General features: G+C 40.7%; 4 protein-coding genes across 7 annotated transcripts; 2 read left to right on the top strand and 2 right to left on the bottom strand.

Annotated features, from left to right (window-relative positions):
- Positions 1 to 5978: 5978 nt before the first annotated feature.
- Positions 5979 to 64192, bottom strand: LOC131459465 (semaphorin-4B-like). Of its 2 annotated transcripts, none has more exons than XM_058629335.1 (15): positions 63946 to 64192; positions 37760 to 38187; positions 23729 to 23889; positions 23320 to 23382; positions 22668 to 22766; positions 20636 to 20747; positions 20166 to 20282; positions 18835 to 18992; positions 14591 to 14772; positions 13662 to 13812; positions 13027 to 13237; positions 12790 to 12905; positions 11862 to 12019; positions 10992 to 11083; positions 5979 to 10685 (listed from the first exon to the last, which is right to left on the bottom strand). In XM_058629335.1, the coding sequence occupies exons 2-15, from the start codon at positions 37878 to 37880 to the stop codon at positions 9922 to 9924; spliced, it is 2505 nt and encodes an 834-aa protein (XP_058485318.1). In that variant the 5' UTR covers positions 37881 to 38187; positions 63946 to 64192; the 3' UTR covers positions 5979 to 9921. The 2 variants fall into 2 exon arrangements, with proteins under 2 accessions (XP_058485318.1, XP_058485317.1); XM_058629334.1 differs by lacking the exon at positions 63946 to 64192 and adding an exon at positions 52514 to 52714.
- A 26434-nt stretch (positions 64193 to 90626) lies between these two features.
- znf710b (zinc finger protein 710b) lies at positions 90627 to 111258 on the top strand. 3 transcript variants are annotated; one of them, XM_058629702.1, is made up of 6 exons: positions 90631 to 90781; positions 90950 to 91070; positions 105067 to 106638; positions 108473 to 108664; positions 108855 to 109026; positions 109331 to 111258. In XM_058629702.1, the coding sequence occupies exons 3-6, from the start codon at positions 105109 to 105111 to the stop codon at positions 109510 to 109512; spliced, it is 2076 nt and encodes a 691-aa protein (XP_058485685.1). In that variant the 5' UTR covers positions 90631 to 90781; positions 90950 to 91070; positions 105067 to 105108; the 3' UTR covers positions 109513 to 111258. The 3 variants fall into 3 exon arrangements, with proteins under 3 accessions (XP_058485684.1, XP_058485685.1, XP_058485683.1); XM_058629701.1 differs by lacking the exon at positions 90950 to 91070 and having other exon boundaries at positions 90627 to 90781; XM_058629700.1 differs by lacking the exons at positions 90631 to 90781; positions 90950 to 91070 and adding an exon at positions 102869 to 103667.
- Positions 111259 to 112083: 825 nt separating this feature from the next.
- LOC131459870 (isocitrate dehydrogenase [NADP], mitochondrial-like) lies at positions 112084 to 122656 on the bottom strand. The gene is made up of 15 exons (XM_058630004.1): positions 122339 to 122656; positions 121468 to 121713; positions 119762 to 119995; positions 119398 to 119402; positions 118133 to 118359; positions 116311 to 116402; positions 116016 to 116181; positions 115743 to 115903; positions 115503 to 115646; positions 115260 to 115396; positions 114626 to 114777; positions 114439 to 114551; positions 113994 to 114091; positions 113647 to 113739; positions 112084 to 113534 (listed from the first exon to the last, which is right to left on the bottom strand). The coding sequence occupies exons 1-15, from the start codon at positions 122501 to 122503 to the stop codon at positions 113450 to 113452; spliced, it is 2118 nt and encodes a 705-aa protein (XP_058485987.1). The 5' UTR covers positions 122504 to 122656; the 3' UTR covers positions 112084 to 113449.
- A 1346-nt stretch (positions 122657 to 124002) lies between these two features.
- si:ch211-107o10.3 (uncharacterized protein LOC407663 homolog) lies at positions 124003 to 132641 on the top strand. The gene is made up of 7 exons (XM_058629378.1): positions 124003 to 124168; positions 125468 to 125608; positions 126311 to 126502; positions 126639 to 126800; positions 127300 to 127416; positions 127561 to 127765; positions 131589 to 132641. The coding sequence occupies exons 1-7, from the start codon at positions 124093 to 124095 to the stop codon at positions 131683 to 131685; spliced, it is 990 nt and encodes a 329-aa protein (XP_058485361.1). The 5' UTR covers positions 124003 to 124092; the 3' UTR covers positions 131686 to 132641.
- The last annotated feature ends 1372 nt before the right edge of the window (positions 132642 to 134013 follow it).

Raw genomic sequence — 134013 nt, 5'->3', positions numbered from 1 at the left:
TGCTTCAAAGACATGTATTACATGTGTCATACAGGGACCTTTATTCATTTAGCAATACTATTTAAATGTAAACGTGCTGTTCATCCCGGCACACGGCAACTCTGATTAGTAATAATAGTGTTGATAATAATATTAGTTACCAATAACACCAGATAATGTTGGGCCTACGTAACCTATGGTCTATCAACTATCTCTGTGTCTAACACTGGAGTTTGCCTGATTTTCTTTAATTAGTATGTAAGCCACCAGGCAATAACAATTTAAGGCTTTTGTAACTTACCGACCACTAGGTGGCATTATGCACCAAGGCATTTTTCTCTTTTCTTAATGCAGCATATTGCGTTTAACTAAATTGGTCATGGTGTAGTCTGAGCTGCATTTTTTTTAGACACAAGGTAAGAAGGCCTGAGTTTGAAGAACATTTAATTGTGAAATCAGTCAAACACCTAGTTGCATGTGTGTCATCTATCATCATGCTGACATTTGACCATGTTTAAACACCCGGGGAGCTACAGTTCTGCCTATTTATTGCTAAAGGCTGTGTGTCTACTGACTGAAACCCAGTTCATGTGTGTCATCTGATTACAGAGCGTATAATTCAGTAACCAGATTGACTTTAGTCCATCTCAGAATGCAAGACTGTGAGCTATGAGGAGCAAAAGCAGCATGAGCAGGTTGCTTAAATGTTGGAAAATTCAAACCTTATTTGTTATGATCTATGATACTCTGTCTACAGCTCACTTACACGCAGACAATACGCTGAACAGACAGTATCTTCTGTCAATTCTGGCTGGTGGTTTTTCTTAAAGCAGAGAGTTGAGCTCAGTGGCAATGAGAGATTCACAATGTAGAGAAAAGCTGAAGTCAGCTCATCTAATTAATTTCACACTGGCTTAATCTCTTGCTACGCTCACCCTGCCGAGTTTGTTGAGATATGAGAACAATAGAAAAGATGCGTCGTTGAAGCAGAGCTGTCACAGTGTTGGATCCATGCAACTCACAATGATGAATAGTTCAGAGTCAAAGTAGAAACTGGGGACAGGGCGGACCATAATCGTCAGTAGCTGCTTAGATTTAATGTTAAATATGGTCTAAATTTAGAGGAGGTGTGTTGTCAATTTTTTTTAATAAAGCAAATGAACGCGTGTCAGTTTTCTGTAGAGAATGATAAAATATTACCTCAATTCCTTTTATTAGGAACACCATTAATTCTGTAGCGCAGCACTGATTCTTCACTGCGTCAATTCCTGCTTTCCTGCACACCACTGAGGTACCACAGCCGCTCAGTCAGCTCCAAGCAGTGTGGCCACTCTCCTCTGACCTCTCTCATCAACAAGACATTTCCATCTGCAGTAATTACCCAATGGAGTTGTGGGTTTCCCCACTTCTCTAAAGTAAAGAGGCTGTTGTTTGTGAAAATCCCACATCAGCCATCTCAACAATGTATTGACAGGGCTGATTTAATGCGTTGCCCCGCTGCAGCATTATTGCTGATTTGATAATTGCATGAATAAGCAGATGCAAACTGTTCCGCACGACCTTGAGAATTGGAATTTGAAGGAAAAGTACACACAACTAGAAATAGTCAGTCAGAGAGAGCAATTCTCCGCCTAGGCTGCTCAGTTTCTCAGACTGTCAACACACTCAAGTGGTGATCAAAATCAACCTCACATGCACAACCTACTTCCCCATTTTAATCCAAATCTGTTCTTTTCTTTCCGAATCATGTTGCTCGTAGAAAAACAGACGAACCCGGCCAAAGACACCACCCCCTCAAAAGAAAGTTAATAAAAATAGTTAGGTCTTAAAGTGACAGAAAAGAGTGGGATGTGACATGCAGAAGTCAGCTCACAGAAGTGAAGAACAGCATCTGGCATCATGGTGTGGAAACCACAACTTGGCCCATAACATTCAAAAGACTAAGGAAATCATCATGGACTTCTGCAAAACAGGACAATCCATCCCTACTCCACTCTCCATTGGGAGCAAAGTGATGGAGAGAGTCACAAACTTTAAGTTCCTGGATGGGACGCTAACATCACCTCAGCTGTAGGCACAACAACGTCTCTTCTATCTGAGGATGTTGACCTACGGCTTCTCAGTGTGGTTCTCCAGCTGCACTAAGGCCGAGCAGCAGGCCCTCCAGAGGGTGGTAAAAAAAAACACAGCGGGGAAAATCATCGGGACCACCAGTCTCCTGCATGATCAGCATCACCCTGCACATCACGTGTTCCACCTGCACCAGAACCACCAGATACTGGCCCGCAGCCTCCATCCTCAGGCAGTGAGGAACTACTGATCCATCATCACACACATCACACTCCAGCACTACAATAACTGTGAAGTAAACTTTCCCCCCGAATCTTATTACACAGAAGATGGGACTTGAATATAAGCACCGCTGCACTTCATTTTGCTGCCGAACATCATAACGTATAAAAGGCAGGAGAGCTCAGCGTCTGCCACTACAACAAAAGTGACCATCTGTAAACATTTAACACTACAACTGTACAACACACCACATACTGACCTACAAAACAAAGATGCTGAAGATCATGTCAACACTGTACTGTGAGTATTTCTCTAAAAAAAAGTCACCTGGGCTCCAGAAGGGCAAGTGTTTTTGTGGAAGCATGACAGAAAGTGTTGTTTAGTGTCTATCTGTCCTCGTGAAAAGTAGATAAATGATCTATGGAGATAAATCATTTGGCCTCTGAGATGTTGGGGGAAATGAATTAAAGATTAAAAACAATAATACAATTACACGTTGAAAAGTCAGGTGGTAAAAAGCTTGCATTATCAGATAAAAAAGGAATTGTCAGGCATTGTAGGACATATGCTTGTAAAAGGTGACAGGAAGTTACTAATCAAACAACATTATCCCCCTGTAATTTTAACTGGTACTTGTCTGTGATTTTATTTTACAAGTCAGACTTCATAGATGAGCACAAGCTTGTGTTGAGTGTTCACAGAAACACTGCAATAGTCCATGAGATCATCACCGAGCCAGAGTGATAAAAGGCAACACGTTCCAATTCTATTTTTGGATCAACGTAGAAAAACCAAAAGGAGAGTGGAGTTCATCATCTGTTCAACAATGTGTGAACCAGTTTTAAAGAAAGATGGGATTGTGTGTGTGTGACCTAAGATGTTGGGTCTGGACTGATTTCCTTTCCTTGACTGTGAAGCGTAAATCAGTTTTTCAATTTCCCCATCAGCGAACCGTTGCCGTGAAATATGCCAACGCAATCACAGTTCAAACGCAAGGTGAACGTAATTGTTTTCAAGGCTGCTGGCAAACAAAAGGCACTGTTCACGGCGCAGTGATTTGTTAATAATGAATGGCAAATTACCCGTCTTTGCTCTGCACCAAATGTTCGGCGACAGCAGATGAGCGACTGGTGCTGAAAGTAAATGGGATCTGTCACAGGGCTTCAAAAGAGACAGACAAGAGCAGATAATGTGATACTGAATGATTTTGTTTCACTCCATGCTGTCCATGTGATTGTCAGAGCTTTCACTTACTGTACATGTTCTGTCTGTGTGGGACGAGCTGACTGTCTGAAGAGTTGACCTCTGTCTCAGTGTTACGTGTCTACATGTTGATTTGTAGTTTATGTAAGTCAAGACACTGTGAAACTAGGCAAGCTAAATGGAACTTAAACATCATCTATACATGTGCTCTATACGTGCTTACAATGACCTGTCAAAATGTCAATGGATCTACTCTATGTGGCCATTTATTTATTTCTCAGGCTCGATTGTCTGCTTGCGTTAACCTTAATGTCAGTGTTAATGTCATTATTCTATTACAATGAATAAATATCAAACATGCAAATAATTTGGGCTTTGGGCTATTTTTATTTGATCTTAATTTCTTTTAATTTTTAATTTTTAACTTTCTGGTACTTGATTGTGGATGCATTGCGTACATTCAGATCCACTGAATCACTCCGTGAAAGAGGAGAGAAACGATATATGTAGGGCAGAGTTGTGTGACACACATTTACCATGATAATACCATGCTTACCAGTATAATAAGAAAATCAGAAAGAAAAAGTGGGTCATCGACATTCTCTTCCGACAAACCATATCTGTAAGTACGAAACTTTACATATCATGTTTCCAAGAAACCAAACCTTTACCACAGAACTTTATACTGTAAAACTCCTCATAACACGAGCCAACAAAGGTAAACATGGGGCAGGAAAAAAGGTCTAGACAGACTGAGACTGCAGAACCTTCTCAGATTGCGACTAATGTGATCAAGTAAAGCAGAAATATTAGCAAAGAAAATAGGAAACAAAATATTCACCAATCACTATTACCAGTATGATTGTAGATTATTTGTGAAAGAAAATAAAAAGGGACCCTAAAATAGATCCTTGTGGTACGCCGCATAAAATGAAATGAATGAAATACAAGCTCAACCAGACCCTCAGTATACACAACCATTTCCATTAAATACAACTCTCCCTCACTGGTTAACCACTTAAGTGTTTTTCCAACATATCCAACCATAAATCCCTTATGCAGGTGTGTCAAACTCATTTTAGTTCAGGGCCCACATAGAGCGCAAATTTGATCTCAAGTGGGCCGGACCAGTAAAATAATAGCATAATAACCTATAACCAACAAGAATTCCACATTTTTCCCCTTTTACAAAACATATTATGAACAACCCAAATTGTGCAATTTTGCAACAGGTTACCAATCACACGTGTGCATTACAACTCACAGATCACAGTGGATCTACAAAGGCACAAAACATTTAGTTACAGGTTCCAGTTCTGGCCTGCGGGTCGTACGTTTGACACCCCTGTCCTTATGGTTCCTATAAATCTAAAGCTCTTTGTTAACCTTTTAATTGTAGCGTTAGATATAATTACATACAGTATTGTAGCCTCTGGAAACACATGAGGACCTAATGAGTTGTATTTGACTGCATATGTAAATAACTGTGTAGAAGTAATTAACCTGGTTCTGATATTCCCAGAAACCTTGAAACAGACTCCAGAGAGTCTGGTTGTTGTTTACGAGGCCAGATGGTCAACATTTACATCCAGAAATGACACACACTCATGTCTTTTAAGCACATAAAATATTGCCTGCAGATGATCAATTGGTCAAATATCTGTCAGTAAACATTAATGACTGATTGTGTGTGTGTGTGTGTGTGTGTGTGTGTGTGTGTGTTTTTTCCCTTTCCTACCCCTCTAACAGAGCATCTGTCATGTGTTTTTATTATAACAAACATTGTTAATTGCGGCCCATCCAAACAAGATCTTTACAGATGTCTTACGTAAATGACGGAACACATCTGTCAGAGGATGTGGGGAGTTGCTTAATATTCGCAACAGCTGTGATGAGAATGAGAAAAGATGAGTTGAGAAAAGTCATCTATGTGTGCCATAGGTCCCATAAAAGTGTAGCAGGGAAATCAGCGGAGGGTACCCAACCACAGAGGGATCAAAGTAGTTCATCAAGAGCTCTATATAAATACGACCATTACCAACTCTTCTTCTTCTTCCTATGATTTGATTGGGTAGTAACGAGTAAGACAGTTAGGGGAAATGTAGTGGAGTAAACGTTGTTAGAAATATAAAGTACACAGATATGTGAATTTTTGTACTCAAACACAATAGTCATTACATTACAACACAGCCTGTGCTGTATTATGATCACAGAGCGCAGCAGCACGTCATCATCATTCAGCCCCGGGGCAACAGCTACGAATAAAAGATGCAACTGCGTGTATTGATTTACTGAGATGAAGCTTATATGACAGGTCTGTTGTCTGAAACCATGTGTCTCCATAACCAGCGAGCAGCATCTTTCTTAAACGAACCACTTTGAAAGGGAATAGAAGTTACATTTAAAATACACACTAGAAAAAGAGCAACATGTAATGTGTAAGTCTTCCTTTTGAAAAATAATTTCCGGGCCCTTTTGCAACAGAAAATGGACGAACACTTGCATGTGTCAAAACATGTATTTTATTCATTTATCTTAAAAAATCAAAATAAAGTGCTTTTTATGTACAATAAAAAACAACAGTCACAATCTCAATGATACAAAAAATACAGTTCACAATGTTATTTGTACACAACAGATAAAAAAAAGAAAAGAGAAGAAATCATGCAGGCAAGACCACATTTGTCTAATAGTTATTCAGTCAACTAAGCTCATGGTGTTCAGTACACTGAAGCTAAGCTGTTGCTTTGCCACACGTTAGAGTCCATACACAGAATCTGGAGCCGTGTTTGCAGAACTACACCGTACGGCACGAGGATTAATGACTTCTTTTGTGCCGTTTCCTTTTTTTTGTTTGACTATTTAAACAAAACCCTGACACAATGTCACTAATGGATGACCTACTTATGCTTTTTTTGGGGGGAAATAGACTGTTGAAGATGATTACAGTCGGCTACGTTTGTGTCCAGTACCGTTTGTTGCATTACTGACGGTCTGATCAGTCACTACGGGATTATTCGCCTTTCCACAAAAAGCGATTCAGTAATAAATATGCACAACTTTCATGACACAGTATTTACCCTTTAGGCGTTATTGACTATTAAGGTCAGATGGCATTGATAAATTGAGCAATACTATAGATCAAAAAGTAAAATATCATCGTTAAACACTGAACTGTTACTAAATGTTTTCTTATGTGCATAGCATCACTTTTGACACAAGCAAGGACAGAGTTGTACAAGCTCCCTGGTAAATCTGATGGTGGCGTGGGTGAAACTGTTAATCTATAGTTGACCCGTGTTTGAGTGAGCGCACGGAGGAATACAATCACGCACTTTCAGCACATTCCCGTTGGTGAGGTCACTGCTGGATATAGTGTACAGTATAGCACATGAATAAAGGCAGAGCTAAAAGGCATTTCATTTCCAAGTCGTGAGGTTCCCCATCAAGCACATCGAAGTAGGTTAATTCAGCTTCTAGAGACTTTTCACGTAGACTTTTCTTAGACTTAGACAAGAGCATTGTTCAGCAAAAAAAACATCTGTCTGTCATACTCTGGTTAATTTGACAAGTACACAGACAGAAATAAAAGGAACAGGTTTATCATTTTGAGAAGATTAGTACCATTCATGTAAAGCAGGGTTCCTCAATCCTGGTCCAGGGCAGTGGGTCCGTCCCCCCTTGGACCAGGATTGAGAGACCCTGACGTAAAGTAACCATGCAGTTGAAGCCTACATGAAGATTCAAAACAGCAGTAAATAGAGACCTTTTTTGCTAAAAGCACGGACTCAAGACTCTGGGGAGGCAGAGTGCAAATGTTGTTAAACCTTCAGTCAGGCCAATAGTTTCTGTACGTTTCTACTCTTTGTGCTAAGCTAAGCTAAATGCTAGCAACGATAGTGGTGTCAATCTTCATTTAGCTCCCAATATATAGTGATTGAGCCCAAACTACTTCACTTTAATTCAGTGTAAAATGCCTTTGATGCCAACACTAAAACACCTACTCTGGTCTGCATGTCCACAAAATGTCCCAATCAGTGCGTGTGAAAATGCTGTACTTTTATCATCTTTGCTTTGTCCGATATGTTCCTGCATCAAACTATATTCAGTAAATTCAGTGTGAACATACAGACGTCTGCTTTGATGCGCTTGATAATAACCGGTCCAGGTTCTGAAGAGAGAGCGAGGTGAGAGTTTGAGTTGAAATGTAAAAGTAGGCAGGAAAGCATTGTGGGGAAAAGGTATCAGCAGTGTTCACTCTCTAGTTTCAAGACTATCTCTACAACACATCTTGCACAAGTCCCTTAAAAACACACAATATTACGCACAAATACTTTTATATACACACAACAAAAAAAAAACAACTTAAAAAATAGAGGAAACACTGACCATGGCTGCACAATACACCGTGCAATTACTCTGTCAACTTGTAGCACTTGGAGCAGTGACATAGCATTTGGACATCCGCTCAGTGTTGGAAACGTGGGATTTCTGTGTGATTCTGGGATATTCAGCATACTGAAGGTGTACTTGATCCATACAGTGACGTATTCTAAGACACATATTGACCATACGGCCATTTGATCGTTTTCCATTTGGATTTTCACAACACTATCAGCTTCGTACATCTTTGGAAAATTCTGCTTGGTAAGTCTCAAAAGTGGTAATGTGGGCGCAGGCGTGTTCACGATGGCTGCACTGGTCCCTGTGATTATTGGTTTCTGAAAAGCACTCTGTCTGTCCTCTCAGTAGTTCCATTGCTCGGGGATATGCTCTGATTTGTACTGAAATGTGCAAACCTGGAAGTATACAACACCCTGATTACTTGTGCTTTTATTATACCAACGTATTGACACTGGACTAGAGTCGACGGAGCCACAAGTGTGTGTGTGTGTGAGAAATGTAACGTGCTGAGCTGAAGGTTGTACTGAGCCAACACAGTGTACATCTGCATCATTACACAGCACAGCTGGACTGAACCAAACTCCACTGATATCATCTGTTCTCCACAGCGGTTTCAGGCGGGTTGACTGGCACGTAACCAAAAGGCTCTTAGTGTTGGTGCTTATCTACCTCCATCTAGTCTGAGTTGCACTTGTATGTCTCATTCTTCTCCACAGCAGGTGAACGTCCCGCCGTATTCTGTCGTGATCTTTCATGACAGTCAATTGAGAGGGTTTTTTTTTTTTTCCCCTCCCCACCACAGTTCAGAAACCTCTTGCTATGAGCTAACAGTCTTGAAAATTCTCCATCAGTGTCACATTAGTCTGTATGACAGTGATCGACGCTCAACACGATGCATGAGATGGGAGTGGTCATGACAGAATGGCACTATTGCATTTAGATAAGACAATGAAGTTGTGTTTGTTATTTGGCACAGTGCACACGATGACTGCGGTGCTGCCCTGAACGTGACACGAGATTTTTTTTTTTTCTTCTTGGCTCTTTTTGTTTGTCATGTCAAGTATATTTTCCATGTTCCTCCTTCAGGAAAACACTGAAGAACAGCGCTGTCTCAGATGAGCTGGAGACAGGAAGCAGTTTCCCTAAATAGTCCATGGAGCAGTTTTTGTATAAACGAGACTGACCCCTCAACATACATTACATTAACATACATTCAGGAGGTAAATACCAGTATTTAGGCCCTGGAACCACAATATCCGACCACATTCTTTGAGTAACCTCTTAAAAAGTTGTTCCCAGTGCAGATTTAAGACAAATCTTTTTTCCTCATCCGTCATCACCTTTAACCCTAAGAGTCATCGCATTGATTCAGTGAAAGGAAACAAATGTGCTTTGACTTACTTTCATAATTGAGGGATCATGATATATACGCGTTACATTCTCCCAAACCTGAACCTGAACTCTTGGCCTCCATGTAGCTGTGGTATGGGTCTAGTGTGCATAATTTAAGTATGTATGGCAGTCATGTGCAGAGTTATACAGTACATGTTGAAATAGAGCTGGACAACATGTCAATATTTATATGATCATAGCATGTGATGGACATTTTATTGTTGGATCTTGCATATCTAAAGAGATATAGTGGTCAATATTGATAATGTTCTTCTTCGTCGTCCAGCCCTACACTCACATGTGCCGTTAGTGGCCATGACACTGAAACAAAAAAGAAAATGACTAAAACAAAAGACTATGTAATTATCACTTTTCTTAGCAGCTGCCATGTCTTGTGATCCAGGATGAAACTGGACTGTGGCGCTGCTTCCTCTATACCAGCCTCCAGCAGCGAAGCGGGACCATTCTCTCTGGCTTTGGAGTGGAAATGACTAAATGAAATGACCTCCGCACATGATCACAGAACAAAGATGACTAAAATAAAACATGTGCCGTGATATGGGAGGATGTCGGCATCTCCTCTCCTTCGCTCAGTGGCCTGTATCCTTCACAGAGATACAGGGTGGCATCTTTTAAGCGTGCACTGCGCCCTCATACGATAGAGTCTTTGATCTCCGAGCCTAGCCTCACCCGGGGCCGCGGGCAGGTGGGGGAGTATTCCACGTGGCTCTCCTTCACGTTGAGTGGCCGCCGGTCAGAGGCCTCGGAGAAGCTCTTGCTGTTGTCGGGCGAAGACTCGTGCGTGGGCGTGCTGCAGATGTAGTTGTCATTTAGCGTCTGGTAGCCCTTGTGATCCGAAGTGGAGACGGGGATGGTGTTGCCGTTGAGGGGCAAACTCTCAGCGGGCTTCCCCACTATCCTCGGCTTCTTCTGCTGCATGTTGGGACACTCGCCTTGCTTCAGCATAGACTTCATATGATCGCGGTTCCTGTAGATGACAAACAGGGAGAACACCACGAGGGAGAACGCCAACAGGGCGCACACGACGATCAGTTCGTTCCAGTACGTCTTTGTGTGGACTTGCTTCGAGCGAGACTCGCTGATGATCTCCTCGTGCTTGACGTGTGGCGTGCGAGAGTGGACAGTTATAGTGGTGCTCTCCTGCCGTGGCTCCGCCCTCACACAGTAGTTGGCCAACAGCTGGTGGAAACCCTCCTCCTCGGACCAGCACTCGTACGTCTCCAGGCTGTCGGGCTGAGCCACCACGACCAGGTTTCCCTCTGGAGTGGCGTAGACGAACTGTCTGGCACTGTCACTGTAACGCCACCCCCTCTGTGCCAGGTTGGAGCGCAGCTTGCAGGGCAGGACTTTGAATGTGTTGGCTGGGATTGTGATTAGCTGACAGGAGAAGCCACCTATTATAAAAAAGGAAGGAAATTCATAAATTAGCAGATGCAATTGAGAGATACTGGCCTTGTCATAAGTTGCTATATTGTTAAATTTTATCACCGCATGTTATACAATTATGATCAGGATATAATTTACATCGATACGCAACAGTTACCGAGTAGCTCCACATTCTTTTTTTACAGGACCGAGTCTCACCTGTCACCTCACAGCTCTGTGACACTATCTGACAGTTCTGTGTGTTTGTTGTTGGCGTCAAAGAGGAGACAAACAACACTTGATTAAAGAGCACAGCACAAAGAGAGCACACTCACGGGAAGCCGCCGGTCTGGCAGATCTGGTGTTGGGAGACGTCTTGTTGCAAATGGCTGAGGTATCGGCCTCCTCCACGTCCTGCTGCCAGCGGCTGAACCAGAGCGTACGCAACAAAAACAACAAGGGTGACGTTAGCAGCTGTAATCAGAGGATCCTTGTGTGGACGGCTTCATTGTACTCGCTGACGGTCTGTTATTATGAGTACGGCTTCATCAGTATGACAGAGGACGTGCTCACAACACACTTCGGCATATTTTCCTGTTTTGTCACCTCACCGATGATATGTCATTTTCTTTTCTTATGGTTTGTGTTGTTGTTTTGTGCGATTGTGCTTTGTTGTGTTGGATTTTTTATTTTTTTTTTAACATTTAATGTTGCTTTAAGTTATTTCATGCTCGTTATTGAAAGTGAGGGATTCATTCTTGAGTCTTCAATAATAAAAGTTATGAAATTAAATTGTGTCATTTAATTCACATGGACAGTGTACATGTGTAATTATTATTATTTATTAATTATTTTTTTTTAGTCCAATAATATGAGATGAACTGACATTGAATTTGCTGCCAATATTCATGGCTCCTATAGAATAAAATAAAAAGAGACCATCCATGTACTGTATATCTTTGTGTGTTTTTCAAAACCTTTGTCAAAGCAGCTTGTATTTATTGCAGTTGTGGTGCTGCAAGTGAATAAATACGGCCATCTTATGGTACTTATAAATGTAATCTAATCATTAAAAGCCCGAATTCATGAATATATCTGAATGTATTGCGAGCTGAGGTAGAGCGAACAAATGAAAGTGGGCATTTAAAAATGGAATTTCAAACCTCCGTCTTGTCTATTAACGTTATTTGTGAGTGAGCCTGTACCTGTCAGGTGGAGCCATCCTGACGTCACGACAGAGCCGCCCGGTCCAGGCACAGTACGGGTCTCTGGATAAGACGCACTCTCCGCAGCTCAGGTAGTTGGAGCAGTTGGCCACAGGAACCTCCACCAGGCCAGAGTCAGATGAAATGAACAGTAGACCCTGTAGGTGAGAGACACTGAGTGAGACTGCGTGTGACACTCATTTGTCCTCTCAAGTTAAATGCAGAGCAGAGCAGACACTCTGCTTCTGATTATGGAACTTTTCTTTTCTTTTTTTTCTTTTTTATTCCAAAAAGAAAAAAAACAAGACAAGACAATTATTGAAGATGAACATCTGTATAGTTCCATTATGGGATTGTGGTTCTAACACATGGCAACCACGTTCACAGTATTTGCTCCAAAGCTTGGTCCAGAGCATGCATTTATTCATTTGTGCTTTTAAAAGACGGCACACACACACACACATTCATGACTGTGATGTTACCGTCCCACAAGTGTCATCTATATTAAGCCCATTTACAGTATGTTCCAGTATATTAGATCCTGCCTTCGTCTTTTACATCCCAACTACGAGCACGCTCACAAAAAAAAAAACATTTTTAGAGAATGACATAACCTTCGATACGATTGCCATTTGGCTGCTTTGAGTCAGGTCAGGTAAAGACCATTATGTAATAGGGAGTGAGACAGTAATGAAATTTAGTTCAGTGAAGAATGCCAGAGTCGACCATAAACCCAGTTCCAGGCGGTGCTATAACTCACAAGGAAAACTCAGTGGAACGGCCCAAGAGGAGAGTCAGCGTCTATCGCCTCCTCCACTTTAAATAAATTTGATTATAAACACAAACTGGTACAATAATATTCATTAGAGTCAAGTATTAAATATTCGAATAACAGTCTTAATAAAGTGATGAATAAAAACTAATTTACCCTCTGAGGATCCAGTTCGATGTGCTGCACCGGCTGAGGCTCGGGAAACAGAACCAGCTCCTCTATGATGTGCATCTTATCGTTGGCATTGATGGCCTTATGAAGCCTTCCATCATCTGGGAAGTCAATGACGACAAGTGTGAGTGACTTAGACTGAGGCAAGAAGCAACATCACAAAAATACACTATACTTAATTCTACTTAATCATAGAGATGTTGCTGTGCAAATGATGTGTACCAGTTCCAATGAAGAGCACGTCATAAGCTCTTTCCATGCCCTGGATCTTGTGCACGGCGATCTGTGTGTAGCGTACGCTGCGCTTCAGCAGCAGCGGCGAGCTGCGGATCACACTGTCCATCAGGAAATGGTCCTTGACAAAGTTGAGCACTTTATCGGGCATATGCAAGGAAGACTGGATACCCATTTGCCTGGCATGGTTTGTCACGCACTGTAAGGGAGTGAAGTAGAAACAGAGCTGAAAATACAAGTCATACAATACCAAGACACATGTGTCCGTGTCCTTGCAGCATTATGGAAACAGTGTTTCCTTCTTCCTGAAAAGTTATTGTGAAACAAGGAGGACACTTGGTTATGCTTTCTGGCTGCTTTGCTATGTTTTGAATTGAGTCTAACAAAGCATACGGAAGCAAAACAGACTGCCCAGCTCAGTCTCAGTCACCATTTAAGGGCTCTCCAACAGGATAATGATTCAAAACCCAGCTGATAGCACCAAAGAATGGCTCATAGAAACTGACTCACTTACTGTCCAAAAGTCCGAAAAATGTGAAAACGGAATAGATGTTCAATTTCTATTATTTTCACTTGAATTAACAGATTAAACCAGACATTTAGTCGGAGGGCTCAGTACTCACTGCTCCAGGCCGTGGTTCTGGCACTGGGTGGTTGTAGGTGTACCACTGCTGGGTCTCCCTGTTCACCTCTCGGTAGCGCCCACTGAAGGCTCTCTCCACCTGGGCCATGGTGAAGGCGCACACTGCTGAGCTGCCCGACGCCCCTTTATACCTGTGATCAGAGGAAGCAATAAGGTCATTCTTCCTGTGAATATGTTCTATAACACAACGCTGTAGTAGGCACAGCCAACACTTATTATATAGGCGGTGTAAAAGATGTAAAGTGACAATATCAGACTAAGCATTAGTGCTGTAGCATTTACTGACCATAACCAAGAAGTTCAAAAAGTTAGTTTTTTTTTATTCTAAGTCCACACTTAAGGCCTCAGAATTGACATTTTTCATTTTTCTAATATGCAATCCTGGGATTTTGACCACTTCCAGATCCATATTGATACCGAGTATCACATCACCTCTAAACTGTAAGTATTTTAGTACAATTCTCTTACAGTAGGATAGTTTTTTTTTAAATTGACTTTTTTTGAAAACCAAAAACCTTTTGTGCTTTATACTGCACAGTTCCCATTTATCCAATCACATATTTTCAGCACCATGTTCTGTCACACATCCTTGACATCCTCCCGTACGTGTGTACTAAAGGACAAACAACCCGCTCCACCTCCTGAGCCACATCCTCCCAAACACTGCTCATCGGACAACAACATAACATTTCTTCATTGATGGATTAATTAGACAATGGGGTAATGCGGGCTTGTTTTAACATTGAAGCTCTTTACAGTCACTCTAAATTCTGAGGAGCTCAAATCCGAGTGTAGATAATAAATTAACTGTGGCTCTGGATACAGAATGTGTTGGTGTGTAGGCATAAACTGTAAAAGTGCCATCACTTCACAGTGTTGCACGTCACAGTCCTTTGGTCTGCGTCTTACCACTGTGAGGTGAAGACGCCGTAGAACACAGTGCTCTCCCAGCTGTCTCCCACAGGCTTCAGGACAAACATGTCCTGGATGATGTTGAAGGGGAAGCCGTCGTCAGGGAGGGAACACAGGAGCTGGGCCTTCAGGAATGTGGTCCATTTCTTCTGCAGCACCCGCTCGCCTCCCTGATCACCCTGCGAGAAATTTGTCACGACAGTTAGAGGGGAATGATTCATCCATCTTATTATGACAAGCACTTCTTGAGTGTCTCTGTTTTGTCGAGGCCATCAAGACAGACGTGAAATAATGATCGGCCGATGGAAGAGGAGGAAGTGTGCAGGACAGACGGAGTCTGTTTTTCAGGCGGGAGGCAACACGATGAGGAGGATGAGCAAGTTTGACGGATTCAACTTTTAACTCCACTTTGGCTGAAATTTGTTTTCATGTAAATGTGGATGGATGCCATGGACTCTGAGTCACCTCTGGACAACAAACCAAGACTTTAAGACAAAAAAAAGGAGTGGAGCAAGCTCAGACTCTGAAGGATACACCCAGACTGCTGGATTTAAGACGCTAGATTAGCTCGACTGGGACACAAGAGCCCCCTTTCCGCTAAGTGGTTCAGTTCACTTTGGTGCGAGGCAATATTGTTTGTGTTTCCATTTGTCAAATGTTCAGAAATTACACATATAACTGATCTGTATTGTCATAGTTTTTGGCAACAACTGTGTCTTAACTTCTTCATGGAATCTATTTTAGTAAGATCAGGATTTACTATGCCAATCCACACCACAAGTTAAAGCTAAAACACAGACTTAAGACCTGAGCAACACAATCTCATGGTGAAACATCAAATGATTCATTTGGATTAATCACAGAAGTTCAACAGTTGATCACGTGTTTAAAATCGTATTACTTCACAATTTGCTGCAGTTTTAATGTCCAGTGTAACCTAACTTTAGGAAAGGAGGAAAGGACCTTTATTGTCATTATACAACTGTAATGCAATACCAACCTGACCGAATGTGTTTAACATTCTTCACACATGTTTTTAAGGTGGGAGGAAACTGGACAGGCCAGAGAAAACCCACCCAGGCACGGGTATGACATGCAAACTTCACACAGAAAGGTCTCAGACTGGGAATCGAACCCAGCTCATCCTTGCTGCGAGGCAACAGTGCTAGTCACCGTACTGCCCATTGTATTATTTAACACATGTGTTTGATCATTTCAAATCAAAACAAGAGCAATAAGCCTGAGGTAACACAACGCCTACTTGACAAATGTTAATGCAACAGATTTTGCACTTTGGACAAGACTTTGGCTCTGAATCTGCCTTCCTTCTGAACTGTCCCAAGTTTCTCACATAAACAGTTTTCAGAGGGCTGCACTTTCACTCGTCTTTGCAGAAAAGCTTCTGATCGCTCACCCAAGAAATATAAATCTCCGTCCTAACACTGCATGCACACTTCCAACAGCCAGAGGAGGAGGAAGAGGAGGAGGAAGACAAGGACCAAAACAACTGGCCTCGCCCAATCTCCAGACAGTTCCCCTGCCCTCGGATCCAAACGATCGCATCAGCCTTCAACACCCTGAGCAACTCCTACGTTACAGCAGGAAGAAGTGAATCACTCGTGAGGAAATAATGAAATGCAAATCTACAACTACCGCTGTTACCCCCTCTGTTTTAGAGCCGTTACACACAAACAACCCGCTTGCTCAATGAACGCCGAGGTGAGACCTCATGGGACTGACGCGAGGCCCTGTCAGCCAATTACTAGGCCATGGTAGTAGTAGCCAGTCCACATAATGAGGAGACTACATTCCTGCCCTCTCAGCTGTCCACCACCATTGTTGCTGTGCTCCACTGTACAGCGTGTACTTTCAATCCCATGGACAACTCCCCCTCACAACTGCACTCAAAAAACAAGTTCACTCCCTTTTTCTTTCTTTTTTTCCTGCTGTATAGCCTCCCTTTTTTTTTTAATATATTGTCAGATTTTAGGTTCCTCACGTCTGTCAACCAGAAGTGTAGATGAGCGAGGAGCATTAAAGTAAACTGTGCCACTCTGCAAAGCAGGAAGATTATGCAAGAGTCACTCAGTGTGCACACCTGAATAAACAGGAGAAAGAGGGAATGGAACAAGGGAGGAGGACAGACAGGAAAAGTGGGGGAGAAAAACAACTCGGAAGCAGAATTACTTGGCAAACGCAAGTGAAACAGTAGTTTGAGACTTTCACTTGTCTTTATCATACAAGGCTTGTGCCCTCTGTATAACGCAGGAATGTATGGCGTGCAAGACCAAAACACACAGATTTGACAGTAAAACAACTTTTAAACAAGCTTGAACTTGGTCTGGTGCCTTTAGGCAAGAGTGAATGTTTTCTGTAAATCCAAAAATTGTGTGTGTGTGTGTGTGAGCCTGCTGACAGGGAGGGGCCTTCATACCTCTGTTACTGAACACAGGGCGTGTGTTCAGATCTGATACACTGTTCTGAGAAATAAAAATATGAATATGGTTTTCTTTGTAAGCCTGCAATAAAATCAGGGGCTGAGATATTTGAGACTGGTTCACGGTGGTTAGTCTAAAAAATGCAGCTCTCAGATCAGTCTGAGGCAGAGGAAGGTGCAGAGGTGAGGCAGAATGTGAAGGTGAGCGGGACAGGTGCGTGCAGGTGCTACGGAAACAACGGGAATTGTCATGGTGGTTTGGAGCAGTCATCGGTTCTGCTCACAAACAAGAGCTGGGCTGGAGATCAAGGAGGACACCGGCCCTCTTATGATTGAAGAAGGAACTTCTTGTATTTGATTGACAGATGTCACTACAAGACGTCCGGGGCAGAGAGGAATGTTTGTAATGCTCATAAAAGGACTCCAAATAAACAATTAAACAGACGAGAATTCATATTAAAGCATATATTTGATGTTAGTTTTATGAAGTAACTTTGTACATTGTTACTGCTATGTTAACATCTGCTTCTCAATATTCAGTTTCCTACTTCCATCCTATCCCCAGACTAACTCTGACTAACTCTAAGACCCATGTTTCAGTTGTAGTCAATGCAGATTGAGTTTGATTGACAAGTTTCACCATATTAATTAAGATGTCTATCTCAAGTTTGACTATTAGCTGAACTAAGACCTAATCTTTATAAAACCAGACCAAGATCTTAACAGCATCAGCTGCTTGATAAGAGGCAGCAGAGGGACATTTGCACATTTGTGGAAACAAAAAAATCAACAAAAGCTTTTATTTTAGTCAGAATTGGGCCAGTATGTGCACTTCCTGTCTTTAATAATATTTGCAAAGATTTACCGGGTAAACTGGAGAATTCCACTGACATAAAAAGGCACCGTCTCCGTTGCACCGCACATCTGCAGCCAGTTTGGGGGCCTTTCTGTCAATGATTTCCATATATAGAACCTGGGGGGGGCTTAGTGAGCAGTGAGAGGTGTCACAGCACCGAGTGCCAGAGCTGAGCAGGACTGAGTCATTAAGCTGTCACTTAAGATTACATGCTGTCCCCACAATTACTTGCATTACTGCTTCCATGAACAAGAGGCATAAGTCAGGGAGGGATGCTGAGTGCATGTATAGCAGGCGGCTTCATAGCAGTTTAATTGATCTGATGACAGGTGGAAAAGGGATCAAGTCTGCGGTTGATTATTCAGGGTGACTGACCAAACTAAATCCTGGAGGAGGGGAAGGGGGAAATGATGTCACCAGATTAAACGGCTCGAGTGCATTCTTTCAGCTGCTACATGCTTTACCTGCGACAAGAAGCGGAGGAGTGTTAAAACACATTTCATATTGCTGCGGAGCACCCTTGAATACTAATATCGCCTGCGAAGCTCAAAGTGCTGGGAGAGAACGGCAGAGAGCTGGAGGGACAGACAAGTGCAGCTGACATTGTGAGGGACATGGAAGGAGAGGGGGAGATGACACTGCGGAGAAAATGGAGGGAGGGTAGGAGGATGATTCAGCCACGGGGAAACCAAATCTGTTGAAAACATGTTTGCACAGTCAACCCGAAAGAAAAAGCTTTCATGCACAAGTGAAACATTTCCATTGCTTGTCCACAGCAATGACGTACAGTTAAATGTTACCTAACATGCTCCGACATATGAGCGTGTCCCGCCTCCTTTTGAGGCGATTGTATCAGGATTAGGGAAAAGAAGGCTGAGCCCTGCTGTGCCTCTGACTTGTGCGTGGCTGTCTTGTGTAACAACCTCACCCCAATCCCAGGTGACTTACCTTACACACGCGAGCAATCCTTGACACAATGGTGTTGTCGAAGAAGTCAAATTCTTTGCCCGCCTCACTGAAGAAGAAGTAAATCTTGTCGTCGTCGCCCATGGAGTTGCCTACTGGCTGGCTCTCCTCGATGTAAGCCGACCCGACGAAGATGGGATCTGTCAAAAACAAACGAACAAAAAAAACACACAAAAGGAGGCATGATTAGTAGAGAAGTTTAATACATTATCACCATTAATCACATTTTCATCAAATGCTTTAAATTGTGTTCATTTGCAACTGTTTTAAAGTCCATATTAACAATTAAAGCAACTTTTACATGCACAGTTTAATCGAGCTAAGGCTGTAGAGGCCGACAAAGACAGGCAACCGGACAACTTGCAGAGTCCGAGTAGGCATGTGGAGGAGAAAAAAACGATTTATTGGCCGTGTATGTCTGACTCCGCCTCCGTGGGTGGGGCTGTATCTCTCTGTAAGCTAGTGCATACTGAATCAGTTTCCTGTGGACCTTTAAGTCACAGAAAATTAGTGAGATGGATCGTGCTGTGGTTCTGTATGTACCTGCAGTACATGTTGATCGTGACACAAATTGTCCCGAAGAAAGACGGCATACGATTTTACGAAGTTTATGTCGTCTCCTACTTCCGGGTCTAAGACCTGGGAGGAAATTTTGGTGCATGCTTAAAAAAGCCAATTCCGAGTATGAATCGCATTATCCAGGTATGTTAGTCCGACTAAGACTAGCTCGGTTTTAGTCGGACTAATGTGTTTAAATGACATTATTGTCGTAGTCCGACTAAAATTAGACTTTTAACATGCATTGAAACGCGCCGGCCGTCTCTCGCTAGTGCATTAGCCCTGATAGCCCTCAATGCGAAGTAAGTACTTTTTCAGCAGCTTCAACACTTTGGCTCAGTGCATCGTCGAACTGCGTTTAGAAGAGAACTGCTGTGTCATGCGATCCTAGAAGCGAAGAGGAAACGACAACCTCTGTATAATTGTACTCAGATGTCTCATCAGGAGCACTCTGCTCGAATTACCCACAGATCAAAAGACAAGAGAGGCCTTAATTGTGCACAAAAGTGCATCTTACTCTGGCAGAACCGGTGGCAGTTTTGATGTGCATGTGCGGTGAGTGATAGGACCGCGCTCACACAATCTACGAGAGCTTGTCTTTGCTCTTGTTCTGCATACATTAGCGACCAAGCCTGGCTAATGATCGCTACAGCTCGTCGCTTATCTGCTCGGTTGAGTTCATAACGTGAGATGTGTATATGGGGGGAAAAAAACAAACAAACAGTCATCTATCCAGTGGGATAAATGGGGTTTACCTTGCAGCCATTTTAAAGAGTTTTCAGTCTTCAGTGCAGTTCCCTGACCCAAACTCTTGTAAATGACAGGCTCGTTCCCTTGGAAGTTGCTGACGGTGCCAGTGTACAATTCACCATCTGGAAAAATGAATCCAAAAAGTGCAAGATTCATAAACTGAGAACATGATTCTGCATCAATTAATCATGATAAACAATACGACAACCTGTGTGTTAGGTGTACGAGATAACAACCAGGGTTATGCAAATAACTTCCTTTGTAATTGCTTGTTTAAGAAGTTGAAAACAAACAGCGAAAGACAGATCATGAGTCATTGTTGAATCAAAGAAGTAGGAAGTGTTAAAGTATCTGTGCCAACAGCTGAGCCTGTTTTCACACAGTCCCTTCCCAGAAAGCAGCCAGTTATAGAAAAGCAGTGCAATGTTTTTTTAAGTTACATAAAAGGAGGAGCAAAACTTATATGACTACATACCAACGATGATGGCAGTGGATTTGTACTCTGGATTAAAGGGGCAGCGACTGCGCCCATCTTCCATCACAACCTCGCCCACTTCATCTCTCTCCAGTGTGAATGTTGACGTGTTCTGGAGACAAACACAAATGGCAAATGTCCCTCAGGCTCAGTGCAATGAAATTCTACTAATAGTGGAGACTGAGCTAATGTGAGCTCAGGGACTTTGAGCTCATTCTCTCCATTACAATGCACAGACAGGACTGGTGATTTCAGAGTCTGTTCTTTTCACATATAGAGGATAAATGAATGTACCAATGTGCTGTATGAAGGACTATGTAGGCAACGGTGTTATTTCTATGGTGACAAAACAAAAACCAACAATGAATGAACTGACAAACTACGTTTGTATGTATGTAACTGACGAACATGTAAGTATGTTCTACAAAAACTAGGACACGGTTGTGTTTATTGTGAGTCATACACGTTTACAAATGTACATTATTCCTTTGCTCAAAACAGAAATGATTATTATCATTAGCAGTAGTAGTATTGTCATCATTATAATGCTATGATTAACATTGATTTCATTTGTGTAGTACTATAAACATGTCAAAACCAATTCTGAACTGTCCTGTCTAAACCTAGAGCTTTATACAACTGTTATACATCTGCTCCTGGTCTCTCTCTTCTGTCCCCACCCTTTTCCTTTCACCACAACCGGTCGAGGCAGATCCTGCACATTTGTGAGTCTGGTTCTGTCAGAGATTTCTTCCTGTTAAAAGGGAGGGTTTTTTGTTTGCCTCGTGCTCATTATGTGAGGAGTGTTGGGTTTTCTCTTCCCTCTATAATATTATAAAGGTTTCTGCTTTACTATAAACCGACCTCTTGAGATAATGTGTGTTGTGATTTGGCCACCATTAGATTAGTTGTTTTGACAGTGCTATAATGACCATACAGTATAATTATTTCTCAATCACTTTAGTGGAAAACATCCAGAAAACAGGGAAAACACGGGATGACGGGTTAAAGAGTCAACAATAGCAATAACACGACCCTGGTTCTCTTAAACCTCATGTTGAAAAATATCTGCTGTGAAAAAGGTCTATTATGCCATACCCATGTTAGTTAAACACATTGATAGTTTGCTCATATATAAGACCAACTTTCAGTCACATAATTTAAATCCAAAAACCAACAATCACAGAATTTGTTAGACATAAAAACAACAAAGCTAGTGGTGCCCTTTAAATGTAGCAAGGTAAAAACAGGTCCTGTTCTATGAGAACTTGATACTAATGACTAAAAAACAACAACAGTAAAAACAGTATTCCTGATTTAATTTCCTAACTACCAAATCATACAGCCTGAGAAATCTTTTCATGAGTCATCGTTATAAGACGTTGTTTACTCTGTGCTTGTTTTAACTCATCTCTGTCAGTTTGAGTGTTTAGTGTCCTGTTACTCATGCATGTCATCGCTCCTTTTAACAGGAGCTAGGAAAATAAAACATTTATTTATGTTATTATTATTGTACTGTGTAACGCACACACTCTCCTGGACTGTGTCAACATGATAAGTGTTTGTCCAGACTAACTGGTCTCAGACTCTCCTGGAATCCCAGTTCAGGACCTAAAGTTCTGCCAAGTCAATCTCAGTCTGAGACGTCCCGTGTTTTCTTACCCTCTGACGTCAAAGAGGACAGTTCACTGCCCCACTTAAAGAAATAAGACGTCTTGACTGCATTCCCCCCCTGTCACTGAAATTAGTGTCATCCTGCTGCTGGTTGCCAAATGTGTTTCTCTGCTAGATAAACAGATCTACTCCTTCCCCTCATGCTGGAAACCACACATCTCATGTACCCCCTGTTGACACGTCTGGCTCAAGTGCCTCAGCAGGGTTTGGTTACGCTTGGATAACGATGGATCCAATGCTGACACGGTGGATAAAAGAGCTTGATTTATGAGGAAAGTCGAAATATTAAAGAGATAAATCTAAATTCCACAAGGAGTGGAGGGAAACACAGTTCAAGAATTGAGAGGCTATTACTTACTATGTAGGCGCAGATAGGGCTGAAAGCAAAGGTGCCACATATGTAGAGATGGGTGCTATTCAGGCGTAGAAGAATTTTGATGTAATTGAAGCAGTCAGTCTGGATGGGGAACAAATGGAGACAGAGTGAGATCCACAAACACACACACACAAAAAAAAAGAATCTCACAGCAGAATCTGTTTTTCTGTAGAACTCGTCGCAAGTAACGCAAACAGTTCAGAAACTGCTGGGGAGAAAAATATTCTCTTTTCTGAGACACTGCTGGGTAAACCTCACAGCAGCACGCAGCAGTTGCCTGGTGAGCTTTCTGTAATACACAGAGCAGAGTGGTACACTGCAAAACACGCACGGATTACTGAGGCTTGTCGCCCAGGGATACAACAGCTGGCATGACAACAAGGTAACAGACATGCAGAGAGGAAGACACAGCAAAAAAAAAAGAAGAAAATTCCCTGGCGAGGCTGCTCACTTGACAAATCTATTTGCAATTGATGTACAGGTTTGTCAACATTAGACTCTGTGCCCATTTTATCCTCTCACGGTCAGTTTAAGACAAGAACACCATGCTTTTTATATAGTCGGATAAACTTTTCTTAAAGTTATTTTTTTTTTTATCTTTTATTTTATCTATTATCTTTATTTGGTGTCTCACCTCCAGGTTCTTCCCTTTGAAGCTGCATTCCTCCCTCTTTCCAGCAGGAGTGCCCCATGTCAGCTGAGGATGAAAAAGAAGGCCTGAATAAATGATGTGAAAACCGCGCTTATGCTACTGCATCTCAATAGGACCGAGCGCTGTGTCTTCAAGATCAATATGGAAACAACAACTTGGTGTGTGTGTGTGTGTGTGTGTGTGGAGCAGACATCTCATCCTGATGCACAAAGAAAAGCAAAACAAACTGTTGTGAAGTATTCTGAACTATGAATATTTACATTTACACACCACAAAATGAACTCAAATCCGTTCCAGTCGTGATTGTGGTGAGAGTTAAGTTATCCAGCCCGGAGCTGCACATTTCTAAGCAAAAGCTAATTGCTATTTTGACTTTATCTGATGCGCTCACGTTCTTCTGCAGCTTGGTCTTGCTGATGTCCGAGAGGCTGAGGGCAAACAGCGCCTCCCTGGCTCCGATGTACAGCATGTCGTCCTCCTGGCTGAGCAGCAGGGAGGTGTAATTGAAGACCCCGTCCACAGAGAATCTCTTGGCTGACCTCTCCTTTGCATCTTTTGGAAAACAGCAGGAGAATGAACAGGTGATTATCAGTGTGTAAGAGGACAGAACACACAGAACATGCACACACATGTGCTCACAAGCTCAGGATAACACAAACTACTGTTAAAGGATGAAGAACATATCTAACAAAATAATTATCCTTTAAGAGAATAAGATCCCACATATCCTTGTTTTCCAGATTGGTGGTGGTTAATCGATCAGTTGACGTTTTGCTCAGAGCATCTGCAGGAGGATGAAATCATTCACTATTAGTTCTGCTCTGTACTACATCTGACACTCATTTACAAACTTAAAAAACAAGAGTACATGGCTGTGCATGGCATAAAATTAAGGCCTCAAGCGGCCAGGAATAGAATTTCAATGCAACATATGTGCTTGTAGGTCATCCTTTAGGGCAATCACAGGACATGATGGAGAGGGTTCATGGTCACGGTAATCTGTGCACAATTATGACCCACGCCTGGTTTGTGTTTACCCCATAAAAACACTTATTACCAACATCAACATACATCAGCATCCAATGACCACTGGAACCCCTGTTTTCAGTTTTCCAAGAAATTCTGGGAAAATGCAAATCAAGCAGGACACAACCTGACGTACACCCAACGTCTAAACATCATAACAAACAGCTGAGCTCCAGTCAAACCAATTTAGGACAAACGTGGAAAAATCGCCACTTCCAGGGAAGTCCAAGTCAATGGAGCAGCAGGAGGGCGCGGGCGCTGGACTAAGGGATTGATTGTTAAATAACTGGGCCTAAAATGAGCTTCCCCTGTCTCATAAGACCAGCAACTGCCACTGATCCACACCATTGAGTTATGTGCACAGTTTCACATACAGGCCAGCAACTGACAGCAGTGTAAAAACCTCCTCTACAAACCAAAACCAACCTAAATCTCCTTTACTCTGTTGCCCGCCTGCCCTCTTCACATGAATCTTTTTAGCAGGGGGCCATAAGTCCAATGAGTTAGTTTTTCCCAACATCAGTCCCTTCCCTGCAGCCTCAGAGATCCAGACACATTGCTCTTTTTATAGCATGTCCCTCAGCATTGTAAACAACTCTATAGTATCATAGATCAGCAGCCACTTCTCGCCATATTCCACAGTGAAAGTGACATTTTGAAGAGGTTTGATTTGATATTTGGAGCAAGTTTCTATGCAAAGAATGAGTTGAGTTGACTTCTAATGCATAAAAACTGCTCAGAAACAGCTAAATTAAAATCTTGATGTTCATGAGATGGTTTATATAGAGTGTAGTTTCTGGCCAGGATGTACGACTTGATATCCAAGGTTTACAACTGTGTATCTGTGGACCCATTCCTTATGTACATGAAACTCTACTGTTTTTGACCATCTTTGTAAATGTTTATCCATTGCATTCCATTCCAAACATTTAAACACACTCGATGTGCTGCTCGCACCAAAATACTGGGGGTCATGGAGACAATTTGTTTCTCCAAATAAGTGGCTTGCATCTAGTAATATAATGAATAAGATTTATTGCAGTTGAACTACGTACAGTCTTTTCTTCGTGTATAACCAGCAAGAAATCATGTCAGTGGACCAGCAATAAATGTTTACAGCGTACAACTTAAACTTTCTAATATGCTTGCAAACAAACAATGGCTCATCTAACACTGAAGGCACTTTTGGCAGACGACCGTCTTCTCCTTAAGGGAGTGAGCTCCAGCTGCACAAGTCACATCTTGTCCAAAATCAAATATGAGGCTCTCTTCAGATCAACAGCTCTTATTCAGTTGAAAACATCGTGACATCTGGAGTCAATGAAGAGAGAGAGGCCTGTCATTAAAATCAGGGGGGAGAAGAAATGGAGAAAGACTTCCTATTGTCATCCTTGGGTCATTTGGGGCAGAGACCAAGAGCAAGTTTTTGTGGAAAAAAAAAAGTGGGTTTATTGCGAGGTAAATTAAACGTGTTGAAAATGTCCTAAATGCCCATAAAGAGAGCTATACTTTGTCCCAGTGGGCCCCGCTGTTAGCAGACAAAGATGTGCATCTCACTGCTCAACAGGGGAACATATCATAGCTTGACTGTCACAGCTCCCCTGGGTTTTGGCTATTCACTGGAACCAAAAACAGCCTTCCCCCCAGCATATTAAAACTCCGACGTAAATCACAGGGACATCCTGTTAGACGGACAACGAAATAACGAGCGGAGGAGAGCAAAGTCCTGAGACTTTTACTTACCCCTTTCTCCCTGGTCAAAAAAAAGAGAGACTAAACCAAGGTTTAAGTGAGTTTTTGATCAATGTAAATTCACTGCCTGCACAAAATGACTCTGCAGTCCACACGGGGTTTTAACCAGCTTTGGCTCCGACTGGCATTAGTGGAAGCGCAAGACACTTTTTCTTTATCTTCCAGCCATTAGACATGAAAGTTTTTAGTGAACTTTACTTTTTAGAACTTGGGACAGAACTTACAATCTGAACTGAACAGTAAGTGTGACTGTAACACTGTCCGTGAGCTCTGTTATGTTTTTATTGGCTCTGGCTTGTGTTGTTCCTGGCTTGTGTATGACGTGACGTTACATTTCACACACGGGTGATGCAAGAGTAAAAAAAAACAAAAAAACACACACTACGAGGGCAGCCCAAATTCATACCCACTAATTTTAGTGTAAGAGATGCGTTTCGACCGCAATTAAAGCCATCATCAGAACTCCAAATCCAGATTGTTCAGGTCTAAGCAGTCTCGAATGCATGCTCGGATCCGATCACAAAAACCACATTTTGAGGTGGTTTGAGGAAGGATGACATGATCACAATCTGGATGGATTAGAGAACTTCTCCTCAGCTGATGTCATTCGACCAGCGGTAGTTCCACAGCCATGTGTTCATGTATTTACAGCCACAATATTAACTCTGATCACCATATGATGGTTTTTTTCTGAATGTTAGAACCTTTTTTCAGGGAAATGAGAGCTTGGATTCACTCAAGCTCCTCTCATCTCATCTCATACACCAGGACACATTAAAACCATTATTTTTGTTCTTGCAACCAGTCGTGTGTATTTGAATAAAAGCCAGATCCAATCATATGTGGTCACAGGAGACGTATCCATAACACCAGGTGATCTGGACATGATTGGATCACTGAGGATGGAGGGTCGTCGAGTGCTTTAGGTCAAGTACTGAGTGGGGAGTTGTCGTAATCAGAACGACTGGATTGAAATGATGAGTAACAAATGTCAATGCTGTGTCAAAACTGCTGCTGATTTCAAACAGACACTCCAGGTTTTCCCTCTCTCTGTCTCTTTCACTCACATATTTTGACACCCATGCACCAAAATGCTGGGAATCCACAGAGAACAGTCCCCTCACAGCCAGGCCCCACGTCCATTCATCACCGCACTGTTTCATAAGCTGGCTGTCACCAAACCTCAGCCTCTGCTAATGGGCGATCACCACCTACCATCAGTGTGGCTGCGTTATTGTCAGTGCTAACATGCTGAATTAGTTTGTGCCACAGGTTCTTTGAATTTTCAGCACGTCGAGTCAAACTGAGTAACTGCCTCGTTTCCCCGTGGTTATCAACGTCTGCAAGTCGCAAACTGCGCTGAAGAAATTGGACCAAAACTGGCATAGCTGAAAGGACGCGTCATCGTGCAGCATGATGCAACGGTCATCTCTTCTCACGGCAGATAAAAACCTCTTGGCAGGTCTTGAGATTATATTCATTCCCTGTGATTCATCAGTAAAAGTAATGACAGCAGAAAATAATGGCAGAGGATTTGACATAACAGCTGCTCTGTGATCATGGGAACTTTTTTTTACTCTAGAGAGAGAAACTGATTCTATGCATACACAATGAATAGCTACTAAAATAAAAACATAATATGCACAAGGTTAAGTCTTTAATCTGAGGCCATGTTTTAAATTATTGTTAAAATCATCACAACCTCAGCCACCGCAACCTTCCGTTCCTAAATCATTTCGAAATAAGTTTCTTTACCAGACACAAAAACCCTGAGATAAACGTGAGAATGGCTGCGAAGTATCACACACACATCTGTGTCGACCTTAATTATCAGACCACTAAATTTGCACAGTGACATCAATTAAAAGGTCCAGCGTGCAAGCATTATTGACATCTGGTGAGACTGCAGTTTGCGACCAAGAGAGGACTCCTTTGATCACCCCCTTCCTTTCCCCAAGTGAGAATTACATCAGGGACTTTGGCCTTTGCATAGCCGTTTCTCTGCCATTTCTCCTTCTTTGTGGATTTAAATATCACATTTAAGTGGACGGAGCATACTCAGCTTTCGCTTCAAAGCTTATGAGACATGGCTGCACAAGATGGTGGCCTCTGTTAAGCAAAGGCCTTTAAGTACATGTAAAAGGGTTATTCTAAGGCTACGGAAAGCTAATTATTTTTTACTATAACAATCCATTCCTTCAGAAAAAAACTAAGCAGAAAGAAAAGTGATTTTGTATTGCAGTGGTTGGCATGAGCCTCCTAAGACACTCCTAAAAGACCTCACTGTAAACATGCACCAGATTTACTAACGGGGGGGCAACGGGGACAAAGGAGTTCACTTGCAGCCGGGAGGGAAAAATCCAAAGGAGAGTGAGTTCCAGAGCAGATACTAATCACACTCCAAACTCTTCTTATTGTATACACAACACAAAAATAACGGGGAAAAAAACAAAAACCACTATCCATCTCTGCCCTCTGTCAACCCAAGCTACACAACCGTGCAAAGCTTCGAGGCTCTGACTGACACGTTTTGACAGTGAGCTTGATAGCGACGCTGGAGCTCCTGACAGAGGTCACAGAAAGGTCACTGCAGCACCGCTCCCGCTGATATTTGGGCAAATAGCCATTTTATTGTCAGCGACCATGAGTGACCTAAAATGAGCCAGTGTGCCGGCAACACCCAGCGGTGGAACAGGACAGAGAACTCTGAGGAGACAGTAGGGACGGTAGACGCCACGGGGCAAACGTCAAAGTGCTTTTACATATTTTTCCTTTTTGCTGAATGTTGCGCGCCGCAGCTGTGAATCACTTCCCGCATATCGGTTCTAATGCCGTCCATCTACAATAAGCGAGAGACCGGGCTCACATGTGGTGTATCGTGGTGTGGCTTTTCTGTAATCCTCTGTGTATGCTGTGTATATTATGTTCACATCATACTGAGCGACAGCTGCACCTTGCTGATAATAACCAAAGCCTGACGGGGTTTCACCATGTGTGAGGATTTTGCAGCAAAAAAGGTGTTAATGTGCAGCGCAGTTACATGCACAGATACGCGCACCATGGTGGCGACAGAAGTGCATGAACCGATGAATACTTGTTGAAAAAATGCAGAATAGACGTGTGGAGTTGCACGAAAAAAAACATAATCTCTCTCTCACACACACACACACAGACTCACACCAAGGATGAGGTCACTGCATGAAACACAACACATCTCTAAAAGCACATAACAAGGGGCTGACACAGGCGCACTGCTCTGCTCTGTAATTATTGGCTCTTAGGTGTCATCCTGATGCATCCTAGATTGGCACACACACCTACACAACACTCAGAGAGCGCAGAGTGAGGGGGCGCGGCGGTCCATCACTGCTGAAAGCTGACAAATCCTGGATACCGACTAAAAAGAGACAGAGGGACAGTGCGGTATGAGACAAGGTTATTCAAACAGACCTGGGGAGAGACAGATAGGTGGTATATTTTCTTCACTCGGGATTTAAAACAGACGTGCCTGTGCCTGCCATGTGAGCGACGGCTCTTCGTGTCTCTCGCCATCATGCTCCCCGCTCTCTTCTCGCATACGAGGCACGAGAGACAGTACATGTCACTGGCATCTGATGCACAGATTTCTTCTTTTCAATACTGAAGCTAATTTGATGCCTATAACTGAAGCCAGGAGTGAGCAGACTCATAGTTTTAGTAACCTCAAGTTCCACCATATTTACTACAACACAGATGTGCATAAGTAGCAATGCAGAAACATACTAATGTCGCTGATTACCAGTGACATATCCCTGAGTCTTCAATCCTCCTAAAGGAATCTCATTATCGCTTACTATTTTTGCAGGGCTTAAATTAGATTACCTTCAAAATATCAAGCATTTTTGGAAAGGGACATTTTGTCCTATGATGGACACTGCGGGTTAAGGGTTTCTGATCCACAATGTGATACTGGGCAGATTTTGAAATCAGTTTCCACTGATTCAAAGGTTTTCTTTACTGCCGTAGCGACGTCTCACGTGCAAACCCAGGGACAGTGGCCTGATAACACTGTATCTAAGGCTCAGCTGAACGAAAGAAGTCATTTTGTGTCTGCACCGCAAATATCCAAATCCAGCTGGCATGCACATGGTCGCAGATGGTTTCTGTGTCAGCTAGAATCCCATCAAAGCACATGTTGATACATCTCTGCAGCCATTTGTCAGTCTGCACACTTGTTGATTTGTAGGATTCAGTGTGTTCGCCATCTCTCTCAACTGGCAACTCTGTACACACTAAGGCTTCTTCCACGCTATGTTTTCATTTTCTACTCGGCTCTGGCATCCACACCATTCTGACATTTTTGTGCCCCGAAAGCAAACGTTAGAAAACTATGAAGCAGTTGCTTCCTCGTTGGCCCTTCTCGACCACAATTTGATAAGCTGTGAACAAAAACCTCTTTAACCCTTACTTTGGAGTTTGTGTTTCACATCATCATCTGTCCCAAAACAGAAATCCTTGATCTTGTGTTTTGCCATTGCCGTTTCTCATTATTTACTCCATTGGCGCTTATCCATTATACAGTTCTAGCACCACTCGGCTCTCCTCTACTCGGGTTTGGTATCAGTCACATGGTTTTCCATTACCATTGTACCTCCTCAACCTGGGAGGGGTCGTCATAGCACGTCTGCAAGAAACTGCTGTGCACAAACACGCCAACTAGTGACGAGCAAAGCCGTTATTTTGATGTACTGAATCATTTAAATCAGTTAATTAAAAAGATTAGTTCAGTACGTTCTGCATGACCGGAGACCAGACTTCGTCTGACACAGTCGCTGAACTAAAATACGACTGAACGGGTTGTGATTCGGTTCATGATCACCAGAGCTGTTGCGAAATACACCAGACTCCTCTGTTACACATTGAGAGTTTAGAAATGTTGGAGTTTTTAGGATTTTTCAGTTAGTATCTTCAGCTCATCTACAGTTTGGCATATTTTGGTTTGATTCATGTCGCACTCATGACTCTTCCAGTGACGACACAGTCTGTCGACATCCTATTTTAGTTGAGCCGTGTTGTGTCGTCTGTATAATGGAAAAGTACCATATCTGAAACTAAGGAAACAATTGCAAAGGTAAGAATCAGCTTCCTTTTTACACCGACTGGCTGTAAAAAGGTGTCCATAATGTGGTCAAATGCTCATCTGGACACAGATCCTTGTTTATCTAGTAGTATAGATGAAGACTTGTGAACTTGTTGTTACCATAGGGGCAGATATTCAGCAGGACCCGGCACATAGGAGCTGCTATCCGAGAATTAAAAGCTGGTTTTACAATTAGAATTTGAATACACCTACTTCTACACAGTCTATACCCATAATAACCCAGACTGTGATGACCCATCACTTCACAGTCATCTCAGTCAGCAGGTGATCTCCACACCTGCTTGCAATAGCTTCCATATTTTACAGTGCGACTCTGCCACAAGATTAACCTTGCACAAAAAAAGATAAAACTCTCTCTCTCTCTCACCACAGCTGCAGGCACAGCAAACTGTCCCCTTGTGTTACTGATTAAGTCGTGAAAAATTGCTCCAGAAATCAGACAAAACTGAATCCTTCCACTCACTATACAGTGAAGGCAACCAACCCCAGGCCTCACAGACACACACACTTCACTTTCTTTTCACACACATCCACAAGTAGGAATAGAAGGCATGTGGAGTGTATTAACATACTGGAACTGAATCAGGAAAGTTCTGACTTTTAATGAAAGATACATGAGATGGCGGCTGCTTTTTTAACCGTTTCACTTCTGCCTCCGCTCGAATGTGAAACCTGGAATGAGAAATACACGAGCACACATGCTTGTTTTTGTGGTGTGGTGTGTTACGATGTGTGATTAAAATTAAATGAGAGTCAACACATGACTGCAGTCACTTATCAGAATAGATACGAAATGATGCAACTTTTTACAGCTTTAGAGGAGAAAATATCTGCCTGGTTTTTAGTGCATAAAGTGTCTTGTATGATAAGAAGATATATACATAACTACTACACTTCATCACTAAATCCTCCTGTGTGTGTTGTGACTACTCAAAGTCATATAAGCAGCTTCAGATCAAAAAATAAGCGGAGTCATTTAAGTAAACCCAGCAAAAAATGGTAAGGTTTAAATAAAGTGTGTAGAGAATATCAACAAAGTCAGATATTGATTCTGCTCCGAGAGGAAGACAGCACTGTGATGAAAGCAATGCATTTATTCAACACATTTTTTATCCTGAATGTGTTGAGTGGAAAAAGCTTTAAAAAACAGTTTTATTTTTTGTTTAAAAAGTTAACTATTTTGTTCTGTGACTTCTATTGAAGACCAGTCCACAGTGATTTACAATCATCACCACAGAAACCACAAGAACGCTACAAAAAAATCAGAAACATTCAATCCATCAAAAAGAAACTGAAAAACGACTAAAATCACAAATTAATAGTGATCCTGTGAATACTGTTTTTGCTTTGGACCAATCTATAGAATCCAAAAAGCGCCCTTTAACCTCACATTCATCAAACGTTCCTGATCGAGATCTTGCGAGGGGTAAACTTTTCCATGCGTTCCCCGGAGCGTGCAGGCGATAAACCACTTAAAACGTCTGAAACAGACAGAGCTGATGTGCAGTAATTATACTCCATTGTTGCAGCTGCTCTGGCTTTTATACGCAGGCAGTCGTGAGGGCCACCTCTGCTGGAAGCCGCCGACAGTTTTTCTTTCAGGATGAGTGGGCGTGTCCTTGTCAGGTTTTAGGTGGGCACTGGAGCATGTCTAAAACCTCAGTATTTGGCCCAACGTCGCCCCCCCACACTGCCAAGGTCACTGGATTAGCATGCATGAGAGACAGCGCACAATATTCGCTTAACATAAACCAAACGTAAGCAGGAAAGGGCACTGTACTCTGAGCATACACAGCACGCCTGATGGCTCAGATTAAAAGGGCTGTTTTATTCTTTTAATTGAAAAGATATGGGAGACTTTCTAAAAGAAGTCAAAGGAGGACACAGATAAGGGCAGGAGGATATGGCCAAAACTGTTATTATAACAGTTTATTCAAAGGAGTCAATACAGAAAAATATCTTGATTGTTGTGAGATAATTAAAGATTGAGTTTCGCTCCTGAGAAAAACTTGTAGAGCTGTAGTTTCAAAGATATAACATGTAACAGTGCTAAAAAAAAGACCAAGATTAACATGAGGAATGATACTTTGTTTGCCACTGTGGTGCCTTTTTGTTGTTTTTATATGTTGTACTGTATTTTTAAGCATGTTTGCACAAAGTACTTTATATTTATTAAATTATTATTTATCGCCTATCCCTTATGCAGATGTGTTGAACTTTTAAAGAAGAAGCATATTTATAGCAAGATGTATAATACAGTTCATGCACAAAACAACAATATACTCTTACTGTTGTAAACCGTTAACATTGACTACATAGAAACTGCTCAGTGAATGACCTGGTGTTTCGGTTTAGAATCGGGGTTTTACCATTTACGACAGGACGGTAAACACAACACACTTTTGAAGCCATCCACGGTGGACTTCATCATTTTCCTCCACAACAACCAAAATAAACCACGACGGTTGGATTATGCAAACAGATTATGTAATAGAGGTTACAGTTCAACAAGGGTTAATTAAGAAGACTGATGGTGGTTAATGGCAAGTCTGACATTTTATTACACTCATAAGTGCTGGTGATAACTCAAAAGCTTTATGGACTTGTGTGAATCTGTGTGTGCGAGGGTGTTCGTCATGGGGTTCGTAACGTTACCTAACTTTTTGCCTTTGTGACGTATGGGACACACACATACATAATGCCGATAACGCACTGACACACACAAGACACGCCGCACTTTTACCCTCTTCCTCTCTTCCTGTCAGCATAAATAAAGGCTGCAAGCACCTGCTTGACAGTTAGAGAACGCTTCAGCACACAAAAAGTACGGAATGCATGTTGGGTTCAGTGTGGGCTTGGACCAAAGAACAATAATACAAGTCGTCTGGTGAATTCGGTCAATATTCTCTCCGGCTCAGTCGGGTTCCGACAGAGAAACTCTCGAATACTCATCTGCTCGGCACATCTGAAAGAAAGACACCAACCTCCAGCACTGTTAGTCATCAGGAGCTGCACATGCTGGAGTTTGGTGTCTTTCTTTCAGATGCATGCCTTAGCAACACTCGCTGCTTCGAATCCCATGATCCTTTGTGCTGCCCTCCTCTGCACAACAGCCATAATGAGAAACAGACCAGCTCTCCCACTACAGCGACCACAAAAACCTCCACTCACTGCACACAAGAGATTAGCCTGCTCATTAGCAGAGGAGGAAGGAGCGAGAGGAGAGGGAAGACAAAAGACAAAAAGAAAGGGAACACTATTGCAGAAAAAAAAAAGGACCCGTCTCAAAAGAACTGATCAGGCCCCCCCGTTTTCTTCCAGACTAAAGAAACCAGAGTGGATGAAATGTTAAGTGTCGTAGTTTGGGTTGAAATGTAGTTACTTTATGTAAAAAGCGTATGAGCAACGCTGCACACCAAGTTAATAAAGAGCTGCGTTCTTAATCGACCATTAGGGGTGGGAATCTTTAGGTGCCTCACGTTCCGATTACGATTCAGGGGCCAAGATTCGATTATAAACGATAATCGATGCTTCTTGGATTGATGCATCTTGATGCTGGGTGATAACTCACCACTTACCCACCGCTATGTTTAACAACAGTGCATTTGGAATGAGAAACAGCAGTTTAGCTCATGTATTAAACTAAATGAAATGTGTAGAGTGGAAAGTTACAACTGCATTGTAAGGAAGTAACATCTTGAATCACAATTTACATATTTAAGACGAGATGTAAACATTATGCAATAGCTCAGCAACATTAGCACCCGTGCGGCTCTCATTCATAGCTCTTGTTTGGAGCGCACGAACCATGAGCCTCCAGTCATCGGTGATAAAGTGTGCAGTTATGGTGACGTACGATTTGGTGGCAACAGATGTCCAAGCATCACATGTCATTTCTATCCTATCCGCTTTCAACAGTGATGCTGTGACTTCTGTTTTGGTGTCGTTGTTAAGTATCTAGGTACACTTCAGAGTCCCGCCTTTCCGTAATGTTACGTTATTTAACATTTAAATAATTGGAATTTGGACATTTCTGAATCGATTCAGAATCGCCCGCGTCTGTGCCGATGTTTTTCCCCATCCCTAATTACCATCAGTGCTTGTGTGACATGTTAATAAGTTTTTCTTCACCTTGTTTCCAGCTGAAAAGCATGTTGTCTCAAACTTTTGCTCTTGAGCTGATATGATCAATAACAGAGTAAAAGCAAAGTGAGAGATGGAAGATTTGCTCAACACTTCAATCAATTTAGTTCTTTGAGAAACATGTCTGACGGCTGAAGTTTGCGAACGGTTGTTGTCGATGCCAGTTCGAGCTGGTGCATGTGCAGTGAGAAAAACTTCAAATTGCTGTTTTTCAAAGGGGAGGAACTTCAAACACAGACAGGTAGTGTTTACAGCCATATAAGCCTTTACTTTGGTTGCTGTTGGATCAGCATATTTGGGGTGCAGTAGAGACTGGAAAGCTAATTTAAATAATCACCATGATAAACTGTGTTTTTCAAAACAGCTACAGCACAGGACGCTACAAAAAAAGTGTGAAGTGACACTTCCCTGAAAAGCAGTCAATTTCCTGTGTGTGCCGAGCACACACAGGAAATTTTTCGAGTTTTCGAGTTTTTCGAGTTTTCGAGCCGAGCAGAAAACTGGTTTTCCCACTTCTCCATTTGTCAAAGGCTCCCATAATGCATCAATCAATTACCAGAAAGCTGTCAGCTAAACAAACAGAGAAACAGCGCTGGGCTTTAAATAATCAAAGCTTAATCCACAGCCATGATGATGAGAGCAGAGCTACAACGTGTTGGGAATAATTACATGCTGTGGTTAAGTCAGGTGGAAGGTGGTTTTCTATCCCGTCTGTAAATTTACCAGGATACACGATAACTTCGTAGTGGTGAGACCACTTGTTTCCCTCAGCTGACCATCTCAAACAGTTGCCTGACATTATTCTTCCAATACCAGACTATAGTATTGGCCCCAAACTGCTGCACACTTCCATCAGCCTGAGTAGTGGCCTGTTATTGCAAAGTGACATCTAATCTTAAAATAATTGCATGTATTTAAGACAAGTGGTGTTTGTAGTGCAAGAGGCTTCTAATTGGCATGTGTGTGTCTGGGGCTTGCAGGCACTTGTGCCACTCTGCTGCGACGGCTGCTACACAACCAGATACGGCCCTTTTGAAGAGCAACTGAGTCTTACTCAGTACGTCATGTTAGGCTTGCAACATGGTGCTGGGCTGTGGTTGGCTGCAACACGATCAGAGCTGCTCACGTTACTGGAACTGAGCATCGCGATGTCGTTCGTTGTTTCCAGAGCGAATGGACAGAGAGATATTTATTTACTTTACCAGCGAGTACAAACTGGTGTCTTTAATGTGTCATCATGACTGCATTTCCGTGCTCTTTTTGTGCCTGTTTTCCCCGAGGACATGGAGGAGTGGGGGAGGCACGTCCAGGCAAGGGCATAGGTTTGGTTACAAGACTGGTGAGGACACTTTAGGTTTGGCCCCAAAAACTCACTGCTATGTTGTCAGAACAGCACATCACCCTCTCTCTCGTCTGCTGTGACTCGCAGTGATATCTCCATATATTAGGGAGGACATGTCCCACCATATGCAACCCTACACCCTTGCATCCAGAGACCTTTTTTATATAACGTCCAGTTACTTTAAGTATCATTTCAACACAGTCAAGTAACGTCATGTCAATCACTGTGTAATTGTTGGCAAAATAAGCTGTTAGCTGGGATTTAACTTTTGCAACTCTGTGGTTAAAGTGGATCTGGATTGATTACAATACCAAATTAAAGTGAAAAATCCGGTATTCATTTGGCTATTTTTATTTCTTGTGGCAATATATTTGCTATAAACCTTTCATTTTAGCCAAAACATTATTTTTATTTTCAGACAAATATTCCAAAAAACGCTAGCTATTTACCTTTTTGGCCCACCTGCTTCTGAAGTTAAATAACCCTACACTACACACTACACACAGCTGTGTCTGTTGTGTCTCTTTACTATTGATATAATGCCTTTAGTGTGGAATTTCACTCCTTATTGTGCGCTTGTCTTTCTATTAAGTAACGTCACAGTCTACAGTGAAAACTGCAGCAGATCTACCTCTTCACGTTTTAGCAAAAAAACAACATATACTTGATTTCAGATAGAAAGAGACAAACACGACCAGTGGTTTGGTCGGCTAAAATGACTCCACTGTAGCTGATGATAGCTTTTTAAAAAATAAAATCAACTATAGACAGTTCACTTGACGTCATCTCATGAAGGGAACGCCGTCTCATCTAAATCACCACCCATGAAAAGCTTTGCTTTGCAATCCACGACATAATGAACAGAAAGTATAAAAGCTGTGATCAACATACCTGGCCCTGTAAAAGAAAAATATCTAAAGACATGAGGGAAAAATTAAAAAAACACTCTGGAAGTCAATGTTTCAAGCAAGGCTCAGTTATCATAACAAAAGGTGTGTCAGGTCATTGTTGAGACTTACTGTATGAGAAACTGATGCGCGGTGTGACATCATCCTCAGTGGTTGCTGCTGACGGGATGGAGCAAGCCAATAGCAGTGCAGTGGCCATAAGGCACTGGACGGTCACAGCGAATGTCCGCATGGTCGCTGGATCCTCTCACACAGTCGCACACAAATACACACGGTCTGTTTTTACGATTCCCTGGTATGCATTCAGAGCTTTAGTTTTTCATTCTCATCTTCCTGAAGGCTGTAGGGAGGGAGTGGAGGAGTCCTCGACTTGTTTCTTGTACTCCCAGTGGTCCTTACACGTGGTTAGTAGACTCTTATCACAGAGAAGAGAAATCCTTTCTGGATTAAAGGCTGCTCGTTTTCATCCACTTGGTGGTGTTCTTCTATGGATCTGCGCTGAACTCCTACCAGGGGCCATTTAGTTTTTCACTTTGGAGCTGTGGAGAGAAGAGAGAATTATTTATGTTTGATTCCAGAAATATGGTTAAAAACCAAGATGAAATTCTATTATTGATATCCAAAATCTAATGCAATAACATCTACGAAAGCAGAGGAGCTCATTCGTGTGACTGGGGTTCATCATGGAAGTCACTCTGAATTAAGAATACTAGAGTAGTCATCTATGGGTGACGTCATATCTCAGTCGTGAGACTTTAATATTTAAGTGCAGCATGCTGGTGGCTCCAGCTGGAGCCTGGATGACAGAAACAACTGTTTTGTTCTTCAAGAGTTTACCGTCATCACACCGCCAGAAAAAAACCTCTGCTCAGGTCATTCAGACTAACTACTAACTAACACAATCACATGACGGCTTGAAGGGTTTTAGAAACTTTGTAATTGAAGTGAAAGCCTGATTTGGTGCCAACTGAGTTTCTCTGCGATGAAGCAATCCCTACATTTAGAGTGGAGATGATAATATGGAGGTTTGACTCTAATTTTGTGGCTGTGCAGGGAAGTAAATGAGAGAACGGTGACTCTGTGATTGGTTTTCAAAGAGGTGCAATGATCTTGACTCCGACGTTTAACGGCTTGGTGTGAGTGTGCCAATATGGTGCCCGTTACGTAGATGTAGTGCATGTGCTTGTGCCAAGTTGCTTTTTAATTTGATCGGGGGTCGGCTTTCTTGGAAAACACTTCCCATCTGTTTCTTCTTTCTTTTTCTTTTCTTTTTTTTGCCTAGGAAAATACAGGACACGAGCTGTGCAGCCTAATGGAAACCTCACTTCACTTAAACCGGCAAAAAGGAAGATTTAGCCCACAGACAGCTGCAAATTTAACACAACAGCAAAATGAAATTAATTTGGACAGCGGAGATTATTATGGTGAATTGACTATTCTTTGTTCATAATTGTTTTTCTCACCACCAATACCTGGGGGAATAGTCCCACTGGTAAAATGTTAACTTTCAGTGCCGATGTGAGACAAGACGGGATATTATATTATGATACTGGTGAAAAGGTAAATCCAATACTATCTCAAAACCCCTCAAATATGCTGTAAATGGTTCATTAAGATTTTTTAGTAAAAAAGCAAAACAGACAAGTGTAATTTTGTAACGAGTAGTGGTAGATGGTCACGGCTGTGAGTATTAACTAAGTATATTAGTTATGAGCTTGCCGTTTTCTGACAAAACCACCTGTCCCTGAAACACCTACATTCGTTTAGAGCTCACTGTTGTGATACAACACAACTCACCGCTCCTTATTTGGCTGACAGCACTGGGCGTCTCCCACTTACGTCGTGACGTTGATAAAGTAAACACTGGCGAGCACATGGCGTCTCTGGTTGAGAGCTTGCATCACGGCAACAACTCCCACAAGACCTCTTTCAAATATTTACGGTAGATAATAAATCAACCAGCAGTCCGGGACAGGCAGGGGTCAGTGAGTGGCCCCTGCTCGTCTGGTGTGACGCTGCACTGCTGTGGAGGACCACTTAAACAGCTTCTGGTCAACATGGATGATCTGTAACAATAATCAGGATAAGATAAACAAACCCCAAGCCCATCACTAACTACAATGCTGGATAACAGTCAGGTTGTTGACTGAATGAGCTGTTGACTTGCAGGCTGATAGAAAGCAGGCTGACAGGCCACGCTTCTTACACAACATCTAAGGAACAGGCTTTTTAGTAGATAGGTGGAAGTGTTTCTGTTTCCTTTGCTGTGACAACACCAATCACAAGTTTTATTGAATAAAACTTGCCGCCCCCCTGTTATACTTCTGCCTCTGACCATTCCCCGGTTCTGTAGCAATATGCCTGCGTCATTCTTAGCTTCACAATTAGTCCACTTTAGTTTCAGCTGCTCAAGTGAGGCTAGATGAGTCACAGAAGGCTTCAAAATCCAGCCATGTTCCTATATAACCTCCCACCTCCTCCTCCTCTGCTGGTCCCATTCAGGTCTACTGAGGAGTGCAACAACAAGCATGGCAGCCCGGGGCATATCCTTATGTAACTCCAGAGGCCTTTAAAATTTTTATGAAAACAGATGATTGCCTTTAGGGAGGGGTTTCCCTCTCTGAGGAATCAGGAATGACAAATTCTATTAGGCTAATTCTGTCGTACAAGAATGCATAACGTCACATCTAAACATGGGCCATGTGGCGAAATAGTGGTAAGCATTGTTGTCTTGCAGCAATAATACCCAAGTTCATGACCCGGTACAAACGAAGGTCTAGGCTTCACCCATACTGTACTTTACCGTTACTCTGAGACATGCAACGGTTGGGGACAGTTATTTGGGTACTATTCCGAATGGAAATGCAAACAAATTTGGGGTCAGCTGGGATTTGCAGGGCAAAAAGTCTCAGGGCATCACCAGCTTTGTTGTTTTTACATCTGTCAAATACTGTGATCATTGGCATTTGGATTGGAATGAAGTGACTGACAGTTGACGTAATGTATTATCAAGCTGTCAATGAGTTTAACTCAAACAACATGTATATGCAATGCTCAAGCGTGTCTTGTTAAGGTTCCACTCCAGTTTGAAGAGCCAGGGTCATGCTATTGTTCAAGCGTAAATTTAGGTCACATATACTTGACCTGTGGAAGCTGGATTTTTTTTATTCAACTAAAACAAGATCACACTTATAGAATATAGAAAGAACAAAATCCTAATTTCTGTAGTCGCATGTAAGTCTGCTTTGTGGCTACCTAAAAACTCCGTTGCCAGGAACCTTACACTGTAAAAAAAAAAGAACCTAGAAGGTGTGTTCAGTAATAAACAAGTAATGTCAATATAAAGAGGCCCGTATAGAAGAGTGGGAAACGTGAGGTATTTGAGGAATGCAAAGAACAGAATGACTCATGGATGTGATGCATACAATCTTCATATAACTGAGGCCAGCACCTGAGGTTGACAGGATGGGTGCTTCACAGCCCAAAGGCAGATCTGTCCACACTTAGCAGGGGGAGTGGGAAAAACAAAGTAAGCAACACTCCACTTGTCCTTTATTTACTTTTTCATGTCTTGGGCTTGACAATCATGTCATCAGGACATGCATTTTAGTCAAATTAATCATGTAGTGTCTTAATCCGTTCTAAAGAACAGTGAAGCATGGATCTGAAAGAAAAAGTACTAAATGTTTAATAAGTATTAGATCACATTTGACAGCAAGTGCTCAACCGTAGAAAGTGATCTTATTAGAAACAACAGTAGGATTAGAGCTCTACTCTACTGCTACAGGCGACCCACTGCGGTCAATGCAACACAACCCATCTGCTTGTATAGGAGAGGGTCTGGTGCCATATTGCTTTGTGATAGAGATTCATTAACCTTTCAAACCTGCCAACCACCCACCCTAAGAGCCTCATTACTACCTGCATCTGTTAGGAGGAGAAAATAGTGCAACGGATAGATTGGACGATGCACTCTGTCTTGACGACCATGCAGCTTTCTCTTGACACAGAGCAAGACACTTATACCACATTCCCTATGGTCAAAAATACCATCGACAGCACAAGACTTTGACGTGCATGCATCTTCTGGTCAATTTTGTAGTGATTTATTATTATACATAATTGGATCAACAAAACAATCAATTAAATTACTGCAATAGATGCAAAATAGTAACCACTGTAACATCAGCATTGAGAGGTCCGGTGTTTTTTTTCGGTAAGAACCCAACTATCACAGAAAAAGACGACATAGCGTCACCCTGTAAAAGACTTGTTCAGACACTTTAATTTACCTCTGTAAAAATGTATTTTACGTGGCTAGATTAGATTAGATTAAAAACATTTGCATTTAAAACATCTCTCGTATGATTTGAGGATGACATTCTGAGACCCTGCTCCCTGTAGCACAAGGAACAAAGACACTAATGTTCATAGGGTAAGAGAACTGTTTTATTTTTAATAATTAAGTTGTTTTTTTTCACATGACCCATAAAAACATAAACCCACATGGAACATTTGGTCTAAACGACTGATCTGGATGATATATGGGACCATTGTGTTGAGCAGAAAAGATCTCAGTAGGCAACAGACAGGGCAAAGACTCCTTGCTGTGTCTGTCAATATAACTCACACTCTGCTTAGCTGCAGGATTGCTGTAAAACAGGGGGAGTTATTACACCCTCAGACAAAAACAAAGTTGAACATTACATGACAGTGATTCCTTTATCTTCAATTTATCTCCAATCCGACTAAGTGTATACATGCAGGAATAACTGGACAATGAATGGCATTATCCAGGCATGTTAGGTCGACTAAGACTAGCTCGATTTTAGTTGGACTAATGTCTTTACATGACATCAAGAAAACTGTCAAAACTCTCCACTCTCCCTGCTGTTTTCTTCTTTGTTGGTTTATGATACGGAGACATTCTTCGTAATGCAAAATACAAGCAGTGACTGGTTGGGCTGTAATCAACCAAAGAAATTCATGGTCGACTGAAGCCCTGAAATTTCGACTCAAAATGGACTAGTCGAGGGGGGGGGTCTGACGGCTCGTGCATCTGCGCAATATCATAGCGCATGATTTCCGAAAATATACTATACTATACTACGTTGATATCTGAGAACAGACAGAGCAACATAATGAAGACAAGTTAGCTTACCGTTTTTATATGATATGCCATGTTTGTAGTTGAGCTGTGATATGCAAGCTGTTGCTGGCAAACTTTGCATTTGACTTTTTTATCTCCATCTATTTTTGTAAAATGCTGCCACACTCGCGATGTCTTTGACATGGATGTTAGAGGAGGACTGACTGTAGCTCAAAATTAAATAAAACCACCGGACGTTCTGTAGTCTTTCTGCCTCCTGTAGGTTGGGCTAATCCAAAATACTGAAAACAAGGGGTGTGTTCTCTGAAGACACGCTGTGATCTGTGGAACGGGGTGCTCTGAAAATACCCCCATTAGCACTTGGTACATTCTTCCAGATGAAATAAAATTAACCATAGACTGTATGAAATGAACACTTATCAGAATTTGAGTCGAACTCAGAACATATCGACTGATAAATCGACCAGTCGACCGGGACTTTACAGCCCAGGGGGCAGTCCCTACACCTTTTATAGCACTGGTGCTAAGCTAATCAGCACATCCGAGAGTCAGTCTACTAAATACACAGAAAAATCTCCATCAAACTGGTAAACCCAGCAATATTAGCAACTACATCATGTACATGTGCAATGTCACTTTAAAAAAGGATGCAATGAAACAGGATAAACATAGACAAACCATGTTATATCATACATAATTTTGCCCGATGCATTTGACACACAACTGATCTTGATGTCAGATAAATCCATCTGATAATTAACTAAGAGAAAATGATATATAACAAATACTGGTACAGCAAGTATTTATGGCATCGGGGGCAAAATCATTTTTGTTGTACGTGTCAACTTTTCAGCCCGTCTGTAAATGAGATGGTGGAGAGGTGAAGATGAAGGTTTCAGCTGAGATGTACTGTTCCCAGCACAGACGCAGCACTCTCCTAAATAAATCACAACTGGGTTAAAAATAGTCTGAATAAGCCCCCCCAATAGCTGTCGAGGCAGTAGCAATTGTTTCCTAAGCTGGCAGAGCTTATAGTAAATGTATCATCACAGTGACTCAGTGCATGAATCGGCATGTCTGAAGGAGAGAGCTCGGTGATAAAAGACATTCAACAAAAATGTCACTGACTGAAAACTACAGGCTGCTCCTCTATCCTCACCTTTCCTCATACATAATGTACACGGGAATTACACGGCCTGTGTTTAACCCAGGTCACAGTAACATTTTCTTTAAAGCCATTGTTAAAAAAAAAAAAAAAGAAAAAAGAAAAAAACTGAACAAGAAGTTCATACGATTGTGGAATTTTAAAAACAGGAAGAGAAACCTCCAAGAGAATATTTTGAGGTGCTTAAACGTCTAATTGCTTGCACGGGAACAGTGAAAGCAGTTAATGGGAAATTCACATTTATCAGGGACAAATCTCCAGGATATCCTCTCAACAGAAAACTTCATGTCGATTTAAATGTTGTCATAACAAGGTCCTAGAACAACAAAACATCTCTCCAGTAAGTTTCAGAGGAGGGATGAAATGCTAATTAAATGCAAACATTTGGAAGAGAATTAAGGGACTAGTCAACTATCGAAACTGGGTAAAAGCTGATTTCTGCTGTTTATCCTTCATTACAGTTTGATGGTATACACATATACTTTGTATCTTCAACAATCATTGCTACGTCATCAGGTAGTAAGATTTTCTCTTGGCTCAGAAAGTGAGGCCTCTGTGTCCGTAAGGAGAAAGCTGACCTACTGATATCACATGTCTCGCTCTTTATCCTCTACACAAATGTGTTTATCTAATATCCTCATATGATCAAATATCATTTGCCACATATATATGAAGCAAGAAACTTCACTTCAAATTCCAAAGCAGTAACTGAAGATGGAGAAGAAATAAAAGGCACATTTTCAGACTCCCTGTGTGGTTTACTGCAAATAAAAAATGCCATATTTAAAATATCTTAAATAACCAACCCTTGAATCTTCCTTGTACTACTGAATTGAGCATACATGTGAATTAATTACTGAACTATTGATGACTGACCATTATACATTCTCCTCTGATATGACCCCAAGAACAATTTTTTTTTTTATAAATAGTAAAATAATGGGAAACTAAATTAGGGGTTTTGCTAAACAGGGAGCACATAGTTACCCCCAAGTTAGTATTTGGATAAAAGTGAGTTCAAAGTTTTAGCTTAACAAATCCCCAAATTACACTGGGTTTAGCGTGCCATTACAAAACAAAAATCACGCATGCATTGGTTGATCAAACCTTCTTCTACCATGTTAATTTGGAGGTTGACCCCTGAAAATGCATTCATTGGCTTTGTGTGACCCTCAGCTAGCGTTTGCCTGCTTCTGCCATATCAGTGTGTCGCAGTCAAAGATGCTAATTAAAATGCAGCGGTGACAATCCACAACTCATTGAAAGGAAGAGCAAAGAGTGAGATGTGACACTTAAAAGGGAAATTTCATAAGCTCAAAACAGGATCTGAAGAATTTTCAAGCTTTGCTTTTACATTAGCGTACATACTGCTCGGCTTTGCCGTGCAGGACAGAGCACTTATCATTTCAAACGAGTGAGTGAGGCACAAATTGCCCAGGAGATAATTGCTTTAAAAAGCAGAGTCGGAGTCACCCTATTCCCTATGATACACTTTTGCCCTCGCCTTAAATTATTCAGCACTGACGGGGAACAGTGAGAGAGCAGTTCTTGAGATTTCTTCAGTTCTTGAATTTGCAAAGCATTAATAATGACTTGTGCAAGTCTATCATCAGACCGCAGTGTGATGGGAGGCATCCTTTCCCAGACTTGAACAAATTCAGTCTGGTCAGAGAAACTATGAGAACTTTGATGTGCAAGCCACTGCAGAAGAAATCACTTAACTGGATTATTTTAAATAACTGCTATTAGTCTTCAGGCTCAGAGTAAAACAGATTACACTGAGCCCATTTATGTGTATCATGAAACTAGCTTTTAATCATTCAGACTAATGAAGTGCAAAGACTGAGCACGGAACGATCATGATGATCAGGGAAGAACATTTTGCCCGAGGGCAGAACACCATCACAAAAAGAAAAAAGGGTATTTAAATCTCCACTTGCTTGGGTCTCTGCAGCATGTCAGAATAATTTGATGACTTTCCCCCCCCACAAAAAAGTCAGTAATGAAGCCAACACAACAAAAAAATTTGTATTATATATTTACCTGCCACATAGCAGTTATTGTTATTGTAGCTGAGTATACAGTACACAAGCAAACATGGGGAAATCGATTTACTGAATGAGGTGTGTCCAACACCGCTACACTAGGGGGTGATACGGTTTCTGCTTTAAGGCAGGGCTAACATTTAGAGTTGAACAACCATTCACTCTCACACTCACACCAATGGTCAATTTAGAGAGTCCATTTAATCTTAACTACATGCTTTTGCACTGTGGGATGAAGCCGGAGAACACACACACACACACACACACACACACGCGCGCAAGGAGAACACGCAAACTATACACAGAAAGACCCTCAGCCAAACCGGTGACCTTCTTGCTGTGAAGCAGCAGTGCGAGCCACTGCACCACAGTGTTACCCTGCCCTTTCACCAACCCTCTGATGGAGCATAAAGTTAGTCTAGACTGTACCAGGCTGAAATTCATATTTTTTTTGTCCCTTATTCTTCTGCATTTCAGCTTCTTATATCATTAGCTCAAGTGGGAATTAGCATTTCCACCACGTCACTCCATGGCAAGCGATGTTTCTTCATGATCGCAGTCTCGTCTAATATAAAGCTTGACTGCCCCAAACCGAGCAGAGAGAAAAAAGAGCTGCTGGATGTTCTCCGCTGTTGTCCATTGTGTTCAAAGTCATTATTTGTTGTTGTTGCACCGGTACAACGTCATGCTACGTATCTTGCGACACGGCCATCGGGCAAAGTGACACCCTGTCTACTAAGTAAAGGTACTGTTCTCAGTCCAAGAACAGTTCTCTGTTCCAAACCAAACTGAAGTAGTAGCTCAACTCTCAATTGCATTATCTGGATGCCTTTGTCCAACTCTGAGAAACTTAATTTGGTACAACTTCAGGCAGATGAACACGTTAACGTATTATTTTAAAGTAGTTTTTTATACAGACTAAGACAATAATTCACTTTCTTTTGTCCAATGTCACATGAACGTTCTGACTGTTGCTGTGAAAGTAACAAATGACCACACAACATCTCTTCCATCTGCGGTCTGATGATGAAGCCATTCAGGACTGTGAACAAACACTGTGGCGTGATGAAGGACAGTCATGTAATCACACTTTGCTCTGTGAGGTCTGGACCATGCCCTGTTTGCAACACAATTCATCTGCTAATTACACCATCAAACCCAAACACTAGTCCATCCATAGAAGGTTATTATATATATATTCATCTCATAACTGAAAAATTGAGTTGGAGGGGAGAATAATTAATTAACGCAGATGAACCGACCAATTTCTTTACAAGATTAGACAAACAGGGCAACATGATTATAAAACGTCTCAGATGATAATATCCTGGCTTCTGTATTCGCCTCATCAGACCCACACTGCAATAACGGTGTGTTCCAAGTGCAAATGTTGATGATTGTGACCACGCGCACTGACCACAGAGCTGTTCACATCAATCATCCCAAGTGGAAACATGACACAGTTTGTGCGAGTCGTTTGTCAGGTTTGTCGCTTCAAGGCAGGTGGCTGTTTACTCACAGCAAACACGTCGACTTCAAAAGGAACAGCTGTAGCACTTCTGCTTTGTTTACTGCCAGGTAACAGCTCGGTCTCTGTCTTTGCAAACAGTTGCCACCAATAAAGGAAGTAATAAGTCAAGTGAGTGGTCTCCCTTGGCAACAATCCCGTTGATAATAGCTGATAGATGTGGCAGATATAGAGAGTGGGGTTATAATTAATGTATTCAAATAAAACCATTACGGAGGGGAGGTAATAGCAACTGCTTAAGTTCTGGTGAATTGCTTTCCACTTAGGAGACAAAAATAGCACATTTTATGAGTAAGGACATGTTTGCTAATTATATGGATTGTTTCTTTGACATCTTAAATAGGGGTATGTTCACCACAAAAATCACACTATTCACGAACAGAGAAATATACAAAAACTAATGCATTTCTGACCGCCTTCCCGCCACTAATATTGTAGCTCTGCACTGAAGCATGCACAAATCATACAAGCATGAAGCTTAAATTAACAAATGAACATAACTACAGTATCTCAGGACAAAAGATTGCAACTACATTCAACTGAAAAGTAACGTGTTATTATCAGTGGATTTACCAAGAGAAACACAGGCACATAGTCTGTTCTCCAGTTCAAAAAAAGGCACAGGTTATCTTTTTCTCCTTTTAAAAATAAAAGGGAAAGAGAGAGAGGATTAATATCTCTCTGCAGAAAAATGTGTTCCATAATACATAGTATACATACATTGTCAGACAAAGACGGTGACCTGAATGGGTCAACGTGTGGTTGCATCCAATCCTGTGTGGCATGTTACTCCCAACCAAAGTTAAACCTGGGTATGTCACAGTGCAGCTTTATTCCAGATTTGTGAACGCACCTTTCTACAACAATTATAGGCTTAATATATAAATATTATAGTACTAATCTAAGTTTAAGGTAGATATTATGGTCGTCTCAACCACTCAGTCCCACGTGTACCTGAAAACATATAGCCTGTCAACCTTTGACCTTTCCCTTGTTGAATCTCCAGCATAAAGAAGCCATTTAAACCACTTTTGAGTGATGAATACTCGGAGCGTTTACATGGCCTTAAAAAATAAAATCTAATGACTGTGCAAGTCTGGCTAAATCCATATTTGTTTAAAATACAAATAAACATCCAACTGAAAATGTAATAAATTACATTTCTCTGTTGGGAATCTTATTACTGCAGCATATATACTAGGAGCTTTTAGGCCGATGATGAGAGTTTGTGCTCTCATCTGTAATCAGTCAACTGGAAAACACCTAACGCTAATACAAAAGAAAAGTCACCTATCGTAGCAGACACACTTCATTCAGTAAATCCATTCCAAGCTACTGCTTTTATACGGGGACAAAGAGAGTTGTCTAATTAACGAGCGTAATAGAGTGACAACTGCAGCCTGACTTGCATGGAAACTGTACTGTATGGAACATATAAAATATTAGACTTGTGGATCACATGTTTTCACAGTTCATACATATTTGTCTGGGACGGTAATCACCAAATGGGGGAGCAACAGGATATGGTTAGGAAAAAGAATTGTGTGGCTGATTAGCATAGCCTCAAACATCCAACTGCCTCCTGAGAACTCCTTTGGCCCAGCATCTGCACTCCTGCAGGGCCTCGCCAGCCTTTCTACAGGACCTGCAGGTAATACTGAATATGAATGGCCTTGTATCTGGCAGACAAAGCTATGCACAGACACAGTGGAGGCAGTCAGCAAACAGGATTACAATACGACTTTAGTGGATGCAAATGTGAACCATTAAACCTTTATAAAAAAAAAAGAAGAATAAAAGAAAGGTGACGTGTGACTTTCGGCAGTTTTGGTTGCTTTAGCACTACAAGAATTCTTCCTAAAACTTGCTGCCAAACATTCTAACTGGGAAGTAAAACTGAATGTGCATTTATGATGGACAACAAGCCATTTGAAAGTCTATTGGGGCTGTTTTCATGCCTGCGCTCCCTGTCCCTCAGTGCAATCTGGCTTACGCCCAAAGACATGACCATTTTCCCACATCGCAACACAATATGTGAAGCAGCACAGGGACGCAGGAAATGCAAATCCCACCAGTTAACAAAGTCCTCTTCAGTCCCTCTGGACCCTACATGGGATATCACTAACCTTTAGGGGGTTAAAAGCATCGGATTCGATCCCCTCCCCAGTTTCACTTCCCCTCCAACTCTTTACCACAACCTCTCCACATGGTGACCATTCCTCTGTCTGACGTTGTTACAGTGGGTGGGGTGCTGGGTGGAGTCAGTGTGTTTGTTTTGAGTGTTTGACTGTGTATGTGTGACTATATGGGCGGGGGTCCGTGTATGCATAATGTATGAAAGACAGAAAAAATAGAGAGAGAGAGAGAGAGAGGGAGGAGGGTTGTCAAGACAATTTTGCAAGTGCATGTGGAGAAAAAGTTTCTGCAGCTTTGTTAACAGCTACCGACGCTAAGACTATCAGTGTCATTAGTGTTATTGATACACTCACACGCAATGGGAAGGGGAGGAGGAGCAGAGGAGAGGAGAGGAGGAGAGGCCTACAGGGGGTAAAAATGCTCCACTGGTCATTCACAGTCTGATTACAACAAAGCATAACAGTGCAGTATAAACAAGGAACCAAGCTTTGTATCCTCCAGATTTGCTCCATCAGCAATCAACATGTGCATTGTATATCATATCAATACAATTATAAATCTCAAACAGAAATTGGTGGAGCCTTCTGTCCATAATCGATCTTCATTCGTTTTGTACATGCAGGGCTGCATCAATTCATCTACTACCAAACAATTTTGATAATCAATTATTCAGTTTATGTTTATTTTTTTAATCATTAAAACAGTTTCTCTGATTATTTAGCTCTTTAAATGTAAATAATTTCTGGTTTCTTTACTAAGAAATCTAAACTGACTCATTTTGAATAGTGGACAAAATAAGATATTTGAGAACGTCATTGTATCGAGGTTTGAGAAACACGGATCAACATTATTAACATTTTAAATATACTGATTAACAATTGTAATACCTACTAATAGAAAGAACTAATCGACAGATTATTAGATGATGAAAAGAACCTAGTTGCAGCCCTACATATAAGCTTTGAGAAATGTTGACAAATGTAGGACTGCAATGATTGTTAATGATTATTAAGACTATTTTTCAGCTTCTTAAATGTGACTATTTTCTGGTTTCTTTGTTCCAAATAACAAAATCATTCAAACAAAATCATTTTGGTTTGTGGACAAAACAAAACACTTGAAAATAATCAACAGATTAATTGATCATTAATATAACTAATGTCTTTTTCTAATGTGTAAAGTTTCAAAAATGTTCCAAAAATGATGACAAAAAAATCCAAAAATCTTACTAAATGTTGTAATGTAACAAAAACATATTACTAAGACACATGACTAACACATGTGGACAAACTATGTTGTATGTTTTTTGTATCTTTGTATCGTGATGCCAGATAATCCGTATACTGTCCCAACCTTTCTTGTTACCAAGAAAAAGGAAAGGTTGCTTTATCTTTCATAGGGCTGCAAGTAGATTATTTTTCATAATCGTCGATTATTGGACTTGTTTGGTCCATAAAATGGCAGAAAATGTTGAAAAACACCGCAAATGATGATGCTCTTGAATGTCTTGCTTTGTCCACAAATCACAATTATTCAGTTTTAAGGATTTCACTGTTATATGGAGCAAAGAATCAAGAAAACATTCACATTGAAGAAGCTGAAAAAAAAAAAATCAGGAAATTTGTTTTAATCACTGAAAAAAACACACACGATTATCAAAATAGTCGACAATTAATTTAGTAATCAGATAATCTATTAGCTGACTGTGTAAAAGTACTACACAGAGATATGGGAAGTATGTGAACTCAGCCGAGATAAGAGGAGACAACAGGAAACCACATTGAGCAACACTGAACAAACAGTCCCACATGATGTTTACTGACGTGTGCGATTAATCTGGAATTTTACCAACGTTTCTCTCAAACTCGGGTGAAAATAAAGCACAGTAACAACTAAAGGGATGGGACGATACCACTTTTTTGTGTCGGATACCAATATCAACAACACGACTATCTACTGATACCAATATTATTCCAATACAGTCATTTTAGACCATTTATGAACTACGAAGCTACATTTATGCCAAGTCATTTCAAAGACATAATCCTCCCACATTGCTCTCCCCAAAACAAGAGCCCAACACGACTCAACTAAAATGCTTTGATTTACATTTTTACAGTCTGGGCATAGTGAAGCATGCAATATATAGGATTTTTGGATTGATATAGATTCTATATTTTTATTAGTCCAATATCCGGTCCAGTTATTTTGACCAGTATCGTAACGACACAGATACTGACCGATACCGATTGGCATCCCTAGTATGTGAGGATTGTACGTGGAAACAGAGCAGCTGTTTACCCACATGGGTGGACTGAAAACACAGAGGTCACTCCATCCATCCATCCGTCTCATCACATCATCACCTTCCTTCACAAATAAAGCTGCAAAAGTTCACCCACAACAGCAAACAATTACTTATTCAAATGAGTGCATAATGAGGAGTTTTGGCTCACGTGCAAACAGAAAAGCACGTGCACAGACGGAGGTGACACGATGTTAATTTCACCGTTAACACATCGATCACAATCAGCAGCAGCTTGTTAAAAATCCCCCAATAATCACGCGTTTGCACATACTGTATGAAGGTTAAATGCAAATACGTTTAAATTAGTCAGAGTAAATGAATAATAACAGACAATAAAAGACTAAGTTATGCTCCCGGGTGACTTTATTTCTCTTCTGGTGCTCTGATCTCGTAGCTGTTGTTTTTTCTGCTAAAAAAGAGGTCAATCTTATCTCGTCTAACTGCCTCAGTGTTAACACTCACTGTGATAATGTAACACACGACTTTTAAAGTGAAATTTTCTCCTCGTTGTCAAGGTGTTTATTTAAACCCGAGAACCAACGAACATCGAACACGCACAAGAAGATTTTTTACCGTGAGTGAAGGAGCTGCCGGGGAGAGAAAAAACAACAAAAAAGGGTAAAACCTCGTCCTCACAGTGAAAAAAAAAAAAACAATACAAAGAAAACAAAAGAAAAAAGGCGTTTAAATCCGTAAAGTGCACTTCAGCGTGTGGGTCAGTGCGGTTGTGAGGTTCATCCTCCGGTCTACTAAAGTGAGACGAGCCTCCTCTTCCACTACAAACCGACGACTGGCGTCCTTCAAACAGCCAAACTTTAGCTCCGCCCACAGCACACGCTGCCTGCAAGTCTGTGTGAGTCTGCAAGCAAAGGCTGTTTATAAAAAGCCTGCAACCAGAGCCTCCAGGTCCAGGTCCAGGTCCAGCACTGCACGACTTCACAGTGTTGTAATGTAACACAAGTACAAATACTTACGTACAACATTCACACACCTGTACTTTGTTATTTGTATTTTCGAGCAACTTTTACTTTTACTACACCACTTAATCTTCATCTATCTTTGTTATTCATTACTACCAAATAAAATCATAAGAAGAAGAGTTGGCAATGGTCTGTATTCATATAGAGCTGCTTTACACTACAGTTTTCACCCATTCACACATCTTTCATACCCATTCACATGCTGCAACATGGGGTTAAGTGTCTTGCTCCTGGACACATGGACTAGAAGGGCCAGGAATTGAACACACAGCATTCCAGTTGAAAGACAACTCACCCTGCCACTGAGCTACCATGGCTCAATTCTAACTCTTCCCTTTTTAAATACTTTTAAAATGTAAGTACATTTATATCATAAAATTACTTTTGACACTTAAGTACAATAAATACGGCAAGACTTTTACTTAAGTAATATTTTAAAAAGTGACATTAACTTCTACCAAAGTCATTTTCTGATAAGATACTTTTACTCAAGTATTACTTTTAGGTGTACAAGACTGGTATCGTTGCACTAATTATTAAACAATCAACCTTTACTTTTACTCCACTACATTTCCTCTAACTATATTTGTTACTCGTTACTGCCAATTTAAATCAGAAGAAGAAGAGTTGGTAATGGTCTGTATTAATATAGAGCTTTTCTAGTCTTGATGAGCTGCTTGACACTATAGTTTTGTCATTCTTGCTCAAGGACACATATAGACTAGCAGAGGTGGGAATTTAACCCACAGCCTTCCAGTTGAAAGACAACTCGTCCAATCACTGCTCATTTTTTCCAAAACCTTTACTTCTAAAACTTAAGCACATTTTACTGTATCAGAAAATAACTTCTGATACTTTTGATATATTTTACTTACGTACTATTATAAAAAGGTGACTTTAACTTCTACAAAAGTCATGTTCTAGTAAGATACTTGTAAAGACAAAATGAATACAAATATTTCTCTTTGTACATGTAATACTCATACTATATAAACTTTAACAAACAGAACAAAATAGAATATTTCAAAACAAAACCCAACCAAAAATGTAAAGATTTTTCATATTTGTTAATTCGGGGTTATAGTTAAATATAGATTTATTTTGCTCCTGCGTGGAAGTTAAAGAAACCAGTAAATAAATAAGCTTATATTTCATCTGTATATATTGTTAATATGGGGGGAGGGGGAGGTACAAGTTTTAAAGGTATATTCTGGAAATTTTTAACTGTGTAAATTTATTCTTATTTTATTCGTATTCTTGTAACTCTTTAATTTTATTCTTCGTTTTATTCTTACTTATTCTTATAGTTTTTAACTTTGTAATTTTCAAAAATTGCTGCTATAAGATTCGTTTCTGCTATAATATTCGTTACCTTTGTACACTGGAGCGCTGTGACGAAAGAATTTCCCGCAAGGGATTAATAAAGTATATTCAATTCAATTCAATTCAATTCAATTCAATTCAAATAAATAAATAGTGGTTTTAAATGCCCAGTGTGTAGAAATGCATGAGAATTAGCGACATCTAATGGTGAGACTGCAGAATGCAACTAATGGAGAACGTCTCTGCTCAAGCCTCTTTTTCCCAAGCACATCTCCACTCTCCCGTTCTCTCTGCCATTCTATTGTTTATGGTTTTATGACTCAAAGTTGTGCACCATAGTTTGCATCATTATGCATCAATGTGCACTGACATAATCGGCTGTTTTGGGCCCGGGACTGCTTACAACACTCCTAAATATAAAAAACCTTTTTTAAAAATAGCTCACTAGATGTTTATACCCCTCCTGCTTCCTCCATATACCACAGCCAGGGGGAACAGTGTCATTCTGAACCGAGCGGGTCAAACTGACCCACACAAGGCAGCAGGAGGGTTAAAAGAAGACTTAAAACTTATCTTTTTTACTCTAGCCTTCAATTAGCTCCTTTTCATTCCGCCCTGTGTTTTATTTGCATTTTTAGTTTATTTTGAAACTCTTGACTTTAGCCTTTTCCTATTTTATTCCACCCTGTGTTGTATGTTACTGTTTTATCTGCATCTTTAGTTATATTTCAAAGTTAAAACAGGGTTTTTTTCTGTGTTGTGTTTTATTGTCGTATTTGCTTTTTAAATTTATATTTAGCACTTTAAGCTGCAATACTTGTATGAAAGGTGCTGTAGAAATAACGTTTTTTATTATTATTACTATTCTTAAATATGAGCATTTTTGCCATTTTGCCCACACAGGTTTTTATAAATTGTGCAAAGAAAAGAAGAGATGAGAAACGAGGAGAGAAGGAGAGACTCACAGCATCGTCTCTCTCAAATTGTGACAGTGACAAATTTCTTTGCTGTAAGGTTTTTTGCTTCGTCGTGTTGGTTCCCTGTTCCTCTTCCCCCTGCAGCCGTCACACAACGAATGACAGCTTACTACATCCACCAAAAAGGGAACGACAGGAGATTATGTACAACGGAAAAGGACTTGAGCATAACCAGACTCAACCATCCATGTAATCTCTTTTTACTTGTACAGAAAATAAAAAACATATTGCGGGCTGTTGCCAACTAATTGAGTCTGTTTCCCCCTCGGCTCTGCTCGGCATGTGTAACAAAAATGATCATTATCCGTTCTTGACAAGGACGGACACAAATCTCACCATCAGACCTTCTCGCCCACACGGAGGTTTAGCATTAATGATTCGTCTCCAGCTTCTTTATTTCAGTGTCATGCAACATTGTACGAAAGTATCTGATAATTTTGACTGTTAAGAAAAGTGACAACAGTCGCACCAAACCAGGCACAGACAGACGCCTTGAGGCTACATCCTGATGTTATTATACTGTCACTCTCTGTTCTGTGTGACTGTATCAAAGGTCATCTCCACTCTGCTCTCTCCACTACATATGTGACAGTTATATAAACCCATTACTTTAATGTTGTCTGTGTGCATCACTCTGTAGTCTTTCAAAGGCAGACACCAAGTCAAAGTTGCTCTCTCTCTCTCTCTCTGTCTCTCCCGCACTAATCCCTCAAATTAAATTAAGGATTTCTTCTGAGAAAATGAAAATAATCAAACTAATGTGCAACTTCTCCAATGATGGGGAGAATACTTTTCTATTCTCTCTGCAGTGATTTATGGCAAGCAAATCTACAGAAGAAAAAAATGTGACTGAGTGGCATGCAAATTAATTTATGAAAGTATAAACATAAATTAGATCAAATGTCACTCTAAAAGAAAAATAAAAAAATATTTCTAGTATTTCTCAACTGTTGACTGCAAACTCAAGCTGTAACAACACTTTGGGTGAAGCAATTGTGTTGGTATGGACATTTATTTCCTCTAGAGGGCAGTGCAGAGTACCAAGTTGCAAACATCAACAAACATAGTGACCATTAAATATGTTATTTTTATTTAGCTTGATCCGTAATAGACTGAACCACAAGCGGATTTCGCGACGGTGGAATGTAAGACCACTTAAAAGTAAGTCGTCCCATTAATGGGGAATATTACTCGCTGGTGTTGCCGATGATAGAGATTGATGACAAGCGGCATTTTCAACATTTCCTTATGTCTGCCGTGACCTGGTTTTGTGCAACTTGTTTCGCCGGATAGCCCCTCGAATGAAACCACAGCCGAGTGAGCGAAGCCAAGTGCCTGACAGTCCCTCTCTGTTTTTTGGCTGCAGAGCTAAACCAGTGAGCTCTGGCATCAGGTTTTACAGTCTTTTCACTAAAACTGTAGGTTGCTTCTGGGTAATTTTTCTGATTGATTGGACTATTTTATTGGCTCAATACTGCCCCCACGATTTCCGGTTGTCCGTCATCACAAGCTCCCCTTAGTATAAATGGGTCTTAAACCCCCTCTTCTTTAGCTAACTATGCCCAATGCCTGATTTCGAAAAATGCCAAGAAGTGGGACAAGACCTGAGTGAGGGACAGGAACTAAAACATCCATCCATCCATTTCCTACCACTTTATCCCCCACATGAGGGCGCTGTGCCAATCTCAGCTGACCTAGGGTCATAGGCCTTTCGGGAGCTACGTCACAGAAATGTGCGCGCGCAGTTTGGGGTCAGAAAACACACTCGTACCAATAACTTGTACAACAGTCCAACACATAAGATGCCTACTTGTAGCTTAGTTGGCTGTGAAAATAGAACCAGCAATGGTGTCAAGTTCTTCAGAATGCCTACAGAATGTTGTGGTCTTGCACGTAGCTAGCTTGGAATTAGCTGCCGGCCGGCTAGCGCGTTGACAAGTAAACATGGTGTTCTCTTACCTTGTAAGATTTGTCTTCACATAGACTTTCTCAGGTGGACGGTTTATAGGTTTATCTATAAGGTAAGAGTGAATAGTTGGCCACTGGATATCTGGCCACTTGCTAATATCCTCTAGCCAATCTTTTATGGAAGCTGGGTCAGGCAGACGATTGTCTTCTAGTACTAATTTATTTAGGTATTGTTCGCGGTCCTTAATCAGCAATGAAAAAACATATTCAGAATTATTCGGTGGAGGACTGTGGAAATACATGCTCTTCGCTTACCTGTTGTGATGTTTTCGGACCCCAAACTGCTCATGCATTCCCGCTAGGCTTGGGATCCTTGTATACAATGAATGGATCTATAGAGACAAACAACCATTCACTCCCGCTCTCACACTCACGGTCAATTTTAAATTACAATTTAATTTCTTTACAAGAAAAAAAAGCATCAGTCAAATTAGTTCTCCACTCTCAGTCGTGGTGGAAATATCTCAACAAGTATTGCTATATTCATGACTCCCAGAGGATGAATCCTCGCGACGTTTCTCTGGAGCCTATGTCAGGTCAAAATGTGCAAAAAGTGCTTTGGTTTATGAGCAAATACCCGCAGAACTAATGAGATTTCTCTACAGTGCTATACAGGTAGAGCCCCGTAAAGCAGGAGAAGAGTAGTTTATAAGCAACAAGGTCAAACTCATAACTCCTTCACTGGAAGGTGTGCTCCTCCTGACCAGTATGATCCTCCACCCCTTCAGGCTGTGATGAAGTTACAGCAGACTACTGCTGGTGCCTCATGCACAGCTAACAGTACCATGACTTACGTCTGTGTCCTCACCCTGCCCTGCAGTCTGAAAAATGTCCACACATCTCACTCACCCTCACTCTGTCTCGGCACCCTCCCGTCTCACTTCACACTGATGATTCATGACCCACTGACGCAGCACTGCAATATGAAACTTTTCCATTTGCTTCCACTACATAAATTATCCTGAGTTGGGTTGTTTTGACAAATCATGACAGGAATGACTTGTTGTTTTATTATCTATAACTCACACTTTGCATCAACCTTCAGTTCTAGAGAAGTGCCCAGCAGGTCCGAACAGGAAGTGTCTTACTTTTTAAACCCTACAATCCACTCATCCACCTTAGATGAACCTTTAGTTCTAGAGAAGTGCCCAGCAGGTCCTAACAGGAAGTGTCTTACTTTAAAACCCTACAATCCACTCATCCACTTTAGTTGACAGCAGTCAACATTCAAGGAAAATGAGTTTGGGATCCAAATACCTAGTACAACCTTGGAAGAGAGCCTTAATGAGATTAACACCTGCTTTGTCAAATACAGACACTGTCTCTTTCATTTCCAGATTATTCATAGACTCCACTATTCAAAATCCAAACTACATAAAATATTTTCAGACATCTTTCCACATTGTGAGAAATGTACTAGTTTGCAGAGGCAAATCGACTCCATAGCTTTGTAATATGTTCCAGATTAGAGAGTCACTGGACAGTTTTCAAAACACTGTCTGACATTCTGAATACACATTGATCCAGTCTTAATCTCAGTTACAACAGTCTCCACCTCTAAATAGAGCACAGACACAACGTCTTTCATTTCATATTGTATAATTATAGCAAAAGAAACTGACGCTTTGGAAGACAAAGGGGGGCTGTAGTGCGTAACATTTAAAAATAAACTTGTTACATTCAAACATTGTCAACTCTCTCTGTGTTTCTCAGAATAGCAGTGTTTGTGATTTGTTTTACGTCAAGGCAGACGGAGGCAACAGCAACACTGCGCTAGTAAAGCAAGGCGGCTGCAAACAGGTCGGAGTATGACTGAAAACACAAACACGCACCCAGGAACTTTTTCAGAAATCAATTGTACGGTTCAAAGGAAACATCTCATTTGACAAGGTCATGACCCTCCCCTGCGCTACCGGTGTATGCACACAAATGCTCCCTCAGTCTGGTCTGATAGTTTTGGTCGACAGAGGACGCGGCAAACAAATAATGTTACTTCTGTTCACAAAGACCAAACAAAGACATCGTCTCCAAAGATGAAAATTAAGCACATTTTCACTACAATTTCAGTTTCAGTTAGCTATTTATAGCTGTTTTTTTTTTAAACTCTAGTTTAACGAAACAAAAATGATGTAGTTTTAGTTTCCGTTATTTCGTTAGTTTTCATTAATTATAATAACCTTGCTGTGTGTGGAAATGTGGATTGTCATTATGGCCTGTCTTAAATAAAATGTACTAAAATGTAAAAAAATCCACAAAACTGTAAGCACTCACCACACGTCTTCCACACAAACTACTGTTTCTTGGACAAGGTAATACAAGGATTAAATACATACAACAGTAAGACTAATGTCCATGTAACAACACCATTATATATCATAGCACTGTGGTCCCTGGATTTCAAGTTTTTCCATTCACAGACTCACTCAGCCAGTGAAACACAGTTTGGAGAGTCAGCCCCAGCTTACAGTACAGACTGTATACAAATATTGCAAATATTGTGTAGTAACAATTGGAACACAGTTGATGGATAATCAGAAAATCTACAAAGTTATTATAATTCTTCCAGGGGAAGGTTGAGTGGATAAAGGTGGGAGGGATGAAATTTCATGGCTATTTATCCAATTATGCTCAGGACATTTAAAGGTCTAGTGTGTAAAAAGTAGTGACATCAATTAATGTGACTGCAGATTGGAACAGAGGACTCACATCCACAAACCAGGAGGGATGTCATTCCTCTTTATTTGCACAAGAAGCTTCTGTTTTTAAATGTGAAATGCACGCTAGAAACATTGCATTACAATACATAAAGAAAGGCCCTTGCCTAAAGTATAAGTAACTCACTCTAAGGCTACCGAAACCGAAGGGTTATACACTCACACAAACATAAAATACATTTAAGCCCTCCTAATTGTTACACACTGGAACTTAACCCTTTAACACCGAGCGTATCGCAGATGACACGCTGCATTACCGTAATTACGCGATAGTTTGTGCTGATGGGAAAAGTTGCAAGTCAAAGCCAACATGTGGTTATTACGGTAATTTCCCTCGCGCTGGAGAATCTGCGTCTTTGTCACCAGAGGAAAGAGTTGGAACGCCTGTACATAGTTTTTGATCTGTTTTCAGACATTGAGACAAAGACTCAAACAAATGTTGTTTTAAATATGTTTTATACGGTTCACATTTAAAATGTAACAACATCTGGTGTTCATGTACAACTACAGTGTTTTTTCTAAATTAAACCTTTTGTTTTTCTTCATTTTAAATTGTTAATAACCGCCAGATGTTGAAAGTTATTCTGGAAAAACTCATTTTCAGGCCATTTTATGATTTAATAAGCAAAACGTCCAGATGGACATCCATGGTTTGATACCACTGGAAGTGAAATAACACCAAATAAACCAGTGTTACAGAACAACAACAGTCCAAATGAGTGAAATATTATTCTTTTAACTACAGATCTAAAGTCAAAAATAAGAGTTGGCCTATATTCCATCCTGCTGCATCTCCTCCTCCCTGTGTCTCTTTCTCACTTTCCATGTTCACACATGTCACGAGAAGTCCTGTGTTTTTAATGGTGACAGGGAAAATATTCTTTTTAAAAAGGAGATACAAATCATGCCATAAGTCTTTATTTGGTTTGTGTTTCCATCCCTGACATGTTTCAATCATCTAAGATTCTGTATTTCATCACTGCGTAGAATTAAAGCCTAAAGGTTTACAAGTGAACTTGTCGACACAGCGTACAGTGGGCTGTGCTGCTTTTACCTTCAGTGTTTTGGCAATGTTTACATTGACTGGCATGTTGTGAGTGCATATTTACTTATTTGATATTTTACTTTCAAGTTGCCTGTTTGGTAAAATGTCCCGAGGGGGGAAAGCGTCTGAAGTTGGTGAGAGAAAGAACCTGAAACAACCTGTTTGTGGATTATATTGTGTGTCGTTTCTGCTCCATGGCTGAGCAAACTGTAAGGTTACGCAAGAAAATGACACACACACAACAAAAGAAAAAGATGAATGCACAGCAGGAACCATGAGAGTCTGGCGTTACATGGATATTGAACTCTTGATGAAACAGTCTGCCTTGTCTCTGTGTTTACACTGGGCGAAAAGCATGTGCTGTTCATGTGAATTGAGGACGTTAGTCGTAGACGTTATGAGATGTGTGCACCTAAATATGGTTTGATGAAGACGTCAGTGTGTGTGTGTGTGTGTGTGTGTGTGTGTGTGTGTGTCCACATTTCCTTTGTCTGGCCCTTCTCTTCATGGTTTTGAAGCAGGTGGACTGTGGATGCAGCAGAAGGAGGGCATAGGTGAAGGTCCTGCACAGCTGCACAGTGAGAGGAAGGAGGAGGAGGAGGAGGAGGGAGGGCCACTGAAGAAAGCCTCCAGGCACTGAGACTGAATTAATGAGTTTTTTTTTTTTTAATGCATTCTTCAGCATAAATAACGTTATCCCTCGTGCCATAAATACGGTTAAAGATTAATACTGTCCAATGTGAGAAACTGCCTTTATGTTTCTGAGGACTAATGGCAGATTTATCCGTTAAGGTTTGTGCGACGCCACTGTCAGTGTAGCTCAGAGGAGGTTTGTGGAATGTTAAATTAAAAAAAAGAGTGAATTGAAAACTGAATGAAATTGCCGTCAGCTGCCGGATATTAGTGAGTCTGCAGTGTGTGCTTTCAGCAAATTTCACCTTCATAATGATTCAGACTTTGGTGGATAATTATATCAATATTTTTCACATCAGCAAATATTATCCTGCATTTTTTTCCCATTGTAATTCTGGTCACTGTGACACTGTCTTTTGCCTGGCGTTGTTATACTCCCACAGAGCCTGTGTACTTTTTAGAACACTTAAAATACATGTGTTTTTGTCATAAGATGGTAGGGTTGACATCATCAGGTGATGTAAGAACCAGGGCAGCTGTCCTGGGCCGGTTTCTTTTCTCTAAGCAGACACGACAGTCACATGTTTTACGCTGTTGTTTAGAGACCATGAAAATACTTTTGCATGTTCTTTCACTCTTCAACTTATGTATACTCAAGTGATTTTCCAATATTTAAAGTTAGATCTAAAACATGTGCTTTAATTAGAATAATACCACTTTGTGTCAAGTTCAAAAAGTGCAGCATATGACTGCCAACATCAGCTCCTGGTCTTACTTGTAAAGGTCCTTGGAGCAGTGATGAGACAGACCCAGCGTCTACTGTCAGCTGTAATGGGTTTCAAACAGGAAGAAATCAATAAACGATCTCAGTATGGCCACATAGTAACCTTTTAAGGACCCAAATGATGCTTTCAAAGCCAATGGGAAGTGGCTACACACTGCACTTCCTCGTTGCCTGTTGGTTTATTAGTTTGTTGTTGGAGCATCATCCTAATTACTTCCCATTTATGCCCACAGAGAGTGTCAAACAGCCTCGAGGAAGAGCCGTTTCATCGATTAAAACATCCTCCAACATATTTGCACACACTGTTCCACGAGGGACTGTGGAGAATTTGAATATGGAGAGCTGACTCCCAAAATAAATTAGTGGGTGGGTGTTCTTTTTGTTTTTTTTTTCCCTTTCTGTGTGGTTGTAGCTGCAATTAATGAAAAATAATGAGTTGAAAGGCAAAGGAAAGCTAATTTGTCTGTTGGTTAATTAGGGAACGACAAGATTATCTATAGCGTGGAAAATATATTGTTTGGTTTGCGGCCAGTGAGCTGGCTCCTTCTGACGGATTGTCTTAAAGTATGGATCCCACCAATATATGAATCAAGTGACAGCGTGAATGGAAAAGAAAATCTATGTGATATGGAAGTGGGAAAAAAACATTTGGATTAATTACTTATGAGAGTGCCCACATGTGAAGTAGACCAGCAGTATCAAATATTAACAGTTCAATGCACTGGGTATGAAAGGTTAGTTTGCAGTGCAATCCCTCCCAGAATGGGAAGTGGTCAACCACAGCCCAGCAACCAAACTGCACCAGTGTCTTCATTCATCCAGTTCCCTTATCATTAATGTGCCATTTAGCAGTCAGTGTGCTGTGGCAGTAATAAAATTACTTTTCTTATTAGCCTCGGTTAGTGCGCATAATGAGGAAGGAGAACACAGAGAGCATTGCAAAGTGTCCAAATATCACAGACGGACGAGTTCACACCACATGCACACACCCTGTTTTGTTAGTGACACAACAGCAACAATCTATATGTATATAATGAGACTGCCGGGGCTTTAGTGCAGCCATTAGATCCTCCCCGAACAGCTGCTGGGAGCCACAACAAACTACATTATCACAGGAACTTAACTGAACAGCAGCTTCCCTTTTACATCCGCGTGAATCAGCTTGTTTTCTCTTGCCGGTGTCATCTATATTCAAGGTGACTGACAAGAGGAAACCAGATAAGACGCAGCACCCCGGAGCATCTTCAGGATTCCCAACTAAGGCTGCGCACACACACACACACACACACACAAATGTATATAAAGAGACTTTGCATCTCACTGAAAACACACACACACGTGAACTTCACTGCATCTTCCAGCACCTCAATGAGCCAAGACCCTGATTCAGTGCAATCTATTGCCATGGAATCCAGAGCCAAGATGACCGGCGTCTGTAGTAACTGAGCAGCCTCACACCACTTCATTACTCCGAGTCAGCTGTGAGCCTCTCCTCACATGCAGGCTCAACGCCTTTTCATCCCTTTTGTCTTATTGGAATCTGCAATCGCCTGCTGTCATAAGAATAAAAGAGGGACTCACCATGTTTCCCTCCCCCCTGCACGGTGGAAGATGGGAGCCAGGTGGAGTGAACGGAGGCTGTAGTGTCGTAGGAATCCCCCTGTTAGGGTATGTGTAAGAGTGTGCGAGAGGGAGCGTGGTTACGTGCATGTGTGTGAATGCGTGCATGCAAGTGTGTGTGTGTGTGGGTGTGCGTGTGTGTGTGTGTGTGTGTGTATGTGTGTGTGCAAGGAATCAGAGCTGATCCAGCAGATGCAGGCAGGAGCCACCAATAGAATGAGGAGGAGAGAGAGAAAAAGAGGAGTGTGTGAGGGATGGAGGGAGGAGAAACAGCATAGGAGGGGTCTGGTAGCATTACATCATGGACTAGGGAATGGTAGGTTTGCAGAGGGCGGGCTTAGGGTGGGGGAAGATATGTGTGTGTGTGTGTGTGTGTGTTTGTGTTAGTGTCTGCATCACTGTATATTCTCCCTTTACAGCAGACCACAGGATGATTGAAGATCCACGCTGCACACAGTGCTGTGTTGTCATGGTGCCTGCACCTGTGTGTGTGTGTGTGTACATTTACCAACAGCTATAGTTAAGAAGGTGTATATTGCTTACCACATTTCATAGATCATGTTCCCAAACCTCTGGGTAACTATAAATAAGTATTGTCACAGCTTTCATGTACAGATGTATATTCCAGATGCTGGATTTCCTTTTCCTTTTTTTCCTCTATTACATTGATGCCATAATCGGAGGCTAACTGTGTGTTATTTAGTTAGTGATAAAATCTCAATTCCATTTTCTTCCCCAACACAGAGCACACATTCAGAGATACTGGCTAATAGCTCCTGTGTTAGTGTGGAAAAAAAAAAAGCCCCAGTGGAAACCTTGTTAGGAAGTCACTGACATTTCAAGTGAGTCTGTGACATCACAAATCTCTTAACTGAAGGAAAAAAAAAAGACATACACACCTCTTTTTGCCCTCCAAATGCAGCAGGCACCTAACACTGTGTAGCATGCACCTCCAAAAGGGAGCAGAGAAGAGAATGAAGCAAAGAGAGATAGAAAGAAGGGATTTAGTAGGAGAACAATGACAGCTCAGGGTCATTCCCACACCTCTCCTCTCTCTCTGTATACCAACCTGACACAAGTCGGGCAGAAAACAAGATAGCAAGGCTGCAGCTGGCAGAAAGACTATGATAAGTTCCCTAGCTCTCTGCATTGATTGTCATAAGTTATGTCTCTATTCAGCCCCCTGCAAGCTCTATGCTGTTAGGTTGCACTCTCATTCAGGACACAGCAACGTCTCACTCGTGTCTCTACACAAAATACAAACCCTATTTCTAAAAGAAGTTGTGGCACTTTTAGCACTTTATGGCAGTTTGTTAATTCACTTGAACCTTTATTTAGCAGACAAAAGGACAGAGGAAATATGTTGAGTGTCTGAATGTGTGTCGGTCTTTGGTGGATGCTCACCTGTTACCAGTTAACTTGCTCACTCTGGAACTTCCCAGAACAGACTTTACTTGTGTAACCTTTCCGGTCTCGCAAAGTGTTCCAACTTTTTTTTGAGTTTAATGAAGGTGTCACGTTCTATTTTATTTTATTTCATTAGGTACAAAATGAAATTACGCTGAGACATTTCCCCTTATCTCTTTGTCTATTGTCTATTAAATTAAGGTTGAAGTCATCCAACAAATTACAGGCTTTAAAAATGTTTTGCATTTTCAAAAAAGTGTCTTTTCTGGAAACGGGGTTTGGTCAAAGTTCATAAATGAGTCAGTGGGCCATTGTGATCGTGTCCTGAAGTGTCCATACCTGTGGAGATTTCTGACCAAAGACAGGTTCATTATGTGTGACAGTGAAAGGAGGGAGCAACGCTGCGTTGTCTGACAGATCATTCAGCAGCGGGCATGGATTAATGCAACATTTCTGCAGATACAATACAGAGGCAGTGGCTCACGATTGCCCTCTATTACAGTATTTAAATCATTGTTACATCAGGGGGGCAGAAGTGGTGCCACTTGAGTTTCTCCTGTCAATATTATCCGAAGACATATTTACTCACATGCTTGATTATCCTCACAGCTTCTTCTTTTTTTCCCCCCCAAATTAAAGCCAGTTGTGTAGGATGTGTGATTGCGATGATCAGGCTCCTCTGAGCTAATTTCAATATGTGATATTGTGACTGCACTCTAGCAGCGGCCATTACACTGTAAGTTCCCCATCCTCTATATACTGCAGTTTTCAATTCACTTTAATTAAACGTGTGTCCTTGTAAAGGTTAGAGTAACAGAGCACTAATCATTTTACACTAGTTTCATTTAAGTGTTAAACAGAATGTGCATTACTTGTATATCCTTCACTTCTTCATCTTCTTCTTCTTCTTCTTCTTCTTCCGTAACCTGATCTAAATGGCTTTGACCTTTTCTTTGACCCATTAAAGGTCTTCTCGACTCACCACATGTAATGGGACAAAGACTAATGGCCCTGTGCCCACATGTGAGCGGATGTGAATCATTTAGACTGCACGTTGTTTCAAACACATGAAGAACATGCACACGTCCCAGACTCGGAGCCTGTTTGTTGTAGGAACCACTGGGAGAGAGCGTTGTTAGGGCGCTTCTCTATTCATCCACGGCCGAAATCAAGATTAGATGAGAGACACAGTGATGAATTACAGTGTGAGGATCGTGACGTCAGAATATACAGTGGAGCTGTCTGTAAATAAGTAGCATCACAGGGTTCAAGTCTTTTAATTGAAAGATAATACAGCAGCCAGAAAGAGTTTACATTAGTTTTTAGAAAATGACCATATCTGGGCCACTGTGACCGAGTTGTTATGCGTAAGTTCCAGCAGAGCCCTATCTTCCTGGTCTTATAAAAACAAAACCATGCCCTATTGGGAAGGGGCCACATCTAAAGTCAACATGGTGGCAGCGTTCCCAGGCTCGGGAAACCAAGCACTTATTAAGAGTGCTGACATCCAGCCGCTTTTTTTTTCTTCTCTTTTCTTTATTGCCATATGAAACTTGACATTTATTTTGCTTTTTTAAAAAAACAAAAAACTTTATGATGGGGTAATTATGTCCAACATTTAACATAATTTCAGAAAATCACATTTAAAAACAGATGTGTCTTTTTACGGCTGACAACTTTCCTTGTAGTTGGCTTAGATGTGACAAGGAGCCTTAAACAAAGCTTGAAACCTGAAACTGAAACAGCCAGAATTTTAATATTTACACCTGTGCTTTTTCCTAATTATTTTTCCTAAAAAGTATGAATATTTGACTGACCATATTTAGGCTTGCTGATGGACACAGCAGGGTCTACTTGTTCAGTAAAAAGGATTTCCTGGAGCCTTTATCAAGGCAAACACACAAGCTCCTGTTTAAATGTCACATCTGACACTCAGTGGACATGCTCATATCCATGGACATGACAACATTTTATTGAATTACTGAAAGACAGACAGGACATGTGCATGGAAAATAAAGTGGCAGAACTATCCAAAGACTCTCTACACTCAAAAAAAGAAGAGGGTTAACCCTTAGAACACAGAGCATTTTTCCATTACTATGTTTAAACCTACAATGGTAACACTTTATATTACGACATGAATTGCGATTTTTCCTAAATAAGGTGTTAATATGTGCTTAATATTTACTAATAAAGGGCTAGTATGCTACTTATATGCATGTTAGTAATATACTAGTTAATGGTGAATATGTGATCCCTAATATAAATTGTTACCAGAGTTCCTTATATCCTTTTTTTCAGCACAACCAAGACAATCCGATGAAACAAATATGATATAAAATGAATCATAACTATGACTCAACAACACATAAGACAAAAAAAACAACCTATTTTTTAAAGCCCGAATATGTGACCTATAAACACACCCCCCAGGACGTCCATATAAGGAGTTGTGTATTATCCCCAAGGCAAATTACCAGGGCTGCACCTGTGGCATAGATACATGGGTTCTGTTCCGCAGGTGCAAGGGTTAAGTGGTCAGAAACTGATTGTTTGACTTTATCACAAGCTTTTGTCTTCTAATGCTGTATATAGTCGGTAGTTTCTGCATATCACGCCGCATTAGTTGCAAAAAAAATGTTTCCACCCCCCCAGGGCAAAAGTCATAATCCGCCTATGAATGCCAGCTGTATAAAGACCTCAGCTGTTCAGCTGCTCGTCACCTGAGTGTTCAACCTGCACAGTGATATACACCGCATGTGTGCTCAGTATAAAATCGGTTTTCTCTGAGATAAAGGTTTGCTTTTGAGAGGCAAATTCTAATTGACTGTCTCTCCTTGCTTCAGTGTGGATCATGCACCAGTGCACCGGGGCCACACCCCTGCCGTCCACAGCTCCCCTCACCCCCCAGCTTTTGGTATTATTATCAAAATGATCATATCAGTGTACGCCTCTGAGTCTGCTTGTGGGTACACCAGTCTTTGTCAGATGTTGTTATTTGTGATTCGATGACTTTTATTACCACATTTTCCTACGCGACTTAATTTTATGCAGCTATTCATGTCTCTCCATCCTGAAAAACACAGCCAAAAACACTATGTTATTTAGATAAAGTAAGTGGTTTGGTAGAAGGTAGAAGGGAAAAAATATCTTGAATGATTTGCATTTTAGTTGAAGGATAAATGAATGAAACATTTGACAACGGAACATAATTTCATTGTTCATTCCCAGCACACTCCAGACCGTGTTCCTACAGCAGTTGTGAGAAACAGATCAAAGCACCAATTCACCCTGGTCTGGAAAAACTCAGTGTCTGCCTGACAGGTACATTTATTGATATTGGTGTTTTACATTTACAATGCCAAACCAGAGCTCTTTACAGTCTAATTTACTCTGCTGTGGAAAATTCTCTCTTTTTCTCGCGTCAAAGGGGAGTGCAAAGAATCCTAATGCATAAAGGTGTCCCCTGGTGTCGCCAGTTGTCCCTATCAGCCCAGAGACCCCCCCTCTTCTTTCACAACCATGCCTGCACTGTTCGCCGTTGTCATGGCAACCCCATGACCAGTCAGTCCTCTCGCTCTCCCGTGCTTTCTCTCCGGATACACAGGGACGACTGTTCTTGCCCCCGAGCAGCTGAAGAAGGGACTCACTGAGGTTGTTCAGAAGAAAAGGTGAGACGGCTGCAGGAGCACAGACAGAGCAACAGCTGAACTCACACGTGTTTGCAGAAAAAAAAAACAAAAAAAGGAAAAGGTCAGATACTTTTAAGGATCGACTCCTTCAGTTCAGTTTAGAAATGTGCAAAGTGACCCAACATGGAAAGTGTGCCAAGAAGGAAAACAATGACATGCTGTGTCATTTTGAGGACAGATTACATAAAGATGAAGGGTGAGCAAAAATATTGTGTCGCTTTTCAGCTCAAAACATCTTGTTCATGGCAGGAAGGTCGGGATTTAGAGCATTCAACTTTGTGGGAAGTACATTTCTTTGCTGTCTCCCTAAGATGTAGATCAGGCATTCATCATGTGTATACAGTTGCATAGCCAAGAGGCTAATGAACCTAATGTCCTAATATGTTTTGAATAAAGTAAAAATAAATTCCACATAATTACTGGACAATTTGCAATGTCTGCGTTTATTCTACATAAACAGCTTATGCCTCAACTGTAGTCGCTGTAAGATACAATAGCAAAATGTGAATCAAACTGTTTAAAGTGTTCTTTTTTTAACCCTTAGTGCTCACGCGGCACCAATCTGTGCTGCAGGTGCACCAATGGCAATTTGCCGTGGTAATAATACACAACTCCTTATATGAACATCCTGGGGGCGTGTGTGTTTATAGGTTACATATTCAGGGTTTAAAAATATTTTTTTTTGTCTTATTATGTGTTGCTGAGTCAAAGTTATGGTTAATTTTATATTGCATATTTAGTAGTGATGTAAAGTAGCAATAATTGTGCAGAAGTCACAAAATAGACAATTTTTCTTTGCTTTTTGTTCAGAATTCAGTCCGGCTTTAAACATTTTGAGTACTTTTGCTCAGGTGCGTGTTATATAGTTGGGGAAATTTTTTTTTTTTTCATCAGATTGCCTAGATTGTGCTGAAAAAAAGGATATAAGACACACTATATTGCACATTCTTATAGCCTCTGTATATACATATATATATATATGTATATACTATATATATGTGTGTGTATGTATATATGTATATGTATATATTTATATATATATATATATATATATATATATATATATATATATATATATATATATATACATATACATATACTATAATGTTTAAACTTAGTAATGGGAAAAAGTAGCCAAAATTCTAAGGGTTAAACCCAAAACTTTAAAATCTCTATGTGGAAAGAAATAGACAAATGACAGTTAAATGTTTCAGGAGTAGTTGTGTGACCACAGTGACAGTGAACTATATAAGTAAGTAAGTAAGTAAGGAAATTTAATTTATAAAGCACATTTACACACAGCATAAGCTGACCAAAGTGCTGTACATAAGAGGGGATTCTCTCAAGCCACATTTCAGTGGGTGACCTGAATAAACAAATAGCAATAACTTTGTGATTACATCAACTTAAGAGGACACAAAATAGTGGTATTGGTCTTTTCAACCACGTTTATTAAAGAAATTTGATTTGACATTTAAACTCAGAGCTCCTATTCAATTTGGAGTCACTTTCCCAGACTATAAGAGACTCATTGACATGTAATCAAGACTGAATCCTTTTAGAGCCGAAGAGTGGGTTCAATGAAAGTCTGTCCAGCTGCTAAAACAACGTCTTCTTTTAAAAGTGACATGTTTGAAACACGGGGCTTCTTCAGCACTATAACTTTTGATGAAAACATATTGGTTTGGCCACAGCCTCGTTCAGCTTAACTAGAACGAGAACAGACACCTTGTTGATCACTGGAGGGCAGTTGTCAATTAACCTTGTGTCTCATTTTTACCATCACATCAACAGCACACCGTGTTAAAGTAAGAGTAAAGAAAACCTGTGGGGCCTTTTCCCACGAACTGAATGATTAAATGAAGAGAACGGTCATCGTTTTGTCTCCTCAGCTGTTATCCATCAGCTTTAATTGCTCTGCTTTTTGTGCTTGAGGGAACTGGTACTTGTTGCTGTGTGTCTGTCCCCACTTTGGCAGAACAAATTGTTCCGTTCTGCACAAGATCTTTTAGTTTCATAGACCCTCCGGTCAAGGGCCTCAGAGCTGAGTGAGTCAAAGGCTGCATGAGAGGCAGGTGCAAATGAATTTCCTCAGAAAACAACATACAGACACTGAAGGCTACAAGTGTACGAGTATCCTGGTTTGTAATCATAAATAGGAGTTGGTAATGGTCTGTATTTATATAGCACTTTTCTAGTCTTTTCTTTTGCCATTCACCCATGGCAACATGGGGTTAAGTGTCTTGCTCAAGGACAAATATAGATTAGCAGGGCCAGAAATTGAACCCACAGCCTTCCAGTTGAAAGACAACTCGTCCTACCACTGAGCTATCATGGCTCTATCCTCACTATTTTTAATACTTTACTTCTCAAACTTAAGTACATTTTATATCATGAAATTACTTTTGATACTCAAGTGCAATAAATACTTCCAAGACTTTTATTTAAAACGTGACTTAAACCTCTACCAAAGTCATTTTCTGATACTTGGGCTAACATAGACATACACATTCACACTGATTAACAAACTAAAATAAAAAGGTTTATGCTTTTAATGGTTGAGTGTGCATAGGAGTGATAGAGATAGAAAGGCAGGAAAAGAGAAACAGGATGTCTCTCAACCTTAAACCATCATTTCACTTAACCTCTTTCATGAAGCAGCTGAGGAGAAAAAAAAAGACAAATATGGAGTTATCTTCCTGACTGCGACCACCCAGAGTGACAGAAGGATAGATCTGCAGGAACAGCTTGGTTTGTTGACGCTGGCAATTAAAGACACAAAGCGCTGAAAAAAAGCTAATGAGGTAATTACTCAATCATAAACACAAACAATGACTGAGGTAAACGCTTTGATGAGAAACGAGATCATCTGTCCTCCTTCTGACCTGTTTCATCTGCTTCCGTCACAATAATTCAAATCTCTCCCAAGCAAAGGCTCCAAAGAGGATTTGTAAACCAAACCTTATATGGGACTTTGAGATCCACGTTCCATCCTCACACACACTTATCTCGTTGACTGCCATTGACCCGGAGCTGCACTAATGGAACTTAATTGCTTCCATTTTTCAAAAGAAAAGATAAAGATAGTGTAATGTCTAATAATGTGTAATTTAATAAAGAAAAGATCATCTATGAACTGCTCTTCCTCACAAGTTTTGACCGGGCAGCGCGATATAGTTTTAATATTGTGTCATATAAACTGTTCTGCTGCAAGAAATACACATTGGAGTGAGTGTGTGGATCAAGTTACTGCTGTAGATAGTGTTCAACAAACACATAATCTACTATTTGTGTAACATTTGTAACAAGTACTCAGATATTTTAAGGAATTATGAACCCTTTACAAAGCAAAATAAGAGTAACACTTAAGATAACATTACCATCCATCCATCCATCCATCTTCTATCACCTTTATCCTCCACACGAGGGTCGCCGGGGGGAGCTGACATAGGGTGAAAGGTGGGGAACACTCTGGACAGGTTGCCAGTCCATCACAGGACCACATAAAGACAAATCACACCTACTCAAATGACCTGTGGGCCACTGACTGTCTCGTCTGGTCAGTCGGGGGCCAGTCAAGTAAAAAAAAAGAAAAGAAAACTTTTTGGGGAAAAGCAACAGTTGCGGTGAACGTTATGATCTCAAAATTATTAATATGCCGTATTAATTAATTTTTTTATATATACCTCGCGTGAGCTTTTCTGTCTTTTATCCATTATTCTGTACAGCACTTTGGTCCACTGTGTTTGTTTTGTGCTTTACAAATAAAGTTGGATTGGATTGGATAATTTCTAAATATAAGTGATTGTTTTATATGCAACATTAAAAAAAACATATTCATGTTGCAAAATTAATCTATTAATTTAAAAATAAAAACATATAGAAATGACTCGTTACAACTTGATATTGTTTGGAGGGCCACATGAAATCGATTGGAGGGCCACATGTGGCCTCCGGGCCGCCAGTTTGAGACCCCTGATTTAGAGTGTCCAATTTGCCTAATCCCCAAATCTGCATGTTTTTGGACTGTTGGAGGAAACCGGAGAAGCCAGAGAAAACCTACACACACACACACACACACGCGCAAACTCCATGCAGAAAGACCCTTGTTCTGACCACAAACCTGGGTTTTCTTACTTAGATCACATTACATGCATGATAATATAGTAGTAACATGACACTATGGGAGGATACCACTTTTTTTTTGTGGCCGATACCGATATCACAATATCTACCATCATTTTAGACCATTTACAAACTATTTGTAATAACTATTGTTCTCCCAAAAAGAGGATGATATATAGGATTTTTGGATTGTAGTATTGACCCGATACTGATACTGAATCCCATCGCTAATAATAATAGTAGTGTGGTTAGTATTGGCTTAGTAATAACAATTAATTAATCTCAACTTTGTTATGTGTAATTAACAGTTTTAAGTGACAATAAACGTTCATGTGAAGGTATAACACTGCTGGAAACCTATAGAACTTCACATTACCTTTGAAAATGGCATTTTATTACTGTAATATTATCTCATTATTGCCACACTATTACATTATTCCCAAGAAGGAAGTTACATTGAAATTAAGATGGTATGACCATAATATTACATCACTCTTACAACATTTTTAACATACAAGTACTTTACTGTATTTTGATCTGATTGTATTGTATTGTGAAGTATTGCTCGACACACTAAAACACAGTAATTGCTTTTAAAATAGGGTTAGGGTTAACTATAATGAAAATGAATGCAGCCTGTTCCTATTACTAAATTGAGATTGTATAAAACCATGTGTGGTAGCAGTCAGTCAGCCAGTAAACCAGCCCGTACATCACCTTAGTGAGCAGTCAGCAAAAGAGTCAGCTAATTGTACACTAGTTAATCATTCATTCCGTAAAAGACTGCCACTTCTAGTCACACCAACACAGTCAGTTTGCAAAGCAGCCAACCAGCCAGGCGGCCTGTTGCCCAATTAATCAGCTTGGCAGCCAGTCACATACAAGACTGATGACATAGTGGGAACATAAAAGAAAAGGGGGGAAAAGCTGACGGAAGCTTTCCTCCACTAAGGGCAAATATTGGCATAGATATGAAGCACTTGTTCAGCAGGAATTTCAAAGTGGAGGAAATAGAATGAATAAGTGACTCCATGAATTAATGGATGAATTCATCTTGACATTATTTCTGTTTGGGAAACATTTTGTGCAGCCAGACGTCAAACCATGTTGAAATATACTTAAAGCACCAGCGTGTAACTTCTGTCGCCGAAACACTGCTAGTGTCGCGGCCACCCTGAACGTTCCCTGTGCTTCCGGTGAGCCAGAACTGGATAATTCCTTAATCCACCTTCCCTCCATCTGCCGTGATACACCGTGTCACCACAGACACAAAAACACAACACTGCTATAGTGAGAAACACAGAGAGAGCCATGTGGATTTGAACAGACTCATTAGACAATGGTTTGAATATTATAACAAAACATTTGTTTATATTTAAAAGTTACACACTACAGTCAATAAAAAGAAAGATCATATATAAATGCACCATGGAAACCTCATTGTTCCCCCTCTGTGATTGGCTTTCTATAATCTGTCAGGGTCATGTGCAAATGTCAGCTTGGCCACATTGGGTCTGGTTAAATGTTAAGGACATTAAACTCCCCAGAGTCAATAAGACCTGTCAAATGGTAGCAGATGTCCATTCACAGCTCAGTAGGGGAAGGTCCAGCAGTTGATTGTCTTATTGTTACTTATGTGGAGCGTGAGGCACACGCCTCCTTTGTGTCTCAATAGAGTTTTGTGCGAGGACCAGTCGAAGAATGAATACATACATATTCTTCCTCTGAACACACCGACAACAGGAAGAGGAAAGTCTTTGAGATGAAACAGTGATGTGTAATTAGTGCGATGGCTAAGTTCCATGTGATGTCAGCCATTCTGATGATCCTTGTGGGGATGAGATCAACTTCCTCCTTGTCATTCTTGGCTTCATGAGTGATATTTGATGACTACTTCTTGACTTTATAACAAGCACGTATTGTGACCCTTAAGATTTGATTTTATAGCAGCTGTTATTTAACATATTATCTGTTATTTCATCATCAAGTCTCTATGCGTACCCATACGTAGATTTGCTTTGCTGTTTTAAGGCAGAAGCCTCCTTTGACAAACACATTACTCCTTACAGACAGCACCGACATGACAAAGATGACTGACATGACAGAGATAAAAGTGCTCCAGGCTTCACTAGTACATAATAACAGCAAAAGGTAGTTGATAACATGGGCCACATGTGGTCAAAAAGTGTTAACCTTGCTATTTTTAATGCCATTTAACAAAATTACTGATAAAAATTTTTACAGAGCTGTGTGAATAGGTTTGTATTTTTATCAGGGAATGTGTATAAAACATTAGAATCAGCTGATACTGAACTAGCAACACTCATTCAGTAGCTTCCATGACATACTTTCATTATTTCCACCTACATTCAGAAATTAAGCGCTAAAAAAAACATATACAGTATGTACACATAAACATACCCAAAGTGCCATCATAAATCCCATTTAAAGACAATAACACGCCAAATTCATCCTTATACCGAAAGTTCAAACATCAAATTCATCTTTATACAACGACAATATAATGTAAATTTCATCCTTATACACAAATAAAACATTCAGTTCGTCCAAATCCAAATGCAATTATAGACTAGACAATAAGATTAGTGTACACATATTTGGTTTCTTTGAAACCATGCTTTGACTTCTCTGCAGAAGGTGGTAAAATCCTGTGCTAAACAACTGGAGCAGGAAGTGGACTCACAAGCAGGACACTGGCACAGAAAGAGTTCAAGACCAGGGCCGACAGTCAGAATAAGCAAAGGAACCAAAGTCACTAAACAGAGGGCAGAGCCAAAGACAACAAGGGTCATAAACTGGAGACTAAATGTGGAAATAAGCTGGGACTCTATCAGAAGAGTGAACAGACGAGCTGACTGGCTGATGCAGGTGTTGCTAATTGAACACAGGTGAAAGTAATGAGGGCGGGAGATGTAATCAAGCTGGTGGGTGTGGAAACATGACAGGAAGTAAAAAGAGAAGATTGATAGATTTCAAAATGTAACAGGAAAAGGCACAGAATGAACAGACGTTATAAGTTTGGAGTGTACATAATACTTTTCTGTATAAAAAATGACATGTTATGTAATAACCCTTTTAAATTACACTGTGTTCAGTGACATGCAAAGTGTAAAGCATGTTGTGTGATTCTTGGTTGATGACAAGGAGGTTGATGACAAATCACGACCAACACATGCAACTGAGGAGAATTAAATCAAAGTAAGATTTGGCAATAGGAGTTTTAAACATTTTTAAATTGAAGGAAGAAAGTCCCTGGAAAAATGTCAAAATCAAAACAGAAAATATGCTTCAAGGCAGTAGAATTTAGCTTTATTTATATTCATTTTAATGACTTAATGTATTATTTTACCTTTACAAATTTTAGTAGTTATTTTAGAAGGTTGCGGTTATGAGGTTATATATATAACACTTGGCACTAATACTGCACATAGTTAGACTTTGAGAACAATTGCTGAAGACAATTTGGGACAAACAATTTAAAATTACATTTGAAGCAGTGTTTTGTTTATATTTTGTTTGTCTCCAGAGACAATGGACGACATTCAAAGCATATTTGTTACCAGCTGGACTGGAGGCTTCTTGGAAGTGATTGATTCAGGACCAGCCAACGAGAGCAGTAATTTAATTCACATGCACTGCTGATGTTTGTTTGTCTTGTTCCAGTAAAGCAATTTTGATTGGATTGGGGGTTTTTGTGATATTTTCTAGGAAACTTGATTGTGTCATAATTGTCATGACCTTCCAATCTTTGAAATCCTTGATTTTTTTTTTTTTTTTTACAAACATCTGTGGAAGGCTGCTTCAAAAAACGTTGGGAAAAAAAACAACCATAACATTGGTGTCCTGTTGCATGTCAACTGTTCAGGAGACATGAATCATGTTGCATCGTTATTGTACAAATCCTCTGTGCAACAGCCAGACAGTTGTTTTGTACTTGTGGAATACTTGAGCATAAATAAATCACAATGTTTAGTCCTTGGTGTTTTAACAAGTTCGAAGTTACAGGACTCCTTTATAGCAGTTATACATGTACTATACTGTCTCATCCTGCTTATGTGTAAATATACAATCACCGGGCCACTTTATTAGGTACAAAGGACACCTAATTATGTGGCACAAGTGGCACGTGGTGTGTTCTTCTGCTGCTGTCATCTTCTTCAAGGTTTAACATGTGCATTGATGGTCTCACTGTTTGTGAAAATCTCAGTTGATAAGCTGTTTCTAAAATATGCAGATCAATCACTCTGGCACCAACAAACATGCCCCATTCAATGTGATCTTGAATCATCCTTCATTCGCATTCTGATGCTCAGCTTGGACTTCATGTCATCTTGATATGCTGCTTTGGGATTCTCTCATTTATCGGATTTGATATTTATATTGACAAACAGCTGAACAGGTGTACCTAATAAATTGGCCAATGAGTGAAGAATAAGCAGTGATCTTCTTCATTATTGCAGTTAAACATAAAGTGTTTCCTTAAGTAAAGTTTGCTATAAGTATGGATGTGAACTGCATTAAATAATAACTCAAAAGACTTCCTGACAGCATTTACATGTTTAACTCTCACTGGTTTCTGTTAACATGACTTGCCCAAAACTGAAAAACCAAGGTCAAACAAACACAAACAAGAGCCAGTGGTGAGGGCAAATGACCTGCTCATTATCCCGTATATCACCAAGAAAGAAAGAACATATTTGTTTAGCTTTTCTTCTCCTCTGGCGTCAAGAAAAAAACATGATGTGATGATGTGCAAGGACATGCAGCTTTGCTTGTTTGTGAAGCTACATAATTGTGCCCGACTAGTCATCTTCTGCTCCCACACAATCAGCGGACAATACAAGACAAGAAAGGATGCAGCTACTGCAACACAATGGGCTCTGACAACGTGGAATTACAGCCTCTGCAGCTGAAAAGTGGCTTTTTATTTGAGTGTGCTCCCTGGGATGGCACTAAAGGGTGGGACATATATATATATATATATATATATGTATATATCGAATAAAAGCAATGCTTCTCATACAAAGACGCAAGAGGAAAAGGGGGGGTGGGGCTCTCAAATACTCACAGTCTGACAGAAAGTCAGTGGGGAGAGAAATCCTGGATGTGGAATGATTCATGTCGAGACAGAAGCATGTGATGCATTGGTGTTTGGGCTCACCAAAAACCACACCGCCTCCGAGGAGCTTATATTATACTATGCTTTGCAGAGCTGTGTGTTGACGCCTGCACTGGGCTCACTGAACAGCTGTGAGGCAGACTGCAGGTGAAAGATGAGTCAAGTCCTGAGGGGAGACATCAATCATTAATGGAGTGACACATCTGATAAGAAGGGCAGAGAGAGACAGAGGGTAAGCCAGGAGAGAGCAGACAACAATCACACTCTGAACACTGTGGAGCTCTGACCTTGTTCAGGAGCAGCAGTTGTCACTGTCCAGCCAGGGCCAAGCCCACGTTACAGCACATATGAAACCAGTCAGTCCAGAGGGGAAAAGAAGGATATGATGCAACATGTGACAGGGGCTTTGAGTCATTTTCCAGAAACTCTCATCATATCCTGTACTTCAGCTTCATTCTATCTAATTATTTTTGCTGATTGCCAAAATTGATTTTTGTCATGCACTGCAGGTCTCTCAGTGTTTCAAGACAAAGATGGCAGGATTAACTTGTTTTTCTTCACAATTTAGCCTCAGAGTATTCAGATTTCTACACTGATATCATCTAATTGTCCCAGCATACAGCAGATTTCATGTTAAACATCATTAGGTTGGTGTGTTCTGTTGATACTGATGAATATAAAAAGCAATGAGAACTGAAAAAAGATCAAAAAGACAAACTGAACTTGTTTCCTGAGTGCATTAATGTAGACACGTATTTGTACTAGGGCTGTCAAAGTTAACGCGTCAATCGTTGCGATGAATACAGCCGAGATTAACACGATAAAATTTAAAGCAATTAGAGTAAATTGACCGCCAACATGAAACCTGGAAATTATCCACAGCAAACAGTCACTTGCCTGCAGTCAGTCAGAGAGGAGAAACTGAGATAGAAGCTGAAGATGGAGAGAGGTGAGGGGTTGTTGGGGCGGAAAGTTTCATTTTAAGAAGCATCGATAAAACAAAAGTTACCTGGGTGTCACAGGCACAATTATTGACAGTGACTGGAAGTTGTGATCCTTTGCCTTGACTGTAAAAAAAACAGAAGTGCAACTAATTGCTGAGACCTGTGCAGTGGAATTCCTCGACATCGAGTGGAAAGTAAGTGACAAACTAACAACAATAGCCCGTAATACACTGGTAGCTGCCCAGACACCTACCCAGCATGGCTGACTGTGCTTTCGTTCTCTCTCTCTCACTTTATCATGACAAATGTGAATGTCTGAGTTTCTCAGGACATTCTCAGGTGGATTATTTTGTTGTGATGTTAACACATGTTCTTGTTGCATACAGGATGGCAGTCATCCATGTTGGCCTTTGTTTTAAGATGAACTAGTTGGCACTTGTATAAGCCTGAGTCTCTTTGAAATCACATAGTTCTGTGTTTAAAAAGAAAGATACAATTAAACAATGGTGTCTGGAGTGCAAACTCCCTAATTACTCATCAATTTAGTCATTAGAGGAAAACGAAAACTCTTAATCGCAATGAATCTAGATTAAAGAATTTCAAAATGTGAGATTAATTAGTTGTTTTTTTAATCTATTGACAGCCCTAATTTGTACATTCACTTTCCTTTTAAAAGCACTACAAGCTGAGAACCCCTACATTTATGACAACACATACACCCCATGATTCATGGCAGAGTGAACAATGTTGCAGGAATGAAGTATATTGAAGCAAATCTCACCTACTAGGCAGGGAGTTTTTTTTTATTTTTTCCCAGTGGGAACATGCAGTTAAATTGTTAGTCCAATTCACCTGCAGAGTTTGAAAAAAAAAAAAAAAGTTTTGTTAGAAGATGCTGTCATGGTGGAAATGTAGTTTCCCCCAGTTCATAAGTTGTATTGTAGACGTACAACATTTCTATAGAGGGGACCTTTAAAAATCACACAAATTGACCTGACAAAGTCTGTCATCTAAAACTCAACATCACAGTGAAGTGAGATTCTTACAGGGAAATGGCCTAATGCACCTTTTGGGAGATGAGGAGAGTAATAAGCTGTGGCTGACCACAATAAAGTCAAAGAGATGTGACCAGCAAGGCCACTGGGACATTCTGTTTCTCTTTAATGAACACAATTGGTCTTTGAGTGCAACGTGACTCACTGGTAACAGGATGTGCTGAGGCATCAACTAAAGCTCATCGTTTGACCTGCATGATATGAGATAACTTTTGACCCGGTGAGATTTAATTGATACATAAAAGCATTGTGTGAAACAGTCTCATAGGGACGTGACATGTGAGTCACTGACAAATGTCACAGTTAATGACTTATAATGGATGATGCTCATTTTTGCTGATGTGAAGTGGATATGTTGTAGCTTTTTTACAGCTTTGTCCAGTTTTCATTAAAAGGAAATTCTTGTTTTGTAGAGTCGGAAGTGCATCCTTCAATTCTCTTCTGCAAGCATTTAATTTACTACTACATTTGAAACAAAAAAGTGGAAACAGACCAGCTTTCCTGCAAATCGATCTGCGTAGCAAACAACAGCTATTATTTATTTGACCAAAACAAGAATATTTTCAACCAAAAATTCAACAAAAACATGACTTCCACTATTATTTCATACAGTTAGTATAGGAAATGTTTAGATCCTATTTCACTCAGACTCAAAATGACAAAACTCATTTCATTTGAAGCTTTTCTCAACAGGAATGCATTCATCACAACTGCTGCTCTTTACCTGTTTGCACTTATAAACCACTGATTTACTTAATTGTTTGTAATCTGTTTCTTGTATTTGTGACATTTATTAAGAAGTGTGCTACACTTTTAAAGGAGATCTCGATCTCAATGGGTCTTCTACCTTGAATAAAGGTTCAAATAAAAATATTATCATTAAAAGTGGTAAAAAGCGTAAAATGTTCCTGAGAATAAATGTGTTTAATATGTGTAACATCACAGTGAGACTGGACAGTGTGTTATCAGTCAGTTAAATTAAGCTGCTGCTGCTAAATATAAAATATCAAACCTTTAATTCAAGCGCCCAAACATAAAAGGTTCACATCAATTCATCTTAAAACTGTAACATTCCCATCTTCTCTGTTATGTAAGGCTCACTTTGAATTCAGAGTAGAGTACGTTTCCAGCACCTCACATGGATACAGGTGGGTGGATTTCCCCGAGACAGAGTGACTACATCAAAAGGGGGCAGCACCTGTGTTAGCTGCTCACCTTGGGCTACAAAACACTGTCTTTTCAAAGAAGCATCGAGAAACCACTAACAGGTGCACAGCTTACATCTTCCCATCCACCAAATCACAAGCTTTGAACCAAAGCCTTGCACTGAAGATGAACAGTCACAGAGAACCACTTCAAATCTCTTGCTCACATTGTATTATCAACCTTCAGCGTTCACAAGATATTTGCCAACACCACACGTTGAGCTGGAAAAACAAACTATATTCTCTTTAAATGTTTGGCTTTTAGCTGAATTCAGAAAAATCTGATCACATAACGTATAAGATCAATTAACATTTATAGTACAATCAAATATTTTAGTGCATTCTTTATTCTATACAGCATGCACTGCTTTTATTTATTACCTTAATATTTAATATGCGTCTATATTGTACATTCATAGATGTTCAATGCATGTATATTATGTATTCCCTTTTTTGACAGTTGTTACTGCTGCCTTTTAAACTGGCGATCAATAGAATTGTTACAGCAGCATTCACTCGCTCATGTGGTGAGTGTAATGTTTCAAAGCTATTCTTAAAATGCCGTTTGGTCCACATGATTATTCTGAGGGGTATTTTCTATCTGCAAACTCTATTTCTGAGAACAATTAAGAAAGTCAAGATACCTTGTGAATAACATTAAACTTACTGACAACAGCCATAGACTTTGGAAGGGAAGAAAAGGTTAAATGTATTCCTTAGTCTATGCTGCTCGATGCTGATTAAAAGTGCAGTTTCCAAGGAAACTTGATGGGTCAGTGCTACTTTCCACACTGTGCAACACTTAACTTAAGACATGAATGCATTAACAGCATGCAGAAAGTAGTTGTAATACAGTTTACTGTCATTTGAAGTTGGATGGAATTGCTGTTATAGAAACAAAAGATTAGCAGTTTCTGTAAATGTCCTTCAATTGCAAAAGGACAACAGTAATGACAGCCTCACTATTTACTGTTTTCTCTTTGTACCACATCACAGTAGTGAAAAATAGCTAAAAACACTAAGAGAAGTATTAAACTGCACTTACTGTTACCACAGCCACCCGTGGTGTCATTAAATCAGACAGAACTGATGTTTTTAAGGATAACAGAGAAATAAATAAATAAATAAAGAAAGAAAGAAAGAAAGAAAGAAAGAAAGAAGGAAAGAAAGAAAGAAAGAATATGTGGAAAAAGCCAGTCATGTTATGTAACTCATGAACAAATGATTCACCATGTTGTCTGTCATGATGCTGTTTTCCTGCATATTGCTCTTTAACAGTAGTCGCCCACGTACTGAGCTTGTGGTATTTCTTGATGGACAGGTGGATCATTTATCTGGATTAATGAATTCAAAAGCTCAGACCAGACATGCTGTAATACAATGAAATCAAGTGATGCAACCACATTATATGGGTGGATGAACAATCTAAGGTGTTAATCACATCAGGTGTAGAATCTAAAAGAACAGATGACACTCATCATTTAGCAACAAGTGTTTTCTTTTATCTGTATCTGAATGGTACAGTGAACAGTAGTATGATTGGGAGTCACCTGTTACTGTGAGACAGCCATATGCCCAAATTCTGCCGTTGTTGATAAAGACGTCTGTTTCTCCGCCTGGACATTCTGTCTGCATGCTATCATATATTTACCACTGAGCACTGCTATTTCATATCCTGAAATAGTCACAACAACAACCCCGTCCAGTGAGCCGTGAGGCAGTAAGTCTTGCAGGCGAACGGCAGCCATGCGTTAATTGCTGGTCACTTGTCAGGGGGTGAGAACGACTGTGCCTAAATTAAACCTCTCACTGGAGTGGGAATCTTGAGACACTCTGACCCCACTGTGGTATTCCCACTGTTGTCATAGTTCACTTACCTCTCCTGCAATGCTGAGGAATGTGTGCGCAATAATTGCTTTTTTCAGATTTTTTTAAAATTAAGAAATGTATTGTATTGTCATAAAATGACCATGATGTCATCAGAATAAGGAAACACTGAAATACTAGGTTCACCGATAACACTCTAACCTCTAACTTTGATTGAGCTAAGGCCGTAATCCGACAGGCAACCGGACAACTTGCCGAGTCCGAGTATACATGCGGAGGAGAAAATCGATTTATTGGCCCTATACGTCTGACTCCGCCTCCGTAGGTGACGCTGTGTCTCTCTATAAACTATTGCAGATTGAATCAGTTTCCTGGTGATCTTTACCTCACAAAAAAATCAAACAGCGTAGCTGCTGTACATGCCTCTTAGTCAGTCCAAAAGAAGGTCTTCTCTGTAGCTTTCGCTCTCGCTGACACAACTTGCATTGTTATTTTCCAGCAATAGCACTGCAGTCTCCTCAGGTCTTCTACTTCCAGGTCAAAGACCAGGAAGGAAATTTTGGTGCATGTCCAGAACATCAAGTCTGACTCCACTCCACTCCTGCAAGTATACATGCAGGAGTAATCATGAATGGCATTATCCAGGTATGTTAGTCTGACTAAGACTAGCCTGATTTTACACGGACTAATGGTTAAACCCATGCTTGTAAACGCACTAATTGATGCAGCCTGTTTATTAACAAAATTCAAATATTTTGTTCAGAGCCAGCAAATATTGTTTATGTTGTGGGAAAGGGGTATAAAAATGGCTCCTTGTAGCATCATGTTTTGGACTGTGCAGGATTGGCTCCTCAAATTATCAGGCAACCCCGAGTCTCTGGGGAGGAGGGGGAGGGGAAAATGCTTGCCAATATTTTTAGGTTGGATTGTAATACTTGTTTTAAACTCTAGTTGAAAACCTATAGCCACTTTAAAACTGTAGTGTGTAAGCTACACATGATTCTCAGTATAGTGGTGTTTAGATCTCACGTACCCCGGTGACATTCCCATGCTGCACACATGAAGTGATTTGTTTTTTTAATCAAGAAAGATGGAGGCAACATCAACAGTGCCCAAGTGAGACGGTTGCAAACAGGTTAGACTATGACTGAAAAGGTTATAGAAACGAATGCTACTGCTCAAAAAACCTGGTTGTACAGCAGTTTTGATGGGATTAATGCCTCTTGCCCCTGCCTGCCTCTGCACTGGTGTTGTTAGTCAGGTCTGATAGTTTTGCTTGACAGAGGCAGTTTTCTGATGAAGGACTCTGCAAATAATGTAACATTGTTTCTGTTCACGAGACAGAACAATAACATCAACAAAAAAAATCACCAGGCGTTATGCACTGCAGCTTCAAAGACAATTTATCAGTACACAGACTGATGCATTTAAAAAAAAAAAAAATTAAGATGAATTTAAATTCTTGTGTGAGTCTATGTGTGCTTCGGATTTTAAATGCTTCATGGCAACAGAGGACATTTCTTTGAGAGAGGGTCTTACACAACAGCTTGTGCATTGTCTGGGGATTTGGTTCAAATTTGAACATGTGAACTTCAGTTGCCCCAGCACGCCCTGCCTGTATGTCTCTGGAAAGCACTGAAAGCTTGGAGCACGCTGTCAGAGGACGTATGAGGTAATACCGTTACACCCTAATAAAAACACGCTCTTGAGTGAATGGGAAAACAGAGTATTACATTGCCTTGAATGAATAGCAAACATATGTCAGCCTAAAGTTAAAATCGACTGTGTGCACTTATTTGTGGAATATGATAAGATTGATTTGTTCAGTGTGATCCTGTGTGATCTTTAGAGCTGGGATAAAATAAGTGATTACAGTAGATTAACCTAACATTAACCTAACATAAATCAAAAATGTTATGACTATTTCCATCACATATCATTTTAAAACTAGATTAAGAGTCTACAGCCATGCTGTCTTAAATGTTAACATGAGCCTGCTCATGCATACACTCATACAAAGAAGGTTAACCTGCTGAATTTTGCAGAAATTAGAATCTGGTGCTTGTTTGCTTGTTTGTTTGTTTGATTGAGAGAGAACATAGTCAGTAGTGGACAATCTAAAGTGAAGAAGCAGATGGTAATCATGATTTAGACGGGCAGGGCAGAGAAGGTAGGCGTGGAGAGATAGGCCTTGCTGTTAAATCAACCACCCACAGAAATTACATTTTATAGCTGTTTGCAAAGACTCCACTGTACTGTACATATTCTGCACTGCAAAGAGCAGCCCCTCAAATTATCATGGTGGTGCATCATGATGAACAAACAGTATGAGAGCAGAATATTAATACATTGGCAAGGAAAAAGCAAGAGCGGTTTATTCTAAGTTAAAGCGTTGCCTGCATATTTCCACAGATATTCTGCCTGTTATGTGAAAATCACCTTTTCTGCTGACAAATGACAAAAACACGGAGGCATGTGCTTTGAAAAAAGTGTCAGAGAGAATGAAATAGACGTTTTTTTACAAGCCTAAATTATTACTGAAAACTCCTAAAGCGCCTGCCTCACAGTGTGTATACCCCAGTATTCTTAACTCTTGAATGTTACATTGTCTCACAAAAGATTTAAAAATCACAGTGAATTGGTAGACATTTGAATTGTGAACTGTCAATAACACTGCATGACTATATGCTGCAGAGGATGCCTCTGTGTAGATTTATGGTACAACAGGAGTGGCAGTCACTGCCACAACAGACACAGATAACAACTGGAATGTGGAGTAGTTTAATTTAGACAGAGGCAGTGCACAAAATCATTAACCTTGTCTAAAACAGAGAGGGATGCACTGGAGCAGGTTTAAGTAAAACTGCTATTTTCCACCCGTAGGCTTTGGACAGTTACGTAACACAAACCTCCGAATGATTAATGATGATCCTCAGCAACAAATTAAGTTCATCAGTGAGTATAGAGTAGTATTGCCTTTGTAGTTGAAGAGCTTCACTATATCACTTTTAGTCGAGACCTTCAGTGTCTAATGCTGTTTTAGTTGACCTGCCTCAATCTCCTTTGACAGTTCAACAGGAACAATGATGTGACAACAACGTTTTTAAATTAATCACTTTAGGCAAGGTAAAAAGGAACATGTTTAATGCTCAAACTGACTCAGTGGAATGTTTGTACCCTCTAGGGTCAGATGTGTCAATTTGTCCTGTGACATTTAAGGACCTCTTTTATCTAAATATTAACAGCATCATCATAAAAAATATGAGACAGCTTTTAATCGAAGAATAACTCAAACCATTTTCATTTGACAAGGCATTTCAGCACATAAAGACACACTCGCCTCTCTTTTATCTTCATCTCATGCACTATTTATTCTTTAAATACTGATGATGTGCTTACACAGAAAATTAATTACTTACACCCCCAAAAGTGACATTGTAACATCATTGTTTGTATTAGTAATTCAAGAGACAGTGGATGCCAAGTGATGTTTCAGCTGTTCACCAGTAGGTGTCAGACTTTACATGGATGTCACGTTTCTTCATTCATTCATCTTCTACCACTTTATCATCCACATGAGGGTTGCTGGTGCCAATCCCAGCTGACATAGGGCAAAAGGCGGGGTTCACCCTGGACAGGTCGCCAGTCCATCACAGGGCCATATAGAGACAAACAACCATCACTTTCACATTCACACCTATGGTCCACGAAGAGTCTCCAATTTACCTAATCCCCAAATCTGCATGTCGATGCAAAAAGACCCTAGTTCCGACCGGGTCGCAAACCGGGTCTTGCTGCAAGAGTGCTAACCACTACACCAACCGTGTGGCCATGTCAGGTTTCTGTTGAGTATTATCAAGCTCTTAAGTACGTCTGCACAGCTTCTGGCATCTCACTTCTATTGTGTGGTGATGTAGGTCTGACAGTCTGGGTCACATATTTCCTCCCCCTCACTGCATAAGAACCGGACCCACAAGTGTACTTCACTGTGGCTCTACTACAGAGTCAGCCAGCGAGTGTTGCTGCCTCACAGTCTGCAGTCATGAAGAAATCTGATAAATAAAGTCTCTAATATCAGATTTACTTGTGAAGTTTGTGAGATTGCTAGTCATTATTCTGTGCATTATTGGTGTGCATCTACCAGTGTCAAAGGAAAGACAGAAAGTGAGTGAAAGACAGAAAAACTGTGACGCCAAAACATGTGAACAAATACACTACACTACATTAACCAGACTTCATATGGCCTTGAAGCTATTTAAGCATTAATCATTATCAAGTAATAATAATTGAATTTCTCTGTGTGTGTGTGTGTGTGTGTGTGTGTGTGTGAGTATACTTCTATTTATATCGTTGTGAGGTCCAAAAAGCGAGACAAACCTATCTTTGTGAGAACATTTTGACCTTGTGGGGACATTTTGTCTGGGGTTTTCAGGGTGAAGACCTGGTTTTAGGGATCGGGTGAGAATTGGGTTTATGTTAGAGTTAGGGCAAGGGTTAGGCACTTAATTGTAATGGTTAAGGTTAGGGTACGGGGCTAGGGAACGCATCATGTCTATGATGTGTCCTAAAAAAATGGTTTGTGTGTGTTACATATTTAATACTCCCATTTTAATTTAATTATAACATCATATAATTCCCAAGGGTTTGTTTTTGTTTTGTTTTTTTAAATCATCACTGAGCTTTATTGTTTCAAAGCACCAGAAAGAGAAAGTAGAAAGATTTAAGATCGAGTGTCTAATAATACGGAGAAACCCGACTGATTCTTTCAGAGATACAGTCAGTATGAGTCTTCCACAATAGTCATTGTCAACATATACAGTACACATTTTTAAGGAGTGACTTACTGTATCTGATGTCATGCACAAACTGGTCCTGGAGGCTGTTGGAAAATAAACAAAGTGAGAATAGAAAATAAATAATTTGCTGGTTAACTTGACACTTTTGACCTTTCTGACTTGTCAAACATCTGAAGACATGCTTAATGCTCAGTCAGGCTCACTCACTGGAGTGAGAGTGCCCTCTAATGTCAGACTTGTGTATCTCTCACAGAAATTATTTGACGATAAACACATTGTAAGAGTTAATAATAATTCCCAGTTTCAGCACTCAAACACCAGAATTAGCTCAGATGAAGACCTGAGGCTGAATAAAGGTCTGGCTCTTTTACTAGCGGTTCAGATTTATTTAAAACTTAAATTCACTCCAAACATGCCCTTAATTTATCCTGAACACAGCGTGAGAGCTGGTAAAAAGACAAAAAATAAATATTACTAAATTTTACTCACAAGAAGATATGAATTACCTCCCTTTAACTCTTCTTCAGCCATGTTAATGTTATTTCAATCAACCTAAAATATCTAAAATATTTTAACTAAACTTTATTTATATTTTAGTAAACAACAATAAACAACAATGGGCCAAATAAAACAGCTTCTAAATTAATTGTGCATATAAACCAACTTTAATAACAAATTATATTTATATTTTTCCTGGAAAAAAAAGGGTTAGCTGTGAAAATAAATCATGCATAGGATAACGCTAATGAAGTGATAATAATGAATTGATGCTACTAGCATAACATTCACATAAACATGAAATTCTATAGTACTAACCGACATTAAAAGCTACTCAAAACACGCACAATATAAAATAAAACATGTACAGACCTTGTGCCCTCGTCAGGCAGGTGCTAAAACAAACCATGAAGAGTGCAATTAGACTCCGTTTGAGGCCTTCATTTGCACTATATTGCTCACGTATTTTTCTACTTCCGGTATTTTACCCTTCCAAAATAAAAGTATCGCAAAAACAGACGACCTACGACAAACGTTAGGTCATTTACAGATGGTTTATGATAATATCTCAAAGAGATGTAAATAATATATCTAATGCACCAGTGACCACCATTAAATCATTATATTTTGGGCTTCTTTTTTTGTCCCTTTTGTGACAAAACATGTTTTGATTATTAGTATTTGACCTTCTTGGTTGAATTTTGTGCAGAATGACATGTTCCTCCCAAAGTCCAAAAACATGCAGAGGTTAATTGGTCACTCCAACTCAGAGGTCTCAAACTTGCGGCCCACGGGCCACATGTGCCCGCCACTAAGTATCAAGTCATAATGAGTTAATCATGTATGTTTTTGTGTAATAGATTAATTTTGCATCATACATATATATATATTTCATCTTTTTCGTTCCATATCAAAACAAGCAAAATAAATTCGTTTTTTTTTGGAATATTGTGATATAAAGTTGCTTTTACTTTGACTTTTTTTCCACTTGTCCTGACAAGACAAGGTGCTAAATGGCCCCGAGGTCATGAGTTTGAGACCCCCTGATCCAAATTGACCATAGGTGTGAGTGTGCAAGTGAATGGCTGTTTGTCTCTTTGTTCGTGTTGGCTGTAGATAATTTATTATCAGCATCAATTATGAGTTAAGACATGTAGGCTCTTGAAAACTTGTAAACATTTGCAGTCCAATATGACGAAACCAGTATGACATACAAGTCTGATTTCTTTACTAATTTCTTCACTTTACTGTACTTTTTTTTTTGGCAAAGCAGATTGTTGTTGTTGTGATTTATAGCATGGCATTACTTATGCTGTTCAGCCATAAATTGCAGTCCTACAGTTGCGGGTACAGACATAGCGCCATCTGGTGGTTTTTGTTTCTGTCACACATATACACACAAAGAATTTATTTTGTAGGTGCATTTTTTCCAATGAAACTAGGGAGCTTGTAAGTGATAATATAAGAGATGAATTTATATTTTAGTTGTCCTCTTCTTCTCCTCATTATTATTACTACTATTGTTATTATTATTGTTGTTGTAATTATTATTGCTATCATTGTTCAAAGGAGTTTATTATTTTAGTTCAAGTGGCTATTAATGCCAGTACTGTTGTCAGGGTGCAGACAAAGCACCCCCTGGTGGTATTTTGTTGTCACACAAATGCTGTGTGATGTTTCACAGTAAAAATGACACAATGCTAATTTCCTTTCTTATTAAAATAAGAAATTAAACAAATAAACAATGAAGGAAGTATCTGAGGAAGGTTTCGTTAAAGCAGCACACCACCACCATTAACTGGGATATAGTAATGATGATTATGAAAGATTTTGAAACCAGCTGTGTGAGGAAAAAACACGAAATAATGAGTATGAAGAGATAATGTCTAAATAATGGTGATGGCTGATGTGTGGTGGTTGTGACTGCACTTTGAGTCCGCCTTTACTTGTGGCGTTGAGGAGGAGCTCGGTTGTTTATTCATTCACGTCAGCCCCTCGTCTCTTCCCTCCTTCCTGCTACACTCAACCAGGACCCGCCGCTCAAACTGTTTTCCCATGTTCACGTTAGCCACGGTCACGTCGCCACCATAAACCGATTTTGGAACCAGGTAAGTTCTGCTGATTTGTTTCTCCCCATTTCTGCGATAACAGGCGGTTTAGGTTTGAGTAGCTGTCGCCGGAGCGTTGACTTGTCCGGCCCGGCGAGGCAGAGAAAGAAGAACAGGAGGAGGAGGAGGAGTGTTTCAACCGTAACTTATTAAATTCCTCCTGACCAGGCTTCAAAATGAAAATGTACGTGCCGTGTTGATGATAATGTGACGGTCTCCGCGTTACGGACGGCTGTCTGTCAGTGCGGGGCTTTTCCTGGGTTGGACCGAAAACCAACGGTCGATGTAGGTCAGTAACTACAGTCAAAATGTCGTCTTTTCTTTCCTTTTTTTTTACTTCCACATTCTCTCATGCCACAAACAGATGGCGTCGAGAGAGGGGGATGGAGAGAATGGGTAGAGAGACGCATAAAGGAGTAGAGGGGCGACACCAGGCCACGGTGTCTGCCCATCACTGCACCGACACACTGCACACCTCTTCATGCCCAAACACTGAGGCAGGAGGCCGAGGTGTTCTCCTGCCTAGGCCCGTCTTCCTAAACAAAGTTTTAGCCGTCAAGTTGTATGCTTCAGTTTTTTGTTTTTTTTTTAAAGATACAGAGGAGGGTTTTATTTGAAAACAGGAATGATGCTCAAATGTTTATTGGCAGGAATATAATATACTATACTTGTTTAATTGTAAGTGTATAATTGCTTTAAAAAAGTTTGGTTTTTGTATTCTTAGGCCCAGGTCATACTTGACATGTGTCCATGTGTGATGTACATTTTGTCATCCACCCATTTCCATAGTGGTCTGTGTAGACCCTCGGTGGACAAACATGGGCACACTTCCAGGTTGAGTCTATCAAACATGCTGTCAGTGTCGTTGCTCCCTGTAGCACAAGACTTTCCAGTCCAATTGGTGATGTGCTCTTGTTTTGGTTGAGATTATGCGAGGAGGTCCCCAGGTACCCAGATATGCACTACTCGGCACTCAAAGAATACAAAGTCATACAAAAGAGGGTGAACCCGTGGTGAGAAATCACTGCTTTCTGTAATGCAGTGTAACATCTAGTATGCATGTGCAGTATGCTAGGCTGCTATCTGCCCTCTTTAAGTGTATGAACGTTGCTGACATGTATACATGTGCGGAAAAGTCTCTCTGTGGACACAGAATGTGGACAATGACGTGGCCTTTTATGTGCATTTCAGGCAAGGGCCTTGCTTTTAGGAGACTGCCATTTTGGATTGCAATGTTTTTGTAGTGCCCTGAAGGGACAAATTAGCTAAAGCCTGTTTTTTTTTTACTACGCAATCAAAGAAGAATGTCTGTTATGGTATGCAAAGGCTGCCATAGCTCCCTGACACCATGGGAAATGGAGGGGTGAGTGGAGGAATCCTCTGTTAGTCACAGTGTCACTAATTCTTAGGCCACACTGGATGTGTAAGCAGTGCGTCACTGAATGTCTTGCTTTCTGTCACACTGCCCACATTGGATGTGTTTCATGCGAGTCAGACCTTCTATAAGCGGTTTGCGGTACAAACAATATCATTTTAGAGATTTTCATAATACCGTCCAACTGCGATGTTGACCTCCTCGACTTGCGTCAAAATAAAAGGTGCACCTAACACTTCCAGAGTTTCCCATACATTAATCAATGCATGGTGACAGAATCGGCACTGACCGTCACAAATTGATTCTGTTTTCTTCTTTTTTCCCCCATCATTATTTTAAAAAAACGCATTGTTCCATTCATTTATCTCCCTGCCCCGCAGCTCGCTCGCTCTCTCTCACACACACACAGACTAACAGCTGATATGTTTGCCTCTTCTCTCCACACACAGCGCATGCAGCCAATCAAACGATAACACACACAACGATGTACGAATTCATAGTATTTTTCTTCTATGAGTGTCTCGGCTTGCAAATTCAGTATGTAGCATTAGTTTGCAACCACCCTTCTCTTTTGGTAAACCCAGACACGGCACATTTAACATTATCTCCCTCCCTGTTTTTTATCTAACCAGTGAAGCACCGTCACAATTGAGTGTGTGTGTGTGCATGTGTGCATAAGTGTGCAGATGAGATGTGGGTTAGTGACTGGCATTATACTCACTAAAGTAGACCACACTACACCAGTGTAGTAAAGTAGTATTCATTATATAGTATGGCAGTTTCATATTTTATACAGAGTTATAGTTATTAAATAAAGTCTGCCTTGAAGTTGCCATTAATTTAGTTTATTATTTATTATTGTGTGTATGCTGTTCAGCAAGGCTTGAGTGTATAATATATTGCACGATCGACAGATGTGAGTCCTGGCATTTAGCTAAGTATGGGGGAGTATTTGGAGTAATTAAAAAAGAATATTTTTCTTGGTTATTTTCAAAGGCAAAAAAAATATAAAATCTGCTCACCAGCAGGCACTCTCCCTTTGTGAACAGAGCTGCGCAAGATGCAACAGATCAGCAGATACACATACATGGCCCCTACTTTACACACACTGAACCTTTCATTTTGAACTGCTAAACATATCCACTGTGTAAAGATAGCATCAGCCAACTCTGGTGCAGGGAATGAGGCCATATTTTGGTCACCTAATCCTGCATAGACGGGTTGTGTTGGCCCCGCACTGCAGCAGATAACCTGTAGCCCAGGCTGCGTGCTACTCCTGTGGGGGGACACATCATCGGTTGGCTGACTCGTCACTTCAGAGATCATTGATAGGCCACAGGTATCCTCCACTGCACTGCACTAATGAGGGCACCACATCTCAACACTGGCTGTCAGGTTCTCAGAGTGGACTTATTAAGTTTTGATTTATGTGATGAAAAGGGAAATCCACAGTGTGATGACACTACTTGCATGTTTTTAGACTGTGGGAAGAAACCGGGGAACCTGGAGAAAACCCACGCACACATGGGGAGAACATGCAAACTTCATGCAGAAAGGCCCTTTTCCGACTGGGTCTTGAACCCGGGTCTTCTTGCTGCAAAGGCAAGAGTGCTGCGGATGGTTTTGTTAATGATAAAGGGAAATCTGAAGACATATTTGGTGGTAGCGTTTATAAACTGCAGCGTTTATCTTGTCATTCTGTTGATGGACAGACGCAAGGTAGCACGACTTTGAAGATGTCTGTGAAGAAAATGTAAACAGCCCTGGTGTTGTCTGCCCTTGGTGTTTTCCTCGTGGAAGAAGAAAGTAGTCCTAGTCTCTTGGTTAGAGCAAATTGTATTGATATTTCTGCAATCTATGAACGTCATCACCAATTCAACATGCCAAATCCTCAGTTAAGTCATTTGTAGGGCCACTCCGGACCCAGGCAACAGTCACTGGGGCCTCATCTACTGATGAGAACTGTGGATAGTCATTGACTGTGTCCTGGGCTTCAACAAGGTACCACTTCCATGCATGTCTGAATTTGTGCTGCAGATCTTGTTTGCATTTTTTGATGAGGAAAAGGACCCATTTCTGATTGAACATAGTTCTGAAATGACACAATAACATCACAATATCCAATATATTAAAATTAGCATTTTCATTTAAAAAAAATGTTTGGCTCTTGAAGTGTTGTCAAGTAATGATGTTCTTGCACCTTCACCTGTGTCTACAATAGTGTATCTCTTGTCTTTCTACTGAGTTGTTTATCCCAAATTGCCAAGCACACATGTCAGGGCCTCCTCATTGCTCATCCTCCTACCTCCCTGAAAGTATGTCTGAGGCGAGTGAACCTCCACAGTATCATGATAATTCCTCTGGCCTGTTTTTGCTTGATGGCACCTCTGAAAATGTGTCCTGTCAACTGGCTGCTATATGAGTTTGTTGACACCGTTGTTAACCTTGTGTCAGTGGACTATTTTACTGACTTTACCTTGCCTTTTGACTTTGATGTATGGTGTGTCAGTATTTAGACCAGGCTGCTTTGTTTGAATTACTTAAAAGCTTGCTTAGTGATGATATAATAGTATTTGACATTATGCAGGATGATCCCTTGACTTAATGTAATAATATTCTCTGAAAACATTGTCAAGATCAACACAAAGCACTGGCAAGTTGTCAGCAATTCAGGTCAGGGCTCTGTCTGCAGAATTTATGCCTCCCAAGTTTAACTGAGCAGTTTTTCTATTTCTTGGTCAGCTTGAGTTATACAGTGATGAATGAATTTCCTGAAGTTTGGATCGATATTGTGTTATTACACTGCTGCTGCTGCTGCTGCTACTACACAATCTGTATGCCTCTCAGGGGATCATAAGCTGTTCATCCATGGATGATCATTGTCAGAGTCACTGTACTGAATGCAATCTAGCAATGCCAAACTAAAAGCCCATTAGAATCTCAGTATTTCTTAAAAGAATGAAGCAACCAATCATCTTTTCTGAAATTGGAGAATACACACAAATTAAGCTTTCTCCTTTTTTCTCCATCCGTCCTTTGTGTGGATGTGGGTTATTGCTGTGGTAAAGGGTTTAGAATAGCTGATGATGGTGTCAGCACATTGCAGTGCACAGTTGTGCTGCAGGCAGGGTTAAAAAAAGAGACTGATGTTTCTCGAATCACAGAGGCCTCATGTGTCATGTAAGGCCTGTTGGTTGTGACCATGCTGAACAACCTCCAGAGTGTAATGGCAGTTTGTTTGTATGTGCAGTGTGACAGCAATGTGTCTGGAAAAAGGCCCACGAAGTTGAATTGTTAAAAAAAACAAACAAAAAAAACATCTGATCTAGCTTATTTGTGTTACCAACGCAAGCTGTTTAAACCATATGGCTTCCTTAACAGTAAATGCAACTCACCCATTTTCCCTGTTGCATATCATTAACACAGCTGTCAATTCGACACATTCTTCTTAAATATGTTGGACTTGATGTATTCTGTAAACATCTATAATTTTTATATATTTTTTTAATGATGACTTATCCCCACTTGTCTTAGATTTTCATAAAACTTAATTTTAATGATCCCAGAGGATGAATTCTATTGCTATGGGCTGAATTGTCCTTTTTTTTTTTGTAAAATAGGAATAGCCACTGACATCCATGGTCCCCAGAGGACTAAGCGTCACTACTTTGTTTGTCCCCCGACTTCTCGTGAGTTTTCTTTTTGAAATCCTTAAATATACAGTATATTTGGATGGATTGGCGCAAAGTTTTGGCCAGATATCTGTGGTTCCCAGAGGAAAACCCCTGTTAATTAGATGATTCCCCAACTTCTTCTCTATTGCCACCCAGGTTCAGTTAAGTGAAAATTCACAGAAACTAACGAAAGGATCTCCACAGATTTCATGACATGGATTTATAAAGAATGATTGTTGTAATGTGTTCTCATTAAGTGATATCATCAGATAACTAATGAAAGGATCACCATGAATTTTATTGCATTTATTCATAAAGAGTGATTGTGGTAATGTGTTTTCATTGAGTGTCGTCATCGGGTAACATTTTAATCTTATCTTCCACATATTGATAAATAATGATGTTCCCATCAGCATCAGCTGTTGTTTAAAATGATAAATTGTTGTCTTTTTTTTATTGTTAAACTCATTGCATTTGTGTACTGCTGATAAACAGGGTAAGATGAAATACGACCATAAATCTACCATTAATTAATTCTGAATATTTAAATGAATCTTCCATTTGCTTCATGATGCAGAATGAGCTTACAACCGGCAAATCCAGTACATGAAACTGACCCTGGCTAAGTACTGCCCTTACCAGCTTTGGCTGTGAGAAGTTGTAACTAGTTGTCTGGTGAGTCATTGTCGGCTCGTCTCTGTCGTGCTGAACATAGTCTCTGTTAGAAAAGCTTTATAGTTACAGTATGTGAACCTGTTTTGCTTCAGGTATACGTAACATGGTTATTGTAAAATCTGCTCATTATTTTTGATATAACTATTTATCCTTTCCCTTTTGTTTTTGCCTTTTCCTTTCTGATTGCATCTGAGTTATTGGTCCTTTATTAAGTTATAATTGAACCATAACATATTCTGGGCAGACCATTGTGTAGATTGCACAATGTGCAACAATATTTAATGTTAGCCTTCAGGCCTCTGCAATCCACTGCTCACTTAGCTAACTAACACTTTTCAGCATAACGCAGAGCAGTGGCCTAGTTCATGTCTGTCTGAATGGTGTATTTTTAACAGTGTGTTTGTTTGTGTGTGTGCATGCATTGTTTTTGTTTTTTGTTTTTGCACATTTTTATTTTTTTATTTCGTTTCTTTCTCTCATTCCCCCTCTTTGCTTTTACACAGTCTCTTTCTCGGCGTCTGTGTTCCTGTCACTGATGAGGCTTTTGTCATGACACAGTGCAGCACTTTGTCCTGCAATACTGAGCTCTTTATCTGAGTAGTTTTAACATTTAGAGTTCTACGTTTTAGCTTTGGTACATCTCTGTGGATGGATGGTGTTAACTCATGGGAGTGGGTACAGGGTTTATTTGATTGACGCCATTATTGCTGACATGGAGTTTACACATGAATGGGTGAAGTTATTCAAGACAGTGTTGTAGTGATAATTTTTAAATTTATTAGAATTTTTCAGACTTTCTAAAAAATTTTTTTTTAAAGAAATCCCAAAAGGCACCAAATTATTATTAAAAATCACAACTTGCTGCTGTCAGTTGTAGCTCATTAACACAGTTAAGGTGCAAGAGCTGGGACTCTTTTATGATCATTTAGTTCAATTACCTAACATTATGCAGCGACATCCGTGCTAGGTCTTGTATAGGTAGGATATAGGCTCTTCCTCTGATTCTGAACTGAATCAGTTAACTGTGTGGTTTGGGGCTAATGACTGGTTTTATTAATCTGTCCATTATTTTCTATTATTTTCTATTTTTTGGTCCATAATATGTAAGAAAATGGTAAAAATGTGAATGAAAGGCTTTGACCACAAACCAAAGATATTCAGTTTACTGTTGTAGAGGAGCAAAGAAACCAGGAAATAATCACATTCACATAGGTGAGGTCACTTTTGTAAATGCACAGTTGAGGCGCTGTGCAATAATAATATTTTAGCAGCTTTGCTTTAGTGTATATGTTGTTAAATGAAAGTGATTTTTTGCAGACAGCACAATGTAAATGGCAAATGCAATGTAATACACTAGATTCAGTCTCGGGGGGGAAAAGGTTATGTCTTTTATGTCACACTTTCTCATCCATACGTTGAATCACACTGGATCGCTTAATGCCACAGACGTGCATTATTAAGTTCAACCTGTAAGTGAGAAATTGGTTGAGGAGAGAGTAGCAGAGCGAGAGGGAGCGATAGAGATGATGGGAAGAGAGATAAGGAAGTGATGAAAAGGAGGAAAGTGGGTGGGGGTGTCCATGGAAACGACAGGATAGAGTGATGGGTAAGAGAAGGAGAATGGGGCAATGCAGTTTAAAACGGTCTGATATAGTTACAGAGCAGGTGAGCCCACAGGAGCATTTAACAAGGCGGCAGAGTGGACATGAAGTGGGACTGTAAACTTTGTCTTTTCTCATAATTCCACTTAAAGTGATTATGTTTGATGATTACATGGCTGGATATCATGTTATACAAATGAATTGTTAGGAATACAATTCCCTCCATGTAACCTCTTAGGTACCTGAGCAACTGAACAGCGTCAGGATTTTGGAACATTTTTATTTGGCCTGTGCTTATATTTCAAAATTTGGCTCACTGGGAGAGTGGGGTTGGTGTCCAACACTGCAGCCAGCCACCAGGGGTGGTCAAGATGGTTTGGCTTCACTTTTATGTGGAGTTGGGATTTATTTATTGCTTACAATATTTGTCCACACCGACACTGAAGTCATACATTTCACCTGCTCATCACACTTACATGGTGGCTACATCATATTTGTATACTGTCTGTAGGCTACACACAACGTAGCATTGGCTACGCTAAGCATGCGAGCCGTACTCAGTCAGCACTGCCAGCAGTGGCATGATTTTAATTGTGCCACATTTGCCAAAATGTAATCAAACGTAGGTTTAATCGACGAGGACTGAACTTGTAGCCTGCATTGTAACTTGGTGTATCCATGGGAAGGATACAGAGAGGAAGAGATGAGGACAATGGGGTGCAGTCGTCTCAGGCCCAGCATTACAATGACATCAATCTATCGTGATTAGATAAAATCGGGCCAGTCTATCAGTTGTGCTGCGCTGTTGAGTGCCATGACAGTTGTGATGTGTAAAAGACCGAGAGTCCTCAGGTCTGTGATCACATTAATAGGTTCCTGAATTTAGCTGTTTTCACTTTAAAAATGATTAACACGGGTGATGAAAGCCCTCGTTTACTTCTCCTTCTTTTGCTGCATCCATGTTTGTGAATCCACAAAATAGAGTGAGACGCGTTTTGTGCCGTTTCTCCCTCACTCACTCCCTATTTTTTCTCTACCTCTCTCTGTTATTCTCGCTCCAGCTCTCTTCCCCTCCCCCTCTCTCTGTTCCTCTTTCCTCCTCTCTCCCTCTTTCATTCTCCCTCCCTCCCTCTATTCTTGTCTCTCGCTCTCTCACCCTCTCTATGTCTCTCGCAATCCCTTTTCCCCCCATCTCTTGCTCTTGGTTTCCATCATGCTGTACCCCTCCCTCTCTCTTTGCCTCCCTCCCTCCCTCTGTCTTTCTCTCTTCCTCTCTCACATTGCACACTGCCCCTCCCTCCCTCTTTCTCTCTCTCCATTTTTCTCTTTTTTTCTGTCTCGCTCTAGGTCTCTTGCTCTCCTTTTACATCTTCCCCTCCCCCACTGCTGCCTCTCTCTCTCCCTCCCTCCCTCCCTCCCTCCCTCTCCCCACCCTCCCCCTTCAATCCCTCTTTCATTCCATGCAATCATCTGTTTTCTCTCTCTCTTTCTCTCTCTCTCTCTCTCTCTGCTTCCTCTATTATGCCCCATTTTGTCCTCTGCAGTTTCTTTCTCTCTCTATCTTTCCTCCATGTTCTCTCTATCCTGTTGTTTACCACACTCCCCCATAACATCTATGATACTAACTTTATTTACAAAAAAAAATGTTTTCAGTGAGTGAAAGAAAAAAACAGCTTTGTGGTGGAATCAGTTCTATTTCTTAAAAAAAAAGCTGCATTTTGAAGAAAAACCCTCCCTCCCTGTTACCTCCATGTTTATTTCTTATTTAACCAGCACATCAATGGAGCCATCCACTGGCCCCATTGTTCTCATTAAACCTAAATATTATTGCCTGCCTTGTGCATTCGCATTTACCCCAACTTGGTGGTTGCTCCTGTTTGCTTCATATGCAACAAGTGGCCAACTTGCTGGGCCACAAAACCACCACAAATGGCAGTCCTCTTCCTCTGGGAAATGTAAACTAGATGGATCATGTGACTGCCTCACCTCTCAGGTTCACAGATGGTGTGTCCTCAAAAACTGCTGTGTTCCTTCTGCACAGCTGGAAGCTGCAGGCATTTGATAGTTGGTTGGGGATATATTACAAGTGTTGCTTCTCATTGATGGATGGATGGATGGATTGGTGGCTGGGTAAGCCCATAGATATGATTCAGTATTATTGAGTTGTTGACGTGCACAGTTGGAGGGGCCGTTTTAGGTGTCCATTCATCATCTAAATATAAAATGTAAAGTGGTTCACATTAGTACGAAGATTCCCAGGATAAATTATCATTACAAAATATGAATAACTGCTGGTTCTTTGATTAAACTGAAGATTAAAATACAAACTCACTTCACTCACTTCAACTAGGACTCGGCGAAAAACAAATTAGTTTTCCTGTAATTCAAGACAATACCTCCTTGACTATGATTATGCCACCTGATCAATTCAGTTTCATTGGCCCCGTTTACACCCGGCATTAAAATGTGTTTTTGGTGATCGGATTGCAGTTGGCTAGCAGCTGATCACTTACATATAAGTACAATTATAAATACCCAAACCACCTCGGGAGGTGGAGACGCAGTGACATGGAAACTGCGTTTTCGGAACCCTGAACCCTTGCATTTATATGTAGACAGCCAATATGCTACTTTGGTAAAAAAAAACTATGATGTCATTGTCCCACTTCTCTCTTGCGCTTGCTGTTCACTGTTGCCGTCTTCCTCTTCTTGTGTTTGGCGGTTTTTAGGACTGTTCACTTCATGCTAATATTTATTTATAATATCTTTCCTTCCTTCCTTTCCCCTGTTTTGGTTCATTCTGTTTCTATGACTGCATGCATTGTAATTTATATTCATCAGAATAGAGTTTTATTTAGAACAAAGTTGGTGCACAGTGTTCTCCGTCTACAGGCCTGACATATGTACTACAGCTTTTAGAGCCGTTTTGATATTTCCTGAAATGATTCTGTGTTTACAGGAAACATTTTTAAAGGATTGTTTGTTTCATTTTTGTTTCCATTGCATTTTACTGGTGAGGTCATACTTTCTTGATATCATGTTTTTTCTGTCTTTTTTCTCATCATCTCTGATTCTTTCGATGAAATCCCTGTTTTCTTGAGCGATGAGTTTTATTTGGTCGTCTTTTGTCTTCAGCACAGCCGTACCTATACTCTAAGTGTTGATTTATCTCAGGGGAGCAAACTACTACCTTTAAAGGAAGCATCGCTTAAATACTGTCTGTGCAGCTCATAACCAAAACACTGTGGCTGTCAGTGTCTTCACATTTCTATTACTCAGACCTACTGCAGATGTGCTCTGTGACATGTGGATACATGATTGATCGAAATGGAAGGTGGCTGTACAGCATACTGACGAGATAACGCTCCTTTCGGCACATACAGCATTCCCAAGCATTTGATTGTTAATGAATGTGATTACAGCCTGTAAAATATAAATATAGTTTAAACTTGTTATTGAACATTTTTGAGACATTTGTTTTAATTTTTTCGAATTTTCCTTTTGTGGCTCACATGCTAACAATCAGTTCATTTACACAAGAATGTAGTGTTTATAAGTGATTGACATGCTAACAACTAACCGCATGCTATATAGTGGAGTGGTGGTGGACACATTATACAATAAATCTATTCCCCACCAGTGCTTGTATAGTGGGACCAGGACAGTAATTGAATGCCATAGTCGAGCTAAAACTGTGGCTTGACTTGAAAGTATTTGTTTTTATTTGCACACACACCAATAATGATCTGCATTTGACACATCCTTTTCAAGGCTTTGGTAGATGCAATGCGTATAGTGTGCATGACACGATTTGCGCCATCACCGTGCAGGCTGCGTGTGCAACCCAGATTTTGGAACCGTGCACAAAGAGCACGTTGGTTGCACGTAGACAGTGCATGTGTGAACTGAATTTCCGCCGCACCGATGATATATATACTGATATATTAAGCCCCGCTCACCAAGTAGAAAAAAACATTTCAACAACAGAAGAAGTAGGCGCCAAGGATAGTCATCCAAGCCTCGACCCAGTGATCCTCGAACTGACGGACCTTTCAGCTGATGAGCTGCTCGAACCAGATGTGTCTGAGGGAGATGAAGCATCATTCTCTTCTTCTTCCCCGCGTCCAGACTTGTATAACCACCCTATGGTAAAGTCAGATACTACATGATCCTGATGCGCGACTATACCAGGGTATACAGGGCTTGTGCGCGGAGGTATACCAGGGCCTTTGCACACCAGTATAGTGAACAAGTGAGCCCAGGGAGCATTGGTGGTTGGGTACCATGCATAGGGGCAGCCCAACCTTTGACCTGTCCTGGGATTTGAACCGGTCTGGTTACAAGCCCAATTCCCTTCCACTTGGCCATGGGCTGCTTGACTTGTGCATGGAAACATACTGACTTAAACCTTCATGTTTGTTCCTCAGGTGGCAATCTGCAATCTGTGTGTGTGTGTGTGTGTGTGTGTGTGTGTGTGTGTGTGTGTGTGTGTGTGTGTGTGTGTGTGTGTGTGTGTGTGTGTGTGTGTGTGTGTGTGTGTGTGTGTGTGTGTGTGAGAGAGAGAGAGAGGGGGGAAGACTGAGACTAGGAGAGGGGGATATAAGAAGTACCTAACACCTTTATTCTCTCCTTTATTTCTTCCTCTAAACAATTCTTCCCTTCATCCATCTTCCATATTTTTCTTACTCTTTTACTGCATTCTGCTCAACTCTCCCCATCCCCCTCAGTCTCTCCCTCTCTCTCTCTCTGGTTTTCTGCCCCCCCCCCCTTTCCTTCAGTATTCTCTCCTTCCAGTCCCTCCTCCTCCTGTCTCTCTCTCTCTATCCTTCTTCCCTGTCTGTCTGTCTTTCATTCGCTCATCTCCTTGTCAGTCACCTTCCATCTCTTTCTCTCCTCTACCTTTTCTTCTTGAGACTTGCATCCGAGTCTGTGCACGACACAATCGTCCAATACTTTTCCCCAATCATTGACCCTGACTTGATAAATAAGAAGAGAGGGATTCACAGACACAGAGAGAGTGAGAAATGAAACACTGAGAAGGACACAGCAATAGCTAGGGCTAGAGGAGCAAATAGATAAAGGATGAAAGTGAAAGACAAAGAATGACAGACAAAGATGGAGGAAATGTGGGTGACTGAGGCAGGAGGTGCCTCATATTTTCAGACTGATGATGATGTTGGTTTTATTTTTGTTGTTAGTGCCTGCATGTCTTGTGACTTGGCCGATTTATCACCAGACTCTGAAGAAGCCCTGTGCGTCAGTGACATGAGGCATGTGTTTTTAAACCAACTGGTTTGTTGGGAGAATGTTTGTTTGTTTGTTTGTTTGTTTGTTTGTTTGTGTGTGTCTAGCCTGTGTTTGAGCTTGTGTGGAATCACTACTGAAACTGTGGTGAGGCAGAGGGAGGTGGTGGTAGTGGAGAGAGGGCAGGCAATGTTAGCTCCGCCTCCCCTCAGTCCTCCTGTATAAATAGGAAGCAAATGCAGCCTATTCTCACTCAACACTTGCACTGAAGAATGAGATCCTTGAAGCACCTGAAACCTCACAGCAGGAGGAGCGTGGTGAGTTTTACCGGCTCTCACTCGTAGCATGTTCACTGAGGTGGAAGGGCAACATGGGTTTGATCACACAGAGGAAGTAGAAATTGTCCTCGGTGTTTCCTTGTTTTGTTTTTGTTTTTTAAAGTTGCCATGTACGTGTTTGTTATTCCATACACAAATTGAGAATGGTCAACTCATTAGCTCCTTCTCCATCCATCTTCTCAGCTTCTGTCAACTCCTCTGTATTCTTCTTGTCTTCTCATTTCCCCTGTCTGCTTCTCTTTACAGTTTTTATCTTTAGTTCTGTCTGGGTCTCATTTTGTCATTTTCTTCCTCCTTCTGTCTCTTGGTTGCTCACTGCTTCCCCCTCCCCTGTCTCAACATATCTTTCTTTCTCTTTCTTCTTCTTGCTCTCTATTGCCTGCTGCCTCACACTCACCCTCTCACTCTTTCACTCAGCACTACCCTTCCTCTCTCCCTCCCTCCCTCCCTCTCTCAGCTCCTTCCCTCCTATTCCCCTCCTCACCCCACCCTTCTCCTTATCTCTCCTCTATTCTCCCTTTACCTTTCTTTTTTCTTTTTTTTCCAATTCTCCTCTCCCCCTCCTCTCCCCTAGACTATTGCCTTGTCTCTCTCTCTCTCTCTCCCTCAGTATCTGCTTTTCCCTCTCTCCCCCTCTGTTCTCTTTCAGCTCTCGTCTGTTTATTTCCTCCTCCTGCTTTTGCATTTCTTAATCTCACTCAGTTATTTTCTCTTTCCCCCCTGTCTTGCACTTGAAGGAGTTTGTGTAGATCAGTAGTCCAGCTAATCCCTATAACACACACACACACACTAACCTCACATGGTTAGCTGAATTAGGATGCATTCTTTCATAGTTCTTGTGTCTCAGTCACTAGATCTGAAAAGTTGCTTTTTGAAAGCCTTGTTTCAGGTTGACTGTGTTAAGGGACTCCGTTCATCTCTTTATGGTTTTTGTGCTTCCTTCTAGGTGATGCAATGAAGGGCTCTTCAATATCAAAATTTGTTTCTTACTCCTCCTTCTATCTCTCTTGACAACCAGCTCAAAAAATTACACATTGGATGCCAAGTCTTGACTCTTTTTTGTCCTTGTTTGATTACTTTTGGTGTGCTGTAGTTCAACTTGGGTCAAATCTTCATCATACAGACAACCTGGTTGTAGCCCAGAGTTGTAGTCCACTGTTGATATATTCGGGCTGTTCTTAGGAGTCGTGTCCTAGCAACTGTTGTTATTGAGGTGTCCTTAAAAACTAAATCCACACAACCGATGACAGAGGAAACTAAAAATGTCAACAGAATAAATCAAACATTTAGAGGAAAAGTGTATATTTACAGTCACACTTGTATAATGTGTTCCTTGCTTTGCTGATGTCTTGATGTGCTTCTCTTCATTCTCTTCCAGGAGGAGGCGAGCCGGCGCCTGGGTAGATGTGAGCCCAAGGTAATGGCCAGGCTGGTGGACATAGGCACACAGACAGATCCAGTAGTCGTGCTGTCCTTGGCCCAGGCCGCCGTGCTAGGTCTCATCTCCCAGAATGAAGTGTTTGGAGCTACTATTGCACCTAACGGCTTCTACACCGGTGAACCCAAAGAGTCCCCAGCGCCCCCAGTAGACGGAGTTGACTACGAGTACGCAGACCAGCTTATCGGAGCTAACGGAGATTACTTAGGAGACAACTTGGGGGAAGACGGACAGATGCAACCCAGCTGCAGTCAGAGAAGGTGGCAACAGGGGCCGCCTCAACATCTAGACGGGAAAATGGTTGGCCCTGATCGTCATGGCCTTCAAGGCAGTGACGTGGCCCCGTCCCATGTGAAAGGGGAAGTGGTGAACTCTGGAGTGTCCCCCTGTGTCCATATGCTTAACAACATGGCTCCCAGAGGCGGTTTAGTACAAGTGGATCCCAACGTCCTCAGAAGCAGTAACAAGAACTGTGCAGAGTGTGAGCGGGATGTGACTAACCAACAGCAACCCAACACACACGGACACCCACCGCCCTCACAGGTTGGCCACAGAGGAGGCGAGCAGGCCCACCGAGGACTGCAAGGCCAGCGCCCTATGGGAAGCCATGGCCGAGGTGGCAGAGAGGATGAAGAAGAGGTAGAACATCAGGGCAACAACATGATGAAGCCCACGCAGCAGGAGGAAGCCATCAGCAGCTACTTCCAGAGCAGTGAGGTGGGCAGCTATGATTCGGGGGAAATGGGTATCGGGAGCGAGTATGAAGAGAGTGGCCAGAGCATGATGTGGACAGACGGGAGCGGAGGAGGGCAGCACCAGCCGCCTCCGCACCCGCAGCCTCCCCGTCGGCACGGCGGTCGCCGCGTAGATCGTCTCGATATCAACATTCAGATTGATGAATCTTACTGTGTAGACGTGGGAGACGGCCTGAAGCGCTGGAAGTGCCGCATGTGTGACAAATCATACACCTCGAAGTACAACCTGGTCACGCACATCCTGGGTCACAATGGCATCAAACCGCATGCCTGTCCACACTGTGGGAAACTTTTCAAGCAGCCCAGTCACCTCCAAACCCACCTGCTCACGCACCAAGGTACGCGGCCTCACAAGTGCACCGTCTGTAAGAAGGGCTTCACTCAAACCAGCCACCTGAAGCGACACATGCTCCAGCACACCGACGTCAAGCCCTACAGCTGCCGCTTCTGCCGCCGCGGCTTTGCCTATCCCAGCGAACTGCGAGCGCATGAGGTGAAGCATGAGCGGGGTCGGTGCCACGTGTGCTCGCAGTGTGGCATGGAGTTCCCCACCTACGCCCACCTCAAACGCCATCAGACCAGCCATCAGGGCCCCCACACCTTCCAGTGCACCGAGTGCAACAAGTCGTTTGCTTACCGTAGCCAGCTCCAGAACCACCTCCTGAAGCACCAGAGCCCAAGGCCTTACACCTGCTCCCAGTGCGGCCTGGAGTTTGTGCAGCTCCACCACCTGCGTCAGCATTCACTCACTCATAAGGTATTGACACCGCCGCCGGACCATAGTTTATAAAATATTACATGTGTAGATCAGGAGGCTGCTTGTGTTTTTTGTCTTGTCACATTTAAAAAGACAATGAAATCAAAAACAGACACAAAAAGAGGCATATTATTGGATTACCAAAGGGAGGCTACCACACCTCTGCTGTCTAAAGGCCTTGCCTCAGTTCATCTCCTGTTATTTACTCACTGGGGTCTTGGTGAAGTAGACAGGTAAGCACACTTGCATGTGCCTTGCGGGCATGCATCCTGCTTCCTGCATCCTTTTATGTTTTCGTGTCTGGTTTTTGGTTGTGACTAAAATTTCCTTGAGGTTTTTAGGTCATAAAAGGAAAAGCTGTAATATATCTTACTGTAACAAAATAAATACCCCCAGGCTTAATGCAAAAAAAAAAGGAAGAAGTGAAAGGATTGGAAGCGATTTCATCAGAAATACACTTTGTTGCATATTTTTAGGGCTTTTATCTTTGTGGTGCTACCATTGTCAGCACTAGTGTGCTCATTTTTTTCATCAAGTCACAGAGTACAGTTAATCACCCATTCAGTTGAACATGCTGCGGAATGTGTCTCCTGTGGACATCCTCAAGAGAATTGACTGTCTGGATTAGAAAAGTTTTGTTCATGTTAACAAAACAGGACTGATCTTTTGCAAGATCCTGCAAAAAAAATCTAACCTAATCTCACTGTAAGCAGTAGGATAAACATTTTACAAATGATTGTTTCCCACAGTCAAAATGGTCATGGAAGTGAGATGCCGTGTTGTACAGCACTGCATTTTCCTATGGATTTAGTTCTGTACGTCTATGACACACATTCTTATTCTTTGTAATCCTTGTCTAAATGAAGTGCCTTCAATTGCTTGCTGCTCCCCGACCTGCACTACACATGTAAACACACACACAAGTGGGGAATAGGGTGGCTTTGCAAAGTTTGGCCGTAATTTGACTGAATGAAAATCTAGAACTACACTCTGTAGTCAAAATTGGACACGGGGTGTCTGTGTCCTCAGAGGAGAAATGTCCTCTGTTGTGAAGTATTGTGTATTTGAGTCAGCTGTCCATTCAATGCCTCTTGGTGGACGACAATGGAAGACAACAATGTCTTTTTTTGCAGACATCATTGTGGACTGAGTCTGCCATGGTAGTCTGCTTATACAGCCTTTTGACACACTAGTGAGCTGTGATACCTATTTGGCCTTTTTAATAACACTTTTTTTATTCAGTGCCACTTGTGCGTCTGCTGACACTGACTGCAGAGTGGAGAGGATGGTGCCGCAGTACATCCATTTAGATAAACCTCAAGGCCTTCGCTGCCGTGAACTGTCTGCTATTGTGACTTCCTTCTCACTGTTCAAGCATTTCCTGTTGGATGTGAATATTGTGAGAGCGGCGTAAGGACTGATCTGAACTCCTTTGGCGCACCTTGGGTTTCCATATGGACATCTGGCATGTTGTCTTTACATAGTACACATACAGTACATGACAGTAGTCTAAAGCCAGCGTGTATCATGTCTCTCTACATTTAGATGTATCTGATGGCAGAAAGAGTGTGACTTTATAACAGATGTCAGGTGTTAATGGAGGCCTCATTTGCTGTTGGAAATGCTCACTGTGTTGATCATCATCAGCCAGTCTACATAAACTAAGTCCATGTCCCTCACACAAACATCTGGCAGTTTGAAAACCTGTGAATTAAGTAATTATTCTGGCAAAAAAAAAAAAAAAGTGAAAAGGAGTACACTTGCAAAAAAAAAAGCAGTTCTGCGTATACTGTATTTAAATGACTAAACCGTTCATTTTGTTTTGACTCTGCAGGGAATGAAGGGCCACAAGTGTGACGTGTGTTCGCGAGAATTCACCCTGTCGGCGAACCTGAAGAGGCACATGCTCATCCACAACAGCGTCAGGCCCTTCCAGTGTCACGTCTGCTTCAAGAGCTTCATCCAGAAACAGACCCTCAAGACACACATGATCGTCCACCTGCCCGTCAAGCCATTCAAATGCAAGGCGAGTATTTGACTTGACTGGACCCAGGTCGACCCCCAAAACACCAAACACCAAACGCGATGGCTGTTTTTTTACTGTTGTCAGACAGGATGTTTTTATTCATCACTGCCATTTCTACTGTCTTGTCAGTTCACATTAGTGCTTTTGTCACTATTTTTGTTTTTAAATGGCGTTTCTTCATTGTTTTCAGGTATGTGGCAAGTCTTTCAACAGAATGTACAACCTGCTGGGTCACATGCACCTCCACGCTGGCAGTAAGCCCTTCAAGTGTCCTTACTGCACCAGTAAGTTCAACCTTAAGGGAAACCTCAGCAGGCACATGAAGGTCAAACACGGAATGGACGTTTCACCAGAGGGACAAGGTAAGAAGCGCCGCACATCACGACCGTCACTTTATTTTTGTTGGTTTGTTGAACACTTTGGTTTCTCCTTCCAACCTCACATCCAGAACGGTTTTGTGACGGTTGTCAAGTTGTTCAATAACAAAAAGACTATGTCGTATTTGTCATTCGGCTGGTCATGGGTTTGGTTTTGACTGCTTGTGTTGCAAGTAAATCTGATCTAATATGACGCACAATTATGTCAAAGCAGGTTATAGAGAGGCTTTAATCAAGGAGAAAAAAAAAGTACCTTTTTTGTAATCATTTATTTGTTCATTTGTTCCAGAAGTGCTTCCAGAAATGGAAAACCAGGGGGAGTATGAAGGACAGAACTTCGGCTTTACATCACCAGACAATATGGACAATGGTGGCTCCCAGAACCTCACTAAACTCACCACAGCCAACATGGAGGACATGGAGGAGTATTACAACTTTGGCAAGGATACGAGCAGCTACACTACACCTTGAGTGGTGATGGACCAGAGAACAGGAATCTTGTTTTTCACAGCAGAGGGGAAATTATTTGGATACTGTTGTCATGACTTTGGGAGACTTTGAGGAAAGGGTTTTTCTTTTAGTTTTGGCCTCCTTCCAGAAGAGCCAGAAACTGCCAGACTCTGATGGGAGGCCAGGAGAACGAGTCACGCTTCAAAGAAGACGTTTCAGCTCCGTTGCATTATGGCAGTGACACTGAAGCTACTGACGACTCGCTTTAGTCGGGAGCTCTTTTTTTTTGGGATAACTACTCTAACTGACTCCAGGACTCTTAGCGGACAGTCAAATCTGTATGTTGTGTGTATGTATCTTTTATTTCAAAAGAAGAAGAAGAAAAAAAAAAACATGCTGCAGCTGCAGAGCCATCGGTTACATTTGATGTGGTAGAAAACTGTTTACTATTTTGCCAGCGTTGTCACTCACTCACTCCCAGTGTATGCTCTTATATTTTTGACTGAAAGTGCCAGTTAGATACATTTGCAACTAAGCTTCCACCGCGTCGGCTATTTACTCACTGTATACTGAACTTTTGATACGTAGTCACAACATATTCATAGGTGTGAAAGCTATTATGAAACGGTTCACAGTTGTGGTCGCCCCGTTCCTGCCCAGCCCTAAAAATTTAAAACAGAGATGAGATTCAACTTTATTGTCATTACTCAAATCCAAGTTTCGGGTAACGAAATGAGGTTTGCATCTCACCAGTAGTGCAACGAGCAGAAAGTGCAAGAAACGTCGGGTGTAGGATGTTAAAGTGAAACGAACAGACCCAAAATGAACAAGAAAATCACTGCAAAATTGCAAAACAGGCCAGTCTTTGAGTGCATTTGTGCTTCGGCACAGGCTGTTGAAGCCTTCTTCTTACGAGGACACGTAGTAACGCTTGTCCCATGTTGGCTGATTCCAGAAAACCTGTGTTGCCGGCATGTTGAGCCCTCTCACTGTACAAATGATTCTGTGACATGCTGTGTGTTAACCCACAGGTTGTGTTTCACATTGGTTTTGCTTTACATTAATAATCAATCCTGTGTAGTCGTTATTCTGCTCTAGTTCTTGAATTACTGGGTGAACAATACAAAGCACTTTTTTTCAAAGAGAACTGTCATTTTTCTGTGAAGCCCGTCTTCAGTAATTTGCCTAAAGGAGAAGAATTTGGGAAAATAGCCCATAATGGCAATATTATTAAAAAAAAAAAACAACAACAAATGTAGTGTGTGTTCTCAGTAGTGCAGATTCTTCCATGTGGGTTTTACACAGTTGTCAATTCAGATGTGAATTGAAGAATGGGTGAGTCTTGGAGATTATCTGCGTTTCTGAGCTTTTTGTTGTTATTGTTATTCTTAAAATCAGGACTGTTTTCACTTAACTTTCAATTCAATAAATCCAGAGATACATTTTCCTTCTTAAGGAAAACAAAACACCAAAATGGTGATTAAAAAGCAACATGCTGATGTAAAAAAAAAAAAAAGGGAAAGAAACATTATTTCATAGACTCCGTGGTTACATTTTGTAATGGTTGAATTGAAAGTTGACTGACACTAGTCCTACTATTCATATATCTGTTTTGGGGAAAACAGTCAGCTCCCCCTGTCCTGCCATGCAGGTCAGCTCTGATATGCACACTAAACCAGAGGAATGGTCTACTTGTTCTTTTTCATAATGAGGAACCTCATGAATATTGACCATTAATTATTTAATAAAGGTTCTCTAGTTAAATGATGGAGACTGGACTTGTAATCCGTCACTGTGTTTTTTCTGTGTGTGTGTGTGAAAAATGACCATTCCATGAATCTACACTTGGTTTTTCTCAACTGCTTTGGTTCATTTCTTACTTCGTCCTTAATATGTTTCAAGCTGTCAGTACATATCTTGAAAGAGTTAGTACAAACAGCACCACACGGTGGATTACATGTAAAAGTGCAACACTTGCTCGGAATCCTAGTTTCTATTTAAATACTGTATGTGTGTCACGATGAATGACAAGTCACACTCCAGATGTTTAGCCATGTTGTCAGTGTAACAGTTTATCGTGTGAGAATTTCTCTTTTTTTGATGACAATGCCTGAAAATGTCCATGGCTTCACTTTTTCCATATGACATATTAGTTTGAAAAGTACAGTTTTAGGCCGTACTTTATGTTGGGGAGTGATGGGAAGAGTCTGGACAGGATCCTGCACATTAACGCTGATCTGGTCTGTCGACAGTGGTCTGTAATATACTGTAATTTGAAGCATTGCAGTAAGTTCACAGTATTACAGCTGTTTGTGATGGGCGCTAGTGATGAGGTTGAACAGAGTTATGAGAATTTTCGGAGCACGAGGAAAAAGATTTTCTGGTCTGAAATTGTCTGGTGAACCTGGCTGATGCTGCAGAGAAGACTTGGTGATACTGTTACTGCATGGGAAGCTTCTCAGCAGCAGTGACGAGAAGTGGTTTCTACACATTACTGAATGAACATACTGGATACTTTTGTGTAAATGAGGGAGATTAGATTATAAAAGATTTCAGCGTTTGTCACAAGGGGGTTATTGTGCTCATGAGCAACATTCAACTCAATTTTATTTATAAAGCGTCAATTCATAACATACATTATCCTAAGGCACTTTACATGGAGAGCTCAAGACCTTCAATTCTTTAATTCAGCCATTCAAATCAGGACAGTACATCCCATAGCATTTTACCTGCAAATCATTCATTTTGTGCATTATCTTGGTTTGGCCCCTTTACTCAATACTTATTATGAGCACCTTTATTGTTATTAGAGATGTTTGTTCAGCCATGTTCTTGCCTGGAATGAAGACTGGGTTGTGGCTGGGTCACTCGTAGCCCCAGTTTGAGGTCTTTTGAGCTCTTGACCAGATTTTCACGAGGAATGCGTATGTGCCGTGTTGCACTAAGATTTCCCTCGTCTCTGAAAGACACCCTATTGCACATGCAGGGATGTTACTGAGCAGGTGAAAGGACACTGCCTGGTGTACCTCCATGAAGCTCAGATCAGTGGAGTTCCGCGATGAAGATTGTCCTTCTGGAAGTTTCACCCATCTGCAGACATGATCTCTGGACCTCAGCCAGAGTGACCATCTGGATGTTGGTAACATCTTACTAAGGTCCTTCTCCCCTGATTAGTCACTTTGCCTGAGCAGCCAGCTTCAATAAAAAAACCCTGGCTCATCCAAACTTGTTCCATTTAAGAATTGTGACAGTAATTCCCTGAGTGCAGAGTAATTTAAAGTTAATGTCTTACCTGATTCTTCTAATGTAAATGGTCTGTATTTATAAAGCACTTTTCTAGTCTTGATGACGCTACAGTTTTATGGCTCACTCATTCACATCCATTTACTGCCTTGCCCAAGGACACACCGACATGCAGACGAGCAGAGCCAGGAATCAAACTCACAACCTTCTAATAAGATAGGAGTGCTAGGAGGGATCATGAGAAATCTGAGGCACTCAAGAGGGTGATCATTAAAAAGCCTTCAATAAATTGATCAGTAAATATGACTGGACATCAGATCTATTTACAATTTGTTAAATAATATATTCAGATACTTACAGGAAAGTTCCCCATTTGAATCCTATTGAAGATTCAACAGACTCTAAGCCAGATATTTTAGTGTACTGCAGTCTAGCTCAAACTGATTATGCCTCTGTTCCAATGCATCTTAGTTCCACTTGTTGTGTGTGTGTGTAAAGTGAATGCAACCACACCTACAAATTAATCTTTCCTGGTAAGTGTTTCGATTAATCTTGCCCTCTGAGTGTAAAATATGGCCATTGCGTTGAATTAATATGAATATTAAAGCAAATATGTTACATTTTCAAACTGAAAATTGGTTGTCAGTAACAGTAAAGGCAGAAGTAAAATAAGAAAAAGGAACAATGACTACAGCCATGTTTACTGAGTGTGTCTTCATTTGCTCAGAGCCTTGTCCAGGTTGGTCTTAATAGCATCCAGGAAGTCTGACGTGTTGATGTAATGTTCATCCAGCTTGCAGCTGCAAGGCAACAAGAGCGGGAAGGTTAGCGTTGTAATAAACACACGACACAGAATGTAAGAACATCAGAAACTTTTTTTCTTCTTCCAAAAACCAGGACAAAAACGCTCACTTGCTCAACCCATGGATGCAGCCTGCAAGGTCTTTGGTCATCAAACCACTTTCCACAGTTTCCACGCAGACTTTTTCCAACGTCTGGGAGAAACTGAAGAGTCACAGTGCAGAACAACAACTCAGCGTTTGTGTGTCGTAAAAGAAAACACAAAACTCACTTAAATAAATAAAGTAAATAATGGTTTAAGAGCGTTGAACTGCGATGAGTGATCGAGAACTATGACTGAGAACTGTGGAGGGCAGCATTACATCCCTCAATGTACAGCTTTCTTTTAAATTATTATTATTATTATTATTATTATTATTATTATTATTATTATTATTATTATAAGAAGAGAAACATACTTTATCAGATCAGCATTTCCATCCAGTTTGCCCCTGTGCTCCAGTCCCCTGGTCCAAGCAAAGATACTGGCTATGGGGTTGGTACTGGTTGGTCGTCCCTACAAAGCGAAGTAAAAATTAAAGTCAGTTACTGATCATTCAACATGTCATTGATGCTTAGGATTCCTATCTGCTGACATCACGGTTCACTGAAACAATTAAGTCTCTGCCACATCACAACAGCACATGTATGTTCATATCTCCTAATCCTGTTTACTCAAATTGAATCTCACCTCACACCTGACTCCAAGTGTCTGTGAACGAACCCACAGAAAAATGTGCAAACATTTCCTCATTCTCACATCGGTTCCAACAGGTACAGAACGCACATGTGTACACAGTATTCTTTGCTTGTAAAGTAAAAAAGACCAAAACACTCCAGGCTACGTGACCTGACGGCGCTTACCCTCTGGTGCTCGCGGTAATGCCTGGTGACCGTGCCGTGGGCAGCCTCGGCCTCGATAGTCTTACCGTCGGGACACATGAGGACTGACGTCATGAGACCCAGAGACCCAAAGCCTGACAACACACACAGAGAGACATCAAGTCATTAAATCGACATATCGCTTATCATCCAGTAAACGTGCACTAACCCTGAGCCAGGATGTCAGACTGCACATCTCCGTCGTAATTCTTGCAGGCCCAAACAAATCCTCCAGAGGATTTCAGGACCTGAGCCACCATGTCATCGATGAGACGGTGCTCGTACCAGATCTTCAGCTTGTCAAACTCTGGCTTGTACTTCCTGATGGAGAGACGACAATGAAACAGCCCGAAGGAAGTGATGTAAGCAAGAGAGAGAGTGTGAGAGTGAAATAGTGGAGAGAGAGTTGGTAAACTGACTGTTTCACCCATTTTTTTCCCACTTGGTCAAGTGAAGAATAAACTTAAGATCCTTGTGATGCTGTTTGTGTATTTCACAATATTATGTATTTTCTTATTGAAGACCCTTTACACATAATAACAATTGTTACAATTGACAGAAAGTGAAGAGCAGCATAGGGCTTTTATTTCCTTTGAAGGAAGTGACTTTGACGTCGACTAATAGTCATTTTATTTCAATTTTTTCAATCCCAACTTCCTCTGTTGTTTTGGGAATGAGACATGTGTCTTGGAGTGGAATCTCAAGGCTTCAGTACAGGAGGGTACTTAGCCACCGTCTGTGGTCTGTGACTCGTCCACACAAAGGTCTGAAGTGCAGATCTGCTTAGGAGTCAAGTGACTTACGCCTCAAAGATTTCCTGGAAGATGTCCTTGAAGCGGCCGTCGTAGGCCTTCAGTATGGTGTTTTTGGTGCTCATGTACAGAGGCCACTTCTTCTGGATGGCATACTGGAAGCAGCTGTGAGCAAACCCACTGATGGACTGTGCAAAGGAAATATGAAAGTGCACAAGCATCCGTTTTAACAAATGCTATAAACATGGTTTGTATAATCTCAGGCGGCTTATCTATAAATAAATTCATACTTGCCTCATCAGTGTTGAACATTCCCAGCCCGCAACCCCCAGCGGGGAAGTCATACACCTCCCACTCCCTCTGCTTGCTTCCATCAGCTGGGAAAAACATAATCTTGAACTTCCCGGGCCGGTCAATAACAAAGTCTGTGGCCCTGTACTGTGAAAGTAAAACATCAAACCAGTGTGTGACGCGTCTCTTCTGTTTGAAAACATGCAAACACGCATCAGCAGGTCATTTTATTTGTGTTTTCACCTGATCTCCAAAAGCATGTCTACCAATTGTCATGGGCAACGTCCAACCGGGAACAAGCCGCGGAATGTTTTTACAGAGGATTGGCTCCCGGAAAACTGTGCCACCCAGGATGTTCCTGATGGTTCCGTTAGGACTCTTCCACATCTTCTTTAGCTTAAACTCTTGGGGAACAAAATATTACATATATTATGAGCTTGAACAATGTACATTTATGATTCACTTACATACAAATGTACATACCACAGAATGAAACACAGTTGATGGTAAACTTACCCTCGACTCTGGCCTCATCTGGAGTGATAGTGGCACACTTGACAGCCACGTTGTACTTCTTAGTTGCCAGAGCGGAGTCTATGGTGACCTGGTCATCAGTCTGGTCTCGGTAGGGCAGACCTAGGTCAAAGTACTTCAGCTGAACATCCACGTTGGGCAGAATGAGCTGTCAAAGAATAACAACTGATGTGTCATTTGCACAACAATGCACTACAGTACAACAGAAAAATCGCACATATAAACAAAACCGGATTATGTTCTGTTTTGAGAATTTCTTCTCAAAAGTGCTCATTACCTTCTCTTTGATGAACTCCCATATGATGCGAGTCATTTCATCTCCATCCATCTCCACCACTGGCTGGTCCACCTTGACGCGTGTCGTTGCATCTGAAAAGTGCACAGCTGCATTAATGCTTACGTACTTTGCAGTGAGAGGGTTTCCAGCGACAGCGCAGGGTGATGAAACTGAATATGTGTGGACAAAATGACGTTCTGTCCACTTACAACACATTTAGCAGAGGGCTCATTTTCAAACGGCCCACATTGGCATGATTCCATTGCTTTACATTGTAAAACACGGCCTTTTATTACATCACTTGTGGCCTCGAGTAACTAACATCTAACAGTTACAGGAACAAACAGCACTGAAGTTTGTCTTGTATCACTTTCACTTCTGAGTTCACACTTAGTGCTGACGACGTCTCGACAGGCCGGTGCCAGTATCTTGTGCAGACTCCATAAGATCACTTTGTGTTGTTGTCGTTGTCATCGTCTTTGCTTGCAAACTTCTCGCAGGTTTCCCACTGTGTTCACTTTCAAGATGCTATATTTGTATTATGCTGAGATGACACTGGGACTATAAGAACTACATTACTGGTAATGATGCGACATTTTTATCAAGTATACGACAAGGCTGTAAAGACTGAAATCCACTTTCGGTCTGGTTTTTACGTCAACTTGTTTCCTCTACTGATGTAGATGGACATTTACAACTGACAATTTACTTTTTCTTTCTAGTGACTGACTGTAGCATAAATAAACACAAAATCTGCCCAAATATTATTCACATTTGTTTCAGCAGATCAGAGGAAACAATCGAAGAAGAAAAAGAAGAAAGAAGACGACCATGTAGCCATGGCCGGCATATGATGTTGCTTTCTGGTAGATGTTTGGCCAGATGTTTGTTTTTTTTCATTTGAACCGTTCAATAACAATGATACACTGACTGTCAAAATAAAAGTTTGGATGTATTTAGCAGCAAAAATCAGGTTTCTGAGAACAATGACTTTAGGGCGATACAAGTACATTAGATAATGTTTTCCAATCTCTCTCTTAGTCTACTTTGTGCCATTAATGAAACTGTATTATTAGTTAATAGTTAATACATCACAATGTTGGTATAAGAAGATTTGAGACGGTTTTCTTGTCCTTATTTTTTCCATGACTGACAAAGTGAGGCACCGGCAGTGTCTCAGAGACTTCACTGTGTCACTGAGTTCACACGTGGTTCACACTTCAGCTTTCTGTCTGTGTCTAAGTAACACACACAATGACATGTAGGTGGTTCTTCATCTACTGATGCAAAGCAGAGATACTTTTATACATTTGGCTTGTTCAGTGTTGTAATGTAACCGAGTACAAATACTTCATTACTGTACTTAAGTATAGAATTCACACATCTTTCATACCCACTGCAACATGGATTTAAGTGTTTAGTGCTCAAATACATAAAGACAGAGTAGAAACAGGAATTGAACCCACAACCTTCCAGGTGAAAGACAACTCTCCCTACCACTGAGCTACAACGGCTCAATCACAAGTACATTTTATATCAGAAAACTACTTTTGATACTTAAGTACAGTAAACGTCATATCCTTAAAAGACTTTTACTTAAGTATTATTATAAAAAGGGACTTCAACCTATAAGACTGGGCTTATTCTTATTTATCTACAAAACGTATATTTCCTGAATAGAATCAAAGCCGATTGATATTAATGGGAGAGATGCAAACTCCGAGTTAACGTATAAATGAGGCCCTAATGTCCGAAATCAGCCCGATTAATTGGCCTGACCGATGACTCGGTCTGCCTATTGTCTGAGTGGTGGAGGACTCACAGCTCCTGCGGTGGCAGACAGCGGCTGATGTCGGCAGCACAGCGGCGGGAGTGAGAGGCGGCAGCGCGGCAGCTGCACTTGTTCTCCACCCGGTCCTCAGAGACTTCAGGTAGCCCGCCATGTTTGCTGGTTCCACGCACGCAGTATGAATGAACCAGTGCCCGGTAAACCGGTGATGCCACACGTAGACTCTAATGGATCTCGCACACAAACACACGTCAGCAAACCTGCGAGAGAGCACCAATCACGGGGAAGTGTACTCAAGTTCATTCGCGTGCTTTACGTGTGTGTCTGTAAAGTTGAATTTAACAGCAACTTAAAGCTCCAACCAGTGGAAAAATACGTTTATTTTAGTCACTTTTAACCTGGTTCGCAGTAATAGTTGCAAACCTAAAAGTACATGGGGAAAAGACATGATTTAAATCAATGTTTTAGTAAACTTAATTGATTGTGAAATGCTGCCCCCAGGGTGCTGCAGCACCCCCTACTGACAAGGGGTGGAACACAGCTGTGTAAATAATTTGGTTGTTTTTCTCCTCTTCTTTATCAGAAACTGAATAAAAATAATTTAAAATCGTGATTGATAATTTGCTAGTCCGATAATATATTAAAACATGTTTTTAAGTATGTTGAATTATTAGTTTCCACCAATGCGGTGGTCTCAATCTCAATGAGCGACGAGAAATTAACTTAAAAGCAACAATAGTTATGATGATATTTCACATAATTAAAGTGTTTATGATATGGAACAATACAGTTGACAAAAAAAACACGAAATGAAAATTAAAAATTAAGTAAATATTTACATATGGACAACTGTAATAAAAACACAAAATAAACTCATGTATATATGTACATGTTTATATGTATGTATATATAACTTCCACCTGCACATTGAAGTTCTCGTCCAGACACAGCATGCTTTAAAGAATATTTTGACATATTAATTTCAAAACTTTCAAAATACATTGCGTCTCTACTCAAACACTGTGTGCACTGAAAGCTTCAAATATCACGTCATGTTCGTAAGTTGCTTTTGGGAACATGGCTATTCTCCAAATCATGGCCCCTAAGACATGTTACACACATTACACAAATTAATGATATATGACAATGATAAGAACAACTTTAAGCAGTTCAGTTATGGTTCTCCGGTAAATTTTATTGAAATCTGACACATTATATAGATGAAAATCAGACAAATAAACTGAACACAACTGTTTGGGTGGAAAAAAAACACTGCCAACGACATTTGGACAGTTTACGTTGCCTGTTAATATAAAACATAGGAATTAAACTTACTGGATCAGTAACAAAAAGATGAGACACATGTCAGCAGACGAATTAAAATAAACTCCCAACAATTTTTCAAGGCACTTTGAGTGAAATAGACTAGGACATGATAAAGATTGACTACTTACGTTATAATGGTATAAACAAATTGAACAAAAACACTACTTTGGTCTCGATCATCGAGAGCTGTCACTCTCATTCAAATCCATTTTATGCTGCATTTCTTATAATAAATAATCTGTGCAAGATTTGTGACATAAGCACGAGTGGTACTTCTTTTTAACACAACTGAAACGAGAGTTTCTAAGACTTTTAATTTCTAGTCTAGACGTTCTAAGTGGTGGTTGCTACAGAGCCTCCTTTCTTCTCAGAGAAGAAGCTCCTTAGCAGCACGACTTGACCGATGCTGATGACAAACAGCAGGAAGGTTTCTCCCATGGACCAGTATGTCACTCGCTGGTGGAGGAGCTCCGCGTTCAGGCGGTCGTGCGCCTCTCTCAGTCTGTACCATGTCTGTGAGTCAGCCACCACCTTCAGAACCTCATGAATGGAGACACAAGACGACTCCAACTGAAAATAGAAAGGTCGACATACTGTAGCATATCCATAAACACGGTTAAAATAAACAAGCTGCTCCCCACACAGTAATTGGCCAAAATCAAACCTACACATAGCACAGTATACTGTACATCAGCTCACTCCACTTTAATTATTACTTAAATGAATAAATAAAGTATATTCACACCTTTGACTGCATGTGTCAGGTATTTTAGGGTATGAAAAGCATTTTTTGTTGTCCTTAGATTACCCCCTCTCTAGGGGGTCACCATAGCAGTTGATCCACATTTCCCATCCTATTTATCTGGGCTTGGGATCGGCACATGGAAACAGGGGTCCCCAGCCCTTGTCCTAGTGGGAACTTGAACCAGCAACCGTTCGGTAAAAAGACCCCTGTCCTGCATATTTTAGATGTTTCCCTGCTATAACACACCTGATTGAAATGAGTGGTTCGTTGTTAGGCTTTTGCAGAGCTTAATAACGAGCTTATTATTTTAATCAGGTGTGTTGGAGCATGGAAACATCTAAAGCATGCAGGACAGGGGTCCCCGAAGGACTGGAAAACACCCCACTTTGCTATGGGCTTCTCCTATGAAAAGCCCATGTAAAGACTTATCCTGATGATAACTCTGGCTCCACCTTGTGGAATTAATAGAAATGCCCCCTCTTCTGAAACTGAACTTGTCATATTGTAACCACGACTGTTTTACTGCACAGGATGTCACCTAAAGCATTTATTAGTGAGGGCAACTCAATAAACATACATAGCATTTGCTACAGCTTCACTTTGAATCCTCATCCGAACACATCACTCCGGTCCCAAAAGACAGGCTTACTTGTGGATCCCAGAGTGTGTAAGAGCAGAATGGGAGGCAGAGCCTTCACTTACCAGGCTCCTGTCCTGAGGAACCAGCTCCTAGTGACAGTTCCGGAGGCGGACACTCTCTCTGAATTTAAAGTTAACTTAAAATCGTCCTTTTTCATAAAGCTTATAATGGCTCACAGAAACCTGAACCATCTCTTAGTTAGGCTGCTATAGACCTAGACTGCTGGGGGAATACCTGTGGTGCACACACACTCACTCTCTCACACTCAAGGGTATGAATATGACTTAATTATATGCCACTAACCTTGATCTTTCTCTCCCTAGTTTAAAATAACATTGTAGTGCTATAAACATGGCATAACTGATTCAGAACGGTCTTGTCTAAACTTCTAAATTGATACAACTGTTGTATTTCTTTCTTGAATGTGAACATTTGTATTTTCATGCCATCGTTTGCTCAACAAATTGAATTTAAAACTGTTGGTATATTTGATCTTTTCGGAACATTGGCTCGCTTCAGTTGACCTACCGTTTACCCACCCACAGTTTGAAACAACCAGTTAACAGCCACAGACTGACTTGCTTTGAGAGTTTCTACTGACAACGTGAACCGACCTGGCACAATTGTAATGCATACAGTTCCTCATACTCACTGTACCTGTGTCAGTGCTGTGTGACTCGTCATGCCCGGCATGAGAGGTTGCTCGTCCCCGTAGCGGAAATCCATATACACAGTTTTATGGGTATAGGAGGAGAATTCATTGCTGAAGCAGACCTGGTAGACTCCCTTCATAGTTGTGGTGTGAGTGAAGCGGTCATACATCTTCTTCTCCTCATTATACAGGACATTGTTCTGAGGATCTGTGACAAAGCAGTCCACATCATAGCTGCCTCCTGCAATGACCTAAAGAAGAGAAGAATAGTGCCTATGAGCAGCATGTGTATGACAGGACGTCTGCATGGCAACAAAGCTGGAACATATGGAGTTTTGCAGGAATGTATGGAGGACAGTGCAATGTTTTGCTGGCTAAAAACTGACCAAGCCCAGCAGTAGAGCTCTGTTTGAAGCTTTATGCATAAACATATTTGCAGCAGTTACATATATAAGACTTTGCATTGCACTGTTGACTGAAGGATACAGTAACATGGCAGTTTCAAACAGCTGTCACTCCCTCTGCAGGTTTTGACAGCAAGTCCAAAACAATATTTAGTCATGGACTGTTGTTGGTCCATAGGTGGCCTATATTCCACTGAGTGTGTGTTTCTGCAGCTATTATTTATATAAAAAATGTTTAAGTCACACTCACATAAAAAGTCACTCAGACGTTGTTGTTGTTTTTATTATTATTATTATTATCATTATTATTATTATTTAAATATAAATGCAATTGTGGTAATAAACTGTATAAACAATGAGCACTAGTTATTTTTCATTTATTTTCTACATACCTAGAACCAGGCAACACACACCTCTCACATTACAAAGTATTCGCCGGTGGAAAAACGCAGCATCTGTCACAGAAACTTACTTGAAAGATTAAGTCAAACGTCACGTCTTTCTCTAGGTCTTCGTAAAAACACAGCTTCTCGTTGTCAGGGAGCGCAAACGTCAGCTCACCCGCAAACACATGCAACAGCTGCAGCTGCAGGAGCAGCAACAGCGGCAGCAGAGAGAGAAGAGCCGGGGAGAACATAGCGAACTAAAGTGCACAAAGTCTCACAAGCTGCTCTTTGACTGGAGGTAGCTCTGACGTGGCGCGAGCACAGAACACTTCCGGTGCAGCTATAGTTACTGTTTGTTTGTTTTTTTGTCAAATGTCATGCTGCTGCTTTTTTGTGTGTGAACCTACATAATAAAAAACGCTTAAAGACGAAAAATAGACAACGTAATATCGCGATACTTTCTCTTTAATAGCATCGCAGCATCTAATGTCTAATGTCTAGAATCATAAAGTGTGTTAGAGCTCCCCTAGAGGCCATGTTGAGTACTTCACATCTACATCGAAACTCATAGTTCATGTAGTCACTGACAAACAACAATGACAACACGTGAAATAAAAGGTGTAACGAATATTGATGTTGACAACACAAAAATGTAATGAAATTATGGAGCAGTTTTATAGCACATCTAATTTAATAGCACAGATGGAGGACTTTTAATTTGAAATTTCTCAAAATTGATACAGTATAACAGATGACTTTCAGAACATTGGTAGTCAGAGATGTCCTTAACTGTAAGTCATTGCCAGAAATAATAGCGTATTTAATCTTTATAACACGTCTAATATTCAGTTTTTACTCGCATTAACATACAGGTGTGTGTGGGGGGGATGGACTTTAATTTGAAAATTGATACAGCAAAACAGAATGGTTTTCAGAATGTCTGTTATCGTTGAATTTCTGGATTTGTAAGTAATTGCCAGAAGGTATGGAGCAATTTGTTTTTATATTACCTATTTTTTTTTTTTTTTTTTTTAAATAAGCAAGTTTTACAGACAAACGTGGGTCTTTTATTTTGAAATTTAATTATGTAAGTATTCAGAGATATCCTGGAGTGATATAAACTTTAATTATGGAGCCATTTGTTTTTTTAGTTTCACCATTTCAGAATTTATTTGTGTAATGTTTTCAATTGGCCGCAGTGATTTGCTGATATGGACAGTATTATACGCTTTTTAACGTTTTGTTTTAAAAACCGGATGTCACTAACCCTGCGCTCGATCTGAGGTGCTTTGATGCTTCTACCGTAAGGGCTAGAATACGGGCGCACTCAAAATTTAGTGTCGTCTGGTTTAACGTTTCAGTTATTTAAGTCATACAAATGGGCAGGTGTGGGACATTTAATTTGTAATCTCTCTAAGCCTATACAGCAAAACCGATTACACACAGTCAGATCCATAATTCAATGATATTCAGTATTATGACTTTTACCATACCGGATATAATACTGGGTCACTGCAATTCGGCTGGTATGACTGGGTTCCCTCGGTCCTGAAATAATTTTGACAACCTTCAGTTTAGGATTCAACAAACGCCCAGAACATAATTAACTGCAAACAAATGCATCAGCAAAGCTGTTATTTTATACGTTGGTTATTTTGGCATTGAATGAAACGTATATGACTCTTATGTTGAAAATACCACTCCGTGCACACCACGCCCCCACTTCCGTTCAGGACATCGTCACACTATTAAATAAAGTAGACGGCTATTTTCCGTCGTCGGTGTTTTCTGTGTGCTAACAGAAAACTGAAGTTGGTTGATTTGTAACTATCTCAAAAACATGCAGAACCACCTTGAGGTAATAAAGGACTTTGCAGAGACTCATGTGGTCGCCCTCTCTCTTGCCTTTGTCGCAGGTAAATCAACTATTTGATGCTAAGAATACTGCAGCACTTTATACATGGCAACAATGTGCTATGTCGTACTTGTAGTAGTAGCATTGTCATCTTATTTCTGTAGTAATCACCAAGCAATAGCTTGGTGTAATAATAACAATAGAACATGCTTGTGTGACATAAGTGAGGATGTATTTTCATACGTTTTCATTTATTACACTAATGGTAGCCTTCAGTAATTGTTATTACCTGGATATTACTTAACTAAACTACAACAACATAGTTTTATTTTGTCCTTGACCCCACACAATGCTGTGTCACATTATTAATGTAAACTTAGTTCCATCGGGGTTCACACGGTGGGTGTAGTGGTTAGCACTCTCGCCTTGCAGCGACAAGACGTGGGTTCGAGCCCCGGTTGGAACAAGGGCCTTTCTGCATGGAGTTTGCATGTTCTCCCCGTGTGTGCGTGGGTTCTCTCCGGGTTCTCCGGCTTCCTCCCACAGTCCAAAAACATGCTATGTGGGGATTAGGTAAATTGGACACTCTAAATTGACCATAGGAGTGAGTGTGAGAGTGAATGGTTGTTTGTCTCTATCTGTGTGTGTGTGTTGCCCTGCGATGGACTGGCGAACTGTCCAGGGTGTACCCCGCCTATCGCCTGATGTAGCTGAGATTGGCACAGCAACCCCCGCGACCCTCTGGCAGAGGATAAAGCGGTAGATGATGATGACTAGTTCCATCGGTTGCTTCAGGTTCAAGGTCCTAAGGACCTGTTTGTTCTTATGGCTACAACATAAACTGGTCCCTCATAGGATGATTCAGGTTAGACAGAAGTTACCCATGCCAGCAAATGAAAGAGAAAGTAAGAACAGTGGAATTCACTAACTATTATTTTAGTTAACACCTCACCAGCTGTTACAAAGACTGTCCCCTCTCTGTTGTTCCATCTCTAGCTCTAGCTCTCTCAACCAGGTAAGGGTGTGGTACCACTCCTTCCGCTGTTGTTGTTTAGCAACAGCTTGTTTTACAGTTTAGGAAAGCAAACTTCATAACAGACATCTTGTTGCTATTTCACCTCCCAGACCAATACACAGCTTGTCCTGATTGTGATTTCAGTGACAACATATTTTAAATTCAAATGATACTGGTTGCGTTTGATGAAAGAAATTTCTTTCCAACCACCGTAATGTTGGTACAAATAAATCAGTTATGATGCCTTTGCCTGAGATCGAGACCTTCAAAGTGGTCTTGACCAAGAGCAGACAAATATTGGTCTCTCAAGTATTGCAATACTTACCAATAATGTGGTGTATTCAGGTGCCAGTGTGCTGGGCTTCCGTAGGTGGATGGCTGGGAATGTGTGCCGGAGCAAGGTCAGACTGGATGGGAAAACAGTCCTGATCACAGGAGCCAACACTGGCATTGGGAAGGAGACGGCCCTGGACATGGCCCATCGGGGTGAGTCACTCATATTTGTTTACTTTCTTTCTGTAAGTGCTGATTAGTGTTGTTTTTATGCTGAAGCGTGTCATTGGAGCTCTGGGCCCTGGGAAAAAGGGTCCTGGGTGGGATCTACATGTATAGTATACTGTGTAGATGTATAAAAAATGCTGTAAAGTATGAATGTGTTCACAAATATAAATTCATATTGTTTTCTAAAATGCATAGTGAGCTACAGTAACAAAAGAAAAATCTAAATCAAATCTTTGAAATAATTATTGTTAACCCTTACACTTGAACAATAGCCAGGCGCTGGCTCTCTTAAAACTGGAGTGGAACCCTGAATTTCATTGTTGAAACACGTGTTTGTTTGTGTTCCACATCAAAAAATATCTACTGTGAAAAAAGTCTATTACATGAGGTTTATTGTACATACAGCTTGTCCTCATAATTTCAAGAAAATATCCACACTTTAGTGTAAATCTGAAAGTAGCTTATATTTCTCAGGCATTTTTGGGAGCCCCCTCTCAGTTTCGGGCCACACGCAGTTGCCTTTACCTACTCTATTGTAGTGCCCCTGTTTTTATGTAGCTCCTTTGTTATCAACTATAACAATCTTTCAGGTTATATGAGTTTAATTAAATCATGACCAGTTCTTCAGCACTACTTTCACTGTCAGTGTTTTAATCTTAAATTCTATTTATGAACATCTTTATCAAGGGGCCAGAGTGATCCTAGCCTGCAGGGACATGACGAGAGCCCGCATCGCCGCTGATGAGATCAGGCAGAAGAGTGGGAACGGCAATGTGGTGGTGAAAAAACTGGACCTGGCCTCACTGCAGTCTGTCAGAGACCTAGCCAAAGACATCCAGGAGAGCGAGGAACGCTTGGACATCCTTATCAACAATGCAGGTATTTAATGTGGCATACTGTGACACTTCAAAGCAATAATAAAAACGAATCATACTATGTGTGGTGTGAAAACCAACCTAACTTTTGAACCGGTGATGGAGCAGTTGCACATGTGTTTTTTTGTTGTCTCTTGTAGGCATCATGATGTGTCCTAAGTGGCAGACAAAGGATGGCTTTGAAATGCAGTTCGGTGTCAACCATCTGGGACACTTCCTCTTCACCAACTGTCTCCTTGACCTGCTGAAGAAGTCGACTCCAAGTCGAATTGTCATTGTCTCCAGCCTAGCACACGAGAAAGGTAAAGGAAGTGTTCGGACATCATAATTCATCATCATTCATCACCATGAATTGAATTGATAAGATATTGACATATTAAGTGCTGCCATTTCCATGAACCAGCCTGAGACCCTAATAAGAATTTGTTTGACGCTTGGCCTCACCACTGGACAGCTTTTTATAGAGAAAATCAGCATTTTTAGCTCATGGGCACACAGGAGCTTCTGGTCTATCTGAACAATGGATTTCTAACACCGAAGACACAACATAACTTACTGCAGTAGTGGATAATCAACTTCTTTGTGCTGTGTGTGACTGGTAGAGCAACAGAGCAGTTTACAATCAGAAAAAGGCTGTCTAACAGCCAGAAAAAGACTTAAGCAGGTGTAGTTTTAGTATTATTATTATTATTTATTACTATGAACGGTGACGTGCTCGGCAAATTTAGTGTTTCCCTTTAGAATATATCTTTGTTGTTTTGCTCTCTTTGCTCACTATGTTTTGGTTGATGTTTGTCGCAGGTCAAATTCACTTTGATGACATCAACCTGGATAAAGACTACACACCTGACAAGAGCTACCGCCAAAGCAAGCTGGCCAATGTGCTCTTCGGCAGAGAACTGGCTGCAAGACTGCAAGGTTGTCTACATTGCACACTACGCCCCATGAACATAGTGTTGTTAGAAATTATACTCAGTACATACTATGAACCAGATACCATCAGGTTAAGGGAGGAAAACACTGCCAACACTAATCCATGATCTGATGTATCCCTCTCTTTAGGAACTGGTGTGACAGTGTACAGCCTTCACCCCGGGGTCATCCGCACAGAGTTAGGCCGCCATTTCTTTCCTAACTTAGCGCTGTGGAAGAGGATCATAGCGATTCCATTGGCAATGCTTATAAAAACTCCCTGGGAAGGAGCCCAGACCACCATCTACTGCGCTGTGGACGAGAGCCTGGCAAATGACAGCGGCCTCTACTACAGGCAAGTACATCTGCATCAAATCTATGACATTCATTTGAATCTCCTCCTAATAATATGTCTTACTAGTTTGATGACAAGTGCAGGGTTAAAGTTGAGCCTCCCTATGATGGATTTTGGTAAATTGTATTCCAAAGAGGCCATGTTTGAGAGAAGTGAAGATAATAAGATTACTTTCATTTTAATGTTAGATTTCTAGAATATAATCCAAGTCTTCACTGTGATTTGTTCCTCATATTGTTTGTCATATTATGCTCTTCATATGTCAGTAGGTGGCAGTAAATGGCTGTGACTTCAGTGGAGAGGGTCAGTAAGTGAATACAGGGTCGTACAAAGAAACTGAGCCAAGATGGTTGCTCTTTGCGCTTTATAACTGAGCAACTTTTCAGAAACAACCGTCTGTTTGGTTTTGTGGTCGCAAGTTTCTAAATTATGTTTAAACCAAATTTAATGGTAAATGGTAGTTTCATGGTGCTTGGCCTTGGAGATGGCTGATAATATGGCCCAGTCCCATTGTGAGCAACTGCTCTGTGGGGCATTTGTTAAGGGTGCTGTCCATACACTATGTATAAAAAGTGGACATAGTCTTCTGGTTGCAAATTCAACTCATACCTGCACATCACCAACTGTCCACTATGTGCTGTACTTTATCATCTATTTTCCTGTAAATGGGAATGCAATTTTCTAAAAGGCCATCATTATCAATTGAAGAAGAGCTGAAACAATTAATTGAGACCATTCATTTGTCATTAACATGTTTACTGATGTTCAGTGTTTGGAACGTTACTTTAAAAAAGTAATTAGTTATAGTTACTCACTACTTGTTCCAAAAAGTAACTGAGTTAGTAACTGAATTACTCTATAATAAAAGTAACTCGTTACCAGGGAAAGTAACTATATGCGTTACTGTTAAAAAAAAGTTGCTATATGTCAAAGAATTTGGATTTTGTTGTGTAGTTTTCACAAGTCAGTTGAAATGAGTAGAACAGACAGATGTTTGAACATAACTTTCTATATTTATTGCACGTTGACAGACAGCAAGATGTTTATCCTGCACTTCAAGTATTATCTTCGTAAGAAAAGTAAACAGTTACACCATATAAAGATAAAGCATTTAACTCTAGCAAATTAAATCAAACTCTCTCAACCTGAGACAACAAAAGTAAACTTTTAAACAACAAAAAAGTGTGTTTAGCTCTGTAGTCTTATTCTTAATTAAATAAGTCAAACTCTCAATAATCTGTGTTTTTGGCAACTAACTTTGTAGATGCGTGTGCCGTTGTGAGATGCTTCATTAAATTAGAATTGCTTACAATGGATGTCGACAAAGTTTTTGCTCCGGGACATAATGTACACATTACATGTACGTTCTTGCCTTTGATCACAATGAACCTGAAGAAGTGATTTTATCGCCACAAATAATGAAAATGCCAACTTTACATCGGAGTCCTGACTCGCCATCTCTGCTGCTTCATCGATTCTCTGTTTAGCTGTTGTGTGTGTGTGTGTGTGTGTGTGTGTGTGTGGCGTGTATGCTGGAATGCGTGAAACGTGACTTTGCCTTGGTCAATCATAATCGCTTACCTCGTTATTAACCCACCTCCTCACTCGCTGTGAGCCAGGGGTGCGTTGGGATTACACAGTTTATTCAATCAATGCATAGTAACGCACCGCATTTTACGTCCAGTAACGTTAACGGTGCTGTAACGACGGGAAAAGTAATTACCTAACGCGGTTCTTTTAAACGGCGTTATTCCAAACACTGCTGATGTTATAAATCAAATGAGAAGTAGCTTAATTTTCCCATTGACTTCGGTTTGACTGGATCTCTTTTGCAACCAGGAGAGTCACCCCTTGGTGGGTTACTGCTACAGCCATCCTGCTTCCCTGGGCTTGACTTGACATCCGTTTTTAGAAAAGTCCTGAGTGACTTTTGTGGACATTTATGTTTTCACATATAGCTCCTGCTGACAAAGTCTCTGGTCTGAAAGCAGCTTACAGTTCTCTGCCATTTTCAGGGGCCCCCTTTCAGCTTAGGTTCCCAGGCAGTTGCCTGCTTTCCTTACCCTGTTGCAGTGCCCCTGTTTTCATGCAGCCTCTTGTTATCAATTCTACATTATTTACTGATTTATATTAGTGCAGAATATCTGGTCATAAAAGAAAAAACTGAAAATATATTTGGAGATTGAGCTATAAGGACGAGCAGAGACCATAGTAAGTGAGCCTGTAATTAGTGTTGTATAAAATACTTAAAAGGGATACTTGAGTATCTTACTAGAAAATGACTTTGGTAAAAGTTGAAGTCACTTAAATTAGTAAAAGTCTTAAAGTAAATGACTCTACTTAACTATCAAAAGTAATTTTCTGATAAATTGTACGTTGTCTTTCAAACGGGAAGGTTGTGGGTTCTATTCCTGGCTCTGCTACTCTATATGTGTCATTGAGCAAGACACTTCACCCCAAGTTGCAGCGTGTGAATGGGTATGAAAGATGCGTGAAATGGCAAAACTGTAGTGTAAAGCAACTCATCAAGACTAGAAAAGCTCTATATAAATACAGACCATTACCAACTCTTCTTCTGATTTTATTTGGTAGTAATGAGTAATAATGATAGTTAGGGGAAATATAGTGGAGTAAAAGTACACAATTTATTTTCGTAAATGTAGTGGAGTAAAAGTTGCTAGAAATGTAAATACTAAGTACAGAAGTATTTGTACTTTGTTACATTACAGCCCTGCCTGTAATGCATGGACTGGATTTATAACAATACAGGTTTTTTTGTGCATTACAGTTTTTCTCAGTCGCTTTGGTGCTTTTCTCAGATCAGAATGGAAATTCTCATAACTATTAGTTGAACCTCCACAACATTTAGTCATTTGTGCACATCATAGTAGCAATTTCTTCTTCCTCTGAACACATTGCCAATGCTTTTGGACACGTATCAGTTGCTTTCATACAATTCTCTGCTGTTTTATAACATTATCATTTGCTTATGTCATGTCAGTCAAAATGAACTATACTTATGGATGCTGTCGTTCCCAATAAAACTAATAGTCTTCATTTCATTGCTTGAGACATTACATACAAACCTCAACTCCAGGAGATACTTTCCTCGCTGCATTGCAAGGGATGACCTGACGTTATGTGATGTAGATGAAAATATGTGGCCAGACAGACAGGAACGTCTGGATGTGCCAGAATGATTTACCTATGTTCACTTACAATATGTACTGTTATATTGTTCATATTTGTGCACAGCTCTACCAAAAGGGTGTTTCTCATGTTTGTTCTAAATGTGACTGTAGTGTATTTTTCTTTTGCACAATGCTGGAGAATTGCAAAGAGCATATACAGTAAAAATGTGAAATATTCAGTGTCTTGTACTCACTTACTCGCCTAACTACAGCAATGTGTAACTTTACTGTAGTTTTCAAATGGCTGTAAAAGTAGTGTATAGTGCTGTCTTGAGCATTTTCAGGTAGTGTAACCGAGTTCTGACCTTTTTTTGCGTCGGAAATCACTGAGAGAATAAACTGTCATAATGAAAACTTGACAAAGCCATTTGACTATCTAGTTCATAAACGATGGTGTCAAGACTTCTCATTTTGAAGACACTGGCAGTTTCATTGACACGAATACTTGGACTATCCATTTTGAGCAAGTGACGTGCTTTGTGCAAATGTGAATAGTGATGTGAGAAAAGCACCAAAGCGACTGAGAAAAACTGTAATGCACAGAAATGAGTGAACTCCAAAGACCAGGATTTTATGGTTAAGAAATTGTTAAGTAAACAATGTTCTTCTCTTTTATTTCTTCCACTGTGCAGTGACTGTGCCCCTAAAAAGCCGGCACCACAGGCCCTGGACGATGCTGCAGCCAAGAAGCTGTGGGACCTCAGTGCGTCCATGGTTGGTCTGGCGTAAACACATGTGTCTGTCCTGGCTCTACCTGCTCCTTCTCCTGCTGGAGTGAGTGGCTGTGTTTACATGGGTATCTTGTATGCACCTTGTAAGACATTACACTAATCAATCATGCTTCACTCTTTTACAAAATTTAATCACAACTACAAAATGTTGCACTATTTAATCTACAACATTTATCAGTTGATTTAATATTAAAACTCTGTGCTCTGCCTAATCAGTTTGTATATGTTGGTGCTATATGCTCAGTTAAACCCGGTGATACTTGCTTTATAATCTACCGTCTTGGCTGATTGATTGTATGTCATACAATGAGCTTTGAACATGTTTTGGTTTGTAGTGCTGAGCTGCTTGTGGGGCAAACTCATTTATTTTTTTCCCCCACCATATGATTATGCTGCAAATTGCAAGAGACATTTAAGGCTTCAAACTGCTGTGTTTAATCACGCCATCGCACAATAATTACCACCATGCAGCGGGGTGATTGTACAGATTCTGTAAAAACACACTCTCAGAAACGCTGGAAAGCAATACTACAGTTTAACTCTACAAGCGAAGGAGGGTGAGAGCCGATTTGTGACCAGGTTGAAGAGGCAAGCTGACACGGTCATGAAGTGTCACTTAAAGGCTGGTAAGTGACCTTAAGTGCTGGCAGTGGTGAGGAGATTGTTGCTCCTCAGAGGAGATTTGATCCTCCGCCTTGTGTTGAGAGGGAGTGCGCAGGAGATCCACATAGACTCGTCATGTTACTCATGTGCTCTTTGTGTGTGTGTGTGTCTGTGTGTGTGTGATTCTTGTAGGCATGGTGGATGACGTTTGTTGTATCATGACATGATATTTCTGGTGTTTTCTTTCTCTTGAAGTGAAGATTTAATGATGGGCCTGTTAACAAAGTGTAAAACAGGGTTGACAACACTAATGTAAAACCTCCGGCAATAAATGTTTATGATAAAAAATTATTCTTAAGTTATTATTATTCCTTATTATATGGTATATTGTGAAAGAAAAGTTGTGGTTTTTTACACTAATTAGTGACTATCCCTAAACTCATGTTGAACCCTATATAAGGAAAATTGTGATATGTGAATATTGGCCACACAAATAAAATATGATTTAATTTGACGGATTGTTTTATTGCTCAGATAGACTCAGACTTTCTTTTACATACAACATGATCTGCATATCGCTTACATATGTATTCTTTTAGTTATTATCTCAGCAGTGAGTAATTTATTGGTGTTGATCTATCTTGAGGCAACTGGTCTTAAGAGATAAATTGAAGATGTTCTCTAGAGAAGAGCCTCCATTGCATCTCCTGGATGAGTGACAACCTTCGCAGATATGTTGATCCATCTTTTTGTATTAACATATAGTATAACCCAGTGTTTCCCAACCCTGGTCCTCAGGGAGCGCTGCCCTGCTCCAACACACCTCGTTATCAGACTTCTGCAGAGCTTGATGACGAGCTGACTATTTGAATCAGGTGTGTTGGAGGGAGTTAGTGTTCTCTGAGGACCTGGGTTGGGAAACACTGGTATATCCATCCATCTTCTACCGCTGTATCCTCCACATGAGGGTCGCTGGTGCCAGTCTCAGCTGACATAAGGCGAAAGGCGTGGGTACACCCTGGACAGATCGCCATAGAGACAAACAACCATCCACTCTCACATTAACACCTACGGTCAGTTTAGAGTGTCCACTTGACCTAATCCCTATATTACATGTAAGTGTGGGAAATATACATTTTGAGCTGTAAATAAAGAGTTCAAATGTTTCTGTAGAAAAACATCAACAAACCACTCACCTAGACTTTGAGTTCCAGTTCACCAGCTCCATTATTGTCATTTAAGGGATTATATCAGTCATGCAGTATCATGTCAGAGTATCTGAGTTCACTTGGAAACTTTCTGGTTTCTTTACTGTCAAACCAGGTTGTTTTCTGTAAAAATGCACCATCTTGCCTGAAGTCGCTCTTGACAAAGAAAGCTGTGCTTTCTGTCACACGCCTGGGAGCTGTGATGTAAAACCAGGTGTGTTCAAAGCTGCCTTAAGGGATTTAATGTTTCCATTAATATTCCACACTGCAGAAGTATTACGGTTGACCTAATTACCCACATTTCTTCAGCCTTAATAAAGTACAACTTCAATAATCCAGAATGAATCACTCTTTCATATAATTATAGGGAAATCATGAGATAACAATGCAAACTTGATGTTTAAAAGCATAGCTGACATGCAGCCCTGTATCTGTCGGGCAATGCTAAAGTTTTATATTTTCACGAAGCTGTTATATTCGTAACCTTTACATGTTTGGGAAGAAACAAATTATAG

This window comes from Solea solea, chromosome 5 (genome assembly GCF_958295425.1).
Source record: "Solea solea chromosome 5, fSolSol10.1, whole genome shotgun sequence".
In the NCBI taxonomy this organism is placed as follows: domain Eukaryota; kingdom Metazoa; phylum Chordata; class Actinopteri; order Pleuronectiformes; family Soleidae; genus Solea; species Solea solea.
The sequence above is the reverse complement of the archived record's forward strand: the minus strand, read 5'-3'. Positions and strand labels throughout refer to the sequence as shown.

Bases quoted from the DNA above. Each gene is read 5' to 3' on its own strand.
- LOC131459465 (XM_058629335.1), bottom strand. From the start codon at position 37,880: ATGCGGACATTCGCTGTGACCGTCCAGTGCCTTATGGCCACTGCACTG. The intron at 18,993-20,165 runs GTAAACCCCATT...TGTTTTTGACAG, and splicing joins CTCTTTAAAATGGCTGCAAG to ATCCCATCTTCGTCGGGTCG. The intron at 10,686-10,991 runs GTGAGTGTGCTC...TTTTTATAATAG, and splicing joins TGCCAGACCGGCGGCTTCCC to GTGGCTTCTCCTGTCAGCTA.
- znf710b (XM_058629700.1), top strand. From the start codon at position 103,623: ATGAGATCCTTGAAGCACCTGAAACCTCACAGCAGGAGGAGCGTG. The intron at 106,639-108,472 runs GTATTGACACCG...TTGACTCTGCAG, and splicing joins AGCATTCACTCACTCATAAG to GGAATGAAGGGCCACAAGTG. The intron at 109,027-109,330 runs GTAAGAAGCGCC...CATTTGTTCCAG, and splicing joins CGTTTCACCAGAGGGACAAG to AAGTGCTTCCAGAAATGGAA.
- LOC131459870 (XM_058630004.1), bottom strand. From the start codon at position 122,503: ATGTTCTCCCCGGCTCTTCTCTCTCTGCTGCCGCTGTTGCTGCTCCTG. The intron at 116,403-118,132 runs GTGAGTCCTCCA...TGCACTTTTCAG, and splicing joins TGTCTGCCACCGCAGGAGCT to ATGCAACGACACGCGTCAAG. The intron at 113,740-113,993 runs GTATGTTTCTCT...GTGACTCTTCAG, and splicing joins GGAAATGCTGATCTGATAAA to TTTCTCCCAGACGTTGGAAA.
- si:ch211-107o10.3 (XM_058629378.1), top strand. From the start codon at position 124,093: ATGCAGAACCACCTTGAGGTAATAAAGGACTTTGCAGAGACTCATGTG. The intron at 124,169-125,467 runs GTAAATCAACTA...TGGTGTATTCAG, and splicing joins CTCTCTTGCCTTTGTCGCAG to GTGCCAGTGTGCTGGGCTTC. The intron at 126,503-126,638 runs GTATTTAATGTG...TGTCTCTTGTAG, and splicing joins CATCCTTATCAACAATGCAG to GCATCATGATGTGTCCTAAG.